Source organism: Sorghum bicolor, chromosome 6, assembly GCF_000003195.3.
Source record: "Sorghum bicolor cultivar BTx623 chromosome 6, Sorghum_bicolor_NCBIv3, whole genome shotgun sequence".
NCBI lineage: Eukaryota > Viridiplantae > Streptophyta > Magnoliopsida > Poales > Poaceae > Sorghum > Sorghum bicolor.
The window spans coordinates 1499832-1642166 of record NC_012875.2 but is presented as its reverse complement, the minus strand read 5'-3'; the positions used below and the strand labels follow the sequence as shown (position 1 = coordinate 1642166).

At 43.1% G+C, this 142335-nt stretch overlaps 12 protein-coding genes, 1 long non-coding RNA gene and 1 pseudogene across 22 annotated transcripts; 9 read left to right on the top strand and 5 right to left on the bottom strand.

Moving 5' to 3' along the window:
* LOC8065979 lies at window positions 30200-34011 on the top strand. The gene is made up of 6 exons (XM_002447397.2): window positions 30200-31257; window positions 31359-31536; window positions 31764-31946; window positions 32037-32120; window positions 32770-32851; window positions 32951-34011. Exons 1-6 carry the CDS (start codon window positions 30953-30955, stop codon window positions 33394-33396), a joined length of 1278 nt encoding a protein of 425 aa, XP_002447442.1. The 5' UTR covers window positions 30200-30952; the 3' UTR covers window positions 33397-34011.
* LOC8065978 (pyruvate dehydrogenase E1 component subunit alpha-3, chloroplastic) lies at window positions 36224-40227 on the bottom strand. Its single transcript, XM_002446012.2, has 3 exons — window positions 39736-40227; window positions 38097-38883; window positions 36224-36772 (listed from the first exon to the last, which is right to left on the bottom strand). The coding sequence occupies exons 1-3, from the start codon at window positions 39964-39966 to the stop codon at window positions 36495-36497; spliced, it is 1296 nt and encodes a 431-aa protein (XP_002446057.1). The 5' UTR covers window positions 39967-40227; the 3' UTR covers window positions 36224-36494.
* On the bottom strand, window positions 44371-45133 carry LOC8080276. The gene is made up of 2 exons (XM_002446011.2): window positions 44821-45133; window positions 44371-44705 (listed from the first exon to the last, which is right to left on the bottom strand). Exons 1-2 carry the CDS (start codon window positions 44878-44880, stop codon window positions 44523-44525), a joined length of 243 nt encoding a protein of 80 aa, XP_002446056.1. The 5' UTR covers window positions 44881-45133; the 3' UTR covers window positions 44371-44522.
* Window positions 46614-50018, top strand: LOC8065977 (serine/arginine-rich splicing factor RS31). The gene is made up of 6 exons (XM_002447396.2): window positions 46614-46739; window positions 46852-47012; window positions 48109-48221; window positions 48375-48604; window positions 48996-49208; window positions 49654-50018. Exons 2-6 carry the CDS (start codon window positions 46907-46909, stop codon window positions 49706-49708), a joined length of 717 nt encoding a protein of 238 aa, XP_002447441.1. The 5' UTR covers window positions 46614-46739; window positions 46852-46906; the 3' UTR covers window positions 49709-50018.
* On the bottom strand, window positions 51246-55214 carry LOC8080275 (fe-S cluster assembly factor HCF101, chloroplastic). Its single transcript, XM_021464098.1, has 14 exons — window positions 54756-55214; window positions 54494-54636; window positions 54328-54378; window positions 53866-54021; window positions 53647-53790; window positions 53425-53567; window positions 53215-53284; window positions 53034-53129; window positions 52854-52943; window positions 52714-52767; window positions 52320-52443; window positions 52031-52155; window positions 51777-51899; window positions 51246-51642 (listed from the first exon to the last, which is right to left on the bottom strand). The coding sequence occupies exons 1-14, from the start codon at window positions 54973-54975 to the stop codon at window positions 51559-51561; spliced, it is 1623 nt and encodes a 540-aa protein (XP_021319773.1). The 5' UTR covers window positions 54976-55214; the 3' UTR covers window positions 51246-51558.
* LOC8080274 (probable calcium-binding protein CML22) lies at window positions 71467-73698 on the top strand. Of its 5 annotated transcripts, none has more exons than XR_002453998.1 (6): window positions 71490-72111; window positions 72462-72661; window positions 72765-72939; window positions 73084-73200; window positions 73287-73369; window positions 73486-73690. XR_002453998.1 is itself a non-coding variant. In XM_021462637.1 (6 exons), the coding sequence occupies exons 1-4, from the start codon at window positions 71910-71912 to the stop codon at window positions 73197-73199; spliced, it is 693 nt and encodes a 230-aa protein (XP_021318312.1). In that variant the 5' UTR covers window positions 71490-71909; the 3' UTR covers window position 73200; window positions 73329-73369; window positions 73486-73688. The 5 variants fall into 5 exon arrangements, 4 of the variants coding, with proteins under 4 accessions (XP_021318309.1, XP_021318312.1, XP_021318310.1 ...); XM_021462637.1 differs by having other exon boundaries at window positions 73329-73369; window positions 73486-73688; XM_021462634.1 differs by lacking the exon at window positions 73486-73690 and having other exon boundaries at window positions 71467-71551; window positions 71872-72111; window positions 73084-73343.
* On the top strand, window positions 76798-77943 carry LOC8080273 (transmembrane protein 234 homolog). Its single transcript, XM_002447394.2, has 2 exons — window positions 76798-77289; window positions 77687-77943. Exon 1 carries the CDS (start codon window positions 76882-76884, stop codon window positions 77269-77271), a length of 390 nt encoding a protein of 129 aa, XP_002447439.1. The 5' UTR covers window positions 76798-76881; the 3' UTR covers window positions 77272-77289; window positions 77687-77943.
* On the top strand, window positions 79295-80593 carry LOC110436290. Its single transcript, XM_021462951.1, has one exon. The coding sequence runs from the start codon at window positions 79295-79297 to the stop codon at window positions 80591-80593; it is 1299 nt and encodes a 432-aa protein (XP_021318626.1).
* LOC8065976 (peptidyl-prolyl cis-trans isomerase Pin1) lies at window positions 89084-91784 on the top strand. The gene is made up of 2 exons (XM_002447393.2): window positions 89084-89409; window positions 91393-91784. Exons 1-2 carry the CDS (start codon window positions 89160-89162, stop codon window positions 91515-91517), a joined length of 375 nt encoding a protein of 124 aa, XP_002447438.1. The 5' UTR covers window positions 89084-89159; the 3' UTR covers window positions 91518-91784.
* Window positions 92256-94415, bottom strand: LOC110436401 (DNA-directed RNA polymerase II subunit RPB1-like). The gene has a single exon (XM_021463479.1). The coding sequence runs from the start codon at window positions 94207-94209 to the stop codon at window positions 92563-92565; it is 1647 nt and encodes a 548-aa protein (XP_021319154.1). The 5' UTR covers window positions 94210-94415; the 3' UTR covers window positions 92256-92562.
* LOC8080272 (tRNA-dihydrouridine(47) synthase [NAD(P)(+)]-like) lies at window positions 97568-104477 on the bottom strand. Its single transcript, XM_002446008.2, has 10 exons — window positions 104166-104477; window positions 102524-102640; window positions 102217-102447; window positions 100931-101174; window positions 100550-100809; window positions 100134-100406; window positions 99670-99951; window positions 98470-98590; window positions 98123-98292; window positions 97568-98031 (listed from the first exon to the last, which is right to left on the bottom strand). The coding sequence occupies exons 1-10, from the start codon at window positions 104406-104408 to the stop codon at window positions 97933-97935; spliced, it is 2040 nt and encodes a 679-aa protein (XP_002446053.1). The 5' UTR covers window positions 104409-104477; the 3' UTR covers window positions 97568-97932.
* LOC110436145 lies at window positions 107647-112384 on the top strand. Of its 6 annotated transcripts, none has more exons than XR_002453851.1 (5): window positions 107647-107920; window positions 108058-108119; window positions 109028-109229; window positions 109797-109871; window positions 110054-112384. It is a non-coding gene; the product is annotated as an uncharacterized LOC110436145 (long non-coding RNA). The 6 variants fall into 6 exon arrangements; XR_002453850.1 differs by having other exon boundaries at window positions 108054-108119; XR_002453847.1 differs by lacking the exon at window positions 108058-108119.
* Window positions 121465-124798, top strand: LOC8080271 (annotated as a pseudogene).
* On the top strand, window positions 138646-140507 carry LOC8080269 (cytochrome P450 CYP99A1). The gene is made up of 2 exons (XM_002447390.2): window positions 138646-139622; window positions 139736-140507. Exons 1-2 carry the CDS (start codon window positions 138681-138683, stop codon window positions 140390-140392), a joined length of 1599 nt encoding a protein of 532 aa, XP_002447435.2. The 5' UTR covers window positions 138646-138680; the 3' UTR covers window positions 140393-140507.

Genomic DNA, 142335 nt, shown 5'->3' with positions numbered 1-142335 from the left:
ACGGCAGAAAAATTTTGGTAGACTGAAATTTTCATAATTTATTAGTAGGTATAGATATAGATATAGATATAGATATAGATATAGATATAGATATAGATATAGATATAGATATAGATATAGATATAGATATAGATATAGATATAGATATAGAGCTCCAAAAACTCTAGGGAGTTGGGCTGCTCCAACATTCTCTAGAGTTGGGGTGTTTGGTTAGCTTCACTTAACTCTAGGGTAGAGTTCGGCTCTAGAGCCATACCAAACAGGCCCTTACTCGTCTGATTGCTTGGAGCTCAATCCGATGCACGTATATGCTGGGTAGCCTTCAGCGGCCCGCCTAGCACACGGGCTCAGGGCAGCCATCGTTGGCATCCCATTCCCAGTTGAAAACAAAAACGCCTGAATATCCAAAGCCAGTATAGTAAATATGGGCTGGGCCAAAAACAGAGTTGGTTTCCAAGGCCAGACCTGATAGAGCAATTTTGACTCGGCCCTAAATCAAACCCAGTTCCATTAAAAACTACAGGTTTTGGTTGGCTATTTTTGGCTATATTTTGACCTGTTCGGGCGTTCAGCCATCTATAGAACCAGGATCTGCACCCCAGGTTATGGGGGCTGCAGCTCGGAGCGTAACCTAAAATTTCTAAAAACACTTTTTTTTCAGCCTAAAAAGTTCAGAGTCTAGGTGTTCAGCCCTATCTAGCACTGATCTGTCGTAGAATTTGTAGCCTTCTCTTACTGTTTAGCCCTCCCTCTTAGATCATTTCTGGATCCGCCGCTGCATAGAACCTCTTTGGCATAGAGTTTGAAAATCCAAACTCCGACTATCACCGGTTGCCATTTCATTCTAGACTGATCACATATTCATGTGTTTGTCATGTGCTTTCCAATTGTTGTTTTAGCGTGAGAAAAAAAACTCAAGCGAGCATGTTTTCTTCCTGCCGCCACAAAACCGATCTCTATCAGCATATTTGGAAAAATTGGACTTTTTCTGAACACAACTCTAGCAACTTGTGGCCACTCATAGCAATGTCATGCCCTAGACGTGCCCTACGCATGCTCTTGGCACGCCCTAGCCAACCATGGCTAGCATGGCCTAGCTAGCAAAGGTCATGGATGGCTAGGGCAGGTTGCAATGTTGCCTAGAGGTGTTCTAGCACTACTCCGCACTGCCTATATTTTTCATTGTGCCCACAAATTATACTAGCATTCACAATAAATCAGCATTTAGCAACAAACTTTTTTAGCTAGCCGAACAGGATAGTCTAATGCATATCTAATTATGTTAATGCAATTGCTTGCACGACATCATCCTCCGTACGAAACAAAGTGACGCATAACTTGTTGCATATTGTCAGGTCATTCACATGTCCAAGACTATCAGTTATGCAGACTATAGGTCTGTTTGGCAAGGCTCCTCCAGCTCTAGCTTCTTCAGATGTGTCCTGCCAAACGTTTTCCTAGAGAAGATATTTTTCTTAAAAAACAGAGTAGTCGAAGCCGTTTTGAAGAAACCATAAATTGTAGCTTTTCTAAAACAACTCTGGCTCATCTAGAGAAGCTCCTCCAGATAAGTCATGTCAAATATCCTTGTATATGGCTTTATTTTCTTATTACGACTAGCCGCAGTTTGTGCACGCAGCATGCGGCTCTCAAACCAAGTCTCGTGATCGTGTATTTCCACATCATGGGTGCTCGCTCAGCCATCAGTCAACAGTTTGCCAATAGTAGCATTTGGTTTTGTCTGAAGCCAACTTATGTTCTTTTGCAAAAAAAAAAAGTCAACTTTTATTAAAAAATAACTAATCAAATTTCTAAAAAAACATGGTAATATCTATAATATCAAATGAGTTTCACGAAGAGCTTAGTTCATCTAGTTAGACTCTTTTTATGGTGGTTCATCTAAATTTAAGGCATGTGTCTATTTTTTTGGTGGGTTGGTGGGTGACATGCCGGCCAATAACGAGGCACCTATGATAACTATAGTCTTAAATCTATCGGCTCTGTTTTTTAGAGATATTCATAAAGGTAGAATATGCATGTCTGTGTTCATCGAGGTTATATTTCTAGGTGCGCGTGGATGAAAACACTAACCATCTCTAGAAATTGATCTAGACATGGGCTATCTCTAAAACTATTTTTGAAGTTTTATATGACACGGTAATGGACTTTTTCATCTGAGTATTGATCGTGTGGACACTTTTATTGTTCAATTTCTGATCTACAAGAATGGGTATTTATGATCCAATTGTTGCAACAACATCAATATCGACCTTAACAACGTCAAAAGCTTCGACAAATAATGTCACACACTCACACTTAATGGATTAGTGGGTGATTTGGTCTATCTCAAAATTTACCTTACATTCAAAATTCAGTTGTTTGAAGAGCTAACCAGAAACTCTCCTTTGGAGACACTATCATTTATGGTCATTGTCATGTCATGTGCTACCACATACCGCTTACACTTACAGTTGGCAGAAGGATCAACTATACATCATGTTTTTCATGTTTTATTAATTGAAGGAATAAAATCATTTGGTGCTAATACTTTGTGCCTGTTGGGTATTTTAAACGCAAACAGAAAAATCCGCAAGCGCACGGATACCGATGTAGCCTTCACCCGGGAGTATTCCAGAGTATCGATTTTCCACAGGGAACGTGAGTGTACTAATTAAGATCCAAGATCGCCCAAGGATAACTATATAAGTATTTTTGGTGGGAAGAGAGGAAGTTTCCTGAGAGTTCTCTAGTTGATCTAAGAATCAAGAATTACTTCAAGATTATCTATTTCGGGACATCAGAACACTAACCACAGAAAGAGATGAGAAGGGGGCTAGGAAGCTCCGACTACGGTCCTACAAACACCGATCCGAACGAGGTGGAATACGTCGACCGTTAGGGCTGTCACTACCCTAAGGCTACCACAACAATCCGCAGGATTGGGTGCAATTCCAGGTAATTGCAAGACTAAACACCACGTCTAATCTATTAATTACTACTCTAATGTTTCAAAGATTAGAGCACTTGATGCAAGCGGGAATCTAATAAATAACTTGAATGTAAATAAAAGTAATTAGAGAACTCAGGAGTTATGAGTTGAAGAACCTGGAGAACGATGAAGAACGAACCAGATGCTGCAAAAGTACAATGTTGAGGAAGATCCGACAGATCCGGCTCCTCCTCCGCTCTCCTCTTCTCTCTCCCTATTTTCTAGATTACAACTAGAACTAACTAGAACTAGAACTAGAGGAACTAGAACTAGAACTAGATGAACTAGAACTAGATCTAGATGAACTAGAGGTAGAACTAGAAGAACTAGAGGGATCCTCTCTACTTGGATGAAGAATTGAAACCCTAGCTTTGATTCTGTAGAAGAGGTATGATCTCCAGGGGCCAGGGGGGTCTGGTTTTATAGTCCCTTCAAGTGAATCTGGGCCGTCGGATCAAACCGACATTGATCGTGTGGTTTTCCTTGAAGTATTAGGTCGGTGGAGCATGATCCCCGAACTTCACCCTGATTGGTCCAGGGGGGAGGGCGGGCGCCCAGTGCCCGGCTCCGTTACGTCTCCCGTTCGGTCCCGTGGCTTCTGGAGTCTTCTAGATGGTAGAAAATTGCACGGCACGTTAATATCTCTATGTAAACCCGACGTGTGGGCCTTTCTTCCTTATTTCCTGATAACCCCCTGCAGAAATAGACAAACACCAAAACTCGTGGAATTCTGTCAGATAAAACCCTAAGTCTAGGTGTTGGTTACATTTGGATCCTTTTCTATGATTAGTTGATGGTTAATTGTGAGCATTAAGAACCGTCAACAAGCTCCCCCAAGCTTAACCTTTGCTCGTCCCTGAGCAAAGATGGACTCAAGAGTTCTACAGTGGTTTCATAACTTAAAGATACACATGCGTTTAAACAAGATCTCATCTCTGGTTAGAGTAAACTGTTAAGACTTAAAACTTACTCATTTACCTTTCACCATGGGACTTGTAACCGTCACTTCTGTCTTGAGTAGTTAAAAGATAGAACGGTCTAGTCAAGCACCATGTCTCTTATTTTTGATCAGCTATAGCTCTGGAGTTTTTGCAGATTTTCAAATAAAACTCAGAGATTCCTTGTATGACTCTCTCTAGTCTCTCTTTTGTGGTATTTCTGGATCCTTACCAAGGCATTAATGGTGTATGCCTTCTCTCAAAGTATGTGGTATTTGTGGTATGAGGCATAGTGACATTGCCTTCTCTCTCACCCTACTCTAATAAAGCTTTTAATATCTGGAGCTCATAGGTGGGAGACAGCTAATACATACTTACAAGACATTTATTGCATAGTCAAACCATGGATCCAGAAGAACAAGTCAATAAGTCAAATCAAGATGTGCATGTGTGGCGAATGAATGGTGTATGGTGATAACAATGGTGAAAGCCTAATTCTACTTGTGCTCTTTTGAGGGGATACATACCTTTCTTGCTCTTTTGAAATTTTTGAGGAGAATGAGATGCTCTATATTTTCTTTTTTTTTTCTTTTCTCTCAGGTGGGTATCTTGTACCCCTAATTCTACTGTCGGACACTTGTCCATTTTTACCTCTCGTCTCATTTTTTTTTTCTTCGAGGTTCCGGGCACTTGCCCCTTTTTATTTCCTCGTATTCTTTCTCTTTTTTTCTCTTTTTTTTAGAGCACTCATCTCCTGAAATAATATAGCAAGTGGTAGTAACCAAGATAACTTGAGCATTTATTTCACAGGGAAAAACAGAAATAGGAGAATGTTTTTGGCTATTCTCTCCCGGATTAGGAGTAGAATATTTTTGGGTGGTTCTGGAGATGGAAATGGATGGATATATGTGGATGGTACTTCTGGAGTAGAAGTAGCATGTGTGAGTGAACGTGCAAGTGAATCTTGACTCCTAAGGGTCTACACAGCTTGACCACACTCAATGCTCATAAGCAGTAAAAAGTAAATGTGTGGCTCAAAGTCTAGCAAGCATGTATATATGGCTGTGGTAGGAATTTAAACTCTCATCATACAGGAACTCATCATGTGATATTTTAAAGATTTTCAAAGATAAAATTCTCCAGAATTCTAGCATCTCTAGGAACAGATAAACAGCAGCTCAACCTTCCCATATCGTATCCGTTAACGACTTAGACTTTAGATCAAGTACTCTCCCCACAAGTTTAGGTTTAGAGCAAATCTTAATTAATACCAGTCATGCCTAAACTTGAGAGAGATTTCAATCTTTAGAACTAATCATGGCAGAGCAACTATTCATCATTTCCATGTGAGAGCTTATCATGAGGGTTCATAGCAAACTTTATTTATTTATTTATTTAGCAAACTAAGCAAAGATATATATAAGCACAAAATCTTTATTTGGGTTTCTATGATTATGCATCTTTTTATTATTAGAGTAAAGTATAAACGTGAGTAGAATACTTAGCTGGATAATTGGGATGCTCTCCCCCAAGCTGGATTTTGACGTAGTTTCTTCTGATGTAGCTAGCAGGTGGCGGAGGTGTATTTGAATGTCGGCAGCACCCTGACAGCGATTAGGATATCCTCCGTCTGCTAGTCTTCTTTGATCCTTGAATTCTGTGGAGCTCAAATAGACAACAAAGCTTTGTGGAACTGGTTAAGTGTTAGCATAAATATCTAGCCTTTATCATGTTGAGCCTCCTCAATAAATGTTACTCATTAGTAGGATCATAATTTTATTTTTATAATTTTATTTTTATAGGACAGGAATATATTTATTTCATTTTTATGCCACCACAGTGAATGTACTTATGGGTTTTATGCCATGAGCATATTCACATGGGGCTTACTATCTTCAACATTTTTATTTTCTTTTCAAGATGATGTGAACCTGAATAACTAAGCAAACTATTTTAAATAATTAAAAGAAAAAAGATAACTACCAAGTTTACCTCTTGGCAAGGCGTTCGGTGTTTTTAAGTCCTCCGAACGGGACTCTCCGTTTCCTGAGTCATTATGGGATTCGCTGGATGGCGTAGTCGGTGGTTCCGACGGTGCTTCCTCTTCGTGTATAACTATCTTCTCTTTCCACACCTGACTCGGTGCTACAGTCTCCTCAGGACAGTTCTGTTCAAGTTGTATGTCTTCAGACCTTACAACTTCTCCTTCATAGTCACCCATCCGTCCTAGATGATTTGCCTCCTCTGGTTGCGGTTGCGTTGTCGTCTTCTTGTCCTGACCTTCTTAGAGTCTTCAACTATATAGTGGGTCAGTAAAACAGTGGCGTACCTTCTCTGAGGGGAAGTGCATGTGGACTTCTCTGGTTCCAATGTATATGATTGCTTTAATGGTGCTAAAGAACGGTCTTCCAAGGATGATGGGTGGATCGTACTCGTCTTCTCCCATGTCAATAACCTTCAATCTTTCAGAATGTCTGATCTGCCATCTGAAGCTGAATGTATGTCGGTTTTAGGGGCATGGTTCCGAATAGGAGCTGATAAGTGACTGGCGGCCATTATGTTGACGCCTGACCCGATGTCGCAAAGCATCTTCTAGAAGTTGTATCCATCAATGGAGCACTGGATGCTTGGCATACTTGGGTCGTCCTTTTTGGTTAGGAACGGTGACTTAAGTCGACGATCTTGACCTCCTTGAACTGCAGTGACAATCTTTGCTGACTTGGTCCACATTTGCTTGTTCCTGTTCCTCCTGTTGGTCCTCTTCCTTGGTTCATGTCGGGATTGCTCTGGGATTTGTGTAGTCTTGTTTCTTGAAGGAAAACGTCTCCTTCTTCCCCTTGATGTAAAAACTGATCTTGGCAGCACTAGCGTAGATGACAGCTCCCGAGGTGTTTAGGAATGGCATCCCTAGGATGATGGGTGCCCTCTCATCAGTATCAGTCTCTATCACCACGAAGTCTGCTGGAGCGTATAAGGTACCAACTCGGACATAGAGGTTCTTCAATATTCCCTTTGGGAAACATAGTGTCTGATCTGCAAGCTGCAAACACATGGTTGTTTCTAGGAAAGGATATGTAAAGAATTTTTCATAGAGTACCCTGAGCATAATGTTGACGCTGGAGCCAAAGTTGCAGAGTGCTTCTAGGAAGTCCACCATGCTGATGGAGATCGGGATGACGGGACGTCCTGGATTGTATCTCTTGACCGGCAGAAGGTCAGTAATTACTTCCACAACAGGGTTACTCTAGTTCAGGGCATTGATTGCCTTAGTGTCCAGTCTCTCCAGTGTGTTTGTGCTCGTAGATCTAGATTCTTCACTTGGTGGAGTCTGGGAGTTGTAAAAGTCCTTCATATTTTGCTCGAAGTGTACCTGCTCACAGAGACAAGGCAGAGATCAAGTGCATGGGCCCTGTTGGTGGAGAACACCAACAGAACCAAAAATGTATTTATTCTTTTTTTTCTCTAACCTTAAGCATAGTGAGCAAGATGAAGTTAATGGATAATAAGATCATGAGTGTAGCATTTAAAACATTTGTCAGATCAAATTGCTCAACCTAATGGAAAGATAACCTATCTATACTTATGTGTTTTCTCTTTTTTTATATATATCTTCCAAATACTGAGTATGCAACACTTTAGCACATATGATTAGGAGTGTGGGATCACAAAGGTGGAAGGACTAAATATATTGAATCGATTGGGTTGGTTAATCTAGAGTTGTAAATCATACATCTTTGTCTCTTTTATTCATGTGAACGCCAGAACCAAGGAGAAGCTTTATAGAAGTGATAGTCAAGTACCTTAAGATGTTACCTTACTTGAAGAGTGATGGTACAGTATCACCTTGTGGAAGCTTTCCTTTCTTAGCGGTTGTGCATCGTGTTTATGGCACCCTCCATGGATCATCTCTTGTGAGCTATGCCTTCCTTGTGTAAATTGTTAAACTTCATGTGCCTCTCTCTTTGTCTCTAATGTGAGTTTATCTCAGGACTTCCCAGGTCGATATTGAAAGTTTTCCTGCAGGGGTTAGTCCAACAAAATATCCAATATCTACTATAGCATACTATCGGCTCAAAAATCAACCTAGACACCATGTCTAATTTGATTTAGGAGGGCATTTTAACCTAAGCACCATGCTTAATTTAAAACCCCTTGGAAGTAAGATCATCATTCCTAAACTAAGCACCAAGCTTAATTAAGAGATAAATGAAACTACTCCAAACCTAGACTGTTGACACCGTTTTTGGGCACGTGTCTAGGATGGCAGGATAGGGTGGCAGTACGATGCGGGTTGCTGATGAGGATGGTTGCCGATGAGGGAGAGGTTGAATGTGACTAAGTCCACAGGCAGTAATATGGTGTCGATGGCCGGATAAAAAGGTCTGCCGATGACTATGGCAAGGGGATTGCCGATGATGCTAAGGAGGAGTCCAGAAGCTGCCAGTTGTCATGTGGAGGAGTTTCGGTTTGTCACGAAGGATAGTTTTATTATTTCCTTAATTATTTGCATCATTTTGTATACGGATTTCGTGTAATTTGGAATTCGAATTCTAATCGTGTCTGGTTGTAGCTCTTTGAGCAGGGTATAAAATAAACCCTAGGACCTTGTAATAATGAATCAAGAAATCAATCAAACACACGTTTTTATTCATATTCCAGCATCTACTTTTTCGACGACTTCGTCATACTTTTTCCTTTTATTTACGAGTTCTTAAGAATTCGTCGACTTAAGCTCGGCGTGTTCTCAAGTTCCGCGTGAGTACCTCTTAGCCGTGACATCCGGGCGCATCGCTGTTGTCAGGACTAAAGTATTCGAGTTATCACCTTTGCCGATAGTAAGGTCAAATCGGCTGGCACGCCTTAACATTTGAATCGGGTATTAGCCCTTTGTGTTTGCAGATCAGTTTTGCATCAACACATCTTTTGGCACGCCCAGTGGGACAGATTCAAGATCAAGATCAACATGTCGATCTCTGACCTCGATCAAGAGAACGTCATCCCCGTGACGGAGGCCAACCTCAAGGATGAGCAGAAGCAAGCTATTGCCCAAGCCATGGAAGAGTTCAAGCAGCAATGCCTGAGGTCTTTCAGCATAAACAGGAGCGGCGAAGTAGTCCAGAAAGATGCACTGCCGGCACCACGGCAGGTCACCTTTGACGCCAATCCTGGCAAGCTTCAAGATATGGTTGACAATGCCATCAATCGAGCGTTGATTAACCAAGCTGGTGTACTGTCTAATACGGTTTTCAACGCCGTGGCAAGAACTTTCAAGGAAGGACAAATCCCGCCGGATTATGTGGGACCCTCCCATCATCAGCCAACGGCACCAGAGGTCACGGCCCCATCGGCTGCCTTGACGAATGCAAGTGCACAGTCTGCCGTCCCTCCAAGTACATTGGGGACTACTGGTGCACTATCTATGCCGATGGCAACCAACCCACAAATGTCAGTTGGGCAGCATAAACTGACAACAGATATGTTGGCATCGGCAATGTCAGGGTTGACTCTTCCTCCCAACTGGTGGGGTTATGGTATGCCTCCAGAGTTGACGCCGGGAACATCACAAATAACTGACATGAGGGGCAAAACTCCTATGGCATCGGCACCTCCCAATGCGCCGGTGAATCAGAGTCCTCGGTATACCACAACTACTACTGCAAGGCCTCACACTGGGAATCTTCAAGATTCAATGTTTCAGATGCCCAACGCATCGGCAGAGTCAATGCTGATGCAACAGAGGCCTATGGCCCAGTCAGGGTATGTCGATTCAACGACGGTACCCAATTACCAATCATCGGCAGCACCTATGTCGATGAACGCTAATAATGGATGGCTTGGACAGCAAGCCTTTCCACAATCGCCCCAGCAGGGTTATCAGACTACAGGGTTCCAGCAAGGGCAGGTCTATCCCGGGTTCCAAGGTCAGGGGATTCCCAACCAGCCAATAAATTTTGGACAGCAACTCGGAGGACAGCCAATCGGTGGACAACAGTTTGGTGGTCCGCAGATTGGAGGACAGGTGACCAATACAATGTTCCATGCAGGTCACGTCCCGAACAGACACGTGGAGGTTCGCCACCAAGTGCCAGATCCGCAGCCGCCTCATCGGCAAGATGCCGATGCGTATTGGGCCGATAAGATTGCTGAAGTAATGAGGGAACAATTTGGGATAAAACCCAAAGTCAATACTTATTCTTATCGGACACCATATCCTCCAGCGTATGATTTGATCCCGCTTCCACATCGGTACAAGGTACCGGATTTTACAAAGTTTTCCGGACAGGACGACACGTCAACCATGGAGCATGTCAACAGGTTCATTATTCAATGTGGAGAGGCTGGTAACAGGGACGAATTGAGGGTTCGTCTATTTTCATCATCATTGTCTGGATCGGCCTTTACTTGGTTCATATCATTACCTCCCAACTCAGTAATTACTTGGGCCGATCTAGAGAAGCAATTCCACAAATACTTCTTCTCGGGGGTTCATGAGAAGAAGATTACCGACTTGGTCAAGTTGAGGCAACGTAATGATGAATCGGTTGAGGGATTTGTGCAGAGGATACGAGAGGTCAAGAATAAATGCTATAGCCTGGTTCTGGATGATCGGCAGCTAGCCGATTTGGCTTTCCAGGGTTTGTTGCCACAGATCAGGGATAAGTATGCCTCTCAGGAGTTCGAAAGTTTAAGTCATTTGGTGCAGAGGATATCTGATCAAGACATCAAGCCTTTCGAGCCTAAGAGGGCATGGAATAAGAAAGTGTCATTTGTTGATGAAGCAACAAGCTCAGATTTCGATGAGGAACCAGTAATCGGTTTGGCAGAGTGGGTAAAAAACAAGAAGCCGATGTCTTGTCCTTTTGGACAGAAGGAACCAGAGAAGTTTGCCTTTGACACCGCCAAGGCCGATAGGATATTTGACTTTCTACTTCAGGAAGGTCAAATCAAACTGTCACCTAACCATGTGATCCCATCGGCAGAAGAGTTGAAGAGGATGAGATATTGCAAGTGGCATAATGCAACTTCACATGACACCAACGAGTGCAAAGTATTCAGACAGCAGCTGCAATCGGCTATAGAGTCAGGGAGAATCAAGTTTGACAGTTCCAAAGCCCAGAAGCCGATGAAGATAGACCAACATCCTTTCCCGACAAACATGTTGGATGCTAAGGGGAAGGCTAAGGCCTTAACGTCGGAGACAGCTGAGAAGAGTGCATCGGTAGATCCTCAGTATCAAGTTACTACTGCCGATGCAAGAAGTAAGGGCTTGGTCCAGGAAGGAGCTAACTCAGGAAGGCTTCCTCGATCTGGTATCGTCATAACTCATAGAAGGCCTCGAGAAAAATGGCAACAACGAGAAGATCGGTATCGGCGCCAGCAGGAAGATTATCAACGGGAAGAAGAAAGACGCCGACAGGAGTGGAATCGGCACAGGGATCATTGGAATTGTCCATTCTTCATCCATTGTTGGGAGGAAAATATCAAGCTTCCTACTGTCAGAGACTGCCCTGAATGCAACGGTTATGATCGGTACGATAGGATCGATCGGCATTATCATGATGATGAACGGCGAGCTAATGGGCCAATCAGAGGAAGGGTGTCAGTTCATGACCGGCTGGGGGGCAGATTCAGTGGGCACAACAGACTTAGTGACCGTGTCCAGTATTTTCCCAGGAACCAAGAGGAGCTCGAAGGAATGGCTGATGCGCGGGTTCCCGATGAATTCATATTTTGTAGGGATGCTAACACGCATCGTATGGAGTCAAGGGAGAACCGACGCCCGACGGCAAGACAAAGGCCACTTCCTCCATGGTGCCCTCGAGGATTAACCAAGACACAGAAAAGGAGATTGCAACGAGAAAGGCAAGAGGAGCTAAACAAGGGAGAGAATTCTGGAAGTCGGCAGCAGTCAGACACTAAGAGGGAAGGTCCATCGGCAGGCGTCAACATGGTCTTCATGTTGCCGATGGAGTTTCTTGCACCAGCCAGTGACGACGAGTTGGAATTTTCTGATCAGATAGCTCAGTTGGCTCTGGATCCGATGACGGCTATCTTTGAGAAACCTGCCGATGACGAGAGGCAGCATCTTAAAGCTTTGTTCCTCAAAGGGAGGGTTGATGGGCAGCCAATGACCAAGATCCTAGTTGATGGTGGAGCTGCTATTAATATTATGCCATATGCAGTATATCGGAAGCTTGGGAAAGGGGATCAAGATTTGACCAAGACCGATATGATGCTCAAAGACTTTGAAGGAAACGTGTCTCCAGTCAAGGGGGCGATATGTGCAGAGTTGACCATCGGCAGCAAAACCTTGCCGACAACTTTTTTCGTGATCAGCGGAAAAGGTGCCTACAATTTATTATTGGGGAGAGATTGGATTCATGCCAATTGTTGTGTCCCATCTACAATGCATCAGTGCTTGGTTCAGTGGGTAGGTGACAAGATTGAGATCGTCCCAGGAGATTCTTCTTATGTTATCGCATCGGCAGAAGCGGATACTTACGAAAGGACCAGGTGCATTTCAGGAGAAGTTTGGGAGAAAGATTTTCTCAAAGTTGCCGATTATGAGATTCCACCGATCCAAGCAGTCGGTTCTGACGACGGTTTTTAATGGATAGATTCGCCGATGATGGAAAATTAGGCCAGGGATTCACATCGGCTGATGATTTGGTAGAAGTAGATATAGGTAGTGGTGATAAGCCTAGGCCTACTTTTATTAGTGCTAAATTAGATCCTGAGTGTAAGCGACAATTGATTAGTTTGTTAAAGGAATATAAAGATTGCTTTGCTTGGGATTATACAGAGATGCCTGGTTTAGACCGATCAATTGTCGAACATCGGTTACCCATCAAGTCTGGATTTCGGCCACATCAGCAACCAGCCCGCCGATGTAATCCTAACATTCTACCTGATATTAAGGCCGAAATCACTAAACTTATTGAAGCTAAGTTTATTCGGCAGTGTCGGTATGCCGAATGGATTTCCAATGTTGTTCCGGTTTACAAGAAGAACGGGAAGCTTCGGGTGTGCATTGATTTCAGGAATCTCAATAAAGCTACACCGATGGATGGATACCCAATGCCTGTCGCCGATCTACTGGTTGATGCTGCGGCTGGCCATCGGGTCATCAGCTTCATGGATGGTAATGCAGGTTACAATCAAATATTCATGGCAGAGGAGGATATTCCAAAAACCGCATTCAGGTGTCCTGGTCATGTTGGGCTATTTGAATGGATAGTCATGACTTTTGGGTTAAAGAATGCTGGTGCTACTTATCAAAGGGCTATGAATTTTATGTTTCATGAGTTCATCGGCAAGCTCGTAGAGATTTATATTGATGATGTGGTGGTTAAGTCTGGAGATTTCTCAAAGCATCTTGCCGATTTACGAAAAGTGTTGGAGTGCACAAGGAAGCATGGATTGAAGATGAATCCCAACAAGTGTGCATTTGGCGTATCGGCAGGGCAGTTTCTTGGTTTCATGGTACATCAGAGGGGGATTGAAATTAGTCGAAGATCTATTGATGCCATCAATAGAATAGTGGCCCCTACCAATAAAACCGAGCTCCAATCCTTGATCGGCAAGGTAAATTTTATCAGAAGATTTATATCGAATTTATCTGGGAGGATTCGTGCTTTCAGTCCTCTTCTTAAATTGAAAGCCGATCAAGAGTTTGTTTGGGGAGAAGAACAGCAGTTGGCTCTGGATGAAATCAAGAAGTATCTAGTAAATCCTCCAGTTTTAGTTCCACCTCAACAAGGGAAGCCCTTCAAGTTGTATTTATCTACCGATGGATCGGTTATCGGTTCAGCTTTAGTTCAAGAATTTGAAGGGAAAGAGAGGGTAATTTATTATTTGAGTAGGAGGTTGATTGATGCTGAAACCAGGTATTCGGCCATTGAGAAACTGTGCTTATGCTTATATTTTTCATGTATCAAGCTGAGACATTACCTGTTGTCGGCCGAATGTGCTGTTGTTTGCAAAGATGACGTGGTCCGATACATGCTATCTATGCCGATTATGAGTGGTAGGATCGATAAATGGATTTTAGCGCTGTCGGAGTTCGATTTGCGTTACGAATCGGCTAAGGCAGTCAAAGGGCAGGTTATGGCCGATTTTGTGACTCAGCATTGCGGTCTAGTGGAAACCTTGGAAATTGCACCCTGGACGCTCTTCTTTGATGGATCTACCTGTGGCCAGGGGGCAGGAATCGGCATTGTATTAGTTTCTCCCAAGGGGAGGAAGTATGAGTTTTCCTTGCCGATTGTTGCTACATCAACAAATAATCAGGCTGAGTATCAAGCTCTGATCAAGGGATTGGAGTTGTTAAGAGAAGTTCGTGCTGATGCTGTTGAAATATTCGGGGATTCTATGTTGGTTGTAAATCAATTGGCCGGAAGCTATGAATGCCGAAGTGAATTTCTCATAACCCATTTTGAGAGAAGTATGCAACTGTTAAAGGAATTCAAGGACTTCCGATTGGAGCATGTTCCCCGATTGTATAATGAAGACGCTAATCGGTTAGCTCAGCATGCCTCGGGATATCAGCCAATAATTAATGCGACATCGGCAGTCGGTGCCGGTGATTGGAGGAAAGAAATTGTTGATTATCTAAAAGATCCATCCAAAAAAGTTGAAAGACGGGTTCGATTTCAGGCAACCAAGTATGTGCTCCTTGAAAATGAATTGTATTATCGAACTATCGACGGAATTCTTCTCCGATGCTTGAGTGATGATGAAGCCAGAAGTTTGATGGGGGAAATCCATGAAGGAGTGTGTGGAGCGCATCAGTCAGCTTTTAAGATGAAGTGGATGATTCGAAGGAATGGATATTTTTGGCCAACCATACTTGAAGATTGTTTTAAATATTTCAAGGGATGTCAAGGTTGTCAAAAGTTCGGTAATATCCAGAGAGCACCCGCATCGGCTATGAATCCTATAATAAAACCTTGGCCGTTCCGGGGATGGGCCATCGATCTGATCGGCCAGATTTATCCACCATCTAGCAAAGGGCATAAGTTCATTCTAGTTGCCACTGACTATTTCACTAAGTGGGTCGAAGCTATTCCTTTGAAGAAAGTCACATCGGCCAATATGATTGATTTTGTGAAGGAGCATATTATTTACCGATTTGGGATTCCCCAAACGATTACTACCGATCAGGGCACCATGTTCACGTCGGGGGAGTTCGATGAATTCGCAATCGGTATGGGAATTAAAGTGTTGAATTCTTCTCCTTACTATGCTCAAGCCAATGGGCAGGCCGAAGCGTCTAACAAAGGAATTATCAAGCTTATTAAACGAAAGATTGAAGAAAATCCTAGGCGGTGGCATACATTGTTAAATGAAGCACTATGGTCTTATCGGATGGCTTGTCATGGATCAACCAAGGTGTCACCCTATCAATTGGTGTATGGACATGATGCAGTGTTGCCTTGGGAGATTAAGGCTGGATCTAGGCGATTATCTTTTCAAGATCAATTGGCTGCCGATGATTATGCCACTTTGATGACCGATGAGTTAGATGATTTAGCAGGGCATCGGTTACAGGCTTTGATGAGTATAGAAGAAAATAAGAAGAGAGTTGCTAGATGGTATGATAAGAAAGTAAAGGCTAAGGAGTTTGCCGATGGGGATTTGGTATGGAAGTTGATTTTGCCAGTCGGGACTAAAAGTTCGAAGTTTGGGAAGTGGTCTCCTAATTGGGAAGGTCCTTATCGGATAAGACACTCGGCTCCTGGTAATGCCTATATTCTAGAAACTCTCGAAGGAGTTGAGTTTCCCAGAGCATTAAATGGCAAATATTTAAAAAAGTACTACCCCAGCATATGGGTCGATGCATAAAAGTTTAAGTGCCGATAACACTCCTATCGGCTGGATTTAAATGTTTGGGGGCAGACTTAATGTTTCAAAAGATGCCGATAACAGTCTTATCGGCTAGACTAAAAGCTAAAAGCGGGAAAACAAAGGTGTGTTGCCGATGAAAGCTTCAGATGTTCAGCAGCGCTTGGATTGCCGATACGGCGCGCAACCGGATCTGATTGGCTGTCTCTATCTCTTTGATATCATCATCGGCAGAACCTTCTATCGGCTTCAGCTTCCTCTTCAACTGCAGCGCTTTGCGACCGTGGACGTTTCGTTCTTGTTCAAGGTGCTTGATGGTCTCCGGCAGTTGACTCTCTTCTTGCTGGGCTTGGGACAGAGCATCCTCTACTTGCTTGAGTTCGGCCAGTAGAGCTTCTCTTTTTGCCGATAGATCAGATACTTTCTGCTTCAGTGCATCACCTGAGGACTTTAAGGTGCCGATGTTCTTATGTCTCTCATCGGCTAAGAGTTTTTCTTTCATCATCTCCTCAGAAAGCTGGATTTGAGCGGCTCTATCGGCAAGGCGTCGAGTGGCTCTCTGGTACTGTAGCTGGCGGCTTTCTAGGTGTGCAGCATGGAAGAGGGTTTCTTCAGCATCGGCAGGAATTTGGCCTCTAAGGGTTTTGAACAGGGCCTTGGCTGGGTCAGAATCGTTGACCAGTTGAGCTGTGTCTTGATGAAGTATGGCCGATAGCTCCTCCAGCTTAGCCCTGGTTTCTGCCGATACAGTCCCAATTGCCCGAGAGGAACTTGCTTCCTCACTTTCTTCTTCGAAGATATCAATGGCGAAGGAGAATAAGCTATCAGGAGAATCTTGTTCCTGAAAATGAGAATGAAATAAGTCATTTTTATGGTCAAAGCTTCGGCAGACGATACTGGTGGAAAAATTGGATGACTTACTTGTTTCAAGGCAATTTCTTGCCTTTGACTCAAAGATACCGATGGAGCTACAGGTTGATCGGCAAATGTTGCCGATGGAACGATATCAACTGAAAGAAGACAGGAAGGGTTATGAGATTGAATGATAATAAGTTTATCGGCGGAAGTATTGTTGAAATATGTTACCCGGAGGAGGAACAACAGTTGTCTGAATCGAGGAAACCGCCGATGATATAACTGGACCTGCCGGGCCAGTTGTTTGATCACCCACGTCAGCTGATGTACCTTCTGTTTGAGGTTCTTCCTGCTGGGGTTCTTCCATCTGTGGTGCTTCCTGCATTGGTTGGGGAGATGGTGCTTGCTGTGTCTGGACTTCTGGAGAAGAAGGGGAAGATTCCACCGGGATTGGAGACACCGGAGGAGGAGGGGGAGTTGCCACTTTCTGGCGCTTTGTTCCAGCCTTAGCACCTTGGGTGCCCTTCCTCTTTGGCTGGCTAGACTGGGGGGCATCGGTGCCTTGGCGTTTGGCTTTTGCCGATGCACCAGTTTGCTGCAACATAAAGGAGTTTATAAGCACAGATAGCCGATACAAAGATAGTCAGCATAAATGAAAAGGGTTTGGCAAATTGCCTTGAAAGCTTGCGCCAGAGTGGAAGCAGCTACCGTTGGCGATGTCTGAGTTTTCCTGGTGGTAACTTTCTTGAGGCGCGCGCCCCGATGCACGATGGAAGCCAGAGTGGGAGCATTGTGGCCGATTGAGGAGATCGGGCCTGATGGGAACAAGTCGATCGGCTTGCCACTCCTGCTAACCGATGGGGGGGTGTTGTCAACCTGCAAAAGGGATACAGGGGTAAGTTACCGATGGAAATAGTATTGGAAAATGAGACATCGGTTTAAAATACTTACAGTGTCATCAGGGACTTCGTATTCGGGGTCGATCATGCCGCGGTATGAGAGGGCCGATCTGCAGAATAGATTCTCTTTCCATTCTGCCCACCATAGCTTGTACGCCTGAGTGATAAAGGCAGCTGGAACCCATTCTGACAGATCTACATCTGTATCGGCATTTGGTGGTAGCTGGGCTACTCGAGTCCACTCGAGAAGGTTGGTGATGGGTTCTCTGGGCTTTATCACATCGGCATAAGGAAGTGCAATCGGCAACTGGCCGAAAGCTAGCTGGCGAGCTAATGCCGATGGATTGTAAAATTCATAGGTTTGGGGAAAGGTTTTTGTGCTACCGAAGAAATTCACTGGTATGGCTCTGGGAGTCACAATTGCCATCATCACCCCATTATCCCTGTCGAGAGCCTCATCAAATGGATTGAAGGTCAGAGGGAGCATGCTATCTGGGTCATCATAAGCCAGCCATGGTCGTTCATCTCTGGCCAGACCCTCATACAGAGTCTCGAAGAATCGGCTGATCTGATCCGGATTGTTCCCTGAACCGGGTAAGACTATAACGGCTTCGCCAAAGTTCAAGGGGGCACGCGTTGCCGATTCCTCTTCACCCAACACATGGTTTTCGGCTATATCTCTTGGAAAGTGCTGTGAGAACAGGTTGAAATCAAGGCGCTTATGCAGGTGCAGATTGAGCCACATATTAATAAACCACCAGGGGCCTCCCAAGTTGCCGATGGATTGGCCAAGCAGGAGTTTCTGGGCTACCTGATGAAGAAGGTGGTAAACAGCGCTGAGTAAATATCGGCCGAGAGGAAATTGGCCACCATTAGCCAGTCTTTCTGCTGCCGATAGATAGACAGAAGTCGGTCCTGCCGATCGACCACAGAATACGAACTTGTCCAGCCACATGTTCAGAAAGGTGGTTTGCTCCTTTATGGTGACAGACCCTCTCCCGCGGTACTTCTGGATGTACCCTGACCAACCGCCGATAGCGCGAGTCTCCACTTTGGCACTGGGGGCAGTATCAAAAAAGTGGGTGCTATCGGCAGAAGATATATCTAGCCCAGTGAGCATGGCTACATCGGCAAGGGTAGGAGAAGCAGGGTCGTGGCCAAAAACAAAAGCATTGAGAGTGTCTGACCAAAAGTAGGATGCAGCTATCAGCAGTGATTCGTTCCTGTGCATATCGGCAATGGATAGCCTAATGCATTGGGCTAGCTTCCTCTCGCCCCACTGGACTTCATAAGAATTGCTGACCCTCAAGAACCAGTCTTTCCACCCTACGGTAGGGCTGGGCCAAGAGCGAAAAGTGTCTTTCCATAGATCCACAGAAAAGTTTTCAGCCCTAAAGGGGATTCTATTGGTTTCTGCGTTGATAAGATTGGTTGGATCTGAATCCCCTAGAGGACCGAGGCACTGAAGGTGTGGTTGATCGGTAGGGATGACAATTTTGTTGGACAACTCCTAGTGTTTTGGGGAATAAAAATACAAAGAAAAAGGAAAAGGAAGATATTCAGTAAGATGAATCGCAGATGAACAGGAATGCGAGAAAAGGTACAGGAGATGAGATGGAGATTTGACCTCAGGGACGACGAAGTTAATGGCCATCTTGCAGCAAAGAGAACGTTTGAGGGCACCGGAGTTGATGAAGAGGAGTGCTTGTCGGAGGTCTTGAAGGTTGTAAATGGTGCCGCCGCTGGAAAAGTAAAGTTGGATAGTAGAATGGTGTGATGGGGGAGGAGTACCCAAGAAGGAACTATTTATAGGACAAGATGGGCAAGGGCAAATCCGACTTATCTCTTTGCCGCATCCGAGAAACCCGAGGGTACTCAGGTGGATATGGTAACTGTTCGCACGGTAATCCAGGGATTGTGCAGGTGATTTGACGGGAAGCGGTCATTGTCTGAAGATATTTTACTGTGCGAGATCTCCTGGTCGGTCCATCGGCGATATTCTATAACGGTCATCTTGCCGATGGGCGAATAGAGGAGAGGTAACCGTTTTTGCGAATATCCTGATCAGAGCATCGGCAGATCTTTGTAACAGTATTGTTGCCGATGTACGACCAAGAAAGATGCCCGTTTAGGAAGTTGGGGATTTCGAGGAATCTGCGGAGGATTAGGATCAGAGTTGTCCAGATTGAGGTTGTCGGTTCCCAGATTAGGAGCATTAATTGCGGAGAAGGCATCATTACTGCAGAGAATTTCGGAGCATTAATAGTTTTATACTCCGAAACTGGGGGGCATGTGTTGACACCGTTTTTGGGCACGTGTCTAGGATGGCAGGATAGGGTGGCAGTACGATGCGGGTTGCTGATGAGGATGGTTGCCGATGAGGGAGAGGTTGAATGTGACTAAGTCCACAGGCAGTAATATGGTGCCGATGGCCGGATAAAAAGGTCTGCCGATGACTATGGCAAGGGGATTGCCGATGATGCTAAGGAGGAGTCCAGAAGCTGCCAGTTGTCATGTGGAGGAGTTTCGGTTTGTCACGAAGGATAGTTTTATTATTTCCTTAATTATTTGCATCGTTTTGTATACGGATTCCGTGTAATTTGGAATTCGAATTCTAATCGTGTCTGGTTGTAGCTCTTTGAGCAGGGTATAAAATAAACCCTAGGACCTTGTAATAATGAATCAAGAAATCAATCAAACACACGTTTTTATTCATATTCCAGCATCTACTTTTTCGACGACTTCGTCATACTTTTTCCTTTTATTTACGAGTTCTTAAGAATTCGTCGACTTAAGCTCGGCGTGTTCTCAAGTTCCGCGTGAGTACCTCTTAGCCGTGACATCCGGGCGCATCGCTGTTGTCAGGACTAAAGTATTCGAGTTATCACCTTTGCCGATAGTAAGGTCAAATCGGCTGGCACGCCTTAACATTTGAATCGGGTATTAGCCCTTTGTGTTTGCATATCAGTTTTGCATCAACATAGACATATACTAAAGCAAATAAAGGTAGCATGAGAGCATTTATAGAGTTCTACTCAAGTGGAGATGAAGTAGTGTGATTAGTATTTAACAAATTGAGCATGTCTCAAAGGTAGGGACAACCAACATAACAACATGGCAAAGGATGTTTTTATGTAAGTACTCCCCCAAGCTTGAATTTTGCAAAATTCAAGTTTGGACGAATTTAATTCAATGTTGTATGATAGTTGGTTGGACATACCTTGTGCTTGTCATTCATCCGATCTTCTTGCTCCAATCCTGAAAAGGTTAGTGACAAGAATACCCGAAGGAAATTTTTTACAATTATCCTTATATGCTCAACACACAAGGTAATGTTGCAAATAATTAAAAGCTCATGTTACAATCTGATCAGTGCTTGTTTTAGGACACTAAGCTTGTCCTTGGGAAACCACCAATTTATGTCAGTGAAGTGGTTTCCCCTCCAACGCTGACCTATATCAAGATCAACTCAACGAGATCTGCAAAATTTATTATAGACATATGCATCGACAACCGCCCTTTTAAAGTTTTTATAAATAGAAAGGAAATGGGGGTTGGAGATCTCGAATGTGGTGATGTTGGAGAGACCAATGGATTGTGAAGATGTTGCATATGAGCATGGAGTAAATGAAGTGGCTATGAAATAAATTCCATGCTCATTAATGCTTAGAGTGAAATCCATGTGGTGTGGTGAAAATGATAAGGTGAGTGTGGTTAAAAAAAATGAAAAAGGATACACGGACGACTTGGTTCGAAACTAGCACAGCTACCGTTCCCCGGCAACGGCGCCAGAAAGCTTGTTGGGTATTTTAAACGCAAACAGAAAAATCCGCAAGCGCACGGATACCGATGTAGCCTTCACCCGGGAGTATTCCAGAGTATCGATTTTCCACAGGGAACGTGAGTGTACTAATTAAGATCCAAGATCGCCCAAGGATAACTATATAAGTATTTTTGGTGGGAAGAGAGGAAGTTTCCTGAGAGTTCTCTAGTTGATCTAAGAATCAAGAATTACTTCAAGATTATCTATTTCGGGACATCAGAACACTAACCACAGAAAGAGATGAGAAGGGGGCTAGGAAGCTCCGACTACGGTCCTACAAACACCGATCCGAACGAGGTGGAATACGTCGACCGTTAGGGCTGTCACTACCCTAAGGCTACCACAACAATCCGCAGGATTGGGTGCAATTCCAGGTAATTGCAAGACTAAACACCACGTCTAATCTATTAATTACTACTCTAATGTTTCAAAGATTAGAGCACTTGATGCAAGCGGGAATCTAATAAATAACTTGAATGTAAATAAAAGTAATTAGAGAACTCAGGAGTTATGAGTTGAAGAACCTGGAGAACGATGAAGAACGAACCAGATGCTGCAAAAGTACAATGTTGAGGAAGATCCGACAGATCCGGCTCCTCCTCCGCTCTCCTCTTCTCTCTCCCTATTTTCTAGATTACAACTAGAACTAACTAGAACTAGAACTAGAGGAACTAGAACTAGAACTAGATGAACTAGAACTAGATCTAGATGAACTAGAGGTAGAACTAGAAGAACTAGAGGGATCCTCTCTACTTGGATGAAGAATTGAAACCCTAGCTTTGATTCTGTAGAAGAGGTATGATCTCCCGGGGCCAGGGAGGTCTGGTTTTATAGTCCCTTCAAGTGAATCTGGGCCGTCGGATCAAACCGACATTGATCGTGTGGTTTTCCTTGAAGTATTAGGTCGGTGGAGCATGATCCCCGAACTTCACCCTGATTGGTCCAGGGGGGAGGGCGGGCGCCCAGTGCCCGGCTCCGTTACGTCTCCCGTTCGGTCCCGTGGCTTCTGGAGTCTTCTAGATGGTAGAAAATTGCACGGCACGTTAATATCTCTATGTAAACCCGACGTGTGGGCCTTTCTTCCTTATTTCCTGATAACCCCCTGCAGAAATAGACAAACACCAAAACTCGTGGAATTCTGTCAGATAAAACCCTAAGTCTAGGTGTTGGTTACATTTGGATCCTTTTCTATGATTAGTTGATGGTTAATTGTGAGCATTAAGGACCGTCAACAGTGCTGTTTTTGACTTACTTGCTTTTACAAGCCCTTCTCACATTCTAGAGCAGTTGTCGCAGCAGCATGGTGTTCATCCTGTTGAGAGCGTCATGTCGCCTAAAGTTCTGGTGAAATGGTCTAAGTAGTTGGTCAGCAACTTTAGAACCCATTTGGGTGGTGTCGTAGTTTGTCATACCTAACCTTCAGCAAATTATGGCTGCCACACCTATAGAAAGTGTGGCAAGCAAAATCGAATAAAAAATTATGGTAAAATATGGCAAGAAGATAAGTCTACGACGTGCGGGACATGATGCTAAGTGTGGTGTGTCATAGTTGTGGCAGCAAATAAAACAGTTTCCTAAAAACTTATGGCATGAGTAACCTATAGTGTGATAAGTTATGACCATATAGGCCTATATGCGGTCGGATCAACCCACTCATGAGTATGTTCTGCTCCTAAAATTAGCCCATGCATCAAATCAGGTTGACTCAAAACAAAAGAGGGGCAAAAGGATCGTGACCCTATCAAACCCAAGCGACCCTCGGATCGAACCTCTGCCGTGAACCTTGGTAGCTCCTCGTCTCCGCCTTGCTAGTCGCTACCCTTCCAATAATAATCATTGACATGCCTCGCTTCCCTTTTGATGAACATCATCGCTCTCGATGAGCTCAAGCTCAATGAAGTTCCGACCTACCTCTTAGCTGATGTGAATATTCCTACTCTTATGGTTGCTAGTGTTGCCGTTACTAGTGAGTCCACGATTTGATGCAAGGAGCCAAATAAATCATTAATCTAATTTGGTTCTATCTCTATTTTTTAAGGCAAGATAATTTAGCTTCAAATATGACACAGCTTTTCAAAGGTGCAGATTTGTGGATAAAGATATAGTAATACCTTTGCAGCAAACAAGAATCTAGAAGTGCTTGATCCTATACTTTTATAAAGCTAAATCTCACTAGAGATTTTTCTCAATATGCAAGCTATCCACATCAACAGTCCACTAGAACTTGCAATTATAGCTAACTAGCATATATAATTATGACAGTTATCTCTTTATCCACTAACATATATTTAGTTGTTTATATCGATGTGTCAAACCATTCACGAAAATTAATTTAAGATGGTTTCATTCATATAACTATAAATATAAATAGCCTAATTTATTTTTAAATTATCTAGAATCCCCATAGCAACGCGCGAAGTATTCTCCTAGTATTAGCTAGAAGTTAAGGACGGCTTTGTTTCAAGAGGGCGAGAATGATGAGTCCAAAACTCAAAATATTTCAGCTGATGACAATAAAAATCATTTAATTATACAACTTGGCTCATATTGTCATTTGATGTCAAGAGTGGACCATGAAGAAAGGAGTCATGTCATCTGCAACCAATTTGTCGACCAAGCTAATATTTAAAGAAGGTAATTTTCTGAAGAAAATGGAATGGAAAACACAAGCCGGTATATTATATTTAGGTTAGCTTAATGCAAGTACTCTAGAGATCAAGAGGCCCCAAGTTGATGTACAGAACTCATGATCAACTGATTCATCGGCCGAAGTTAAACACACGCAACTATATATATGTGTTGCCTAGTTTATTAGCGTGCAAATCTTGCCACATTATTTTAATATTTATGCTTGATAAATTGAGAGGTCAAGTCGGAGTAATGGACTACACTAGCATTTTGGTCTGGTCTCTTTTAGCTCTGGAGTTAACTGAGTCGTAGCTGGAATATTGGAGTTCCCCATCTTTTGATCATAGTACATTGTGACCGCGAATGGAAGAACTCTCTTAGGGTTAGATTGCATCTATTTTAAGAAGGTGTTTGGGACTGCTTTGCTCCATATTTTTCAGCTCTACTCTATGTTTTTAGTCAAACGGTTTGAGCTCCACACACTCTATTCAAAAAGAAATGGTTTACAAACTCTAGTTTATTGTAGAGCTGTTTCATGATGGAGTTTGTAGATCAGCTCCAAACATCCCCTGAACCGATCCCTCTATCATTGCTACTCGTATATTTATTGTTTATTTCTTTAATTGGATTATCGTGTCCACCTCTTATTGAGTCAGCCAATCTGTTTGGTACGTACCAAATTATAAGTCATTCTAACCTTTTTGGACCGTTAAAGTTTTCCAGATTTGACTAAATTCATATAATAAAATAATAAAACTTATGATAAAAAATATATAATTAGATTCTTTATTCATTATATTTTCATATTATACATATTTGATGTCATGAATTTTTATATTTTTTTTATAATTATAGTCAAATTTGAGATATTTTAACTCTTTAAAAAATTAAAATAACTTATAAATTAGAACGGAGAGAGTATGCTAGCTGTCTTTTTTGGGGCACCTTTGCCGTGGATACCTTATTTGATAATTCTGAGATTGAACCATATAAATTGCTGCTGAGAGATTCGCATATATTTATTGAAAAAAAATATTTAGGCGTTTGGATACTTGGTCGTGCTGGCCGCCATCTTGGTTTAGTCAGATATTAAGAACAGCCCAGATATTCTGAACAGTCCCGACAGCATATTTCTATTGCTCGTGCTTGATTATATTAGCCATCTTGTTGTTTATTATTGGAGCTGTCCCTGACCGGATGTGAGTAAACCTTGGGAGACGAGATTATTAATTATTTTTATCGAGCTGGAAATTCATAGAAGTTGTATTCTTGTGATTTATATATATCGTGAAAGCTCCAGAAAATTCTTGACATCACAGACATGTCCTTATCAGTTGAGGTATCAGCTTCTAGCGTCTTACTCGCTTGAGCTTATCAGTTGGATTAGTCATTTATTCAGCAGTGTTTTTCTCTAACAAGTACCTAATGTCATGGCTTATAAGCCAAACGTTACGGTACTTTTTACTGTTTTTTCATTTCCTTGTTACGATGACTACTTTGAAATTGCTCAGGTACTTTTTGCTTCCTTGTTTATTGGGGTCTGCGAGTGTTATGCACCTAGGGCTCGGGTTGACCTTCTAGAGCGATGGCCTGGATATAGCCACACAAGGCCTAGCTCTAGTTCTGACTTCAACTAGTAGACCCAAGCCAAAAGAGACTAGACCTTTATCAACCATAAATATAAATTTTTATCTAGCTGGAAATTCATAGAAGTGTATTATTGTTATTTGCACCGTGAAAGATCTAAAAAGTTCTTGGACATGCATGGCAGATGTGTCCTTATCAGTTGGCATCAGCTTTTGGGTACTCACAGTTGCTATCTTTTCGCTTCCTTATTAGAGTAACTGCAACAGTTTGAGTAGTTTGAGTATTTTTTTTTTTGTTGTGGAGGCTATTTTAGAATTTGTATAATAAAAGATAGACTCCAATAGATGTGCTATCTAGTTTTGTAAAATAGAAAGCTAGCTATTCTTTAATTTTCGCTGGCCATATATAGCCAGCCACTGACACAAGCTATATGATTTTGTAAAATAGCAAGACTGTTGTGGATCTCTTTTTTTTTAAGAAGTTTTCTACTTTACAAAATGGCTAAACAATATAATTTGGCTACTAATTTTAGTCAGATTCTTGGAGTTGCTCTTACAATGACTAACTTGAAATGCTCACGGTACTTTTTGCTTCCTTGTTTACCGGGGTTTTTTTATGGCTGCGACTGTTATGCGCCCAAGGCTCAGGTTGACCTTCTAGAGCGACGGCTTGACTGGGGAATTGAATCTGAATAAACTTGTGAGTAGTGTGACCTAGATACAAGGACGATGTCCTCGATATAATTTTTTCATAAGGATAGAGACGGTGCTCTAAATAATTACTTATAATTTTTTAGTCTAATTTAATAAACTAAATAGATATTTTTTTCTTTTATTTTTTTATATAATTTATTTAGTTAGACTAGAGAAAAACCACGAGTATGCATTTGTACCTGGATATAGCCACAGAGGGCCTAACTCTAATTCTAACTCCAACAGGTAGACCCAGCTAATTAAGGCTAGTTAATTCCCAAGCCAAAAGAGACCATACCCAAAATACTAATATAGTCTGACTTGACCTCTTAATTTATCAAAAAGTAAATATTAAAATGAGGCGGCAAGATTGCACGTTAGTAAACTACAGTAGGGCGGATGAATCAGTTGACCATGAGTTTTGTACATCAAGCGCCTCTTTTATATCTACTTGGATTATGCCAACCTGAATTCCATTTTTCTTTAGAAAAATACCTCCTTTAAATATTTGCTTGGTGGACAGTTGGCTGTAGATGGCACGACCCCTTTCTTCATTCTCGACCTCCTGAAACAAAATCGTCCTCGACTTTGAACCCATATCAAGCGCCTCTAGATCCTTGTCTGCCGCAAAGGTATTACTGTGTCTTTGTCCAACAAATATGCACCTTTGAAAACCATGTCATATATATATGAAGCTAAATTATCTTGCCTTGAAAACATAGAGATAGAACCAAATCGAATTAATCATTTACTTGGCTTTTTGAAGCGAATCACGGACTCACAAGCGGCGGTAAGATCAGTAGGGATATTCACGTCATTAGCCATTGAAGTCTGAGACTCTGGCTTGCTAGCCTCGTCATCATCCCTCTCCTGAAGCTGCTGCGTTTATGCCAAAAGTTGTCCTATTGCATCATCAAGGACATCCTAGCTTGCAGCCGCTGATAGATTTCAATGGATCCAACGCCATCATCAAGGACATCAGGTGTTCGCATGACCAGAGCAATAGAGCATGACTTGTGAGAAGGGTCGACCTGACTAGGTGATGAGATCCTAAGGGTATGTTAAGCCCCAAAGTAAAAGGCTCTCGATCAAAGGACTCCTGACTGATTCTTCCAGGATCATTTAGGGGCTACAATTTTAAGGTGTGCTCGCATGCACCTTTTGGCTAAGGAATAGGCTAAGTACGAGCATGCACTTTACTGCTCGGAGCTCAAGGGCTCACCGTAGTGGTGCCCTGGGCTCCCATCAACGAAAGCCTGAGCCTAGTCCTTGGCCCCGGCCTCCAGTGCTAGCCGAGGCCTAGGCTGGGAACAAGTGCCCGAGCACTAAAGGCTCAGGAGCTCCCCTAGCACAACAGGTACGGTGTTATCGACCACTTCCTCAGATAGGGTCACGCATAGGGTGTGACACAAAGGGACAAATCACCCTCCTACAACTTCAGGGGCTCGAGGACTCCTAGGCCCGCTCGTCAGCCCCTCAAGCCAGTTGCCTTCACCACTAAGAAGCCTCCAGAAGGTGCATCTAGTGGAGGCTGGTACAAGCGGACAAGGCCTGACAGTTAGAGCGTTAGAGCAGAGCAGCCGAATGATGCCTAGCAGCCCAGGGGCTTCTCTAGCTCCATGACAATGCCAAGGTCCATCCATGCTGCTGCAAGACCCTTCTAGACTCTGACGCATATATACCATAGACTAAACTCCCCTAAACCGCCATGTACCCAACCTCGATATATGAGAAAAGGTTGGAACCTAGAGAGAGGGTGAGGCAGGGCCCTACCTACGATTTGGAAGACCCTGAACGAAACTCGTGATGTGACCCTAAAATCTATAAAAAAATAATATAATAAAAGCATAATTTTACTTTATTATAAAGTTCTAAATATATGTTGTTCTTAGGCTATCCTCAGTGCGGGTTTTATGGTTTAGTTTTCAATACATCCATATTTTGAAAACAGTGTAGAAGAGTTTCATCTCCATAAAACTCTCTCTACTCCCACTTAGAACATATCAAAACTTGATGCTAAAACAATACAAAAGTACTTAAGCAACAAACCGACCTTATGTTCTATTGAAAAGCATCATACTCCTAGTATTCTTCGAAATGAAGTCTTCTTATATTTCTACTTGGTGATATATGTACTAAATTTAGAGACCCTAAGAATTTAGAGGTCCAGAACAAGTGCACACTTTGCACCTGCTGATACATGGGGCTAGGTGAGGACGAAGGAGAAACAGATCACATCACTCGCGCCCTCATGATGAAATAACTCGAGCTTTGTACCGAAAGCTCCTCCCCTCCGGCATCGTTTTCTTCCTCTCCGACGAGGAAGAGACCTCATCACCGACGAGCCTATAGGATTAGCACCGACCATTCCCTAATAAATCTCTCTTATACTCTGTTGCAACCCCCGATTTTGGGTGCTCTCGAGTACAAGGATTATCTGCTGTTAGACGTAGGGCCCAATAACTTGGACTAGGATAAACTGTTGCGCTCTCTCTATGTTGTTTGTGTTCTTGAGTTCACACAAGCCACTGGGGCACACACACCTCAACGAACAAATATGGTTGCTGTGGTTTAAATCCTGTGAAACACTGAAACTAGACAAGTGCATGAACGGAGCGGTCCAAACCTTGAACTTATAGTATATGGATATGAACCAAACATGCCCTATAAAGCTCTTCTTCATCAATATTTTTCTCTAACATTGGCTTGGGTTCAACCTAGGTTTGAAGGAGATAGGAGATGTATGCCAGTCGACTGTATTATCACGAAAGAAGGTCATTGCCAACGCAACCAAAGACTAAAATAACACAATACATGCTATCACGTTCCAGAATGGTTTGGCGACTGAACCCGAAGCGGAGTGTTGTGTATGTTGTGGAGCACTCGTATCCTTCCCCTTCTTTCCGGAGAAGTTTGATAATATTAGTCGAAACATGTCGTCCACCGGCGATCAACGAGCCCTTGCTCGAATCAGGGTACCGTCTGTCGCTATCGATAACAGTAGCTACCTAAGTACCTAACATTTAATGGGTGTTTGGAGACTGAGCCTAATGTTCACGAAGTGTCATAACGGATATTTGCATACGAAGAGCATGCTCATTTGAGCTTATCTGTCGAATCTACTAGCCATTCAACAGTATTTTCTCTCAAAATAAATCAGCGAACAATATTTCTAGTCATTGCTTTTCTGCCAAACAAACAATAATAAACCTAATTACATAAGTCATGACTATTTGCAAGATGAATCTGTTAATCCTAATTACTCCATCATTAGCGCATGTTTACTGTAGCACCATATATACTATTAAAATCATGAGCTAATTAGACTTAATAGATTCATCTCGTGAATTAGTCTAATTAGGCCTTGTTTAGTTCGCCCCGAAAACCAAAAACTTTTCAAGATTCCCCGTCACATCGAATCTTGCGGCACATGCATAGAGTACTAAATATAGACGAAAATAAAAACTAATTACACAGTTTACCTGTAAATCGCGAGATGAATCTTTTAAGCCTAGTTACTTCATCATTAGACAATATTTGTCAAATAAAAACGAAAGTGCTACAGTTCAAGAAATCAAAAAAAAAACTTTAAAACTAAATAAGGCTTTAGTTTTATACTAGTTTGTCTATATTTAATACTTATCAAACACCCAAAAGCGTGGAGCTCATTGGGAGATGGCACCACCAGTGCGAGAGCTTCGTCAATTCCTCTGCAGTGTGGCAGGTAGGTACTGACGTGGATGCCCGCCCGCACGCGGCTGTGGCCTCCTTATCTCCACGCCGCGCTCGTGCCCAGACCAGCCGTCACGCGGAACCGATCGCTTTCCCTGGCTGACCACTCCACTCCGGCGCCGCGGTCGCCAGCAAGGAAAACGAGCTACTACTACTCCGGCCAGCCTCCGGGAGCTAACGAAACCGAGTGACGGACGGAGAGGACCACCGTCCACCGCAGAGAAAAAAAGAACACGAGGACCTCGCGACTCCACCTCCAGCTCCTCCGTCCAGGCCTACCTCACCTCACCTCACCTCACCAGAGGAGTATATATCTACTCCGCCCGCACCGGCTGATCCCCTCGCCTCGCGATCGCCACCACCAATCCGGGCGGCCTGCTTGTCTTCTTCCTCCTCCCGGTTCAGCGATTCCTTTTCGTCTTGGCGCGGGGCTCGACGCCAGAGGTGATTGAGAGGACTCCAATCCTTATCCCCCACGCACCTCCCGCCTCGCCTCCGCCACACGTTCCGCGCCGTCCCCTCTCCACACCTCTCTCTCCATCCATCTCGCTCCTCTGGATTCTTCCCACCCGCCCGATTCCCTTCTTCGGCTTGCGTTGCGCCTCTCCTCCTCCTCCTCCTCCTCCCCCTTCTTTTCTTCCTCATCAATCACTCATCACTGCTACTACTTCGTTGGTTCCCCCCATTACCGGCCCACTGCCGCCGAGAGAGATTTTGGTGTGCCTACTACCGAGTCTCAATCCTATACCCCAAAAACTCGGGATTCTCTGCTGCTGCTGCTGCTGCTACTACTACCAGTACTATTATCCTCCCGTTGGCCGGAACGGAATCGGTTCTGTGCCGGTGAGTTGCCGCGGCGGATACAACGCGTTTCCGCGAGGATTCCGCGTGGTGAAAGAAAGAAAGATCAGGTCTTTTCTGCGGATTTCCGTTGTTACCGAACAGAGGGAGAGAAGGAGAGAGAGATGTCGGCTCTCCTCGATCTATTGATGGGGATCCTCCGGCAGCAGACCATCGGCGGCGCCGCGCTGGAGCTCGCCGCGATAGCGGCGCCGCTGTGGCTCGCCGCGCTCGTCGGCCTCCTCATCGGCTGGGCGTGGCGCCCGAGGTGGGCGGGGGTCGTCGTCGGCGTCGGCGGCGGCGGCGGCGACAACAACGCACAGCACCAGGCGGCGGCGCACCTCCTCCCTACGCCGCCCCCTCCTCCTCCGGCGCGCGCCACCGCCACCGCGGTGGTCTCTCGCAACGAGGCGCCCGCTGTCGTCCCGAGGTGAGGCCTTCGTTCGTTCGTTCGCTGGGTGCGCGAGTTCTTGTAATTTCGCCCTGAACTGTCTGTCTAAGAGATTTGCTGTGCTGATGCCATGTATGCAGGACTGTGGTGGCTCCTGCGGCGGCGGCGCCCGAGGACGAGCAGCTGGCGGTCAACACCGGCGACTTGATGCACCTCTGGCGGCTCGTCGAGGAGAAGGACGGTGGTCCGTCGTGGATTCACATGATGGATCGCACCTTGCCCACCATGAGATACCAAGCCTGGCGGAGAGACCCACCGGTATGTACCAGTACCAGTCTTTCTTCATCCACCGTTAAATTTTTCTTCGCCCACCGACAGCTAGAGAGAGCTGAATAACTTTACAAATTGAATAATTGTCTGTAAACTGTTTATTAGTGCCTTCAAAGATTTTTTTTTTCTTAGGATCAGTCCTACTTGAAATAGATATGGATGGAAGATGAAATGACTTTGAATTGATTTTTATTTCTGTGTTTGCTTCATTCCAGAATGGTCCGCCACAGTATCGCAGTAGCACTATCTTTGAGGATGCGTCACCAGAGGTTGTGAGAGATTTCTTCTGGGACGATGAGTTCCGGATTAAGAACAGCTGGGATGACATGCTTCTTCAGCACGAGACACTGGAGGAATGCACCAGGACTGGAACCTTGGTTGTCCGGTGGGTCAGGAAGGTGGGTGTTTTGCATCATCTCTCCTGGTGATTGTTGAGTTCAAACCATGGCAGGTGTTGCTTATAACTGATGGGTGTTTCTCGTGTGCAGTTCCCATTCTTCTGCAGCGACAGGGAGTACATCATAGGTCGCAGGATATGGGCATCTGGAAAGACGTTTTACTGTGTCACCAAGGTATAGCTTATATGAACTAATTTCTGCTGCTTGTGCTGTGATTGCATCCACGCCCATGTTTAGCTATCCTTGTACTCAGTAATGACTTTGAGCTGGAACTGCATAGAGAGTAATCATTTAGTGTAATGATGCTTTTGGGAGTTGAGTACGAGTGTAGTAATGCATTATGGCGTCACTTCTATGCTGTCAGTGCTTTGTATCTAAGCTTCAGAATCATTTGCAGTAGGGGGGACAAAACTTCTGTGAGCCTTGGTATCTAGGTTATCCTATGTTCCCAAACCATTCCACACCAGTGGTTGAGATGCTTGTCCCACTAGGAAAATCACTAAATTGCACTTCCAATCTTTTTGTTCTGAATAAATAGGAAAGCATCACTTTGCGGTGCTCTGTTTTTGCCCACAGATTGCAGTACCATAGTCGCACATAAAAAATGCCATGGTTTTATCTTTTTGTGAATTTATTTATAGTTGAGTGTAAGCTCTTCTTTGTGTCCTCCACCTACTGCTTACTGGAAAAGGCACTAGAAATTATGTTTGGCATTTTCTTTGTTCGATCTAGAATTTTGTATGGGCATGTTTTGTCATCTCAATTTATAGATAGCAGCAACTAGATTAAATAAGGTGATGAAACCTCACACGACATTTTTCAGGGTGTGCCTCGACCCTCTGTTCCAAGACATAACAAACCTCGACGTGTGGACTTATACTACTCTAGCTGGTGCATCCGTCCAGGTACTATATTAGTTACATCACAGTTATTTGCAACCTTTGTATATAGGATACCAAAAAACTCAAGGGCATGAACTCAACTTATCCTATTTTATCTATCAGTTGAATCAAGGAAAGGCGATGGTTCAATGACTGCATGTGAGGTGCTCTTATTCCATCACGAAGATATGGGGATTCCATGGGAGATTGCAAAGCTTGGTGTCCGGCAGGGGATGTGGGGCTGCGTCAAAAGGATAGAGCCTGGCCTTCGGGCATACCAAGTTGCAAGGACCGCTGGAGAGCCTATTTCGAAATGTGCTGCCATGGCACATGTCACCACCAGGTTCAATGCGGATGAGCTCATTACAGAAGAGAACACAGAGGGCAGTTCATCCAACAACACAGAGGTCGAGAAGCCAAAGCACTGGACAAACAATATACCCAAGGTTCTCATGATAGGCGGTGCCGTCGCCCTGGCTTGCACCTTTGACGGTGGATTGTTGACCAAGGCCGTCATATTCGGCACGGCGAGAAGGTTTGCAGGGCCAGGAGGGCCAGGAAGGCGGTAGGTGGATGGAGCTGGTTACCGTAGAGCAATGCCACCCTTGTCATGTAGCAAAGCTATGCGTGGAAGTGCCCCAAACAATCTTTTTGTAGCAATACATTGCAGAGGACGGAATGCCGTGTCTAGATGTTCAGTGTAGACATCCTCATGCTGCAGATAAGGTGGTGTGCTCATATTAGGTCAGTTGAGAAAATAGATCCTGCACATTCCAGAAAAGGAAATCGGCGGAAAGATCCAGCGACACAGACCGGACATACATCTGTTGCTGCAGTCGCCGCGGGTTAGAGCCAGCTGGTTAGGTTAGAACTATAGCATTATTTTGAGGACAAGTGTGAAGAGTTGGTAAAGAGAACAGCCGTATGATGTAAGATGTACTAGGTTCATGTTACAAAATACACTGCTGTTTAGTAGTTAATAACAAGAACAAGAATTCTGCCTTTTGTACCTATGTGGCATCTATTTGCTCGTCCGGTCTTCCCTATGGATACTAGACGTTGACCTTTTGACAGTTGCTGCAGAATTTTTTGACAGAGAAGTTTTTACCCAATGCTGTGTCTAACTACACTATGTATCTTTGGAATAAGACTATTTTTTCCCCAAAGTTGGCAAAGCTTATAAATTTATGCATTCATCATATTGCTTTCTCCATATGTCACATGACAGGAAGGTAGGTACTTGACGTGTTATCTCCAACCAACTTTTTTTGCAAGAGCCCGTGGCTACTCCATCCTTTCTGAAGCTGGCCAAAAGCCAGGCCCTCGAATTGGCAATTGGCCATTGCTTCACAGCCTGTGATGCTAGCTGCCGCTTGTGAATTTTGTGTGGCTCACAACATGAATTCTGAAGCTGCCGCTTGTGAATTGGCAATTGGCCATCAGTACGTTCTCATGCTTTTCAAAGGGGGAAAACAAATGATGCTGCGACGCTGCTGCTAACTGAATGGATGCAAGAAAAAGGTTGGTACTGTCATGTGTGAATGAGTGTGATTTTTTTTGACTGAATGAATGAGTGTGATGGGTGACCGTTTTCTGAAGGAACGCACTCTTTGGTACGGCAAGGAGATGATGACCTGCTCAGATGGTCCGGCAGTGCTGGATTGACTGTAAAATGTCCAAGTTTAGGAACATGGGAGGCTTAATCTGACACGACTGTTTCTCGTACCTAATTAGTATTTGATGTTGCTTCCGGGAAGGCAGCCGGGAGAGGTTACTATCAGCATGATCTGGTCAGATAATTGAAAAGTTTTAATACTTTGCAAGCTAGCATCGTCGTATATTTGACTTTGATATTCTCCGTCCATGTTGAACAAGAAGCCGCCATTTTTTATTGACTGGAGTTATTTGTTCCTCCCACACTGATGACTGGTGGACCGTTTCAATCCTAGGCATGTGGATACAGCAGACTGCCCAGCGATGGAATTTTGAGTAGCAGGTTCAGACTTGTTATTAAACCAAGGCCTTGTTTAGTTACACCTAAAATTTAAAAACTTATTTCCTATCATATCGAATCTTGCAGCACATGCATGGAGCATTAAATATAGATAAAAATAACTAATTACACAGTTTGCCTGTAATTTGCGAAGACGAATCTTTTGAGCCTAGGTAGTCCGTAGTTGGACAATAATTGACAATTACAAATGAAAGTGCTACAATATCAAAAAAAAAAACTTTTCACCTAGGAAACAAAACAAGGCCAAATTGCTTACCGACCACTGCAATATAACCTTTGACTAGATACTCCTTGCAGTGTAGCATCGCAAAGAAATACCAGTTTGGACTAGCTATAAAAATTGCCCTGGGGTGATCTCCAAACTCAAAACCAAGTAGAGTTGCAGGAAATTTCTGGTAAATCTGAACTGGTGCAAACATGAGTTTGGAATCGGGGGGAAAGAGTTAACAAGCTTTTGGCAAGTTGCCAGAAGGATTGCTTTTGGTTCCAAATTCAGAATTACCAATCTTGCATGGAGGTTAATGGCTAGTATGTTTGGTTGTCTATATTAGTGTGTAACTCGGAGGAGGTTCTTATGCAGGCTTGCGTAGTGCTCAAAGTAGTCCTAATGCAGCATTAGCTAGTAGACAGATTTGGTTGTATTAAGCAAGGCTGATTCGTACAAGCCGATGGGCATACAAAAAATGAAATATTGTCACATCTTCTCTCTACTAGAAACATGAGAAATCTACAGCAGCATGAATATGACTACATGCAATACAATGTAACTAACAAAACATAATTTTACCAAATACAATTTGCTTGTGCAGGAAATCAAGCACCAAAACATTACATACATTTATGCTAACTTGAGTCATACTGCATAAGGTCTAATGCAGGCTAAAATAAATGCAAATAGTGAATCACACCTTATATGTTCATGAGCTTAGCACAACCACCACCCAGAAAAACAAGAGCCACATATGTTACTGCCAATTCCCTAAAATAGTGGCTAAACAAACTAGAAACATGGCCGGCAGCAGGCAGTTTATGCCATATTGGCAACCACTCGAGTACTCGACCAATTGGGATTACGTGTTGTATAGTTAGCGTTGAGGTCATGTCATATGCTTCCTAGATAAACACGTTGCGTGCCATTTTTCTGAGCAAGCCATGATTCCAAATGATAGGGTGAATACATGAACTTCAATAGTGCCTCCAACTTATAACAAAGGAAATATATACAGCTTGAGTTAACCAAACAGCACAACAGAACATGGAAAAACATCAAAACAGGTTTATGTTTTTTTTTACGGTGAGCAGGTTTATGTTTTCACTGCCCATAATAGAAATTGCAGATATTGCCTTCCCAACAGGGTAGCTAATGATTCCAACTACATCTGTTACTTCCCCGAAGCCATTTCACATACTTCTATAGATGTTGAAACTGAGCTGTTCCTGAACAAGTTGAGCTACAGCACATTTCATAAAACCTGGGCACGCATCAGTTGAGCATTTGAACAAATTACACAATAATATCAGACACACGCCTAAGAATCGAAATAAATTAACCGCCTTATGCGTACAGTATCCTTAACATGACATTGGTTCGACAAAACTAGAGAACCGAGGTACAGTGGTAGAGAGTGCAGATTAACCTCCTTAATAAAAGCCTTAAACTTGAGCTGTGCCTTGGGTGAACTTGGGATCCTCACATCTGTACTTTCCATCAGGGCCGATACCAAAGCCCTTGGGGTCAGCAAACACGTTTTCCAACAGCTGGCTCCGTGGTGGATGCGGGCTTGCGTCAGCAAACTCAACAGCCTCCTCAACAACATCATCAATCTTCTTTTCAATGCTCTTCAGCTCAGATTCCGTGGCAAGGTTCTCCTCGATGATGTACTTCTTCAAGGCCGTAATAGGATCCCTTGCAGCATAGTGCGTTTTCTCATCTGTGCAAAGAGTCATTTTGTGGTGGGGGTCATCAGTTTAATAAATGTTCCAGGCAAACTTTCAAAGGAATAAGAAACCCATGAAAGCTTGAACATTCAAGAGACGGAAATAAAAGTGAGGTGCTCAAACAGGTATGATGGAGAAATGAAGAGAACACATGCATATATACATATGTAGTGATGTGACCTGTGACAGTCATGAAATAAGGTGCAAATGTCCTGAACAATTCAGTTGTCAACCTACATACGTGAGTAATGAAGGAAAAGGTAATTGTCAAGCTGTTCCATAAAACAAGATAGTTGGCAGGTTGACATGTCAATCCAAACTGATTAAAGCAGCAAAAACACCAGAAGTGAAAGAATTATAACAGCTACTGATGTTACAAACTTTATTAATGTTCATTTAGTTTTGATATAAAATGCATAGCCAAGGAAACCAGTCATTCAAAAAATATCCTACATTCTCCGTCAAGAAAATATCAAGTTCACCAAAAACATTTTCCTTCAGAAATGAAGGGGGGAGGCAAGTTGATTCTTATGAAGCTGCATTTCATTAGCAAAAAAAGAGCAAATGCATCATCACATTATGAGGTGGGCAGGTGGTCCTAGACACCTATGAGGTGGGCAGGTGGCTAAAAGACATCTTAAAGATTCCTATGAGGATGTTGACATTTCAGATAAGATGACTGCGATGACGATAAGAAGAGCTGAAATCTGAGAAAAATGTTTCTTTCAGTAGTTCAATTGGCACCACAGAATCTGCAAACAAGCTTGCTCTGACCAACCAGATTTCATCAAATAATATTATCTTACTAGTCATGTATCATGTGTCTGCATTGGCAATCCTGCATGTATAGACTATGGTGCAAGCAAAAAAAAAAAGGGGCATCTTAACTATGCCAATACACACACACAGCAGCAGGCCAGCAGCAGAAACATACTAGATTTCCAACCAATTTTTTGCATGCATTATTAACATGATAGTTGCTTCTAAACGTTCAGAAATAGAGTTAGGTACTGTTCTTAATGTTATAAAATATTACATGGTTCACTAGTTTGTGATGCCACACTGCCACTAAACAGGATCACAGGACTAGTGCAGGGAATATTAATCTTCCATGTGCTGTAAATAACAATAACATTAATATAGTGTATATTACTTAAACTCAGATCAAGATGAGATTTTTTGTATGAAACCACTACAAGCGTAAAAAGAATCAATGCCACTTTACATTTCTCCAGTCAGTTAGCCTGGGTCATACCAGAAACGCCATTCCTTATGAAGCAAAACTGAAATGAAATGAAACAGGAAAGTAATCCATACCAGGCTTCCTGAGCTCATCAGGGTCTGCAAGGGAGTGACCTCGGAACCTGTAGGTTTCACACTCAACTAGGGTTGGCCCTTCACCTCTCCTTGCCCTCTCAATTGCCTCCTTAGCAACCTCCCTGACCTTCAGGACATCCATACCATCAACATGCACCCCAGGCATTCCAAATGATGGCCCCTTCTTCCAAATCTCTGGGTCCGATGTAGCCCTAAGGTGCGACATTCCAATTGCCCACAGGTTGTTCTCCACAACAAACACAATAGGTAGCTTCCAAAGCTGTGCCATGTTCAGGCACTCAAAGAACTGGCCATTGTTACAGGTACCATCACCAAAGAACGCCAATGTGACATCAAGCCCATCAGGGCCGGACTCCTTGAGCACCTCATGACGGTACTTAGCTGCAAAGGCTGCACCAGTGGCAACAGGGATGCCCTCTCCGATGAAGGCAAAGCCTCCAAGGAGGTTGTGGGGAGCAGAGAACATGTGCATGGAACCACCCTGTCCACGGCAGCAGCCTGTGGCCTTGCCAAAGAGCTCAGCCATGACATTACGTGGCGGGACACCCTTGGACAGCGCATGGACGTGATCACGATACGTGCTAACAACACAGTCAGCTTGGTTCAGAAGCTTGATGAAGCCGGTGGAGACAGCCTCCTGGCCGTTGTAAAGGTGGACGAATCCAAACATCTTGCCACGGTAGTACATTTGTGCACACATGTCCTCAAATACACGACCAAGAACCATGTCCTCATACACCTCCAGTGCCTCTTCCCGTGTAACAGCCTGGAAAAAATAACAGACAGTGAATTGCAGAGACAAGACAGTGTTCGGCAACTTGAACAAACTTGCAGTAACGGGAAGCCAAATAAGAAATCCTCCATGTCTAAGCACTACTAGTTAGGTACTAAGCTAGATGGCAGTAAAATAGTATCAGTCCAGTTCTGAAACTCAAGACACAGATGCCTCAGACTTGCAGACTGCAGGCATGAACAGAGGTAAATGGTGGATCTATTCAAATTATGTAGCAAAAACTTCAGTTCCAGTTGTCAATCAGTGACTTTATATTGACTAAACAGTTGTCTCAATTGATAAGATCAATTTTTTCAAGTCGTCTGATTAATCGCAATTAATCGTCCTGGTGGGTCCCAGGTGACTGATCAGGGGTACTGTCAAGCGTCCTGGTCGGTCCCAGGTCGACTAAACGACCTGAAAACATTGGATAAGATGGAATAGTATCCGATCACACATGAGCAGAGCGAGAGGGCAACTTTAGCAGCAGTTTTAGAGTACAGGAGAGTCCTCACCATGAGATTCAGAGGCCACGATATCGTTTCTAAGCACTACTATTACAAAGCTGGGAGGTAAAATTTTGTGAGATTCAACACTTGTGCATCCCGAATTGCGACTACAAAGTACTAGGATGCAATCAGTCCAAACGTTCCTAGACTTCAACACATGACGCATCGGAATTTCACACTCACGGGGCTGGCCCGAGATCCAATCACGCAGCACAGTTAAACTGTGAAGAGCGCCCCAAGATCGGGTTTTTATACTGCGTCAGCGCCCAAGATCGTTTTTTTTTTCTCTCTCTGATGAAGCAATAGGAGAGAGCAACGTAGAAAAGAGATTCCATACCGGATGCGTGGCGGCGGCCTGCGCGGCCTTGTTGCCCGCGACCAGGTCAGAGGAGACGGCGAGCGCGGTGCGGAGGCGCGGGTGGTGGTGCGCCCCGCCGCCGCGGCGCAGGGTCCTGGCGAAGGAGGAGGAGGAGGCTCCGACGGGGGGAAGCGGGGGCGCCCTCTCGCCGCCGGATCTCGCGGCCACCGGCACCAGGAACTTGGCGGCGGTGAAGGACGCGGCCGCCATCTCTCTCTGCCCTCTCCCTCCGCTGTTCGGACGGGACAATGCAGTGAAAGAACGAGCAGAGGAATGGACTGCGGGGGGAGGCCCCCGCCGCGGTGGCGTATAAAGAGAGGAGGGGATGGAGATGGTGGGCGGCGGAGAGACCGAGGAAGAAGAGGGGGTGGGGGAGGGGTTATGGAAACAAGGCCGTGGACGATGGCGCTCTCGCTCGGCTTTGGAGGGTCCGCCCAGCTCACACGCCGCGCTGCTCCCTCCTCAATTGTCGCTACTTGCCGTCTGTGTAATGCGACTCCGATGACAGGTCTTGTTGTTCGTCTGCCATAGAAGGTACGCCGGGTTACTTCCAAAAATTTCAAGATTTCCTGCCACGTCAAATTTTTACATATATATATATATAACGTTAAATATAGATATAAATAAAAAATAATTATATAATTTCCTTATAATTTATTAAACGAATCTTTTAAATCTATTTAGTGTGTAATTAGACAATAATTACCAAATATAAACGAAAGTGCTATAATAACAAAAGCTAAAATCTTTTACAAACTAAACAAGTCCTAAGCCGAGAAAATGCATAATTAGCTCTTTTTTATTCTTTTGAGATGTGGCCTTAATTGACTTCTTGTTGTTCCAATGTGAACGAACTAGGTATTTTGTTGTGCATTCGTGCAAACTAAGACGAATTCTTGTTGCATTGCGTCCGGTACGTGTCACATTTTCAGATTATTTTTAGGGTCAGAATCACCAAACAATGCAAAGTATTGAGGCCTAAGTTGTTGTTAAATGTTGTGTTCTTCTTCACAACCTTTGCTGAAACATATTTTTTTTATTAAAAGGGGAGAAAACACGGAAACCAAAAGTAAATGATTCACACACAACTTATCATGGCTAAGTCTTCGCTCACCTTTCACTACTTGGTCTATTTGTACCATGTTCTTTGCTTACCCTTCGTTATCGTACAGTCCAGCTTTCACTGTCTTATTAGTAGTGTAGAAAATCACTTTAAAAACTGCAACATTCGTCAATTCTTCACTTTGTCGTTTAATTAAAAAATTGAAATTTCCATTCCACATTATATTATTGTTGATTATCAATTTGATGAAACAAATAGCATACACCTCTAATTTATTCACATCATCAGTTTTTTGCTACAAACTCTCGATTCTCCTTTAGTGTGTCTTGATTGTCATCGTCTTCGTGAATTGTTCTAGTCCTTTAAGAATAAATGTTGATTATGTCCATCAACATGATACATATTTCCATGTATCCATTAATATAATCTCTTGTCAAGTATCTTCATCACTTGTTAATTTTCAACAAATGAGTATTAAAATAGGAAATGTGCCCATCCGTTAGAACGGGAAAGAAAAGGCTAGAAAACATTCATAAAAAAGGCTATCAAACATTCATAGAAAATGAGGGCCAAGATAATACTTACCTATTTATGTTTTATCCTTCTATAAATTTTTAAAGCTATAGTTTATTTTAAGAAGGCTATAACATCCATAATATTTAAGCTAATATTGGCAATACATGATGTCTTATTAAGTATGTATCAGATTAAAATACAATCTTGACAGATTTTTTTCTTCTATTGCAAAACACAAACATATTTACTTTTAAATATATCATATTTTTAGTTTCATACTATCTATTTGTTGGTACAGTTCAATGTTGAGTCCCGATGACTTATTTTTTTGAACTCACTAAAATTTGTAATTCTATTGATGATTATATATATAGTTAGTAAGGAGTTAGTTGCCGAAGCATCAAGAACTTTCAAGAACTGCCATATCCGTTGATGATTACAATAGAAGAACTCTCATAATGTTTCACATGGTTGCCCCCATCATGTCTTTCACCGGTATATGTATAAACTTTAGTGTTACATTTGTCTAGACTAAATTGAACAACAAACCGCTCAAGATTTCAGGTTACGATTTGATTAATTGGACCATTGACTATATCATGTTGTTCTAATAAGGTAAATTTTGTTTTAATTTAAAACTACATCAATGATTTACTGGTGAGATTATCTATTTTATTAAGGTCTAATTGCTCAAGCACCATAGTATTTGTTTATTATTAGTTTTTATATTTATGGGGAAAATAAGAAAAAAAAGGTAAATAAAAATTGAAAAATAATATAATGGAAGAGGTTTGGTGCTTGATTTTTTTTCCATTCCCATCGGCCATCAAGCTTCCCTTATTTACTTGTTGATTTTTCTATGTTAATTAAAAGCCTGAGAGACGAAGTGGGGTAGTAGCTGAAGCGCTCTGGTATATGACATTTGGGACCAAAACAACAATAGATCAAAGCAATAATTATGGAATTTGAAAATAAAGTATCGTAAAGGGTTTGGACTTTATATCTAATCGGACAATATTAAGTGCGAAGGAATAAAAATAAGTCAAGGATGGATTTGCCAAGTGAAAAGGTGTTGCATATGTGATTTAGAAAAGGAAATAGGAGAAACATTACCTACAAGGCTACAAATGAGGTGATTTGTTTATGCACGTGATTGGCCAGTTTTTTAGACTTTTGAGTAGGAGAAGAGCGACATAGGTTCGGTGTCTCTCCTTCATCTCATATGAAGGAAAATAATACGGCCAAATCTGGTGCAACCGAATATTTAGATTAGGATTCACTCATAATGTTTCCTTTTTCTAGCCTATTTTGTTTTGAGGCTTTTACCGGTACGCTATTATAAAAATTTGCAGTTACCTATAAGCCACTAAAAAAGTTGAGTTCTCATAAGTGTCATTGTTCTAAACTATTTTACCCTCTACGCCACTTCCGTCAGATTTGACTCTAACGACGTTAAACTGTAGGTATGAAAAGTCGAAAATACCCTCATGTATGAATATGTAATTAATTTTTTTAGCATCTTAACGATCTCAAATGAAAAAAAACTCAAAACTAAAAAGTTATAATCTCAACGAGATCTACAATATTTATATAAAAAATATTTTTATTTGATTTCATATGAAAAATATGATTTTTCTAAGACATATTAAACATGTCAAATCATATCTTTTTATACGGAATTCAATGAAGATAATTTTTATACGAAAATTATAGATATCCTCGAGATCTATAACTTTGTAGTTCTGTCATTCGAGGTTATTAAGATGCTCAAAAAATAATTACATATTCAAGCATGAGAGTATTTTTGACTTTTACACTCGCGAATGACACCGTTAGAGCTAAGTTTAGAGCAGTGGCACCTATGAGAACTAAATTTTTTAATAGCTTATGGATAATTATCAACATTTATAACGGTACATAAGTAAAAGCCTCTTTTATTTTCCTTTTTTGTTTTGGTTTTATCTTCCAACCGTACTCTATCTCATATCTTTGTGTTCCATGTATAAATCGAATATTCGCAATTCACTCATAATATTTCTTTTTTCTTATTTTTTGAATCAGACCCCATATCAGGCTTGGCAAGAGATACTCTAACTCATATGAGTATGGGTTATTTATATAAGTCTATATAGAGAAATGGATGGACAGAAAAAAGATCTGAAAATTTGCCTCTTTATTATTAGGTAGGTATAGATATGATCTCTTATATCTTCTCTTTATACTTGTATATTTATTCTCAATCCTTAAACTATCAGGTGTATCAATCATCTCTTCTTGTGCTAGAGCTTGTCTTAGTTATTGCTAGAATCATAAATCATTATTCTTTCTTTTACCTTGTCGATCCTCAACATTTCAGCTATCAACCTGCAACCTTGCTACTAGAACTCAACCTAATCACACCATTTCATAAAAATAGCTACTTCTACCGAATATTTGTTGGTAATAACCTAAAATAGGATTATGAAGGGTAACTTTAGAGGCATATGATCTTTGACCCCCTCCTTTTCTAAAAAAATCTTTCTCCCCTTAAGACCCGGAAGATGGTAAGTTCATTCCTAAGTTTATATAATAATAAAACTAAGAATTTTGTTACTACCTAATATCGGTATTTTCAATGTGCTTAGGAACAATGACGATGATAATAGAGTATGGATATGTCATGAACAAGACCGATCTTAGGGTGCAAGCTCATCAAAGTCCAACATTCGGTTCGTCGGCAGTCCGACAGAAATCATTGCGTAGGTCATAACTCATCTATCCGGAGTGCGATTGAAGTCAATGAGCTTGCACTCCAGATGAGCTTCTTTTTCTCTTTTTTTTTTTTGCAACAAAGAAAGTTGCCAGTTGAAATACTGATTGATGTATGTTTGTGTAATTTTGTACTAGAGTATATCGAGTATGTTTTCTTTAATTACCACATCAAACGGTATAATAAGAGTATAGAAAATTGAGTATTGTTTATTTAATTACCACATCAAAATGGTAATGAAAATATAAAAAATTCCAATACGGTACTCGGTTTACACTTCCAGTCATTAGGCATGAACAAACATTTGCGTCGATGGATGTATATAAATCGTGTGAATAGAACCCCTACTTAACTTGGGAAATTACAATCAAAACTGCAAAACCACCAAAAAAGAAAAGATAAAAAAAAACTCCAGCTAAATGGATTATTGCTCGTCGATCAGCGGGGGACCAGGGTTTCGAAGCAGTTGAGCCCGTCCAATTCCAGGGCGAACCGCGGTTTCAGCTGCTGCTGCTTGCAAGCAATCTCGCCGCTGGTGAGCTCCATCTTCACCTGCTGCCTTTGGCTGCTGCTGCTGCTGCTGGCATCTGCAGGCACCTGAACTACTGGGCTCGCCAAGAACTGCAACCAAATGACAAACACAACAGATAATTAGCTGCTCAGACTTCAGATCAGAGTGCAAATTAAAGCTAGAGAACATTGCACACATCATGGTAGGATTAGAAATTTAGAAAACCTTGCTCTTGAAGCCGTCGCTTGCCACTGGCGAAGACAATATGGCATCTGTAGAAGCCATATGAGGGCTGTACGTACTGAGCTACTAGCTAGTGCTGGGAGTGTTGTAATTTCACTTGTTACTCTGTTACCGCGCCGTTTTCATCAACATATAAAAAAAAAGCACAAGAATAATGGTCTCTCTTTCTATATATATAAGCTTCATCCTCTGTAGAATGGAGTGAGAGGAAGTGTTGTTTCAGACTTTCAGTGGCTAGCTAGCTTAAGATGAGGATAGGGCTATCTTCAGTACATGAGCCTTGGTGTCATTTGACTCCACGTAGCTCGCTCCTGTGAGCTTTTTGTAGTCTAGCAGAAAAAACACACGGTGACATCACTATTGGATCTTCTTATCCTCTTCAAGGGATTGTGCACTTTTTCTCTTCCTGTCATGTAGGATATGCATAGTATAGATATGATGGTGATGCATGGCAAATGGCGAGCAAGTATTTAGCAATATAGATAGGAGCATTTTATGATATATATAGATACTCCTACAGGTTATTGTTGAAGGTGTACATGTAACACGTTGGAACTCGTGTTAATTGAGGTTGAGGTCATGTTTGGTTCAACTTCTAGAAAATATTTCTGTTGCCAAAAAATAGAACGCCAACTAAATGAGTGGAACTTGAAGCTGCTTCTGCGGAAGTTAACAATTGCTTTCACGTAGTACAATTTTCGCACCACCTTGAACTCTAGTTTTGGCTTTGAGCTTTCTGTTTTTCCAAATGAGTGATAATAGAGAGACGCTTTATGACTATTTCAAGAGAAACAAAGAGAGGGGTAGATATTATAGTTGTTTAGCTTATAAGTTTTTCACGCCATATTGCCCACAACGGTTCTCCATAGCTCATGGCTCACAATAGCTTTTCCATATTTCCTGCTTGAAACAAATAGACCGTGAAACTATCGGTTACATGCATGTACGAATGGAGATAAATATTCTGCTACAATTACTATGACTAATTCTCAAACCATTCAATAATAAAAATACAAAATATGACTATCATGAATGTATATTAATGTATGTTATATTCATGTTGTTTTCATATCTGTATTTTGTTTTAAACAATGAAAAAATATCCTAAGAATCTTAAATTTCTTTCGGATGTTTTTCTATTTTGCTAGAGTGAAATCTAATTTTTGGAAACTTATAGGAATATTTTAATGAGGTCTAAATATTTTGTTTGGGGTTCTTGTGCCCCAATCTATATCTAGGATTTTCTTGAACTTTCTAGAAAGTTAGAGCCATTTTCATGGTTTAAAACCTTATAAAATGTTTATTAGATTTATTTTAGTAAAAAATAAAACTGCCTTAAAAACCACTTCCTAGAAAAGGTATAGACATATATAGGATGTTTGGTTTGAACTTTGAAGAAGACTTCAGTTTAGATGAGGTAGTGCAGGTTATGTACAAAAACATAACACATATGTGGGTTATAGTTAGCACTCGATTAAATTTCAAATTGTAGAAATTACTTTAGTATTATTTTAAATTAAATTTCTCTAGATTCCATTAAATAAATATATAAAAATTATAGAAACTTTACCTTTTTTATAAAAAAATAAAAAGTTAAAACGAATATAGTATTTCTTCTCACTCTAATGAGCGTTGGACGATGACTCATATTTGGAAGCAGGCCTAGCTGGGCCCACCGATGGTTGGGAAGCATGTGGGCTCAAAGGTAAAAGCAAGCCCAGCCCATCCGAATTTCTCGAAAAAAAAAGGTAAAGCCCACCGAACCGACCTAATAACTGCTCTCGTCGCCCCCAAACTGCAGAGGAGAGGAGAGAAGAGAAGAGAAGAGAAGCACCGCGTCGCCGAAACCCTAGCCGCCTGTCTCGCTCTCCGGTCTGCACTCGTCCACGACAACGGCGGAGGTATTCCTCTCTCCTGCAGTCCTGCTCGTATACAGGATTTCTGATTTCCCCATCGCGGATCCTTCGTTTTCACGGGACTGATCCGCTCCCCGTTGGTTCGGTTTCTTCGTAGGGTTTTCTGTGGGTGTGGGGGAATTTGTTCGTCGCCGACTCGCCGGCAGCACAAGATGAGGCCGGTCTTCGTGGGGAACCTGGACTATGACACCCGCCACTCGGAGCTCGACCAACTCTTCTACCGCTACGGCAGGGTCGAGCGCATCGACATGAAGTCAGGTCTGCTCGCCCTTTGCATTCCCTCCCTCCTTTTGCCCCCCACACCTTTGTTTATCGTCGTCTTTGGTCGGTTTAGTTTCGATCTCATCTCTTATTGTGTATGTACCTAGTCAGATGTGTGAATTTCAATGAATTGAAGAAAAAAAAGGTGGGGGAATTCCCCTATTCCGTTAAAAAAAATAGAGGGGATGATGAAGTTTTGTATTGTAAATTTGTTTTGATGAGATTCATCATCCAATAGTGCTGTGCTGTATTAGTGTTTCCAGTTATTCTTGGTTGATTAGCTAATGTAATTGTTAAGATGATTTGTCATCAAAGTTTTCAACACGTTATAAAACTAGCAAAATCTTTTGCTGTCCGGAACATGGACAGATATATGTTTTTAAACTGGGACTGAAATTGAAGTGAGTAGGATACTCTGATACTTTGCGGTTGTACTGTACTTGTGTTACATCTACATCATAAAGAGCACAGAATTGCGCGTGTGTGTGCTGCTCCATGCGATGTAACTGCAGTTGCAGTTTATGTGTGATAGTAGGCACAGATGTTTAAATATTTACTCTGGCGCAGGAACTACCAGGGCAAAACATCAACTCCTGAAATTCCTTCCATTCACTGACCTGGCCATCATTTCCTTCACTTGAAACCATCTGTTCGATGTGCCCTGATGCACACTGTTACTACTGCTCGAGCATGTTTAGCGGGATTGTGATTCATGAATCAGCACCGTCATGCCTTACCATGCCACGACCTAGAAGTATCACCAACATGTCAACATGCTATGTGTATACTATATTGATAAGCAAGAGTTCTATTTATGGTGAAGCATGTTCAATGTCTCCGGTCATTATTTCTTACTTTGGATATAAGTTGTTCAACATCATGCTTACCTCTCAATCTCTCATCATGAATGGAATCTACCACTCTAGTTCTCTTCATATCATCAGAACTCTGCAGGTGCAGTACTTTTCTGATTCTTTTAGGTTTGGATATACTGATGTGTTGAGTTGTTATTCTAAAACAGAAGTGGAAATATTCTCGTGATTGTTTGCCACATTGCTTATTACCGTTCTGACTTGCATGTTTACATCTGCAGGCTTCGCTTTTGTCTACTTTGAGGATGAACGTGATGGCAATGATGCCATACGGGCTCTTGATGGTTATCCATTTGGCCCTGGCAGACGCAGGCTTTCAGTAGAGTGGTCACGGGTAATTCCTTGTATTATTTTGAACCCCCTACCCTTACCCCTAGTGGTAAAGCAGACTGTGATTAGCTAATATTAGTGCATTATCATGCTGTGGTCAGTTCACTTGATGATTCTGATTCCTTTTTTTTTGTGTGTGTGATATTATTTAATGTAGGGTGATCGAGCTGCTAGACGTGATGGTAACAAACCAGAAGCAAATACTAAGCCAACTAGGACATTGTTTGTCATCAACTTTGATCCAATCAACACAAGGGTCAGTGACATTGAAAGGCACTTCGCACCATTTGGGAACTTATCAAGTGTAAGGATAAGGAAGAACTTTGCTTTCGTCCAGTTTGAAACACTGGAAGAAGCCAGAAAGGCTCTTGATGCTACTCATGCTACGTAAGCCTCCTCCTCTGGAAACTTCTTTTTATGTAGCTGTTTTCACAGTAGCAAGTCCATAAAATGAGCAAATTTGACCTCCACTGACTGACTCAATATTTGGGGTTTAGAATTTCTAAATGTTCCTTGCTTTTGCTGTAAATTATAAAAGAAAGCGTAGGTGCTGTAGTAATTGTTAAAGTTTGAGTTTTCTGTAATTATACTTGTTCAGAACTTGACATTCAATTTTTATGTAAAGTTCTGTGCAAACCATTTAATTTAATTGTAGACACTAAACTCATGTCATTAGTTTTGATGTATGCCCCTTTTGCACTGTTGGTGGGATTTTCTTCTTGCTCGTTTGCACTGCTCATATGTAATAATGATGCTAATGTGTCCAACCCTTCTGCAGCACGCTTTTGGACAGGGTGATTTCTGTTGAGTACGCCTTTAGGGATGATAGTGAACGGAGTGATAGGTACGACAGCCCAAGAAGAGGTGGTGGCTATGGTAGGCGTGGTGATAGCCCAGTGTACAGGTCACGGCCTAGTCCAGACTATGGTCGCCCAGCAAGTCCTGTATATGGTTCATATGACAGAAGTCCTGTTCGTGATCGCTATCGGAGGTATGCCCTTGGATTGTTTTCATTGGTATACATTCTTGTCCTGATGTCCATGTCATATGACTGTAGAAGGGCTTCGGAGCCCTCTTCACGTTTTAATAATAAGGACATTTTGATAGTCTCTTCTCTCTTGTACCTGTACCATCAAGTTAAATGATTAGCGCCTGCAGTTAGTTTTTGTTTGGTATATTTGTGTGATTTCTCTTTTTTGTTACCTACTTCCATCATGGTTGATAGTTTACTTGAATTCAAGGTTTAGTCAGTGTCCTTATCCTATGGAATATTTTTCTCAGAAAAAACGTGATGTGCCATGTAACCTTTCTTGGTTGCAACCATTTCATATTTTTTTGTTCAGGCTGCAGTTTTCAGCTTACTGCTGCCCTTTAGTATTTTTACTTGTTAGGGCTTGTCTTGTTATCTAATGAGAACACAATTGTATAATCTGCAGATCTCCTGCTTATCGATCAAGATCCCCACGTGTGAACCGAAGAGCATATGACTAATTGAGAACTATCTCTGTTATGGTGCTACAGGCTAGCGGCTGCTAATATCCGCCTTTTGCAGGGCTGCACCCAGTAGCAAGAACTTACTGTGCCTGTACCGGAGCGTGTCACCTTAATTGCCTTAAACTCTTGTGTTTAAAGTGGCCTGTACTTAGTTATGCTATGCGACTGTCAGACTTTACTACATGCAATGTTATCATACAGCCCTATCATTTGTCTTGCGTTGAGATGCTCTGGAGCTCTTTTACAGCTTTTACCGTCCTTTGTCATTACTGCTATCTGTTAACTGAATGCATTGACGATTTTTATTTTCCTACCGGCCAAGCATTGTAGTTCATGCTTGGGAGATTTTCATTGTGATTGTTGTGTCGGTTGTAAAGTCTTTATCTTAGTAGTGAGTATTTATCGATCTTCAGAATCACCTGCTGTCTGCCCCCTTTGCTGCGGCCAGGAGTCCAGGACAGTGGAGTCTTGGAGATGTGTATTACTAGCAATATTGTAATTTCTTTCAAATTCCAAGTTAATAAACTAATTATCAACATAGTAATTTCTTTCACAGCTTCATAATTTTTATTAATATATTTTAACTTTGTAATACAGACAACTGTACTATCTTATCATCATATTCATAAAAGATAATAGTATGAAGATAAATGAATGATCAAAAGGTGTAATTTTAGGAGTTACAAATCACAAGACGCATAAAACAATGTATGCATACTTATCTATATACGAACGAACACCTTTGGATGATTGAGGCGTGAAGTTACCAGTTGTAGTTGTTGACGAGCACGTTACCAAGTACAGAAAGAATAGTGTCGGGAGTGCTTGCTGTGTGAAGTTGATGACTTAATCTACCGTTTAAAAGAAGGGTACCTATGAAATAATGGCACAGGGAGCATCCATGCTAATTTGAGGACTTAACCTCATTGGACAAGCTCCATCACAACCAGTTAAGCTATGCTCGTGTGACTTGAAGATGCTAATATTTCTTGTACAAAGTTGGTCAAAATTAGAAAATTTTGATTCAGGACAATGGTCAAAGTGAGATAATTTGGAGGGGAGCGAGTTGTTTTTAACATTTCATTTCTTCCAAAAGTTGTTGAAATTTGAAGCTTGATTGTGAATATTGCCATATAACCCACTAATTTAAGACATAATTATATTTGTGCAAGTTTAAAAAACCTTTCATAAACATGGTCATGTGATGTTTATATGTTCACTGATGTTTGAATTTGGAATCTGGATGTAGTTTTAAAATCAAAATAGGAAATCTTCCTCTTTTTCTAACCAGCATGGGCCAAATATTTTCTTCGACCGGAACAATCTAGCAGCCCAAGCAAAAGGCCAACTATGTTTCCACCTTGGCCCAACCGGCCGGGAGCCCGAAGCATTGGCAAATTTCGTGAAAACAGCCAACGTTGCATTGCACTTGCACCAACTTTGTAATGATCTTTTATGGTAATGAAAGTGCCGTCTGTTTCCAAAAAAAAAAAAACCATCAAGCATCATGAATATAGAAGTTTTTGATCACTAATCATTATGAATTTATGAATCCATTAGCTCGAAATGGACTAGGGTGTCCATAATTCTTTATATACTCATACAAATATCGCCTGTGATTACAGTGAAATAATAAAATGGAAAAGCATGTCTACCACTTATATCATCATCATTTCAGGATCACTACTATCAGAAGGCTGGTGCTTTTTTTTATTCAATAAACAATCAACTGATGATGGTCCTACACTGTAACATTTCTTCAAAATTCGTTGTAGGCCTATAAATTTTCTGGGAGCTAAAAGTCTGTCTTCTTGCCCCCTTGCTAACTGAATATTCTCTCAAATGTATCATGATGAGGCCACTGCAGACGCTGTTGGACTCGGAACATCCACTAACCGCTCCAGCATTTCCAGTTGGTCATAAGGTGCTATCTGCAGAAGCATCAGGTGCGTATGCATTTTTCAGGAAATGGATATGACAGGTTATGTGAGTTTTACAACTTTAAGGGATTCCAAATATGACAACAATACTTAAGATGAAGTGAATCCAAACTTTATCGTATTACCTGACTAAATCCATCAGGCCAAGTTATAGAAACTGCATAGTTTCCCATGGGCCTAATCTCTTCTGGCTCGATGTCATCTGGTATATCACTGTACTGAAGCTTTTGCTCCCCTGTCCATTCATCCTGCGGATACAGAGTAGTTGTAAACGTAATGACATTTGCAACGTAATGACATACATATACTTTTGAGTTGCCATCCTTAAGAACAATCATATATATTCCATATACTGAAGATGAAAGGCATATATACAGACCACACTTTGAGCAGATCGATCATTCCGTCTAACTGTTGCTGGATGCAACAAGAACTCTTCGTCTGAATCTGGCACTTTCACTCTGATTGCTTTAATGGATCTATCATAGGACACCGCTGTTGAAACTGACAAACAGAAAATAACAGATTATAAGAAAAGTGTCGCTTTTCTGTAGTATATGTATGTGTGTTCAGATCGAACATGTGCTGCACAACTGATTTGGTCCTTTATTTTCCGTGTCAGTATTTGAGGTCATCTCCTTCCCTGAACTACTTTTCCATCTACTTACCTTGTTGCCTAATTTTAGCACATTGTTGAACAACACATGCTCCAAGATTCTGAAATATATTAGCCACATCCCCTAGCGGATCAGCCACCACCTCAGGAATTCCAGTATCTCCAGAAGCCGAAAGCTGCAAAAATTACCAAACTGTGATTTCTGCTATCTTATTCAGGGCTTTTTTGGATCCCTATTGGATTATAGTAATTTGGGTTATTTGGATCCCTAGATTATTGAGGAGGATCATTGTTAGTTGGAGTATAAATTGGCGGTCAGATTATTTTAATCCAAACCAAAGTCTAGGATATTTATACCACCTTCAGATTATTTTATCTAATGACTATAATCCAATAGGGATCCAAACACCCCTTAGTCAACGATAAGTAGCTATCACTGAACTTACAGTTGGCCGTATTGGCAAATCAAAGAGGTGAGGTATTCCAAACTGCTGCACGACCTGAAACAGGCATTGCATTTTAAAAGAAATTCAACAACTATTAAAGAGAAATTATGCTATGAAATAATTCAATGTCAATGTCTTGCCTGAGTTCCAGAACCTTGTCCAAATGGGTAATAACGTTTTCCATCAGCATCAAAATAGCACATGTTCTCAACAACTGCAACACAAGGAACCTTGGCGAGAGAAGAGGATACAGAATATAGTCAATGCACGATCAGGTTCATACGTTAGACTTATATAATGCGTCACATTGTGCAACACACCTTCAGTTTAGAGAACATCCTTACACCCTTTGCAACATCAATGAAAGCCAGCTTCTGAGGGGTGGTAACAATCACCGCTGCAGTCAATGGAGCCACCTGATATTTCAGACGTTATTATATCTCACAATGCTTTGAAGGAGTATTCATGTGATTTGTACAGCATAGAGGCTGGTGGTAGCACCTGACAGAGTGTTAAGTGTATGTCGCCAGTTCCAGGAGGCATATCAATGACAAGGTAGTCAAGTTCGCCCCTTTATGAATCAAAGGACACTGTCAAATTCTTTAGTATAAGGAAACTAAGAACTTTCTCAGAAATATAATTAGTGAATTGTCCTATCTTATTTATGTGCACGTGATTTCTTTGAACATGTATCAATGCAAGTTTGCATACCAGTCAGTAGTGGTCAGCAGCTGATTGATGACTCCTGAAACCATTGGACCTCGCATGATCGCCCTTCCTTGTCCAGCAAATCCAAAGGACACCATTTTGACGCCCAAATACTCAGTCGGAAGAATAGCTCTGTTTTCTGGGTTCTAAAGGCAAGTCTGTTTACCATTATTAGTGGAAGTACTAAATTCCATGCTAATATAGAAGTTCATCCAGGAGGTTTACCATCACTAGCAACCGGTTTTCAGGAGAAACCATAGTTGGTAAGCTTGGACCAAAGACATCGGCATCGAAGATTCCAACCCTGGCGCCCATTCCAGCTAGTGTATACGCAAGATTTACAGCAACAGTTGATTTCCCAACCCCTCCCTGTGAACGAATGTTCTTTAGTGAAATGAATCATAAGATTTGTTGTATGCACCAAGATACAAAGTTCTTGCATGCCTTGCAGCTTGAAACTGCTATGATGTTGGAAATCTTCTGTAGTCCTTCTGGAAGCTCCCCTCCATACGTTGGCTGTGCAGGTTGCGCAGACATTGTGACATCTACCTTCTTAACCCATGGAAGTGCTGCAACAACCTCGTTCGCCTTTTGTTCGAACTGCACGGCACAAGCCAGTAGAGATTTGCACTTAAAATGGCTAGTATTCACTATATTATTTTTGCACTCAGAAGTCAGAATGATAATGCTATCTTGTAACAAGAAGTATTTACTGCTTTAGTTATGAAGCTGATTGCTTTTGACTAGCAGATTTACGAACCAAATGTTCACATCAATCAATCCACGAACAATATAAGTACAACATGAAGTTAAGATGTTTCGGCACTATTCTTTTTCTTTAACAGCTCAAAAGGCCAAAGCAGAGATTGCTTCAGAAATCAGATACAGGTGCTATACTATACTTGCCTCGTCTTTGATTGGACATGCAGGAGTCGTCAGCTCTAGACGAAATGAGACCTGAAACATAGCCGTATGAAACAAAAATACTCCACCAATTTCCAACTAATGTGCAGGTCACATACTAATAAGATTCCTATAATCTGATAAAAAAAAAGGATTTCCATTTACTTACCTCTTCTAAGGCCTCACTGATCTCCAAATCCTTGACAAACCCACAGGACACGATGTCCGTGCCGAAATCAGGATCGATGATTTGGGAGAGTGCTATGAGCACATCCTTCTTGGCATCATCCATGGAGGCCACGGTCGCCCTAGCTGATGAATTAAACCCAAGGCTTTGAGCAGAAACGCACACACACAGACAGATACAGGAAACAGCAACTAGACAGGCAACACCAAACCAAGTATTGCCTGCAAGAACTCGAGAAGCTTACCACCGGACGACGCCGACCTCATGACGCGTCGACGGCGGCGGCAGGCGCGGTGCGGCAGGGGGAACCAGGCGCGCGACAGGGCGGCATGAGCAGCAGCGTTTGCTGATAGAGCGCCTGCCGCGGATCCCAACCGTGGCGGCGCTGTGCGGAGCCGGAGGTGGAGGTGGGGAGCGGGCGGCGCGAGGAAGGAGGCGGGCGCGGCGGCATGGAGGGTCTGCATTGCTGACCGGACAAATTAAAGATTGCCCACCCTCAACCTGGGTCGCGTCCCGTGGCGTGGCGGCCACAAACTGACGAGGAGGAGGAGAGGGGGGGAACGACGGCGGAGTCGGGTGAGCCCGCTGCGGTGGCGGCGAGCGACGAGGTGCCTAATGGCGTCGTTGTCGAGGTGGAGGTGAAGCAGAGCTGCAGGAGCTCACCACTGACACCCCAAGAAATCGAGGCCGGGCGGGAACGGAAGCCGGAAGGATAACACACGTGGGGATAAGGATTGGATTGGCGTCCTCTTCTGGATGCATGCTGCGCCACCAAAACCGCGAGATTTCGCAGCAGCGGGAAAAAGCAAACAAAGAAAGAAAATGGAGAAAGCTAAGGCTTTGTTTAGTTCCAAATTTTCTTTACAAAATGAACATGATAGCATTTTTGTTTGTATTTGATAAATATTGTATAATTATGGACTAACTAGGTTCAAAAAATCCGTCTCGTAAATTATAGGTAAATTGTACAATTAGTTATTTTATTTTATTTATATTTAATGTTTCATGCATAATGTGACAGAGAATCTGAAAAATTTTGCAAATTTTTTAGAACTAAACAAGACGTAAACCAACCTTTCTCTTGTTTGTGTTGCTCGTGACGCCTGAATTTTGTGCCGTCCGTAAAGTTTTATTATTTTGTTTTGGATGTTATCAGGTTTATCTTAGTCTACAAAACTCTATTCTACCCTAAGCACAGGTAGGCCTTGTGTTTAGTTCACTCAAAATCCCAAAAAATTTCAAGATTCCTCGTCACATCGAATCTTTAGACGCATGTATGAAATATTAAATATAGATAAAAAATAACTAATTACATAGTTTGCCTGTAATTTGCGAGACAAATCTTTTGAGTCTAGTTAGTCTATGATCGAACAATAATTGTCAAATACAAACAAAAATACTACAGTAGCCAAATTCAAAAATTTTCACCAACTAAACAAGGCCGTAGATTATATGAATTCGACTATATATAATGGGTGTTTGAGACTGCTTACTTCATTTTTTAGCCAAATACTTCATCAGAGGTGAGACGATGAACTGAAATCAGGTTTTTACTGGCTTCGGGAATGTAAAGGACATTATTGAGAACAAGATTCCTATATGGTATTAACAAAACTTTTGCCAATTTGACTGATTCTCATACCTACACCGTTGGCGGTGTGAACCTGGTCATGGTCGTGGTCCTTTGTCACGTGCGGTGAGCTTCTCTAGTTCACCTGTGATCGGTGGCGCCAGTGTCAGTGTACCAATTGGTGTCTATGCTATAGGAATTGTTGGTGGCAACAGACACGGACTTCTTCTCTGATGGTTCGGTGAAGGTAGCGTGGAAGCGCTTGAAGTAGCGCAACACGGTGTGGCCTTCCTTGCCGCAGAGCTAGCAAGTTGGGCCGTCACCGTTGGAGTTCTGACGACGATTGCCGCCGCCGTTGTTGTTGACGTGCCCACGCCCACGACCGCCGCCACCGCAACCACCTCCACCACGTTTGAAGCCACCGCGGCCACCACGTGTGGCTGAGTTCGCAGAGGACTCTGAGCCACCACTCAGCAGATCCATGCGTTGTTCCTAGCTCGTGAGCTGGGTGTAGACCTCGCCCAAAGTCAGGGGCGAGGTGCGCCTTGCTATGGTCGAGACAACAGGATCATAGGTCACATTGAGACCGACGAGGATGTAGGACGCGACCTCCTTGTCTTCAAGCTTCTTGCCAGCTGTGCCATATCATCACTGAGGCCCTTGACCTTGCCGAAGAATTCAGCGATGGTGGAGGAAACCTTCTGGGCTGTCACGAGGGCCATGCGAGTGTCGATGACGCGCCCACACGACTGAGCAGCCTACCTCTCCTGGATGGACTTCCAGATCTCGACGGAAGTTGTGCAGTTGGAGACCTGCACCCGGATATCCTTGGAAATAGATGCGAACAAATAGTTGAAGACGGTTTGATCCTTACCAACGCATTCATCATACTTTGGATTGGGGCTAAGTTCATCCGGCTTGTTAGCCGCCTTAGCGATCTGTTTCGACGGTGTCGCCGCCATCTTCTCGTCGAGGAGGTGTGCAAGGCGTGCTCCACAAAGTGCAGAAAGGACATGAGCACACCATACGGTGTAGTTGTTCTTCCCCAACTTCTCGGTGACCAGACAGCCGATCAAAGAGAACGAAGGAGGTGGAACGGAGAAGGACGCCATTGACAAGTTTGTGGACTAAAACCCTAGCTCTGATTACCATATAAAATGGTTGTAACGCATACCCTCTTAGGTGTGCGGTTCCATGTTAAGTAGGCTAAGAAACACCCCAGCGTGGTTTACAAAGATTGTGCAACAAGTTGATCTATGATACATATCTCTTCTACCTTCTACCTCAAGAATACAACAACCACAACCACCTATATCTATCTATTCAGTTGGAACCGCAACTACCTACTGAAAGGTCCTAATATGGCTAGAGGGAGGGTGATAGCCTATTTAAAAATTCTACAAACTCACTAGAGCAAGAGATTAGTAAATAACAAAGCGAAGCCTTTTGCTCTAGCTCTAAAGGGGTGTTTGCAAGCCACCTACCCAACAATTTCTAGTTGCTATGATCACTATGCACACAAGAACTAAGTCTCTACTTACACTAGAGAGCTACCTACAGTTTCTATACAAGAAGTAAGCTACTCTAGTTTGCAAGTAAGTAAGAGAGAGTGTTTGATCTTTATACCACCGCGTAGAGGGGACGAACCAATCAATAAAATGAAGTCCAATCACCGGGAGAAATCCAAAGTACAATCACAATGGAGACACACGATTTTCTCCCGAGGTTCACGTGCTTGCCGGCACGCTACGTCCCCGTTGTGTCGACAAACACTTGGTGGTTCGGTGGCTAAGAGGTGTAGCACGAACCTCATCCTCACTAGGACACCACAAGAACCTACCCACAAGTGAGGTAGCTCAATGACACGAGCAATCCACTAATGTTGCCTTTGGCACTCCGCCGAGGTAGGCACAAACCTCTCACAATCACCGGGAGATGGCCACGAACAATCACCAACTCGTGCCAAAGCTCCTCCGCTGCTCCAAGCCGTCTAGGTGGCGGCAACCACCAAGAGTAACAAGAAAACCGCAGCTAGAACGATCCCCAAGTGCCACTAGATGCAATCACTCATGTAAATGCACTTGGAATCACTCCCAATCTTACAAAGATGTATAATCTATGAAGGAGATGAGTGGGAGGTGTTTGCTTAGGCTCACAAGAAGGTTATGTATGTTAGAATGCCAAGAGAGTGAGCCCTAAGCCAGCCGAACACGTATATATAGCCCCTCAAACAAAAAGAGTCGTTGGCTCTTTCACTGGGCGAAACACGGGATCAACGCTCTTAAAGGGGCACCGGACGCTCAACACCAGCGTCCGGTGCTCCAACGTCAGCCGCGTGTCAGAGTCTAACGGTAACCTGCAGAGCACCAGACGCTGAGCAGGTTGGCACCGGACGCGTCCGGTGCACACCGGACTCATGCGCAGAGAGTTCCACAAACTCGCAGGGTCACCGGACGCAAGCCACCGGACGCACCCTGAGCGTCCGGTGCTCACCGGACTCACACCCAGAGAGGTTTGCAAAACGTGCGGACACCGGACTCAGATCACCGGACGCTCCAGCTTGCGTCCGGTGCCTGGCGTCCGGTGCCTGACCCTAGCTGTGGGGGTATAAACCCCTATACCCTTATGGCTAGACTTGGGCCAGGAGACTTGGCCCATTACGAGACAAGCTCAAAGCTTGATCCGACAGCTTGGAGTTTCGCGCAAGGGAACAAGCCGTGAAGATCAAGCAGGATTCTAGTCGGTTAGAATAGGAATTGATATCGAACTATCTATGGCAATTGTAACCGACTAGGATTAGTTTCCAGATCTGTAACCTTGCCCTCCGGACTATATAAGGAGGGGCAAGGGACCCCCCTAGGACACGATTATTCTCTCAACACAAATCAATACAACCAGACGCAGGACGTAGGTATTACGCCAACTCGGCGGCCGAACCTGGATAAAAAGCTCGCCCGTGTCTTGCGTCACCATCGAGTTTGTAGTTTGCGCACCGTCTACCGATAAACTACTACCGTGGGTATACCCCAAGGTAGACTGCCGACCAGCTTTCGTCGACAGTGGCGCGCCAGGTAGGGGGTGTGCGTACAACTTCTCCGACGAACAAGATGGTCATAGTTCCAGCTTCCGCGGCCGTACCTGAAGGCCTCACGTTCACCGTCGGCCAGATCACGTGGACGACGCGTGGCGGTGGTCTCACGACCACGGTTTCGGAAGAAACCCAGATCCAATCTGGGATGACGTCGCCTCCGACCACTCGGATGACGGCACCGAGCGCCCGACCACCACTCCCACGCTACAAGGGGAAGGAGGTCGACTGCTCGGACCTTCTCCAAGCACTTGATCGCGCTGATTCCAAGTTACTCGAAGCTTCCCAACTAGTAGATGGGATCTCGCGCCAGCCTGATCAAGCCGCTCTAACGGATTTTTTCAACTCCCACCGGCCAACTCGTGTCGTTACACACGAACGGCTGAGAACGTCTCTGACAATAACCTCAACTCCCTCAGGACGATTCGTCAAGCTTGAGGCTAACCTGGAGGAGGATTACCCATGCGGTCTGAACAACTCGGCCTCCCTCTACTCACGGCACGACCAATCCCTTTTCAACAAGGCGGGTTGGCTGCCAAAACGGAACGGTCGACCAGCTCGTCATTACGTCAACATGGTGACGATCCAAGAGCTACGGGACGGCCAGGCCTCCAGCACAAACTCGAGCACTGGTTCTGTCCCCACCGAGGTCATAAACTCCGAAGACGAGGACTACGACCTGGATTTGCCTTCACATCCTCCGGGCTTCTCTCGTTTCCCGGTCTTCCCACCACGGCGAGGAGACATCGTTTTCAATGTCAGTGCCGACGAGCCGGTCGTCGATGGAGAAACAGACGAGCAGAGGCAGCTCCGCGAGCAACGTAACGCCGATCGCGCCCGACGACGCGCGGACGAGGAACGTCAAATCCCGCCGCATAATCTCAGCGACGCTTTCAACATGGTCGGGGATCAGCCAGTTTACAAAACGCCAAGTGCCAACGTGGCTGTGGCCATGGCCAATTTAGATCGGCTCCCTGACACTCCCGATTGCCAGGGCATCCGAACCAGCGTTCGAGCACATCTGATCGCCGCAATGGGACAGACAGCCACTCTGCTCGAAAGAGTCCAAGCCGTCTCCTATACGGAGGCCACCTCCGACCAGACTCACCGCATCCGGACCTCACCGCACCGTTCCACCGACGATCATCGAAAAAATTCACGGCGTGACGACGGCGGTCGGGATGCTAGCGGTCGCCGCGAGCAGAACCATGGGCGCGGTCAGGAAGTAAACCAGCACAGGGATCTTCGATACAACATCCCTCCCAAAGACGCCCGAGACCGCATCAACAAGCGCGCCACGGAGAGAGCGGTCCACGAAAACCTGCGTCGTATCGAATATGATGCAACACACGGCCCCCCGGGCCTGAGGCAGTTCTCTTCACATCTCCGCCAGGTCATGTGGCCCCGCAATTTCAAGCTCGAGAAACTCAAAAAATACGACGGCAAGGAAAATCCGGAAAACTGGATCACTCTTTACGAGATCGCCGTCCGATCAGTAGCAGGAGACGAGCATGTCATGGCCAACTACTTCCCAGTAGTCCTCGACCAGGCTGGTCACCAGTGGCTTCTTGGCCTGCCCGAGGACTCCTTCGACTCTTGGGAAGAGCTACGCCAGGCCTTCATCGACAATTTTATCGCCACATGCGAGCAGCCTGGAAACAAATACGACCTCGAAAGGATAAGGGACAGGAAAAACGAGCCTCTGCGCGATTACATCCGGCGATTCTCAGATATGCGCCTTAAGATCCCGAAGATTTCCCACGACGAGGCCATATCTGCTTTCATCAAGGGTCTGCGCTTCCATGAAGCACTGAGGAACAAGCTGTTGCGTAAAAGGCCAACAACGGTGGCCGAGCTCCTCGCCACGGCTAAAAATTACGTCGACGCCGACGACGCAGAAAAACTCATACGGGACGATGCGAGAGGTCCCGACCAGCCTCCCCGGCGAGATGATAGTCGCGGTCGTTTCGACAATAGAAACCACCGACGTCCCGACAACCGTGACCACAGGGAAGGTTGGGATAGGCGGCGCGACAACCGCGATGATTTCAGAGGAAAACGCCCCCGCGACCATGACCACGAAGTAAATACGGTCAAACGCCCCAACGGACGGCGGGACTACCAAGAAGACTACAACAAAACGTTGAAGGGACCGGGCCAACTACATCCAAAGTCCAACCATACCATGGAAGAGTGCCGCGTCCTCAAAAACATTTACACACGACGGGCCGCCCAAGACGATTCTGCCATGAAGAATGGGAAGCAAGACGGACGCGACCACGAAGACGAGGACGAGGACCAAGATAGGGACCTACGACACCAGTATGTCAGTCCCACCGACGTGGTCCACTCCATCTTCGGGGGCAAGGTCTCCATTGAATCTAAGCGAGAAAGAAAGCTCCTAAAAAGAGCCTGCCTCAACATAGACAGCTCGGATGACCTGATCGCAGACCCGAAATTCCCCCCATGGTCACACAGAGAGATCTCCTTCAGCAGGAAGGATCAGTGGGCCGCTATCCCAGAGCCAGGTCGTTTCCCTCTAATCTTGGACCCCTACATCAACAGCATCAGATTCGAGCGGGTACTCGTGGACGGAGGAAGCTCCATTGACATCCTTTTCCGTAACAGCCTGCCCGCTCTCAAGCTATCTCCGGCGCAGCTAAAACCCTACGACGCTCAGTTCTGGGGAGTCCTGCCCGGCCAGAGTTCAGTGCCCCTCGGACAGATAACGTTGCCTATCCAATTCGGCACATCCGACCACTTCCGAACAGAGTTCGTTAACTTTGTGGTCGCTGACTTTGATGGGACTTACCATGCTATACTAGGCCGACCGTCGCTAACAAAGTTCATGGCAGTCCCACATTACTCATACCTGGTCCTTAAAATGCCCACGGAGAAAGGCGTCCTAACCGTCAGGGGCAATGTGTACACTGCATACACTTGCGAGGAGGAGAGCTTCAAGATCACCGAAGCAATCGATCTCTCAATCCGCATGGCAGAGACAGTAACCCAGGCTGCACAGCTACCTCCCGACCAGCTTCGACTATCCGAGCAGGAGACCGCCAGGAAGAACTCAAAATCCAAGGAGCATAAGGAAGTACAGCTGGTCGAAGGTAGTCCCGAGAAGACGGCCCTCATCAGGGCAACCTAGACCCTAAATAGGAAGACGCGCTCGTCAGGTTTTTAAGGGACAACGTAAGCGTTTTCGCATGGAAACCTACTGACATGCCCGGCGTCCCACGAAACCTGATCGAGCACTCCTTAAATGTCTCGAAGACCGCAAGACCCATCAAGCAAAAGCTACGACGGTTTGCTCGTGACAAAAAGGAGGCTATTAGGACAGAAATAACACGGCTTCTAGCAGCCGGATTCATAAAAGAAGTGTACCATCCCGATTGGCTTGCCAATCCGGTTCTTGTACGCAAAAAGAATAATGAATGGAGAATGTGCGTTGATTACACTGATCTCAATAAACACTGTCCTAAAGATCCTTTTGGTCTCCCTCGCATCGACGAGGTGGTCGACTCAACGGCCGGATGCGAACTCCTTTCTTTTCTAGATTGCTACTCTGGTTATCACCAGATCTCGCTAAAGGAAGACGATCAGATCAAAACATCTTTCATCACTCCTTTCGGTGCATATTGCTATACGACCATGTCCTTCGGACTCAAAAACGCCGGGGCAACCTACCAAAGGGCCATCCAACAATGCCTCCACGACGAGATTCTTGACGACCTCGTCGAGGCTTATGTAGACGACGTCGTCGTCAAAACAAGGGACGCGAGCACCCTAATCGACAACTTAGACCGAACCTTCAAAGCACTAAACAAGTATAAGTGGAAACTCAATCCCAAAAAGTGCATCTTTGGGGTCCCCTCCGGTCTACTACTCGGCAACGTCGTCAGTCGTGACGGCATACGGCCGAACCCTTCAAAAGTACAAGCAGTACTTGACATGCGACCACCTAAGAATGTTAAGGATATTCAGAAGCTCACCGGATGTATGGCCGCTCTCAGCTGCTTCATCTCAAGACTAGAAGAAAAAGGCCTCCCTTTCTTCAAACTCCTGAAGGCGTCAGAAAAATTCTCCTGGACAGAAGAGGCTGACGTTGCGTTCACCCAGCTTAAGACCTTTCTCACTTCACCGCCTGTCCTTACAGCGCCTCAGCCCAATGAAGACCTACTACTTTACATTGCTGCAACTGATAGGGTTGTTTCGACGGCAATAGTGGTCGAGCGAGACGAGCCAGGCCACGTCTATAAGGTCCAGAGACCCGTTTACTTCATAAGCGAAGTCCTAAACGAGTCTAAGGCCAGATATCCGCAAATACAGAAGCTCATATACGCCATCCTAATAACATCGAGGAAGCTAAAGCACTATTTCGACGGCCATCGAGTCTTGGTAACCACCAGTTTCCCTCTTGGGGATATCCTGCGCAATAAAGACGCCAACGGCAGAATTGTAAAATGGGCAATGGAATTATGCCCATTCTCCTTGGAGTTCCAGAGCCGCACCACAGTCAAGTCTCAGGCCCTGGTCGATTTCATCGCAGAATGGACGGATCTCAACGAGCCTCCTGTTCCCAACGTCTCCGACCACCGGTCGATGTTCTTCGACGGGTCCTTAAACATCAACGGCGCCGGCGCTGGGGTACTTTTCGTGTCGCCCAACAAGGACAAACTGCGTTACGTCCTTAGGATCCTTTTTCCGGCATCAAACAACGTCGCCGAGTACGAAGCATGCCTTCATGGCATACGATTAGCCGTTGAGTTGGGAGTCAAACGCCTTTATGTCTATGGCGACTCCGCTTTAGTTATCAACCAGCTCAACAAGGAATGAGACGCAACCCACGAGAAGATGGATCTCTACTGCAAAGAAATTCGCAAATGGGAAACCAACTTCTATGGCATAGAGTACATCCACGTGGTCCGGGATAAGAACCAGGCAGCAGATGCGTTGTCAAAATTAGGGTCATCTCGGGCCCAGATCCTGCGAGGTGTTTTCGTCCAGGACATCCATGAGCCAAGTGTGGGCAAAGATCCGCCCGAAAAGCAACCTATTGAGGCGATGCTCATAGACGACGTTACTCCGACAACCAGTAACCGCGATTGGCGCACCCCATTCATCCGGTATATATCGGACGGGACAGGCTTTCAGGATAAAACAGAGAACGAGCGCCTCATTCGACGATCAAAGAATTACATACTGGTGGACGACAAACTTATGCGAAAAAATGCAAGTTCTGAAGTGCTGCTCAAATGCATATCCCAAGATGATGGCATCAAGCTCCTAGACGACATACATGCCGGATCCTGCGGCAATCATGCTGCCTCGAGAACGCTGGTCGGGAAAGCTTTCGAGCAGGTTTTTATTGGCCAACCGCGGTCAACGACGCAGAAAAACTGGTCCGGCACTGTGAGGGATGTCAGTTCTTCGCTAAACGGACCCACGTACCTGCTCATGAAATTCAAACTATACCGTCGTCCTGGCCTTTCGCTTGCTGGGGGCTCGACATGATCGGGCCATTTAAACCGGCCCTGGGTAACTTCAAGTTCATCTTCGTATTAATCGACAAGTTTTCAAAGTGGATTGAATACATGCCACTGGTCAAGGCAACCTCCGAGAAGGCCGTGGAGTTCCTCAATCAAATCATACACAGATTCGGGATCCCAAACAGTATAATCACTGACCTGGGTACTCAGTTCACTGGCACCACATTTTGGGACTTCTGCGATGACAGAGGCATAGTCATAAAATACGTGTCAGTAGCTCACCCACGGGCAAATGGCCAAGTTGAACGTGCAAACGGAATGATCATCGACGCCCTAAAGAAACGGTTGTACACCGAGAATGACAGAGCACCTGGTCGATGGATGAAAGAGTTACCGGCCGTGGTCTGGGGCCTCCGAACACAGGCTAGTCGGAACACCGGGGTGTCACCCTACTTCATGGTTTACGGCACCGAGGCAGTACTCCCATCTGACAACCTTCGGATCTCCAAGGATTGAAAACTTCGACCAGTCAACAGCCGACAACACCAGGGAACTCGAAATCAACTGCATGGAATAAAAGCGTCTAAATTCGTGCCTTCGAACAGCAAAGTATCTTGCGGCAATCAGACGATACCACAACAGGAATGTTAAGGACCGTTCCTTCGTGGTCGGCGATCTGGTACTCAGGTGGAAAACAAGCCAGGAAGGAATGCACAAGCTATCCACTCCCTGGGAAGGACCCTTTGTGGTCGCCGAGGTCGAACGACCCACATCCTACAGATTGGCATATCCAGACGGAACACGCGTGCCTAACTCTTGGCACATAGACAAACTGCGCCGATTTTATCCATAAGTTCCAGTAACTTTTGCTTGTAAGTCTCTTATAGTTGGCAATAATAAAAGTTTTTTCTTTTTGGTTATACTTTGTTTACATGCAGAGCTTCCGGCAAAGAGCAACAATGTCCTCTGAGACGGAAATGAATCAAACACAGTGACACGTCACTCAGATAACTTCACAGCGCTCAAAATAACAGTCATGACAAAAGCAAGCTTTATTACAAACTTTACATACAAAGTTTACAATAAATACCCTGACAGGCAGTCACTAGTCTACTCCTACAGACTACTCTACTAGCCTACTGCTCGGGCTGATCACCCGCTTGGCCTTGCTGCCCGGACGAAGGGGTCGGGGCCACCAGCGCCTGGCTGGTCGAGACCGCAGGCGTCGACCGTCCATCTCCGGCAATGGACGCCCCCGATAACTCCTTGGCCGACCTGTCTGAACCCGGCTGGTCGGGGGGAGTGGCCGTCCCGCATAGATTGATGTCGCCGATCACCGTCGACGACAAGTCTAGTAGTCCAGCCCTAAGCTCGTCCGCCTCCTGCGGGCCGATTTCTTTGAGGTACCCCTTCTCCAGCCTAGACAAGTCGACCAGGGGGTAGTGGGCGCGCACCATGCTGAGGATATGCGCGCCAGCAAACTCCCCGGCGTCCTTCACGAACTGCTGGAGCCAGTCCCACGCCCGTTGCGCCTTTTCCACTGGCGTCAGTCTTGGCGCGCGGGGCTGGCTCTCCGGAAGCTCGGGGCTGATCAAGTCCAGGACCGGGGATACTCCTTTCCAGATCCTACAACAATTAACCTTCCAGGAGTCCCGATCCTTGACCAGCTCGTCCAGGTGCTTCTTGGTGTTCGCTTTGAGCACTGGTAATCAAGCAAGATGTTAGCTTCAACATATCGAAACGGGCGATAAGCGGCAAACAACGGGAGCGACGCGTATTACCAGACAGCTCCCGGTCCCTCCGGTCCAGCTCCTCTCCTGCTCGGCGCCCGGCCTCCAGCGCCCCGGCAAGCTCTTGCCTGAGCTGTTCTTTCTCTTGTCGGAGGCGAGCAACCTCTTCCTCCAAGCCTACAATAACACATTCCTGGTGAGCAGATCTAATCACACAGCTATATGCAGCTGTTCGGAGAATGCAACTGACCTGTCCTTTGCCGATACTGATCGGCTAGGCGCCGAGTAAGTTCGAGACGACGCTCCTCCTGACCACTCATCTCGGCCACCTTCTCACCAACTTCAGACCGCAGCCGGTCCACCTCCGTGGATAAGGCCTTATTCTCGGCCACTATGCCCTCGATTTGGTCGAAGCACCGTTTCCAGTACTTCGCCGTTTTCATCGCGCCCTGCAAGGAAACACATATGTTGAGCACAGGAGCGCTACATATACCTGCTGAACAATGCACAGACCACCTACCTTGACTTCATCCACGAGACGCTTGGCCGCGCGCTCTACCCTGTTGGCCTCCTCCGTCTCCGCGAGCTCCTCATGCCCGATGAAGTGGTCCCCGCGTTGGCGCCACACGTACACATGCTGGCGGCCATCACGGGGGCGACCTTCTATCTCCTCCACCTCGTCGTCGGAGGCTGCCTGGGTTTCCTCGTTCGCCGCACCGCCACCAGTCGTGGTCGCAGGCATCACCGGCCCCTGCACCAGGCCCGAGGAGCCTGCGGACGAAGAGGCCCCCGCCTGGGGTGGCGTTGGGACTCCCCTCTCTTCGGCAGGGGGAGGGGTCGGGGCTCTGTCTTCCCCTTCCGCGACGCTACTCGGGGGAGCGGTCCTTGCTGCCTCCCCATCCCTCAGCGGAGTGCTCGCCGCGACACTCGCCGGGGCAGACTCTCCCTCGGCACCTGTAGCAGCAGCCGTCGCCGCAGGCTGATCTATGGTCTGTGGCGTGGCGTCCTCAGCGGCAAAAGTAGGCTCGGCCACCCTCTGGTCGGCGGCGTGGTCGGGGTTGACGTCCGACGCCGCGCTAAAGAACAAAGCAGCATTTTCAAAAAAAAACAATCGCCAAAGTACGTAAGTTGAACACTCACAGGTCTGATCGACGATGGGCCGCGGTGAACCTCCTCCTAGCCCTGCCGGTTGGCACCTGCGCCCCCGTTTCCATAACGTGCGGCGCAGGAGGGTCGCTGGCCACCTGATCAGTAGTGGTCGGCGCACTATCCGGGTGGCTACGAGGCCTTCGGACCAGCGACGGTGCGGCCTCCTCCTCCTCCTCGTCGACGTCATCGGTGATCAGGACGAGCCGACGACGCTTTGGCGCTTGGCTGCTCTCTGCCGGCAGCGTCGGCGCAGGCGAAGGATCTGCTGCAAACGGCCTTTTCCCCGCCACTCTCTCCTCGGTGGTCGGGGCCGGACGGGCTTGCTCCTCTTCACTGCTGGTGTACCGATCACACCGAGCAGCGTCCTCCACCGGCGGATCCTCCCCTGCGGGATTCTCCATCCCAGGCGCCAGTGACACATATACTGTGCACCGGTCAACATCTCCGATATGCAAAAGTAACAAAGACAAGTCAGCAGCTGACAATAATAAATGCTAAGGAGAAATAACTGGTAAGATACCTTAGGTGCTGGTCGCCCCAACTTAAAGGCTTGCACCCGATCACTGCCACGGACGAAGCCCCCGTCCGCGAAGTTGAACAGCTCGTTCAACAGCTGCTGCACCTCTGCCTTCTCCGAGACCTCCGGCCGCATCCTGGTCGGGTCCAGGCTCCCGGCATACTCGTATGCCGAATGCACCCTCTTCTGGCAGGGCATCACCCGACGACATACAAAGTTGCCGACCACGCCCAGCTCGTCCAAGCGCGACCAGTCGATGAGCTTCATCAGGTCCGCCACTTGGCCGTCAAACTCTGGGCGGTCGGTCCAGCTTATCCTCTTCTCGGGTATGTACCCCACGTCACAGAACGTGGAGCTGCCCGGTTCTTCCCTGATGTAGAACCACTTCTTGTACCATTCGGTTAGGGAAGTGTTTCATGGGCAGTGCAGATAACGGTTCTTCATCCCGTCGCGAAGGTTGAGGTATACTCCACCTGCAACCTTGGAGCCTCCAACCGCTCCCTTTTTTCTTAAACAAAAAAGATAGCGAAAGAGATCGAAGTGCGGCTCTATGCCAACATAGGCCTCGCACAGATGGATAAAAGTGGAAATGAGAAGAATTGAGTTCGGGTGCAGATTGCAAATCCCGATCTCATAATACAAAAGAAGACCTTGAAGAAAAGGATGAACAGGCACCCCAAAACCCCTCTTAAGGAAATCCTCGAACACTACGATCTCACCGGCGCGGGGGTCGGGGTAGCTCTCCCCCTCAGGCGCCCTCCAGCCGCCGAGCTCCGGGCTGTGCAGCAGTCCCATATCGACGAGGTCACCGAGGGACTTTGCGGTGCTGCGGGATTTCTTCCATTCCTTGGCCATCAGCTCGGCCCTCTTCTTGGAGTCGCTCTTCGCCATTGGAGATGCGGGAGCGATTTCGAGCTAGGAGGGTGCAGGTGGTTGAAGAAGGCGAGAGCGGAAAGCTTGAAGGCAATGGCAGGGTAAGCAATGCGGGGTTAATGTTAGAATTTTATAAACCGCAACTCCACCCCTCCCACTTCCCGCATTCTTGGGAAGTGGGCGGGTCATACGGCGGACGCGGCGCTTCGGTTTTCAATGATTATCGACAATTAATGCGGCGGAGTTTTCGTACAAATTGATGGTTTCCTTTTCTCAAACCGCGCAAAGGGCGGCTGTACAGTTACCAGGCGCAACTTTTCATGCTGCCATCTGACATCCCGTCAGGAGGTCTCATCACGTCAACCTTTATGTGGTAAAATTTTTTTCAAGACAAGCAGACAGAACATGGTAGAGTGTCAACAATCCAAGGACTGAACCGACCACCGAGCACTTGATGCTCGGGGACTGGTCGTCCAGTCTATCAACTCGGAACTTCAAGGAACAGACCGACCACCGAGCACTTGATGCTCGGGGACTGGTCGTTAAATTTGTTGGGACTGCACCGACCACCGAGCGCTTGATGCTCGGGGACTGGTCGCCTAGTCTATTAGTTCGGGAATCAGCGGGCTGTATCGATCTCCGAGCATTGTACGCTCGGGGACTGGTCGACCAGCTCACCAATTTGAGAGCTTGGGGATTGCACCGACCACCGAGCACTATACGCTCGGGGACTGGTCGACCAGCTCACCAATTTGAGAGCTTGGGGACTGCACCGACCACCGAGCACTATACGCTCGGGGACTGGTCGACCAGCTCACCAATTTGAGAGCTTGGGGACTGCACCGACCACCGAGCACTATACGCTCGGGGACTGGTCGACCAGCCCACCAATTTGAGAATTCGGGGACTGTACCGACCACCGAGCGTTATAAGCTCGGGGACTGGTCGATTTGTCTATTCAATTGCAGATGAGCATGATATGCTTGGGGACTGGTAAATTCAATTTTTTAGACCTCGCTACAAGGCTCATACTTCGCCTTCCAGCAAGCTCGGGGACTACATCGGTACGATGCATCTGGCGATGCATCTCAGTTTTAGAATTTCTATGATTTTCTTTTTAGACCCTGGCACCACGTGCCTACGTCACCTACTACCAGGCTCGGGGACTAAGTGGGCACACTTCACCTTGTGGTGAATATGCTCGCTTTTTTGAGGTCCGTACTTTTCAGAAAAGTAAAGTGGGCACACTTCACCAGGAAAGAAATCTTTTTTAATTAAGAGCACCATGCATTCTTCGAACAACTTGCTTCTTCGATGTCAATGTTGATCAACTATCTTTTGAGTTGGTCAAAATACCGTTGCAACTGTTTGGGCGACTTTCCTACTTATTGAAGACGTCAAGCTTCACTGATCGAAGAAGCTCAAGACGACGTGTTACTTCACAATACATGGTGCTCGGGGACTAGCTGTAGGGGTATAAACCCCTATACCCTTACGGCTAGACTTGGGCCAGGAGACTTGGCCCATTACGAGACAAGCTCAAAGCTTGATCCGACAGCTTGGAGTTTCGCGCAAGGGAACAAGCCGTGAAGATCAAGCAGGATTCTAGTCGGTTAGAATAGGAATTGATATCGAACTATCTATGACAATTGTAACCGACTAGGATTAGTTTCCAGATCTGTAACCTTGCCCTCCGGACTATATAAGGAGGGGCAAGGGACCCCCCTAGGACACGATTATTCTCTCAACACAAATTAATACAACCAGACGCAGGACGTAGGTATTACGCCAACTCGGCGGCCGAACCTGGATAAAAAGCTCGCCCGTGTCTTGCGTCACCATCGAGTTCGTAGTTTGCGCACCGTCTACCGATAAACTACTACCGTGGGTATACCCCAAGGTAGACTGCCGACCAGCTTTCGTCGACACTAGCTGAGCCAGGCAGCCTGCACACCGGACGCTCAGACACAACGTCCGGTGCCTCTGAGCCAGCGTCCGGTGCCTCTGACACTAGCCTAGTGATTAGCCATCCAAACAGGCCCTAAATACGTGTGTGTATTATGAAAATCTCTCTGTTTCCATGTATGAAAAATAAAATACTGAGACGCACTAAGCAAAGTGAAAAACATAATAAGATGAGCTTTCCTTTTTTATAGTAGTCTAGTCACCTTGTTGAACTCCCTGTCCCAACGGAAGCTTTGCCTCTGCCTCCAACTTACTCGCTACGTTGTTTTTCCTGGAAAGATGAAAGCAGCTGACGTATCTTCCGCACTAGGTCATGTATATATGGTGGTTTAAGAATAATATGGAAAACAGAAAAGGACACCGAGATATCCGGACCCATCATCTTTTTTTAAAAAAATTCCAGACCAAACGGCAACAGAGGCTGTTGTTGAGCTATAGCATCAGATTCTGCCTAATCCTTCTGAAGCAGGAGCTGGCACCTACAGGCTGTTCTTGAGCTATGGCATCAGATTCTGCCTAACCTCCTGCCCCAGTGCTGCACTCTGATAGAGATTGCTCACACACCAAAATCAGATTCGTCCTGGAGCTCCGTTCATATCACGGCTATTGTTTGGTTCGTTGCACATCGCACGCAAACCCTTCACACGGCGCTGCAGGTGAGGTGACACCATGCATTTCCCCTACTTCTTCTCCATGGTAAATAAATGGTCTAAGTTGAAACGAAAAATGTAACTTCACTTTTTATCTAGTGCCATTAATTAAGTAATCCTAATGTATCATTGGGTTTGATGGAACTTTCCCTTCTCCAAGATATTTGTCTGCACAAGCACAAAAAACCTGCTTCTCTGCTAAAATAGCCACGACACATCCATGCATGATCTCCTCTTAAATCTACTCGATCGATCGTTTTCCACAAAGGCTTGCATGTAGATAATAACACAAGGGCTAGCTAGCTTGTGCTTCTTCATCCTGCTAGGTCAGCTTCATCGGTGGCCATTTAATTAATTTGGCGAGATGGGTATGGTCACTTCCATATGTATGGAGCCGATCAAGCGCCGACGAGTGGAGAAGGACCTCGACGACAAGGTGGCGGACGCGCTCCAGGAGAGGACCAGGTCCCGGCAGAGGACCTTCAGGTCCGTGAACAGCATCACCATGCGTCTGCCCAGGTTCAAGGAGGGGCTCAGGGACATCAAGGAAATCTTCGATCAGTATGGTAATTTATATCTCTATAACCTAATATTGAAGAGTGAACAGTGAGGGGCATTTTCTGTCATGGTGGTATTTTATTTCTCAAACTGCCTGTTCTTGATATTACCATATGTGATTCTGATTCATGACTCGTGCTTATATATTGAATCTAATTCCAAGACGTATTAGGTTCTATCTTCTATGCAATGTATATATGAGCACACTTTTGCTAGTGTGTACTCATGGAGGCACATTTTCTATGTATCTGTCGATGCAAAAGTAGCTTCGTTTCGCTAAGAACGCACTGAATTTACCAATTACGTACCATGTAATTAAGCGCAGAATGAATGAATTGAAGTATTTGTTCCGTTGCAGATGAGGATTCAAATGGCACAATCGACAACGAGGAGCTGCAGAGCTTCCTTAGCAAACTCCAGGTGAAGATGTCCCAGCAGGAGATCGACAACCTGCACAGCTACTGTGACATCGACAGCAGGAACGGGATCCAGTTCCAGGAGTTCGTCGTGCTCCTCTGCCTCATGTACCTGCTGTTCGGGCCAGACGTTACGCGCCGGGTACATACGACGACTCTTCTCTTTTTCCTTCCTCTCTAGCCACTCTGCTAATGACAGTAATTTCGATCCACTAATTAATCGTTGGGAAGATCGATTAATTCAGGTTTCAGAATTCGAGTCTGTGAAGCTCAACTACGTCTTCGACGAGCTCATTGACGCGTTCATCTTCTTCGACAAGGATGGGGATGGCAAGATGAAGAAGAGAGACGTCACCCACAGGATGAACGAGGCGTCTCACCAGGAGAGGACTCCCAGTCACATAACAGCACAGCTATTCAGTACTCCATCTCTTGCATTGCTGCCTCTTGTTTGTCTCATATATATATATATATATATATATATCAGTTGCTATGCAGTAATAGGTCGATTGGTGCTCATGCACGTCATGTTCTTTATGTTTGTATTTCTTTGTTTGTTTGTAGAGGAGATGGATCTGAACAGGAATGGGAAGGTGAACCTCAAGGAGTTCCTCTATTCCATGATCAGATGGGCAGGTCTCGAAACTGAAGACGACGGCAGCAATGAGGCCTCCCCCTAATGTATTTTTTCTTATTATTATCTGCATTTTAACAATTGAATGAATAAGTAAAAATGAACGTATGTTAACAATTGAAGTCGTGTAAAGGAAATAGCTGAAGCTCATCTAGAATCCTGACATGGAAATCAGGGTTGTTGTTAACAAGTGAAGGCCGCGCACTTCTCACCAAGGTCACCCTTTCTGCGATTCTGGTGCACATTCCCGTCGTGTCTTGTCTCAGATGAGGTCAAGAACTAATTTGCTAGATTTTCAAGATTAAGAGAGGAAAAACTCATTGTTCATGCAGATAAACAAATATAAAGCTTATGTCCAAGCTACTGACATATTTGAGATAACGAGCAACATGGAGGAATATAAGTAAGGGCAATGCTACGGACACTCTTTACTTCCTATGAGGTAATACCTCAAAAGAATTTGAGCCGTTGATTTTTTTAATATTTTTACAATTAATTAGTTAACTTGAGAAAAGAGAAAAAGATTTCAGATCCTTAAATCAAGGGAGAGACATGAGTGGGCGCATTGCCTTTCCTTGTTTGTTCCATGACGTGTGCAGCTCTCCATACATGCACTATTATTTTATTTGAAAAATTTAGACCAATGCAAAGAAAAACTAATACTACAATACGTGATAAAATTTATCACACACCTTGTATTTTGTATTATTTTGTTTGACAAATTTAGACCAATGCAAAAAAAGCTAATACACGTAAAAAAGCTGTCATGCACCTCGTATTTGGTATTATTTTGTTTGAAAAATTAAGGCCAAAGCAAATAACATATATTTTCTTTTGTTCACTTTATAAAAAAGTCACACATTAAATCATGATGCCGTACACAACTTTATCTATACCACGTTGTGTCACATTTAAAACAATTATTGGTAACTTCCATCATGCCAAAAAATATATCAGCACAAAACTTTCCAAAAAAGAAGTAAACAACATATTTGGACACTTCATTTTCTTCCCACATTAAAAACAATTAAATATAGTTTAATTATTACTTCCTATGAAATAATATGTGGTAAAAACAATCAGATCAACGGTTCACAGTTATTTGGGTGTACCACAGCAAAAGCCTATAAGTAATTATCAAGCGCAGGAAAGTTGCTCATACTTTAATAAACAGAAGCCGTTGCTATTTTATCAATTGAAACAAACATGATTTTATCGAGACATAAGATTTCAAACCTTATCTTCATTATTTGAAGATGTTAAGGAACTATCTACACAACAAGGTCAATGTTTTTTGTACTCCCAGTTAAATCTATACATATGGTCACATATTCTTATTCTTATTTTGGTTGCGTGTGTGTTAAGATCAGCACACCATATTAGTGTCACGCCAATTATATCACCGTGGCTAGGAGAGTGGCAGCAAGCGCAAAGATGGGGATTGAGAATATAAGATATATAGATATAGACATGGATAATTTGTTTCTATAGCTAGTTCTTGCGGGCGAAATTGATTGTTCAGAACAAGAATAATTAACGTGAAGCAAAGATAGCACACCACAGAACGGAGTATATATTAAACAAATAGTCGTCTGAACATACATTTTTTTTCAATTCATCCATGCCTTCTTTGGGGTCAGAGATCCTGCTTAGCTTCCAGTAGTCACATTGCTATTGTTAGTCAAACCTTAAGCATAAATTTTCAAGGCAACTATTCTCAACACATACACACTCGATTCTCCATTAGGCAACATTATCTACTATACTGCCTTTGATATAAAGCATCAACAAAATTATTAATATATGCCATGACCCCAAATAAGTCACTAAAAGCTAATTGTATTAGTTTGAAAGTCTGAAGTGTTAGGAGACATGTGGGACGGGCAGTCCAATATTTTCTAGGTAGAAGAAAATCTTTTCTCTGGGATGTGAGCAATCTTGTTCCAATTTGGATGTCCAGCTTTCTGACAGCTCTTCTGAACCATGGATCGCAATCAGTGAGTTCATTTGACCGTATAGATGTGGGCAGAGTAGGAAGTGACTGGATATTTTTGCAGTAATCCAAGCACAGATGCTCGAGAGATGTCAGCGTCGCCAAATTATCGGGCAAGCTAGCTTGTCCATTTGCAGCAACTAAAGTTGAGGGAGTTTAGTGAAAGGAACTGTTGCAGAATGTCTTCTTCCCTGAGTTGGTCCGATTCATCGACAGGGATGAGCAGCCTTCTCTGGACAGCAGCTGTGGCACAAGGGGTATGTCATCAGTGTCAATCCACAGGGATAGGTAGAGACTCCATCACCTCAGAAGGGATTTCTATGAGGAAGGGAAGAGCCCTTAGGTTCAAGCTAAATATAGGGATGTAGAGGCTCTTAATTAAACAGTGTCTGTGATTGCACAATGTGAGATGATGACCCTATCCACTGATGCAGGAAGCATTAACCGTCCGTAGTCTTCCTCTCTTATATGGCCCCGGATAAGAGCCTTTGGGGGCAGACTACCACACCTGCCGAAAACGAAGATTGTGTCAAACCTCACAGGCTGCTCATCAGCAAACTTGTTTATCTCCTCAGCATGTGTTGTACTCTCCATCTGAGATGCTCGCTCGATAAACCGCAACCTCATCATGTCCACATCTGCCCCACATGTAACAACCAGGGCCTCACAGCGCTCAATGTCCAAATTCTTGAGGCTGTTTGGAAGTCTTGGCAGCTTTTCTAGCTTTGGAAGGCTAACGAGTTTAAGGTGGCCAAGGTTTTTTTTTTTTTTTTTGAAGACTTCACCGGAGGGGTGAGTGCCCCATCTGAATAAATTCCATTGATCTCGGCAAGCCGGTGCACGGAAGGGTAGCCTTACAGGATTGTTAAAAAAATTACAGTGGAAGAAAAGAAAATGAGCTACATAGTGAACAGAGTACTCTAACCATCTTAGCAGGATTCTATCCTGCGTTTTGAACCTACAGGCCCATAGGCGACAAACTTCTTTGCAATAGGAGAGTAGCCAATGAAGGCAAGGTTGGTTGTGCCTGAAGACAACATCGTGGTGGTGGTTCCAGATGCACCAACAGCAGAGGAGAACGAAAGTGTTAAAGTGCTTGGGATGTATTGTCACTGGCCTGGCCTAGGGAAGTTCCAGAGCTCAGTTACCTGTGGGAAGGTTATTCCGTGTCCATCCACCTGGTCCCAGAACCGTTTGGCGACGGGGCAGCTGAATAGCAGATGCCCACAGGTCTCGGCTGCTGTATTGCATAATTCACAAATGTCATTCTCCAAAATGTGCTTCCTTGCTCCTTGTCTGAATTCGGTCCTTTAGCAGCAGCCAATCGAAGAATTTTTACTCTTTGTGGAGCTTTACTCTGCCATACAAATATAAAGATGTGGCTTGGTTGCCTCCGAAGAGTTGCTGCCTTGTATATTACTTAAGTTAGGTACAATATAACTTAGATGGTTATAATATTAGAAATAACTTAGATAGTTATAATTTTAGAAATAATTTTACTATGCATTCTTATATGCAAAACTATTTTCAAACTATATATAGACTCAAATATAATTGTATAAAAATTAGATTATAAACAATTTTGTTTTCTTTAAAAGATATTTTTAAAATAAAATCGTAGCGTTAGCAGAGACATTATACTACTACTTGACAGTAGCAATTGGCAATAGCAAATTTGCACAGGCCATTTGATAAGTCTCCGGCTCCTCTGTCTCTCAGATCCACACCGCCGGCCATGGCCACGGGTCGCAGCGACGCGGCGAGCATGGTGGCGGTGGGTCTGGTGTGGGGCGCCACAAACGCGCTCATGCGGCGGGGCGCGCTCGTCTGGGACCGCCGCGCCCGTGCCTCCTACCCTTCCGGCGGCAACGTGTTCCGGCGGTGGGCGGCCCTGCTCCTGACGTGGCAGTACTCGGCGCCGTTCGCCGCCAACCTGTGCGCGTCCGCAGCCTTCTTCGCGCTCCTCGGCGCCGCGCCCATCTCCGTGGCCGTCCCCGTCACCAACGCCGTCACCTTCGCCGCCACGGCCGCCGCCGCCGCCGCACTCGGCGAGCGCGTCCGACCCGCGCCCGCTGTCCTCGGCACCGCGCTCATCGTCCTTGGCGTCTGGGTCTGCATCTCTTAGTCTGAAGATCTGCTTGAGGTGAAAATTCCCATTCCAGTAGCTGCTGCTTGGGTTTGGTTCTAGTTCTGATGACATTACAGTGTTACAGTCCGTTGGATATATATATATATATATATATATATATATATATATATATATATATATATATATATATATATATATTCTGACATTACATTCCAGGGCAATTCTCAGATTTTGTTTTACACCTGTATGTTGCCATATGAATGAATTATTATGACCACATTGTTGGTAGCAGCAGGCAGCTGTGTGTTCATTAGCTAGATGGTCTGAATACAGTTTCATTGTGTAATTTGGTTACTGAATGTCTGAATCCACTTCTGCTTAGGGTGAGGAATGTAACATATAACCTCCCTTCATCAATTCTTCGACTCTTACGGCTTTTATTCTTCTTCAGATCATTTATTGGGAACATGGTTGATGGTTGACCTGCAATTCTTATGCGAAAGGTCTTTTACATTTCCAAGGTTTTGGGGCATGGATCACCAAAAGATACCTGGACTATTCAGAAAAAGAAAGTGGATCACACCATAAGGTACCTGAATATTTCAGAAAATAAAATGGATAATGCAACAAATCCGGTTGCAATGCAGTCACAACACCATTAGCTTGGTAGTTGCTGGATTCAACAAAACATCTCCAAAAAGAAAAAGATGGGGACACAGAAATGGAGTTATTAAAAAGGGTGGCGTATGGCATTAGAATAACTTGTTCGCTGGCGTATGGTGAAAAATCAGAACTAACTCTTGGTAGTTTTGGTGTTTTGAATTAGGTTATCTGACACCACGATTATGGGGTTAGAACTTTAATTAACCTGTAGAATATTCTACCAGATTGTTGTCCTCTGCTTTACCAGGTTTTTATGTGGACTACCAAAGTATTTGAAGGTACGGCCTTACTTCAGAGCTTATGGAGGCCCGCCAACTGCTGTTGCTACATGCTAATTCTCACCTAATTTCTGAACCCACCACAAAAGGAGGCAGTACCGAATAAGTGGCGCTTACCCATCACTATTACTTGACTGTCATGGAACTCCAGTTAGGCGATGTATGATGATTTATATGATCTTGATCTTGATGATTGGCTTTCTGAAAATGTGGCGGCATGAAATTTTGGAAACAACTTCAAAAGTAGGCACGAGAGATAATCACTAGCTGTTGACCAGCAACCGAACCACACCCATGGATTTGCCAACAATAAAGCAATGGTGCGGTGTCTGAACTACGAAACTGCATCTTGCACACCAGCATTCCGATAAATATATTTCAGCAGCCAGCTTTTATGTTCCTATTCTGATAGCAACAGTACAATGCAAGCCTACAGTTTCCATATTATGATGTAGCAAAATTTTGAAATGAAAAATAATGCTGGAACACAGAGTAGTCAAATAAACAAAAGAAAATCTGGATCATTTCAATACTAACAGGCATATAGTATAGTGCATAGTATATTCATATTGAACAAAATTGACCTAAGAGGAAAGTAAACAACACTAAATAATTGATCGTTTGTTGAACTCTAAGTTAAGTATTAATCTTGTGGATGAGCTTTAGCCAGTTTGGTCGCCATGAAGGAGATCCCCAGTCATACATGGAGTGTAAAGGAATGACTCATATATACCACAGAAATGCTCATGATAGTAACATTTTGGGCGTGAGTTTCCTAGATGTTGAATCTTGGTGCTATTCAAGTGATAGGCAACAACTCCAGATGGTTCAAGTACACGTCCCGGCACCTAGGGTTTGCCTAGGCGACTCGGGAGGCGACCGTGGTGTCGCCCAGTTTCTTCTCTTCGTACTCCATCGTCCCTTCCGTTCTCCCCCGATCTTTTCTCGGATCTTAATCTCTCCTCACGTAGAGGTTTTGAGATTAAGATCTTCCACGTCCTATTCCCTAAGAGTCCACCTCCCTCTCTGTTGATCAGAGCCCAGCCCTAACACGTGCTAGCCCTAGTTGTTCTCCCTCGTCGAGTTTTCTCCTTTCGAGCTTTTCTCTCCGTTTCCCAATGGAGAGCGTTGAAGGTCTGCTGGGGAAACTACGGTTGACGGAGGAGGAGCGGGGAGGAGTGAAGATCGGTGGCGGCGGAACCCGTCGATCTCGTGCAGCGGAACCACAAGCGGTGGGCAAAGTCCTGGCGGAGAAGTTAGTCTCTCCTGAGACCCTAGAGAAGACGTTGGGGCGCGTTTGGTGTCCAATTAAAGGAGTTCTTTGTAAGGATCTGGGAGAGAATCACTTCCTGTTCACTTTCCTGCAAGCTTCTGGAAAACGAAGAGCCCTGGAGGATGGCCCGTGGATGATATCAAAGGATCTGGTAGTTATGGCGGAGTTTGATGAATCGAAGACGTTGGAGGACATGGAGTTCCATCTCATTCCAATCTGGGTCAGGGTTTCAAACCTCCCTTTTGGTATGATGGATAGAGAGACTGGCAAAACCCTAGGGGAGAAGATTGGGTTTTTCAAAGAAGTGGACGTAGGGGAGGATGGGACTGCAGTGGGGAGGGTTTTGAGGATCAAGGTGTTGATCGATATCCGTAAACCACTGATGCGTGGTATTACTGTGAAGGTAGGGGATCCAGAAAGGGAGAAGTGGTGCTCCTTTGCCTATGAATTCCTCCCGGACTTTTGCTATACCTGTGGTCTGATCGGACATATTGATAAACATTGTCCGTCTCCAAGTGAGAGTGGTGAACCCCAACAATTCTCAAGGAACCTGCGTTTCATACCAGAGAAGAGGAGAGGAGAAGGGACAGGGGAGAGAAGATCCTTTGGTCCAAAACCCAGAGGCCCGTGGTTGGGTGGAAGTTCAGGTAGTAGAGGCTCCTTTGATTCCCGGGGTGACCGTTGGGGTTCATCGAAGTCTGGAAGCGATGCTTTGAATTGGAGGAAGAGTGGAGAGGAGAAAAGTACAGAGACGGGAGATGAGGTAACGAGCCCAGAAAAAACCTTGAAGGGTGTCGAGAAGGAGGATGGAAAGACTTTGGGGGCAAAAAAACCTCTGCTCCCGCAGCTAGAAGCTCCTGTTCCAGCCAGGGACAAAGGTAGTTTGATTGTGGAGAAGGGTGGTGAGGAGGACATGAAGAAGGACAGGAGAAGAGGCACTTTCAAACGCTTAGAGAAGAGTAGGGCTGTAAAAGGAGATAGTGGAGAAAAGAAGCAACCAGAGAAGAAGAGGAAGATGGATATCGATAGGGAGGAACAAGAGGATGGAGTGAAGAAAGTGAAGGCAACTGAGGGGGCTAAGGACAGCCAAAACACAGAAAGAAAAATGGCGGGGCCGGCGGACCGGTCCTGCGAGACCCAATGAAGATCGTTGCTTGGAACTGTCGGGGCCTGGGAAACCGCCCAACAGTTCGAGGTCTTCTGGATTGTCAGAAGACGGTGGGGGCAGATATTCTTTTCTTGTCAGAAACAAAGTTGGACAAGCGAAGAATGGAGCGGTTTAGGTGGATGTTGGGTTTAAGCAACATGGTGGTTAAAGATTGTGTTGGAAAAGGTGGGGCCTTGCTGTGTTTTGGCGGAGGGGGATTGATGTGGTGTTGAGAAATTTCTCTGACAACCACATTGATGTTGATGTTCGTGAGGATGACGGATACAAACGGAGGTTTACGGGAATTCTTTTATGGCTTTCCACAAACTGAGGATAAAACCTGGACTCTGCTGTGCATTCTCAAGAAGATGTTCCTTGGCTGTGTGCGGGTGACTTCAATGAAATCCTGTACCAGCATGAGAAGGAGGGAGGGGTGCTGCGTCCACAAGCACAGATGGACCGTTTTAGGGAGGCCTTGGTGGATTGTGAGCTCCAGGACTTGGGTTTTGAGGGTGATGTATATACTTGGAGGAATAATAATCGGAGGGCGCAGGGATACGTTAGGGAGCGCCTTGATCGGGCGCTGGCGAACATGGAATGGCGGGCACACTTCGCGACTGTCCAGGTGCTGAATGGCGACCCGAGGCACTCTGATCATCGCCCGGTCATCATTTCGACAGAACGAAAGGAGGTCAGAAATGGTGGGGGAAGAAAGGCGTTTTTCTTTGAAGCGGCCTGGTTGGAAGAGGAGAATTGTGAGGAGGTTGTACGGGAGGGCTGGGAGCTAGGTGTGGCTGAAGGGCTCACGAGGGTCAACCAGCTGGTGGGCAGGGTGGCTGGAAACCTTTCTGTTTGGAGTTCAAATGTTTTAGGGGTGTGGGAAAAAAGGAGAAAAAAATTAAAAAAGGAGCTGGAGTGTTGTAGGAGAAGGTCCCTTTCGGATGACGTGGTAACAAGAGAAGCGGTGCTTAGATTCCAAATAGATAAAGTGGAGGAACAAATCGATATCTATTGGAAGCAGAGGTCGCATACAAGGCGGTTAGAGAAGGGGGATAGGAATACAAAATTTTTTCACGCGGCTTGCTCTGATCGGAGGAGAAGAAATAGAATAGGACCTTTACAAAATGGTGAAGGGGGTTTGGTGGAAGATGAAGTAGAGAAGCAGGTTTTTATTACTAACTATTTCATGCAGCTTTTCACATCCAACGTGAATGGTGATGTCCAGCAGCTCCTACAAGCTGTTCAACCTCGGGTAACACCGGCGATGAATGAGCAGCTTATGGAGGATTTCACAGATGAAGAAATAAAGGAAGCTTTGGACAGTATTGGTGATCTGAAAGCACCGGGCCCTGATGGCATGGCTGCTATCTTCTACAAGAAGTTCTGGGGGATTGTGGGGAGAAGGATCACAGACGAGGTGCTGGAGTTTCTGCAAGGTGGAGCTATGCCACACCAATGGAATGAAACCATTATCTCCCTCATTCCAAAGGTGAAGCAGCCAGACAAGGTGACTGATCTACGCCCAATCAGCCTTTGCAATGTGCTATATAAGATCATATCTAAGGTTCTAGCAAACCGTCTAAAAAAGATCCTACCAGAAATTATTTCGGAGAATCAAAGTGCCTTTGTCCCTGGTCGTCTCATCAGTGACAACATCCTGATAGCTTATGAGCTTACCCATTCCCTGAGGAAAAAGAAGAAGGGCGCTGAGGGATGGGCGGCTATCAAGTTGGATACGAGCAAGGCTTACGATCGGGTGGAATGGTCCTTTCTGCAAGCAATGATGATAAAGATGGGTTTCTGTCATGAATGGACTCAGCTGATCATGAACTGTTTAATGTCAGTTTCTTACCGAGTCAAGGTTAACGGAGACATCGGTGAAAGCTTCGCGCCTGGTAGGGGCCTGCGACAGGGGGATCCACTCTCCCCCTATCTCTTCTTACTGTGTGCAGAAGGTTTCAGTGCTTTGCTATCCGAGGCAGAAGGTGCAGGGCGAATCAAGGGGATGAAAGTCTGCCAACGGGCCCCAAGCATATCCCACCTTTTGTTTGCTGATGATTCCCTACTGCTTGTTAGGGCAAACCGAGAGAACGCAGAAGAAGTTCAGAGGATTCTGACGTTATATGAGCAAGTATCAGGGCAAACGATAAATAAAGCAAAATCTGCGGTTTTGTTCAGTGCAAATACTAGGGATGCTGACCGGATTGCTCTGAAGAATATACTACAAATTACAAATGAGACGATGAATGATCGATACCTGGGCCTACCAGTACATGTTGGCTCATCCAGGGGTGGAACTTTAACTTTCAGTACCTAAAGGATCGAGTCTGGCAAAGAATCCTTGGCTGGAAGGAGAAGATGCTCTCAAAAGCAGGGAAGGAAATCCTGATCAAAGCAGTGGCACAAGCTATCCCAACGTTTGCTATGGGTTGCTTCGATCTGACTAAAGGCTTGTGTGACAAGATTAGCTCAATGATTGCTAAATTTTGGTGGAGCCAACAGGATAAAGATAATAAGATGCACTGGTTAAGTTGGGAAAAATTGACACGAGCCAAGGAGGATGGAGGGCTGGGTTTCAGAGATATTCATGCTTTCAACATTGCAATGTTGGCAAAGCAAGCATGGAGATTATTAACCAATCCTTAGTCGCTTTGTGTGCAAGGGTGATAGCTGCGAGGTACTACCCAGATGGTGATATACTGAAAGCAAAACCCAAAAGTGATATGTCCTATACATGGCGCAGCATCCTTGCTGGTTTACAATTGCTGAGAAAAGGTATTATCTGGCGGGTGGGGGCGGGTTCGACCATTCGGATTTGGGAGGACGGATGGCTACCCAGGGATGAATCCCGGAGACCCTTCACTCCAAAAGGATCAAACTTATTAACATGGGTAAACGAGCTGATAGACCCGATCAGTGGCTCTTGGGATGAAGCTCTAATCCGTGATATCTTCTGGGAGGAAGATGCTGATTGCATCCTGTGTATACCGATACATGAAGGAATGGATGACCTGATTGCTTGGCACTTCAACACGAATGGGCAGTTCTCTGTCAGGTCTGCATACAAGGTGTTCATGTCGGATAAAAGATGCAACACAAGGACTAGGGGAGGGGGAGACTCGTCTTCAGGGACTGCCAGTCAGGTCCCTGATCCCCTCTGGAAAAGAATGTGGAACTTAAGCTGTCCAAAGAAGATGACCCATTTCCTGTGGCGATTGGGGCACAACACGTTAGCACTTCGTGTTAATCTGAGAAGGAGAGGAATGAAAATTGAAACAAAGTGCGTCATGTGTCAACGGTTTGATGAAGATGGTGCACACTTCTTTTTCAAGTGTAAAGGAGTCCGCCAGATATGGGTCTCACTGCAGCTTGAACAAATAAGGGAGACATTAGCAGAACTGCTGTCGGGCAGAGAAGTGGTGGAGGCAATTGTGAAGATGAAACCAGATATACAACGAAGAGTGATAACCTTGCTTTATCTGTGGTGGTCGGAAAGGTGTGGAGTAAGAGAGGGGGAGCAAGCGAGATGCACTGAACGGTTGGCTCAGGGGATCGTATCTTATGCAGCAGAGTGGTCAAACATCAAGCAGATGGGGGATGATGGTAATCAGCGAAACAATCCAAAAAGCTGGGCACCACCTCCAGAAAGCTGTGTGAAGATCAACTGCGATGGAGCTTTCTTCTCAAACAGACGATCGGGTGGATGGGGTTTCTTGATCAGGGAATGGGATGGCGGTGTCATCAGTTCAGGCTATGGAAGACTGGAAAATGTAAACGAAGCTGTCCATACTGAGTTAGTGGCTTGTTTACAAGCACTACAGCGAGCGGCTGATTTGGGCATCCAGAGAATCATACTAGAGACTGATGCATCCATGATTGTGCAAGTTGCCAGATCAGTGGATTATGACCGATGCTCAGCAGGTGGGCTGCTATGGGAATTTAAAGATCTGCTCAGAAGTAACTTCCAAATGTTTAGCGTTAATCATATCCCGCGTTCATGTAACAAGGCCGCTGATGGTCTAGCAGCCCTTGGGGCAAGTCTGAGTCAGGGTGCTACCCCAGTCTGGATAACATTCCAAATTGTATCCGTGTAATGGTTGCCAACGATTTGGCGACTCTTTATGAGTAATGGAGAATGCTTCCATGTTCAAAAAAAAAAAAAAAAAAAAAACTCCAGATGGTTCAACCATAGAGACAACTTGTAAGGATGGAATCCCATAATGTCCAGATGCTCGTCATCGGAGTCTTCGTGGCTTTGAATGTCAACAGAAAATGTATCATCATTGTGAGAGTCCCATTCATAACTCTCTTTTGATAGGCCTTGTTGCCTTGTTTAGTTCGCGAAAAGAAAAGTTTTTGGATACTGTAGCACATTTAACTATAGCAATTAGTGTCTAATCATGGAGCTTATTAGTGTTATAAAAGATTTGTCTCGTAAAATACATGCAAACTATATAATCAGTTATTTTTAATCTATATTTAATGCTCTATACATGTGTCTAAACATTTGATGTGGTGGAGCGAAAAGTTTTTGAGCGCAAACTAAACAAGGCCTTAGATTCAACATTATTGTGGTCTGCGCTGTGTCTATCAATATTTTCTTCAAAATTCCAAGATCCATCTAGTTTTCTACCACTGTTATTATCATAAGTAATTGATGCCACAAATCGAGCATAGTGCGCACCTAAGATTTGTTGGCATTTCAATTACTCGATAGTTACTGGTTGACAATGAAAGCCTGTAAAAAAAATAAAACTACCATATTCGTTTGACGTACTCTACAACTAAGAGCATCTCCAAGGGTTATGCATTTTTAGTTTTGCATTTGATGGAGTTTGCAAAGTTCTAAATAAAAATGGCAAAAACAAAAAGACATGATCTCCCACGGTTTTGCATTTTCACTTGGCATTTGAGGGAATTTTGGGCCCACACTTTTTTTGCCCGGAAGGTTTTTCTCTTGGCGCGCAATTTTCTTCGTCGCCGGTAATTCTTCGCGCGTCGCGCGCCTTCGTATCACGGCATTCCTCGCTCAGCCGTCGTCGCCCCGTCCAGGTCCTCGCGCCACGTCGTTTGGTCCTCATCCGTCATGAACCTCGTGTCCTGGTCCTCTGCGGCAAAGCTTCGCGGCAAAACTTGATGGCGCTCGCGCGTGGAGGAGTCGCATGGGTGGACGGAACGCAGCTCGAGTCGCGCGGGCGTGGGGACGATCACGATTTGCAAAGCCTAGGGGCTTGGCATATATGACAAGTCTAGACCTCTAAATGCCAAGTTATGTAAATTGCAAAGTCTAAATGCAAAACCATTGGATAACATATTTTAAGTTTTATTTTTTGCAAATTAGTAAATATAAAGTCTAAATGCATAACCCCTTGGAGATGCTCTAAGTAATAGTCAAAAATAATTAAAGCATTTAATTATAATAATGCACATAAATATTTTTGTAAAACCATAGATATATAGCAGCTAAATGTTTGGCGATGATGAAACACATATGGAAGATAATAAAATGCCAAATTGTCTAATTATTACATATATTTAATTAAGCAAAAGGGGGATATATGTTTTTGTTTTAGAAATTCTAAAAAGATATAATAACAAAACAGGGAATTACCTAACTATCAAACATCTTTATATATGTTTGTCATCTAAACTATTTTTTTTTTTTTGAAGCTATAAGAAACTTCCTAATATGCCAAAAAAATGATAAACTGGAGTAATTAATACATGAAGAATGAATAAAAAAACAAATACCGTCAATACTATAAACTAGCTCCTCGACAGTCATATATGTCTGAGGGTAAAAAAAAAAGATGAAACTAAAATCGATGCATACCTTGTCACAAAAGAACCTGGACAGTGCACATAGAGCGATCCACGATGGTAAACGGCATATGGCCGTCGTGCAAAATGAGATGTCCAATTCAATCGCATTTTCTCTACTGTCCCCTGCTGCCGGCAAATGGCATGCCTTCCCGGACAAACGCCCTCTCTTCCCATTGCCCAATCCTCGACGAAAACACGCGCAGCGTCCATGGCGGCGTCGGCGGCCATTCCATGAACCGCCATCTTCGTGCCGGGGAGCACCGTCCACCGCCGTGTCGCGGGGTTGCACACGCAGAGCTTCTCGGCGCTCCCTTCTTCCATGTCGCAGAGGATCGGAGGAGACCGCTGCAGTGGTCCAGGACCGACCACCATGAGTAGCTCCTCCATCTGCCGGTGTTGGGCAAGAAGCTGAGCATGCCATGCATCCACCATGGGTGTCGTAGTATATGAACTCACGCCAACACGTACGTACTGCAACCACACGCACGCACACAACTAAATCTATCCTTGCGAGGCGCTGGAGAAATCAAGGAAAATCTTAGACAGTGCTAAGGGCTATCTCCACAATAGGAGGCTCATTTGGAAATTCAAATTTAAAATTGATTTTCAACACAATAACGGAAGACCTATTTTGATATTAGAAAAGGCATAACCTAAATTAAATTTGGGTACCCTCTTTTGTTGAGACCCATTTACAGAGAGTGTTGTGTTTCAGGTCTTGTTGTTGGAGAAGACTTAAAAATAGATATGAAACCTTTTATCTATAGCGCTACACAAATAGGTTTTATATTTTGGGTGACGATTGTTGGAGATAGTCTAAGGCTACTCGTAATGAGAGTTTTATGACTTAGTTTTTGGAAATTGTGCAGAAGAGTTTCATTTCCATTAAACTATCTCTACTTTCATAAATCTCTCATTACCTCTCTCTTTATCAATACAGTACCATATCAACATATTTAATATGCATAAAACTTCCGCGGAAACCTACTCTCATTATCTCTCTTTATCAATATAGTACCACATCAACATGTTTAATATGCATAAAACTTCTGTAAAAACCTCCATGGTGGGCTGCTTGCAAGCCGGCCTAGCTAGCTAGCCATCTGAGCCATGCTCGGTCCAGCTACTTTAATTTCATCTCTTGTGTATAATTTGAAGCAAGTGGCTATTCTTCTTTATCATCATCATCACATATATAGATAGGAATGGGTCTTATTGGGTACTTGACCCGACCCATAAAAAAAAGGACAAATTGGTTATAAAGGTCGACCCTAAATTTTAAAATGGATTAGTAGGATTAAAACCATTTTTTTGGGAATAAATAGAGCCAAAACCCGACCCACGCCAGCAAAAATTAAACAGTAGAAACTATCTCACACAATGATAGTTTCTTCAAATAATAAATATGGTCTATTTTTTTCTCTCTTATCCTGTCCTCTCACTCTGATGCTCTCCGTTGGTTCGTGTACCAACCAAGAGCTAGACAAGCAGAAGCTACAGAGCACCACCGGAGAACCAACAAGTGAACACGCGGGCGAGCGGACATGGCTCTAGCGCAATAATGCAATGCAGCATGTACATGCTCAGCATTGCTTATCTGGACCATCCAAATGTGCTCTGAGATTCGTGCTGCTGCACTTCTCTCAGCTGTGTTCACACTTCTCTCCACTGTTTCACACATCTCGATGCATATTCAACGGTATAGATAAACAATGCCCAACATGTACATAAAAAAACTGCCTTCGCTCTAGCGAGCGCGGCAACACCGACCAGCGCATGCACGTGGCTCCAGTGAGCAAGCGTGGTGACTTTTTTTTTTGCGAGCGTGGCAGCACGGCGAGCGAGCGAGCGCACAACGAGAGTGAGCGGACGTGGCGGGCGAGCATAGCGGCTCTAGCGAGCGGCTTGCGCGAGGATTGCAATGAGGCGATGGAAATGGACTTTGTTTCTTGAGAAAAGAAATGATTTTTTTGGTTTTATACCCTCTCTCCTTAATAACTCATTTGGCAAGGCACCAAATTGCTGAGCTTGTCCCTCTAATTAAGAGGAATAGAAACTATCATCAATGTTCCATTAGGACTACCCTCGTAGGTCTACTCATTCATCATATTAATAATCTTTTTATTTATTGTGTTAGAGTTCTAACACAATAAATTTCTAACAAATCCTATGGATAGCTTTCTTATTTTTATATCTTACAAACGAAGTCGATTTTGGACAAGATATTTTACAAGGCTATGTACCATATCATCTATATGTGTGATTTGTTTAATAAATTTAGACGACTTTTTATCGTTGTTTGTACGAGTTTTCACGAAAATTATGATTTCCACCAGATACGTTCCTTATAAAATTATGAATTATGCATCAAATAGTTTGATTTGTCATATCTCATATCGGCCTTGTTTAGTTTCTAAAAAGTTTTGCAAAAAAATTCAGATTTTTCATCACATTGAATCTTGCGACGCATATATGAAACATTAAATACAGATACAAATAATAACTAATTGCACTCTGTAATTTACAAGATGAATCTTTTGAATCTAATTAGATCACGATTGAACAATATTTGTCAAATACGAACAAAAGTATTATAGCTTTCATTTTTTAAAATTTTTTGGACTAAACATGGCCCTCGCAGTGCATTGCATCTACACGAATATTCCCCATCTCCGTGTTGTGCTTGTTTGTAGCCGCCACTCGTGGGGACGAAGCCCTCGTCAGTCCTCCCTTCCTCACCATGTCGTCGGCGGCGGGAGGAGACGGGGAGACGGTGCGGGCGTCGCACATCCTCATCAAGCACCAGGGTTCCCGCCGCAAGGCCTCCTGGAAGGACCCCGACGGCCGCATCATCTCCGCCACCACGCGCGCCGACGCCGCCGCGCGCCTCCTCGACCTCCGCAACCAGATCCTCTCCGGCCAGGCCAACTTCGCCGACCTCGCCGCGCGCCACTCCGACTGCTCCTCCGCGCGACGCGGCGGGGACCTAGGTACGTACGATCTATCAGCCCTTCCCCTTTCCCCCGCTCTCTTTCAGTTTTTTTTTTTCACTCTTGTCGTACGCCGCCGAGATAGATCTGGTGACTACAATGGATACTACGGATACTAGCTAGCTGCTGCGCGGTATAGATCTGTTGGTTTTATCTGGGGCTAAAATTCGATAGATACATACATGTCGGTCGCTGTTGTTGGATCAGTAAAGCTGTGATGTGTCAACCGATTGCAGATGAAAAAAAAAATTTAAGAGACGTGCTTCAATTCAAAGCCTTTTGGAATTGGGTGTAGGTACTAGTACAAAATATTAGTGTGGATTGTGGAAGTTCTTTGGGAAATTTGGCCTGTGGCCTCCTTGTCCAGTTGAACTTAGGTACAAACTGAGATTGTGGAAATCAAATATCTTGTCTAACCAGGTTGGTTCCACAACCGAGAATGTTGGATATTCAACTGCACATTTGCGTGTTGGTGATGATGCTGAGACCGGAAACATATTATATGTATGTACTACTACTTGGTTCTCGGTAATGAAAACCAGGGGAGGACCCTTTTGTCTTTAAGAAAAAGTAGAAAACACAGCTATTTGATTTTTCAAGTCATGTAATTTGGGCATTAGTAATGTCATCTGTCTGATTAACTTTTCGATTCACTGAACTTAGCATGCACTGATCCAAGTTATTTAAGCATAAATAAATAATGAGATGGACTATACACTGTTTATGTTCATTTGCCGATAGACTGACAATGCATGGAGGTAAAAAACTTGTGGTTGTGTGTCCTGCATGGATTGATTTCTTTCTGCTAGTGTTAGTGTGTAGTAGCTATTGCCCATCATAGGTTCCTGTTCAATAAAAATTATGAAAGAAGTATAAAGAATCAAATGAAGTGCTACTTTTGTAGCGTAATTTGAGTTTTCATGGGACTGCATTTTTTCTGTATGCACTAAGTAAATTTTTACTCTGAAAAATTGTCACTTATCATTTCCTTTGCCTTCTGGTCATGGTCTGTCTAGCTAGCACAAAAGATTTGTCCATTCTCGTGGTAAGGCGGACTATTTGCAAGAGTGGGTTCAACTGTGTTTTGGAGAACCGAAGTATGAGTAGCTTTTGGAAGATGCGTTCGTCTGATTCAAGGCAGCTCTGTACCAGGCCATGTTTTTGAGATCGTTAGTCAGGGCTAAACGAAGTGAGTTTAATAATAACTCCAATCATCTTGAAGCGCTTAAAAGCTTCCCAATTTTTTGGTTACTTTAAATCCAGAGTCATTAGAGTTGGTTGGTACATCTTTAGTTGTTATATTTCTTTTGTATTATCAGTTTCAATATCTTTTATGTGTGTACCCTTTGTATTTGCTTGTGTGTGTTTTGCATCATTATTCTTTTGTCATGTGATGTTCCACAGTGCAAATTCATGTTGCTAAGCCTTTCAGCTGCTGTAATATATGTTTTATATATGTCATGTCACAGGGACATCTCATTTTATTCATTAAATTACACACTATGAGTGATAGCATGTGATGTCTTCCTTACTCCTGTGCGCTTTCTTTTGAAGAGTTTGTTGGTTAATATCAGATGATTCTTTAGAGTTTGGACTGACAAATAAATATGTAATGACTAATGAGAATCAGATTAAGATTGAAGATTTGCGAAGGTGAAATTCTTGCTTTAACCCACAAGAATAAGAAATTGGGTCGAGCTAATTCACAAGTTCACCATGAGAATAGTTGTTCAAATGCAGATGTGCTGCATGGAATGATGATATCGTTGTGCATCTCTTGTGTTTGTTGGTATTAAGACATGGAAAAAACACATGTTGATGGTTACAGGGGTTTTGCAGGGGAAGAAATATATCGATTGGATAGACATTAAACAATACAGTAGTAGCTCTGTGGCATGCAATCATTGTTATTTACTATCAGCTTGTGTTCCGTCAGCCCTGATTCAAGATGTCATGTTTCCAACCATGATGTTTTGACCACAGGTACCTTTGGGAGGAAGCAGATGCAGAAACCATTTGAGGACGCTACATATGCCCTCAAGGTTGGTGAGCTCAGCGAGATCGTGGACACGGACAGTGGGGTTCACGTCATCCTGCGGACTGCCTGAGGAGAGAACCATGCTGTCAGCTGAGTCTCAGGCTTTCAGTTAGCGCTTATGGCTTTCTATTAGGACCTGTATTTTTATTCCTGCTGGGTGCTTGAGTTTACATTCCGGCAGAGATAAAATCATGTGTGACAACACGTTTCCAACAGCATTTGTGCTTAACCTGTATTGATGATGATGCCTTGAGCTCCTGACTGCCTAGTTTTTTCCTGGCGACAGTCTATTTGTCTGCTTCTGATTATAATTCTTGGACTCGATGATTGTTCCTTAGTGTCCCGTGGAATCTTTATCTTTACATTCTGGCAGAGATAAAATTCAGCTTATGCTTTGATTCTGACAAATTTTATCGATCTTGTTGAGATTAGCCAATTTTGCACTAAATGGAAATGTTGGTTTCGGTATCTGAGAATTTTGCAATCACTTGGCAAGGCTTTATGAGTTATGACCAAGCACAAGGTTGATGGCAGCATTAGATCAATTCGACAACTTGAAACAGTTTGAATATATAGGCCTTTAGTAGTAGTTTCAGGCGCTTGATATATTCTGTCTATGGAGCTTCACTTGTCAATATGAGATATTTTGCAAGTCTCATACTGGTCACTACTTGTAGGTGAGTATATATATGGTTGCAAGTTATTCAGGTTATAGTTAATAGTAAGGCACTTGTGCTTACATTGCAGTATCTAGCTATTAATTCATACAAACTTTTTCATATAAATTTTCTTGAAAAAAGGATTATCATTCATATATAAACTTAGAACTTTATTTTTGTATAACCACAAGTACACACACACCTTTATTTCTTTGAGAACACAAGTATACAAACAGACTTGCACATACACTAACTTTTTTTGCACAGGTAAATTAACTTTGCGTTGGTCTTGTCATACGTACACAGATGTTATGCATTGGGTTTATATATGGTGTTTTAATTTGAAGAAAGTTTGGAAAACCTACCCGCCTGGTGATGAGATTGCGGCGGCCAGGACAGGGGAGGATGCAAATTGTTCATGTTCATGGTGGGTCTCTGAGGGTGAGTTCAGTAGAGCTAGGGCACCAAAGGGGAGGACGAAGGCAATGGCGAAGAGACAGCGGCGGCTCCGCGAGAATGGTTAGGTACCATAGGTGAGGACGAAGGCAATGGCGAAGAGACAGCGGCGGCTCCGCGAGAATGGTTAGGTACCATAGGTGACCACGAAGGCAATGGCGAAGAGACAGCGGCGGCTCCGCGAGAATGGTTAGGTACCATAGGTGACCACGAAGGCAATGGCGAAGAGACGATGGCTCCTCCACGAGAAGAGCCAGAGCGGAAGGTATGGTTGGTTCCATGAGTAACCTCGGCGGCGTCACTGGCGGCCGACGGCGAGCGAAGAGACGGGTAGGGAGAAGTGAAGGTGGAGTAAGGGGAGCGCGTGGAAGAATGAGCTGAGGAGGAAGAAGGTGAGGGGTGAGCTGAGGAGTATGGCGATACCGGCGACGAGAACGACGAGCTGCGTGAGGAAAACGGGGAGGCGGCGGCGGCAGCAACCGGACTGCTCGCTGCCGGCTGCTGCTGCTGCTGCTGTGTGTCGTGCTGTGAGTGTGAGTGTGAGAGCACACTGGCGGTGGTGGTGGGTCTCCGACGATCTTCCTTTCTGCTTCTTGGGCTGATGACGGACATGGAAATGGACTCGGCAGCAGAGGTGCTGTAGTTTCCGTCACTCTTCTTCCCTGCTGGGCTGATGGTGGATCCAGCAGGGGACGTCGTCGTCGTCGTCCATGTTGCTGGTGGACCGGCGGCGGTGGCGGTGGTGGTGGTGGGGGCACTGCCGAAGATGATCTGAGTATGGGGGCACATATAGACATGAGTTGGGCCCGGCTGACCAAGCCGCCCATTGTTCCTCGTCGGCGGCGGAGTAGTCGGAGCAGGACGAGCCGGTGTGGGAGGACCACGAGCCTCCTCGTGTCCGGCTCCGGCGGCTGCTGGACGTGTAGTCGGCGGCGCCGGCGGACGGTACGCATCCGGTTTCGCCGGTGGATGCGACGGCTGCAGCGGCAAGCCCATGACGGGTGACTTCTGATTCTGAGCCGCAGCATCGTCGTGCTCGGCGACGACACGGACGGCGGCCGGAGAACGAGTTGGCGCCGTCCGTGGCGGTGGCGCCTGGTATGCAACGGCTGATGAGGGATGATCATGAGACGGGTGCCGTGGCACGCCCACCGGCGCATAGACGGCGGTGACGGCCGCCGGCTTCTCCGCCGGGGTCGGCCACTCTACCACCGGCGCGACGACGGGGCCGAGACGGTAGGACACGTTGAGCACGCCGCGAGGTTCCCACCGGTGGAGTTTCCGGACATGGTACGACGCCACCTTGGGTGGCTGAGGGCCAACGCCGGTGGCGCCGGCGAGGATCTCGGCGAGCGGGATGACGACCTCGCCGACGTCGCGGTCGCCGAGGAACCGCTCGGCGCGGAGCAGCACGTGGAGCGACGCCGACGCGGCGGCCGCGGCGGTGGACGTCGGTGGGACGGCGAACCGGAACGTCGCGTCCCAGCATGGGTTCCGGCCGCCGTAGGTGTCCGGCGGCGTGCACTGCCGTGTGAGTGGGTCGCCGGAGATGCTCACCACCGCGTACACGTCCATGCGCGTGATCAGGTTCACGCTCTTCAGATCCTGTGCTGACAGGAGCGTCAGCTCCAACTCCCGGTACGCCATGCTTGAATTTGATTCAAGCTTATTTGCTATGATATATATGACTGATCTCTCTTTCAGTACATATGCAAATGCAACAAGATTAGCCAGCGGATCTCTCTCTATATATATATAGGAGGTCAGGTAGTGGCTTCAACTTGAAGAACGATAAAGATCCCAATGCTTAAATATGCATAATGGCCCGTTTGTAGTTTTTGGTGATGGAATCTGATTAATTTTGGACCTGTTTGGTACAGCTCACAACAGCTTCATGAGTTGTTGTGAGCTGTTTTTTTTTGCCAAACACTTGTTTCAAAAACAGCTTTATAAATGAAGCTGTTTTTCTTTTCCTCTCACAAGGACATGAGTAAGGATGTGTTGTGAATGACGGCGGATAAACGACGAAGAACACAAGATCAAAACACAACGGACACACAAGATTTAACGTGGAAAACCTCTCCAATGCGAAGGAGAAAACCACGGGCGCGAGCCAGCAAATACTCCTCACTATTATCAAGGGTTGGGTTACAACGTCGTGCGGCGGCTTACAAGATCATCACTTCGGTGGAACCCTAAATTTAGGTATATGTACCGTACCGCGGGGGGAGGGGGGCAGCCCCCCGCACCCCCCGAGTGACGACGAGGGCGACACCAATGGGGGACGGCGACGGGCCTCCGCTTCGCTCCGTCAGAAGTCATCCTTTGTAATGTGAACATATTCAACAGGATGAAGCTGAAAATGGTAGCTTATTGCAACTCTCTTCCTCATTTCTTTCTCTCAACTATGCATGAAGTAGTTAGCGAAGCTATTTTACTAAACACTTTTTTTCCAAAACAGCTCACTTCATCTAGTGCCATTACCTAGTTTAAATAAGAGCTGTCACAATAGTTTACAAAGCATAGGAAACACAACTCTTTGACAATGGGGGTGGGGTTCCCCTATGGATAAGAGCCTTTTACCTAGTGCCATTATAGAATATTAAAATTACCTGTACTATTGAAAATTTCAAAAGTTCTCCTATACCCTTGCACGAAACTTCTTTTTCCTACGTGCCACTTCCATCTATTTTGCCTGTAACAACAACTAACGGCCAGTGAAAAAGACACTTTTGCCCTCACTTGTAGAATGCACAAACATTTTAATTCTTTTCTCTAGAGCCATTGTGTTGCAAAAAACATCACTTTTCCTCTATATCACTACACAATCACCATAACAGCTTGTATGTCTGCACATGAAAAGTTCTAATAAATTTGCAATGCATCCAAAAAAAATCAACAATTGCGATAACCAAAAATAAGTATTTAAATTAAATACATGCAGACATAAAAGAGGTTCAGATTTATCATCGACGCATTTTTTGTTTAGCAAAACTAGATTTATCATTTTTCAACAAAACTAGATTTTTTATGTTAGTATTTTTCTACTGTTTGCTATAGATTTTCGAAATTTGAACTAATTACAGACATAGTAAAAGAAAAAATAGAAATCCGAGATGAGGATCTGCCTTCACGCACGCCCAGCCGCCCACACCTTCCTTCTCCACTAGCTCTGGGGTTTGCCTTTAGGTGGTGAACAAAAAGCTCAGGAATAAAGTCATTTCGCGTCTAGTTGGCACCCAGCTCTGTTAAAATCAAACGATAGAGTAAGGGAAGTGGCACGTAGGGAAAAGAAATTTTATACGATGGTACAAGAGAACTTTTAAATTTTCCAATAGTATACAGATCATTTCAATCTTTTATAATGATTAATGGCACATAGGTAAAAGACTCTATAAATAATGGGTTAATCTGAAACATCCAAAGAACAACACACAGCCTCAGTGTCATACCTAACAGCACTAGCTAGATCCTTGACCTGGGAATCGTAACAGCTTGGGGTTCAATAATTCTGCAGCTAGCTTAACAGGAGCATGAGCATCTTGTCGATTGCAAGAACAATGTTCTTCTGGAACACTCTCCACCAGCTTTTTGTATATGTTCCCTTTTTATTCCTCGGTTTATTCACTTCTCTATTGTCGCTGCAGGGTTCTGAGTTCTTGATAAGTACCATTTGTCAAACAGCTTTGGAGCCTCACCTTTTGATACCTCCCTTTGATTGAGATCATTTTCCTAGGAATAATTTTTCTGGGAATATTATTAAGATTCCCACTAATCTCTGATCCTGTAAACCAAACGCTCCATGAGAGATGTCTTTTCAGGTTTTTTAGTGAATTGGTGTTGCGCGCGCAAGGAGCCGTGATGCTCAACACGCTTGATGGATCTGATCACGCTTATCGAATCTTGCTTGCTTGATCGATCTCAAGGTAACTTATGGAATTGATTCTTCTAATTTTCACGCTTTATTAATTTGTTGGATGGATCGTTATCCAACTGCACCAGGCGCTAATCGATATCCTGTCGTGTCCTGTTCCTGCCATGTTGAAGTCATTTCATTATCATTCTGGTTCCTTGAAAATTATGCTCAAGGCAATGAATCTCATCATAGACATAGCAAGAACAGCTTGCATCTGACCTACAATTTTTAGTTAGCTTTATTTCTTTATTAAAGGTCTCATACAATCTAACTACTCATTGTTGATGGATGATATCTAGCTAATGGTAGACAATGAACTCCTAGTTTTATTTGTGCAAGAAGGCGGTGCTAGGCCTGTTCCAAACAAGAACCATGTGCTTTCCCCCTAACATAACTATATAGAATATAAAATGCACAATCATAACATTGGATCTCTGCCAACAGAAATAAACCAGAAGAAATGTACACAGTCTAAAATTTGGGCCAGTGAACCATTTATTTTTTTTCTGTTTGCCCTGACCGCCACGAAAACTGGGCATCTCATTCTGCTCAAACATAAAGCAAACAACTTTTTACCTTCCCTTTGCTGGGATCTGTCACACTCTAAAAAATCTTTGTCAAGGTCTAGAGGTTACTGGTAACGATCTGGACACGCCCTCCTGTTTCTTGATTCTTGGTAGGGTAGAGTGATAGATAGGAATAACAAAAAATATCTTTAGATTAGACTCGTGCAATCTGGGCATCGGTTTGCAGCTGTCTGATTTGCTTTTTTCGTATGACTATGCATAGTAACTGTCTATCAACACATGCCAAGATCAGGATGCATCATGGAAGGTGTTCAAAAGATCAGCTGGGATAATGCTTATCTTATTAGTGTGGCTTGAGCTCCCAAGAGGATAAATTTTACTTGTAGGCAGCGGTAAAATGAAGAAAATGGTTAGTTACAGCTATATATGTGCTGATATCATTTTTCATGTCGCCTCTGTTCTGTAAGTAATATTGTTAAACTAAGAGATGGCTTGCTTTATGCTATGGTCATCACAGAAGGTTACCACAAGTTTATGGTAGGATACAACAGGCGTCAATCACAACAAACAAAAATTAGTAGTAATAATAGTACTAACATGTAACGACAAATTGACTCAGATTTGAGCTCTGACCAGCACCAAACCATTGATGGTGCTGCATTTCCGAAAGCTGATGAAACGTACGTTCATACATCAGATATTATCGTTTCTAAATGGAGAGAATTGGGATGCCTTTCAATTATTGTAGTATTCTATAGTTTATACTTAAACTATTGGTACAATTGCCATTTGGCTAAAATAAAATCATGCTACATGATGGATTCAAGCACCATGAAAGCAGCATGGATGGACCTCAGTAGTTGTCTCTGATCCTCAAGAGAACCCACCCTTGGTGTTGTCGAGTTCCTGCCCTGACAAACAAAAGGTTTAACCGTTTTCTGCTCGGTCATAGGCATTGGATTTGTGTTTCGGTGCGAAGGTAAATCCTTCTGGAACTTTGCCAAGTAACATCTCTGAGATCCTTATCTGCATGCACGGAATAGAAACATCAGTTTTACAGCCATGTCTTAGTATTTATTCATACAACATTCTGAGCAACAAAGAAGGAAGTGCCTACCCAGTCAGCTGCTGAATCAGAGACCATCAGGGTTTCGAGGTCATCACGCCCATAGTAGCTTGGAGGCCTCCAGTTCAATCGTTGTGGAATGACATCCAGCAGACCCACCGGAATGTAGCGACAGGTGTAACTAAGCCATTCCAGTAGGAAATGGCGTGTTGTTTCAACTCCTAAAAAAACAGAAAACCAGAAACTCTTAGATGGTTCAAGAATTGACATTGTACCAAGGAAAAGCAACAGACTAATGCTGTAATGCATTCATAATACATTGATCTTGTTTACGTTCCACTATCCACAAGAACCTGAATCTGTCTAATCATCTACAGAGATGGGCTGAGATAACTCACCTTTGGAATCAGAGCCCCAATGTTCCAGACCAAAACGAACAAAATCTTTAAGAATATTTAATCTCTCACCAGATGTAATATCCCAGTGCCTTTGTTCTTTTATCTCAGTAAATAACCAGGGCTGCCAAGTGCCATGTATTAGCACAAAATCAATCATGCAAACATACACAAAATCATGCCAATATAGACATGAATTTTTTTGAGCAACAACAGCAGGTCAGTAATAGTAACTATGACCAAATATGGAGCATTTTACAAGCAACCCGATCCTGCGCAGTTGTGGAAGGAACATGAGATGGTAATTTCATTTATGTTATTTAGGAGGTATCAAATGCCTCATATGTCCTTTTAACCAACCAACTTCAACCCTACTACCTCATGTTGCTAAATTAGGCATAAGGACAGCTTTGGAAAGAGTTTACTGCTATCCATATTTCCTTGCAGATGATGTATTAATGTTTTTTGCGTGTGTGGATGGTAATGGTGATCAGGCTTTGATCCATGCAATCTTTTAGAGCAATCCACAAAACATTGTGTCAACCCACTTCCCTCCTCTAAATGAATTGCAACTAGACTGGACCCACTAGCTCAATAATCAGGTCATGGTTCAGGCAAATGGATCGCTGTTTTCTAAGTTCTACCCAAGGATAATCCTTTGGCCCTTTGGGTATTTCCATTATTTTGAATCTCTGTTGACTGCACATCCCTACCTACTGTCACTGGTAGGATTGAAAGCTGGCAACTTTGCTTTGACTGATGAGTGGACAACTCAAAGGGTTGAAGTGCTGGAACCTGGAATACACCCTCTTATTTGCCCAAGCTGGAATATGCACTCTGAAGCATATCAGCATGGTTACAATTATGTAGCAAATTAAATAGCATGAGAAAAGCTCTGGACAAGAAGATGGTGCTAAGTGCTGATCTAACTTTAGGAAGAGCAGAATGCAAAACAGCAAGGATGAAACATTCATGAACATTTTTCACATTGGAGTGAAAAGTCTAAGAAATATGTTTTTGTTTATAAATGTGATGGTTCTGATTGAAGTTTACTCTTTAGGACTGAAAATCTGCATCTCCATTTGTAAGTTCCATTCAGAAATATTCAATGTGAGCTCCAACAAATGTATATGGTGATGGAAAGGAGGTCAGCAAAAGTTGCATCCGAGATATGCAGAAACGTGTAAAATGTCAGATGCTAACCTTGATAAGTGCACCTCTAGCAATCATGCAAGTAGAAATTTTGGAGCAGTCTGAAACATGTTTGTTCCAGTCAGTAAAGGAGAATACATCACCATTTCCAATGACATGCAAATAGTCAGGAGCCTTCTGTGCACACTGGTAGATATAGTCCCAATCAGCAAGTTTGCTGTAGCGTTGTTGCCGTGATCGACCATGTATTGTTATGGCTGAAGCACCCCAGTCGTAGATATCTGAAACTATAGAATCAGCACGATTCCTGCCCTCAAAGAAAGCTGTTCTTACCTGAAACCAAGCAACAGTGAGGAAGATAAGTAAAGTACTTCTGCAATTTCTACCTAAAAAATGGTTAAGCGCCATACATGACCAAATGCATATAGACAGGCATCTTCCCATCTGTGTGAAATTACAAAAATCTAGCTCTAGTCACTAATTAGCTGATCTTCAGAATTTGATGGCTGCATTACCTTAACAGTTAATGGTTTTTCAGTAACAGAAGATGCTGCTTGTACAATACTCCTAATCCTCATAGGCTTTGTGAGCAATGATGATCCAGCACCCTTGTTGACAACTATATCAATTGGGCAGCCCATATTTATGTCTATGAAGTCAACTGGACATTCATTATCCACAAGTTCAACTGTCCGTGCTACCGTATCTGGATACGGTCCACAGATTTGCACCCCAAACAAATCCTCTGATGGATGCCGTCGCAGCAAAGCCCACTCTGAAGCTTGCCCCTACATGAAAATATCAGAAGACCTCATGAAGAAAATCAAGCTGGTAATAACCTATGAACTTTGCTAGCAAATTCAATAGTGCATGTTGCAAAATTTTCACTCAGAAAAAGGAAAGATAGAATGAAGAAATATCTTGATCTAACCTGCAAAAGATTTGTGCTCATAGCCATTTCTCCACAAGTAACATCAGCTCCCAAGGTTTTACAGAGCCTCCGAAAAGGAAGATTCCCAACAGTGGTCAAGGGAGCAAGGTACAGCTTCTCTCGAAAATCTATAATTTTCTTTTCACGTAAATGAGGTGTTGTGATCAGATCAACTTTGCAGGAACTTTGGTTGTTTGAGGAAACTTTTACTCCATTGATTAAATTAACAGCTTCAGATTCAGCCCCATTGTCATGCATACCTAATCCATGATATAGTAAAAAGGGTTAAAAGTATCAAAGAAATAGGAAATTGAGTTAGGAGATAATAAAAATAAGAAACATGGGAATGTTAAACAATATCTGAGTTCAGAACCAAATTACCAGTTCCATGGTCCTGAGTTTCATCAACTTCAACCTTTGATTTCTTTGATGGCCTTGGCTCCACAGATTCAACCGAGTTAACAACCAAAGGATGTCCCTCTGAATTATCTATTTCTTTGCACAACGTGGGATCAGGTTCAACATTCACAGGAATGCTAGAAAGAGACGTTTTCTCATCACCATTCAGCTCACATGTTTCATCTGGATTATCATTTGCTGCTTCTGCTTTATTCTTGTTTCCATCCTGCATCATAAATGTACCAAAAGATTGATAGTGGTAGGACCATAGGAACCAGAAAATAGTGGCAATGAAAGGATCTGGACTTATTTAGGGGTGGTGGGGGAAGAGTAATGGACCAACACAACTACAGGTTGAACCAGAAACTAGACAAAACATGTCATAGCCAAGAGTAGATTCTAAACAATATACTTGGCCCGCTATATAAGAACCAACAAATGAATCTGATGTCCAGAATTAAGAAGAAAAACGTCCAAAATACTACCCTCAAGCATGGCCAATGTCTAGATAACCCCTTAAACTATTGTTTGGTTTGGTTTATTCCCCTTAATTATTTCAGTTGGTCCAATTTACCCCTCAACAAGATTTTGACTTTTTTGTTTCTCCAAATTCAAGTTGATTTTTAATTCCAAATTTTATGAGGGTATATCTAGCACCATAAATTGTGTTTAAAAGATTTCATAATTTGTATCATTATTTTGACAGGTTAGGACATATAGTATTAAACATAATGACATAAAATTCATAATGTATTTTTAAAAATAATTTATGGTGTCCACTATCACCACACAAAACTTGAAGTTAAAATTCAACTTGTAATGTAGAGAAATGAAAAAGAAAAATCTTATTAAGGGGTAAATTGGACCGACTGAAATAGTTAAGGGGAGTAAATCGAACCAAACTTCAGTTTTGGAGGATATTTGGACATAAGTGATATGATACTTGGAGGTAGTAATTTGGACTTTCCCCAATTAAGAATACAATATTACAATTTTGGGCAATCATATTGGTTTGCTGCATGCCATTGATATATTCAATTTTGAAGGAAGGCACTACACTTTAGGCAGATGCTTACCACCAACACCAACACATGTATTATATGTACCCATGATCAAAGTAACTTGTAACCTTTTAAGAAGCAAATTGAACACAATGAGAATAAATGCATAGGAAGGTTGCTTTATTGTAGAAAATCAAGAGATACAAAAAAAAGGAAAATTGGGAGATCAGAGATATGGCTAGACATTGGTAGAAGTTAACTATATACCTTAAGACCAAGAAGTTTGATTTGGGCACTGGCCTTGGGAAATTTATATTTGCTCTTCCATAAGAGCTTTTGAATTTCTTTGCTCAAAGGATTTCTCTCATGGTTTCCTTCTGGATGATTTTGAGGATCAGGGGTATCCTTATGCGTACTAAGGAATCGACAAGTTATTCCATATGGACACAACTGTCCCAGTGAGGTAAATGGGCATGTGCCTTCAAGGTCAGCTGGTTTCTGCACACGAAAAGGCAATTTAGGATTAAATAAGTTAAAGCTCACTAACCATTTATATAGGCAAATAAAATAATACCTGAGACAAATAAGCATTTATGTCATGGCTGAAACGACAAGAAGTGCCGTATTTGCATGAGTCCACATTTCCACTTTTCCCTACTTGGATACAAAGATGAGAAGTAGACTTTTGTTCCTGTGAAATATAATAAGTTCAGTGGAGGACATAGTTGCCCAAATTAAGTTGAGAGGTAATGGGATATCACTGGCGGTACAGTGAGAAACAAAAGCTACCAGCCTACCAACAACATGAGTGGTGTATAAGCATGCAAAGATGGTACCCCATGAGTATAAAGATGCACTATAACCTATAAAGCATGCAGATATTTATGATCGTAAAGCAAGCATGTTGCCGAGAGAAACATTTCTGAAGTGCAGGAATATGAGGTGACCGATGATTATAAAAATAGAAACATGTGCTAAACTTGCAGGTTTTAATAGTAATCCCTAGTCCCTCCGTCCCAAAATAAATCAACTTCTAGAGTTGTTCTAACTAACTATTTAAAGTTTGACTAACTTCATAGAAAAGAGTACAAACATCTATAACTCCAGATAAATACACCATGAAATTATACTTCACATCACAAGGTATCTAATGATTTTAATTTGACGTCATAAATATTGTGCTTGTATCTATAAATTCGGTCAAACTTTAGATTGTTTGACTAGAGAGTTAGAGTAATCCTAGAAGTTGAATTGTTTTGGGACAGAGGGAGTACTCTTAACATATATGAGCCCCAAATAATAACTCAGCATTAAGCAATGTTATTTTATAAGTGTCAGAAGAAATGGAGAAGTACAATGCCACTCCCAAGTTCCACCTTAGGATTAGGATATAAAATTCCTGACTAACCAACAGAAATTATGATTAAGTAAAATATTCCAGATTACTAAATTGAGCAATAACTGGGTGTGGAGGTCAAATATTGCAAACAAAAACGTATTGGCCTTGACTTTTCAACGGGCTATGCTTTGACAAAATTTAACATAATAAATAGCGTCACATAACAGTCAGAAACCTTCAAATGCCACATGATCTAGGCATCTAGCTACCAGTTGGCCCACGCTTAGATGGAAATCAAGTGCCCAGAAGCTTATTTTTTCGTCTAATGAATAAAAGGACAAATCAAAAGTTTTTCAAAAAAAAGGATAAATCAAACAGTACATGCATCCATGTGTGTCTTCTAAATTTTATTTCCTCTCTTTAAATTAAATCTGTAGAGCTTCCAGCATGGTTGACGTTTTGTGTGATAATACTCAAACAGGTGGAAACCTCCTCTTCTATTAATTAATGCAAAGACCTGTGATTCTCATGCATGTTCTAGACAAAACAGAAGGCTCAAACTACAGGTTGCTAAAACCTACTACGCAACAAGCCAACAACTATGGCATTGCTCATTTTCCGCACACATTTTACTATAGCTGAGAGCTAGTTAATCCGGTACCATTTTGATACACATACACGGACACACAAGCCACAGGAATCGACACGATTTCCAGGAACAAGTTACAGCACGACGTAAACAAATAGCGCCCAAAAGTGAAACAATCGCACTGATCCGCAGAGACATTTCAGCAAACACCTAGCAAGCAGAGCCCAATGACACACGCTGAGGCAGCAGTTGAGCAAGCACCCTGCGCCGCGGTACCGCGGTAGTTACCTGGTGGCGCTCGCGCTTGAGCTGGCGCTTGGACTTCTTCTCCACCTTTACGACGGCGCCGCCGCCGCCGCCCTCCTCCTTGGGTGCCTCGCGGACGGGAGGCGGGCGAAGGAAGGCGGGCTTCACGGGGGCGACGGCGCGGGCTACCAGCTCCGCCGGGGTGGGACGAGCAGGAGTGGGAGCATCCTCTGTGACCGCAGGCGAGGCATCCGGTGGGTCGGTGGCCGGCGCGGTCGCTGCCATGGTGGAGCGGAGGCGTGGCGGCGGCGCACCGAGGCGGGCTACGGGATACAGCCACAGGTAGCAACGAGGGTTTTATGTAACGGGAACTTTTGCAGTACAGCCCATAATGAGAAATATTCTTTTACTCCTTTTGATGGGAGTATTTTTTTATTGAAATTAGAGTTATATTATATATTGATAATAAATTAATATTTGCTCTTCCTTAAGAATCGATTGAATTTGCTCTTCCATAAGAATCGATAATAAATTGAATAACTTTTCTCATCCATAAGAGTAATTCGAGGAGACTGTTTATATATTCCATAGGAATAGAGATTTTGGTAAAAAAATAATCCCTAACAATAATTAATCTAATACCATGTATCTGCTCTAGTTCACTGTAGTTTCTCTAGCTCTCAGATTCATCTTTTAAAAGTGCCACATGGTACTAGTTCACCGTACTTTCTCTAGCTCTCAGATTCATCTTTAACAATTAATGAACTAAGAGCTAGAGAAAGTGCAGTGAACGCATTTGATATGAGCCAAAATCCTCCGGCCAGGCTCTCCAGCTACAACTCCTCTTGTTTGATTCACTTGGCTCAGTTTTCAGCCAAGCTTGTGGCATGCAAATTTTCTTCTCTCTCTTGGCTCCTAAAAAACGCAATGAATCTCCATCAAATATGACATTCATGCCATCTGAACCTGGCCGTGGCTGACCATAGCCTGGTTCATCAGCCTGGCCTCCTACGGCTCAGAAATCAAATGCGTCTGGTGTGGCTGAGCAATTCTATGGTTGCTCCGGATGAAACCAGTAATAATAAAAGGCTTAAAGGCTCCAGCATGTTTGGCGAGGAGACTTGTGTGTGTGCCTGTGTGGGCCTGCGGCCTTTCATTCTGAGTGTGTTCTCTGTTGTTGTCCATGTTCATTATCTGCAAAGAGGAAAATGTCTGCTAGGAATCCAAGTGTGTTCTCCTTTTACAGATGAGCTCTGGACTTCAGAGTTGAATGTTTACAGTTCAGTATTCAGAGTTCAGCATTGTTCATTTGATCACTTTTGTCATCTCCACTTCACTTGCTGCTGCTAGTTGATCACAAATTCAACCCTACCATTAATTATCGTTACTTGCTGGGCATTCACTTTCAACTTGCAAATCTTCAGTTCAGCTTTCAAAGAAAAAGAAAAAGGAAACTTCTAAGCACTATTAACTTCTAAGCACTGACATCAACATTTGAAAACATTAATATGGACATTGTTAGATCCTTGCCTGTTATTGCTATTGCTAACACAATCGTCACAGGCACTGAGGCAATGGAAATTGGAATCGATTGCACTGCCACAGCTCAAAGGGCTGCTCTTAAGAGATGCAAATAATAAATAAATAAATTACATGCTTTCTATGATTTTAACAGAGACAAGACTTCCTTATTTCTCGGTACTACTTTTAGATGCACGTACTGAATAGAGGATTTTATGGGCGGACTAATGCAACCATTTCCTCTCTGTAAGATAATGTATGAACAAGAGGCTACCATTTGTTTCATCAACGGACTCCCGTCAACAGGTTTACAAGACAACAATGGAACATAAGTAGGTGCTGGATTTTAATTAGTTTGTCAACCAAATGCATCCTGTACGAGTTTTCTAGAAGAATACTTAGAATACATCAAAATACTTATACATACTCCAGTATGCTAGATGGACATCAGATAGAACCATTGGGAACATTGCTGTGTGAGGGTATGAGCCCGGCGGCGATGACGTAGGAGGGATCCGATCTGCTGCGTGACGACAATGATGAAATATCAATATTTATGTCTTTCAATAAGTTTTCTATGAAAATGTATCCTATGATCCATATAATGATACTTATTTGGTATTACTCTCTCCATCCTAAATCATAAGTCATTCCAAGAATCTTATATATTATGAAAATATAACTAATAAAGAACCTAATGATACTTAGTTAGTATTAGAAATATTATTATCTTACCATATAAATTTGGTCAAACTCGAGATACTTTGACTCTTTAAGATTCTTGGAGAGACTTAGAATTTGGGATGGAGGAAGTATAAATGTTAATAGCTCTTTTATAAGTTTCATTAAATTTAAAATTATTTGACTTTTCAAAAAATTAAAATTGTATATTTTTTAGGACAAAGGGAGTAAATTGAATCAAATATTAGTTTAGGGGTTTTTTGGACATAGACTAAACTAATAATATGAACTTTTCCTTTTTTTTACTCCAAGTTTGACCAATTGTTTTATTAAAAAAATTATACAAATATAGTCAAATTTAAGTTATTTAAGATTTTTTATTAACAAAACATGCCACAATAAGTAATATTTTCTATAAAATTTTAAATAAGACGAGAGATCAAACTTTATATTAAAAAAATCAAATATTTTATAATTTAAAATAGATGGAATACTACTTTTAGTATTAGATGAATTCAGCATAGTACCGTACCTCAGATGCTCTCAGCCTTAAGCCCCCGGCATTCTTGAGGAGAACCAACACCGAAGCCTCGCGGGATGGAGGACGGTGCGCGAAGGGGGGATGAGGGGGCGCTGCGACTCGGAGAATAGACCGGGGAAACAAATTGGCGCGTGGATTGTGATGAAGATTCAGCGGCAGCGCGTGAAAGGAGTCGGAGGCGCGCGAGACGGAGTCGGAGGCCGCGCGGAGTGCGAGTACGCGGACGTATCTTTCCGCGCGCGGACTGGAGTTTTCCCAAGCTCAGAGATTTGGCAAGTCACTTTCTCAAACCATTGGAGGCCAAATTTTTATGTTTTCCAAAAAAACTGAAGGATAGCAATGTGGTTTAGGGAACTCTTGAAGATGCTCTTAGGCCTTGTTTGGATGTAGTCAGATTCACATCAATCCACATGTATTGAGATGGATTGGAGTGAAATTTGAACTAAGTTCCACCTCAATCCATACCGACACACATGGATTGAAGTGAATTCGACATTAGTGGTTTTTTTTTTAAAAGGGAAAGTTACTTGTAGTTAGTTCGTCATCCAACTCTAGCTATGGCTAAATAAAAAAATAGTTTCAAAAATATTTTGACGATTAAACTGTTTTTTAACCAAAAAAATTGATTTCTAATGACTTTGAACTTCGTCTCGGCTCCTTATTTCAAAACCATTAATCTCGATTCCATGTTGGATCTAAAATTTTTGGGACTCAAGAAAAAAAAATGATAGTCATCGCTAGGTTTAAAAGGGACGCTAGGGTTAAGGTGGCCTTGGTCGAGGGCGCCGTCCGAGGGAGATCTATTATAAACCCAAAACCCCAAAAGCGCCGTCTCTCTCTCTCTCTGCTCCCATTCCAATCCATGGCGGCCACTGCGTGACACAGATAGTCTACCTGCCCGAGCGACTCCGCGCGTACGAGTACGACCGCGTCTTCAAGATGATGCGGCAGACGCACCGCACGCGCAGGCCAAGGATCTTGCATTCGCGCGCGCTCGCATCCTGCTGGAACTGCAGCGAAGAAGCCGTCGCGAGCGCAAGGACCGAATCTAGGGGTAAGAGGTCTCAGTCTCGAGGTTCTCCTCCTGAGGATAGGATTGGGCGAAGGTTGGCTCTCCGCCGCCGCGGCGCCGCCGCTGATGCTGTCTAGTATTTACTTTTTTTTTTTCCTGTTTTTTTAATTTCTAGCCAGATCTGTGTGGAGAACTTATTGGGGACAAAGAGCTGGAGCTTGCAGGCAAGGAGAGTCTTGTGGTACTCGACTTGCTTGTTCTTGTAGTGCGATTCAGTTTCTTGTAGTGGTAGAACTGTGCCCTTTTTGGCTTGTAGATGTATTGCGGTACCATTGATTGTCCCATCATTTAGATCTGTATCGTTGGCTTAAATCAAACTTTTTTTTAGAGCGAAGTGTCTAGTCAAGCGGTATTTGTGTTGGATTAAGCATTGCCAATATCAGTTTTGGCATTAAGTTCGTTGGTATGGGTGGAGCATGCTTCTCATTCTATAATACATGATGCGCCTCATATCTTTTAGATAATGTGGGATAGACTTGCTCTCCAGGGCATTGTCTAGTCTTCTATTACTTACTACCTCTGCCCCTCAAAGACTGTCATTTTAACTTTGTTCTAAGTGAAGCAATCTTAAGTTTGACTAAGTTTATATAAAAGAACTAGCAATATTTATGATATCAAATAAGCAGTATCAGATTCATCATAAAATATTTTTTTTTCATACTATATCTATATAGTGTTATAAATGCTAATAATGTTCTCTAAAAATTGGTCTAACATAAGATAATTTGACTTAGGACAGCTAGAATGTCACTCTTTGTTGAACGGGGGTAGTAATTTTTGTTGGAAAATTCTAGTATGGCAGTGCTAACCCGCCCTTCTCTTTGAGGGTTTTAGTTACTATATTCGTTTTGGGATCTTGTCATAACAGAGTTTAGTTATACATTTCTCTCATGTATGAGAATTTCTTCATTCTGATTTCCATGATCAGTGGCACCTACCCTTCCTGAGCCTACTTTTGCTTCTATAAGAATGAACATGCTTCATATTTATTTTGATGTGGTAGCGTAACTTCAAGCTGCCTTAAGATTCTATGGATGTATAACTGATCAAACTCTTTATTTGGCATTACATTTTTTCTCGAATGTGCAGGACAGCTGTGTATCATTATACTGAGACTGAGAGGAAGATAGGAGGAGTCTAAGAAGACTCATACAAGCTCAGTAGAGCATGCTTTTACATAAGTGTCTAGCTGGGAAACAAGGAGCTTGGACCAGCAACCTAAATGCCACACTACAGATACACCACAATTTTGCTTCATACCTAATTTCTTGCACAAGAGCATTAACATTAGGTGAGATCCCTTCAAAGACACAAGCACTCTATGTTTCCAAATCCACCATACCTCCATCACCACTAAGAAATTACTGATTTAGTGCCTTTTGGAAATTAGCCCCACATTGCCCACTTGGTTAGAAATTGTCACCTTTTGTATGCTCACTACATCTCCTTGTTGTTTTTTGTCATTTGATTGTTGCTTTCATCATGTCTTATTTTACCTCAGCATACACTTCTACAATGAAATAGTCAATTTATCAAGAATCTTAAGTGCTGGTTGTTTTGCTCACCTAAATTGGCTTTACAGTTGCATCAATTGAGTTGGTATGTTTTGCAGCATGGCCTACAGTTCTTTTCAAAGGGTAGAGTTTATATTTGATGGCATCACTCAAACTGTGCTTTGCTTTCCATCTCAAGTAGCATTGTGCTGCATATGGATTATTACTTTCCCTTTTGCTAAATCCATCACTTGTTGTGGAGGCATTTTAACTCGGTGGTAAATGCATATAAAAAATTGATAAGGGATGCATTGTCTCTGTATTTGTGTTGCTACTGATATCATTCCCTTTTGTGTTCAAACCAGAACTAACAGAGAATGGCTGAGGAGGATTCAAGAAATTCTATATCCACTTTGGCTGCTGAAAACAATGTACTAAAGGTACTTAGTGAGTACTGACACATGGTTGGACCATTATAGATTTCATTTTTTTTCTCAACCACACAGGAGAGTTGTGTATCATTGCATTAAGAAACATTGTGGATTTCATAACCCACAAATGTGTAATCCAGCTTGTGCATCTAACTGATCTTTTGCCTCTTTGATGCCCCTCATAATGGTAGGCTAAACTGGAAGAGGATGAAAGTAAGGCAGAGTTTAGTGGAAACAGTGTGCAGAAGATTTAGAGAAGAGCCAAGGAAACTAAAAGTAAGCTCTGCAACCTGAGTTCATGGAAGGGTGGCGAAATTTCAGGCAGGAAGAAGTTTTGTGTGGAACCAGTTTAACCCAATGAACCAGGAGTATGGGGTGATCATCAAAATAAAAAAACATACAATCAAAAGCAGAAGAAAAACTGAAGGCCCTGTTTTAAGGAGAAATCAAGAGATTACTGGGTCACACCAGTTAAGAGACAATTGAAGGCGTCAAGACTCAAGAACATGTGCTTCAAGTACAAAAGAGATACAAAAGCAATCAAGAAATAATTTTCATATGCAAGAAAGAAGGCAATCTGCAAGTAGTTAAAAGCTCAAACGTCTCTTCCTTGTCATGTATGTATTCCATTTACAGTTGCACAGTAAGCTCATACTGCACCATGTAATCTATGATTACTTTTGATTTAGCAACTGTGTATATATTTTTTTGTTCATAGTTAATGGATAATGTTGGGTTTATTAAATAAACCTGATTTTTTTACTAACGTGCATAAACAAATAGACTAAATTGTTTTTACTGACCTAGAATTTATCAAAAAGACTAAGTCTGGGTAGGCTGTATGCATGGTCAAGTTCTTTTGTTAGAAAGGTGCTCCTCACTTGGGGCTTTGTGGTGTATGTGTTTTGCAAGGTTTGGGGTATTTCTCGGCCTGCGTGCAAGTTTGTTAATGCAATGCTGCAGGGCCAGTCTTTCCCCTGCAGTTTTTTTTTTGATATGTGATTTTTGTGTGTTTGAGATTTGAGAAAAAAAATCATGTTCTGCAATTATAGCTTGTATGTTGTAAATATGCACATCTTTGTGTTCTTAATTTGCAATCTCCTAATTCTTGGTAGACTGCATGAGTTGAGTTTTTCTTAAATATGGACAAAGAATACTACTGATGGTATTTTGGTGAGTATTCAGTCATAAGTGTTCATTAAGGGGCCACCACGTACTCACTCACAGTCCAGGATATTGGTAAGAACCTAGCAGGATTTGTTTCTTCATTCTTGACCATCATCTATAACAACTTTATATCACTTCCAAACTCATGCTACTGGTATGGTAGAAAGAAATATGATCTGCAAAGTAAATATTGTCTTTATTCATATCGCATTGCAATTCATTCAGATTTAAATAACATTGTCCTTATTCTTGGTAGGTCACATCAGTTGTGTTCCTGCTGTAAATATGGACAGACAATAGAGTTGATGAAATTTAGGTGAGCACTATGTTAGTCATAGGTGCTCACAAAGGACCATCACACATACATGATTCCCCATGAATTTCAATTGCGCTACTAGATGGATATGATAGAACACGTGGGTGAGGGTTGTGTGATTTATCATCCACAGTGGCTAGTTTGGTTGCTAATGTAGATACTGCATAAAAATGGCAAGCAGATTGCCATGGTTCTTGGTGCACTGCATGAAATACATGTTGATGTGCATATGGACAGATAAGAGCAACTCCAAGAGCTTGGCTATTCTTGTTGTGGAGGCTATTTTAGAATTTGCATAGCAAAAAGTAGGCTCCAACAGATGTGCTATCTGGTTTTGTAAAATAGAAAGTTGGCTATCCCTTGATTTTCGGTGGCCATATATAGCCAACCACTAACACTGGCTAATGGCTATCTGATTGTAAAATAGCAAGGCTGTTGTGGACTTCTTCTTTTTTTAAGAAGTTTTCTATTTTTGAAAATAGCTAAACAATGGAATTTGGCTACTAATTTTAGCCAAGCTCTTGGAGTTGCTCTAACAAACTGATGGAATCTATATGTATTTTTACCCTAGTTTTGATCTTTTGGTCCCATCAAGTCAGAATGAAGAAGCTTTTTTCATGACTTGTTACATAAAAAAACTAAACATGATCTTCTGATTAAAATGATGTGATGTTGTAGTGAGATCTATTACAGTGTCCTAATTCTTAGTAGATTTTGTCCTAATTCTTGGTAGGCTGCATGAGGCACCCTACTGTAAATATGGACATACAGTAAAGTTGATGGAATTTAGGTGAGCATTATTTTGAGACAGATGCTCATAAAGGACCATCATACATTCAATTTATATACTAGAGCTTTAGAAGTATGGATGTGATAGAATATGTGGGCTATGTTTCATCACTTATGTGACTGAATGGCTATGGATGTGGTAGAATGTGGCCTATGTTTTATCACTAACTGTGACTGAATGGCTATGGATGTGGTAGAATATGTGGACTATGTTTTTATCACTTACTGTGGTCGAATGGCTAGTTTGGTAGATTATGGTGTGTTTGGATCGATGGATGGACATCCCTGGTTTTGTGATGTTTGATTGCACTGCAATGTTGATGGAAACCCTCCATATGCAATGGAGTGAGCAGCCATCCACCTCGTGAAACCTTGATCATTAGTATCCTAGAAACAAAAAAAAAAATAATGTTAATGTCTCATTGTGACCCTAAGCCTGCATGCTCGTTCAAACTTTTCTCAATGTTGCATGTGCAGGATATGCCAGGGTAAATGAATGTGCCAAACTTGTCCACAAGGGCCTTGTTTAGTTCCTAGAAAATTTTGCAAAATTTTTCACATTCCCCGTCACATCGAATCTTTAAACGCATGCATGAAGTATTAAATATAGACGAAAATAAAAACTAATTGTACAGTTTGGTCGAAATCGATGAAACGAATCTTTTGAGCCTAGTTAGTCTATGATTGGACAATATTTATCAAATACAAACGAAAGTGCTACGGTGTCGATTTTGCAAAATTTTTCGCAACTAAACCAGGCCAAGATCAAATTACGAGGCAGAGGGCGCATTGGGAATTGGGGATTCATCTATACATCTTTTGTTGTATCTTCCCTTTCACCTTTCTTACTTTAATGAAACTTTATTCTTGCCACGTTCACTTTATCTTTGTTCGCTTGTTTGAAAAGACATGACTGAAATACTGTTTGTTGATTTATTGTAAAAGAAAAATATTGCTGGCTGGTAGAAAAGTATGACTTATAAGATAAGGAAACGGTTTAAGTCCTTGTTTAGTGCACCTAAAAAATAATTTTTTTTTTAAAATTTCTGATCACATCGAATCTTGTGGAACATGCATGGAGTATTAAATATAGATGAAAACAAAACTAGTTGTACAGCCTGTAAATCGCGAGACAAATCTTTCAAACCTAGTAACTCTATAATTGGACAATGTTTATAAAATAAAAACGAAAGTGCTACAATGTTAAAATTTAAAAACTTTTTAGATTTAAACAAGGCCTAAGAAGTTCCAAATCAAATGGATTAAATATAGGTAGTGTTTTGGGAGCTTTTGCTTTCCCAGAGAGCATGAAAAGCCACAAGCTCCTCCAAACAGGTTGCTTCTTCAAGTTGATACGAGTTCCAAAAGCTGCACTTTATATTAAAAGTAGAGAAGCTCTCTTAAGTAGTTTCTCGAGCTTTTTTAGAAAGCTTCCAAGTTACGGCAGTCCAAATAGGATCATAACTTCTACGCTTGCTTCAAAGGCTAATTTTGTTGTAATTAATAGGGGTGAAAGTGGTGTGGATAATTTTCCGAACCGATCCGATTCGAATCCGAATTTTGAGGATATGGAGAAGAACTTTTAACATCCGTGCGGATACGGATAATCCGAATCCGATTGTCTGCAGATACGGGGTAGGATATGGAATAGGTACAATCCAGCGGATATGGATTATCCGCATATTTTATGTGGATTATCCAATATTTAAAATAGGATATCCGAAGGTTTCTCTTCCAAGACTAAAGAATTTAGGATTTTAAAAAGTTTGTTAGCTAAGGAATTTTATTTTATGATGTGGTTGTTTAATGTTCTAATTTTTAAATTAAGAAATTTGCTAGATGCTATTATTTATTGGCTAATAACTTATTATTTTTATTGAAGATACCATGTTAAGTGTTAACTATTAGTGTGAGAGCAGCAATATGGAATGCAATGCAAGATTATTATCTATTGTCTATTCTTGTTCTGTACTAAATAAATTCTTGACAAGCATATAATTCTCTATGTATGCACATGTTACTCGACTACTAAAATCCGTCTCCGATCCGTTTCCGCTCCATATCCGTACCAATTCCGACTACCGAAAAAAACCGTATCCATATCCGCATCCGTGTATTATCCGCTCCGCACCGAATCCGACAAAGAAAAGCGGATTAGGATATGGAAAAGGCATTATCCACACCGATCCGATCCGTTTTCATCCCTGGTAATTAAGCCAAAAAGATAGATGTTAAAAGACGCAAGTTCAAGTTTCAATATGACATGTTCTTTAAAAATAAAACACAACCAAGTGTAATAACACGTTGATAATTAACTTACTTTTTATTTATTTTTTTTGAATTTTAACATTGTAGCACTTTCGTTTTTATTTGACAAATATTGTTCAATTATGGAGTAACTAGGCTTAAAAGATTCGTCTCGCGATTTATAGGCAAACTGTGCAATTTTTTTTTATTTTCATCTATATTTAGTGCTTCATGCATGTGCCACAAGATTCGATGTGACGGAAAATTTTGAAAAGTTTTTGGTTTTTGGGGTGAAAACTAAACAAGGCCTAAGTTTTGATGAAGAGGATCTTAGCATTCATGGGACATTGTAGGCTATTATTTTTTGACAGGTGAATTAAACACTGAAGTAAGGTACGAAAGGAGGCATGGAACAATGGAACATTCAAATAGGCTGTGTTTGGTTTGGGCTATTATTTTTTTGACAGGTGAATCGCGATTGAAGTATGGTACAAAAGGAGGCATGGGACAATGGAACACAACCGGTTTGCTATAAGGATATGCAGGCTCTTATTGGTCAGGCTATGGTGATACATGTGCAACTTGTTTGGACACTTGGTTGAGCACAGCCTAACTACGTTCATTTGGTTGGCCGCTCACACTTATGTGTGTGTTTGGTTTGCTGGCTTATAGCTTGGCTAGAATCTTAGCTTGGTCAGTCTTAGTTTGCTCTCACCAAGTCAATCTTGATTTGTTTTGTTGTCTGTACTATGTTAGCTTGGCTAGCCCTAGGATGTGTTTGGTTATCTAGATTGTTTTGATATAATCACCTCTTCTTTGAACCGGTAAGTTTATCCTTTTTGAGAAATTTTGTCGAACATCTGGTGGGCACCTCTTGAATGGGTGAGCGACGAGCATCCAATGAGCAAGACAAACAGTCTGGCAAGGCCATGCCGATGTTGCACCTGACCCGCTTGCTCTTGCACATCAGCATGGGGTGACCGAGAGCATCAGCATGGGGGTTCCGATTCTCGAGTTCTTGTTGGCGGAAGATGAACACCAAGTTCGTTGTCGATGTGCTCATCTTAGGATGGGAGGGAAGCATGAGAGCTCATCTTTGGAAAGGGAGTGAAGCCAAGATGAACTGGTTGCAAGCTAAGACATCTAGGCATTGGCACGGGAGCTCATCATAGGAGAGGGAACGAAGCACGCATTGGCAAGAGCAGCCGAGCTCGTAGCATCTGCTAGAATGGCGATGGATGGCAGCATGCACATCGCGGCCTCCTCGTCCTCTAGCGCACGTGCAGCTTCGGTGAGACGTCCTAGATTTTGGCGTCGGTGGCCCAAGCGGTCGTAGTAGGGGCTACCACAACGACGTGGGTCGTGCGGGGTGGACGACCAGGGTAGGGAGACAGGGATGAGGAGTAGGCGACTTTCAATGGCCAGGCTCGTGGGGTGGGAAGGCAGGGATAAAGTTCGAGGTGAGCGGAGCAGCGATGGACGTCACGTGCATGAGCCAAGGAGCTCGTTAGAGCATAGGAGGAAAACCAACGGGGAGGTGACTAGAGACTAGTGTGATTGCGGTGTGGAACTGGACGAGAGGTGAGGGGAACACGCATGAAGCTAGCTCGGGCTTGGCTCCAGTTGAACTACTAATTTGGACATTCAATCCTGACGAAGCTAAAGGGGTATGGATGGCCAGTCCTAGTCAGGCCTTAACCCATTTACATGTAACCAAATGGGCCAAAATTGGCTCTAGGAAACCAAACTAGGGTTAGCCACCCAACCAAACACACCCTTAATACTCTTTCTCTCTCCCTCTCTCACACCCTCCCCTCTTTTTGCCTCCCTTTTCCTCTCCTTTCCCTCTTGATCAAACCACGAGGCGTGTGTTTAGGTACCCACACGAGCTAGACTGATGAGAAATGGAAACATGGAAACGAGATTTCTTTCGCTCAAGCTAGGCCCGGTGGGGCTTCATGCATGATGCATGTGGTCAGCTAGGCTCTGGTGCACCTTCAGCCTACCAAACGCGATGAGTCTGCATTCGAGCTAGGTTTGTTCGAAACAAGAAAAGCAAACACACCCATACACAATACAATGTGTTCATGATACTTTATCACCTGAATTATTCTAGCCGCTTTCAAGTGTGATAAGATTTAGATGACTAAAGGAGGGTTGAATATCCTATAAAATTTTCCTACAAAGTCACAATTGACTAGAATAAAGATTGATTAGTACAACAAATGATCCTAACTAACTTGTACTTTGCTCTAGATCTATTTCACTTGACAGGCCCCCTAATCAATTCTAGTAGCTCGGTCTCTAGATTGTATCACACAAACACATAACCTACAACTAGTAAGAGAGATACAACTAGCTAAAGCTACTAACAAGAGCAACTAGAGCTAATTACAACTATACCACTGCTGATCTAGCTAAACAAGCAACAACCACTCTATCAAGATATCTATGAATGTAATTGCAAGAGTTATAGATAGCAAACTACACGGGGCCAGTGAACACATGATATATCCCCAAGATTTGGTTACTTGCTCGTAACCTATGTCCTTGTGGTGAGTCCCAACTTGGTGGTTCGCGCGCTAATTAGCCTCACATGCCAAGCCCACTACACGGGAGCTGCAAGAACCACACAAGAAGTGCACTCCAACTAGCCACAAGTTCACTAGAGTTGCTCTTTGTGATCACCTGTGATGACGAGGACAAGAACCCCTTACAATAGCTTTGGTCGAAGCTGGCAATAATCACTAAAGCCGCTCAGCTATCCTCCAATCCACCGGGTTGGTTAGGTGATGACAATCACCAAGAGTAACAAGAGAACAACCAGCCCAACTCGCCCAACTAGTGCCACAAGATGCAAGATTACTAAGCAAGTGCCCCGTACTAGAGGCTCTCCAAACTCACCCAAATAAAGAATCAATGGATGCAAGTGAGTGGAGTGTGTTTCTCAGCTCTCAATAGGCGTAAGTAAGTGAATGGGGGGTGCCAAGAGTGTGGCCAAGGTCGGCCATAAGGTCTATTTATAGCCCATTTCAAAAATCCAACCGTTACCCTCTTGAAGCTGATTCCACAGGGTCACCGGACACACTACAAGAGTATCAGAAACTAGCATTGGACACATCCGATGTGGTTCTAGCGGCTCTCTCAACAGTTGAAAAATTGGCCATCAATATAACATGCCATGCTCCTATCCAGTGCACCAGACAATGTGCACCAGACATGTCCGGTGCTTTCTATGCTCGAAGTTGCAAGTTTGCAACCTCTCGGCTTGAATAGGATAGTGTGCCTATCCGCCACCACACAGGACACAACCTGTGACACCAGACACCCCTTATTCGGTGTACAACAGACGACAATGTGCACAAGCTCAAAGTCAGTAGATAACCCCTAGCTAACACATGTCTGGAGCTGCCTATCACGGCGTGCTCCCTGACCCAGCAACATGGGTTCATATCACATCTAAATTGTACATGTTTGTAGTCCAACCGATTCATTTTGACGAGCTCCATGCAACCATGGTCTCCAATCATCCATATATTCATAACTTCTGATTCAAGAATTCAAAATTTTATAGTCTCTTTAGTCCACCGGTTAGTAAAAAAATTACAAGGTATTACACCAAGCTTCTATGACATAGCTAACCTCTGCTTGATTTGGTGAATAGACATATTGATAATTGACCTTCACTTGTGTTGAAATCCACCAGATAAAAAGTTCTCATATCTAATATGAGATTAGATCCATCCACACTAACAATCTCCACATCATCAACACCAAAGATGCACTTGAATCTCAAATCACAAAGCTGTGCCACCGATAGCGAATTGAAATCGAGACTCTCTACTAGTAACACATACATTTGATATGATCATGTCATTGGATATTGCAATTCTACCAAGCCCTTTGACCATGCCTTTGCCGTTAGTTGTCATCAAATGTGATAGAATCAAATTCATCCTTGCCACTTGTATCAATAGATTGAAAATCCTTTGATCTCCAGTCATATGTTGAGTGCACTCGATATCAAGCACCCAATATCTTCCACCGGCTTTGTAATTGACCTACAATCAATTCTTTTTAGGTACAAAAACTTCTTTTGGTCCTTGAAGGTTAGTAACTAGACTCTTGGGCATACAAATAGCTTTCTTCTTTGAGCCCACAATTGGTGCACCAATGAACTTAGCTTTCACACCATTAACACCCTTGTAAGCAAATAGCAAGAGTGAAACCTAATTCATGATGCACATTATATTTTGACAGCGAATATATATTCTCATTTATTCGTGTTCTAATAGTAAGTAGTTAGGTAACCGGTCCCAAAGCATATACTCCCTCTATCCTAAATGTTTGTCGCCATAATTTGCATGACGATAACTTTGACTCGATTTATAAAAAATACGTGCAACAATTTTATCTCCAAATAATTTATTAAAAAACTAGATTCAAATATCTATCCAATAATACTAATTGTATATCATAAATATTATTATTTTTAAATATATATTTAGTCAAAGTTGTTTCTTGGGAAGCAAAAACAATAAACATTTAGGGACGGAGGGAGTATGTGTTTATGGCTAGTATATTTAATTTTGATGTTTTACATCATGTTCTAGATCTATCTGCCATTTTGATAGCTGTATGTTTTCTTTCGTTTGGCTGATAAGTCATTGCTGAAAGTACTATTTGTTGGTTTGTTATGAGAGAAAAATACTGCTGAATGACTGACATATTCGACAGATAATCTCAAGCGAACAATTGGTTCGAGGATGAAGTTGGATGAGATATGGCAATCTATGGATATTGGGATAAGGATATCCATGATACATGTTTGGTTGGTGGATGAGACAAACTATGTTGGATATATGAATGAAAGTGGATGGCATGAGAATAGTTGACTAATTATATCCATTATTTAAAATAATAGCAATTAATTATACACTAATAAATATGCAAATACTAATTTTGTTATGATAATCACTAATTTTAGATAAAATATGTTAATTAGCACCACTAATATCCTAATTAGCACATGAAACATGCACTAATCAAGTATATGGCTTGACATGTAAGCAGGATATATACTTTGCATAGAATGTGTATTAGTTATATTATGTGTACGTAGGATGTATACTTTGCATGATCAGACCCATGGTGATGAAGCAAAGTACAAGGGAAGATTATATACAATTTGTACTTCCCCCATCCAAAAATAATTGTCGCTTTTATTTCCCAATAAATAAATTTGACTAAATGTATATTAAAAAGTATTAATACTTATGGCGTATAATTAGTATTATCGGAAAGATTTTTGAATTTAGTTTTTTAGTAATTTTATTTGAAGATACAAATGTTGTACGTATTTTTTATAAATCTAGTTAAACTTGTGATAAAAAACTCAAAACAACAATTATTTTTTGACCCAGGGAGTATTGTATTATTTGTACGTGAACTCAGAAATAAAATAGAATACACGGGTGGACAACCACCCTGTGTACATGCACGTGTTCTTGTCTGATAATCATGCATGATAAGATTCAGGAAGATGATAATTTTTTTAATACTAGTTATCTTTATCGGTAAGCTAGCTGCATGTGAGATTTGTCGTTACATATAATGATACTTTCTAGTACAGGGCATATTTGTTCAATCAGAATTAGGCCTTGTTTAGTTCTCAAAAAATTTTACAAAATTTTTCAGATTCCCCGTCACATCGAATCTTTAGACGCATGCATGGAGTATTAAATATAGACAAAAATAAAAACTAATTGCACGGTTTAGTCGAAATTGACGAGACGAATTTTTAAGCCTAGTTAGTCTATGATTGGACAATATTTACCACAAACAAACGAAAGTGCTACAGTGTCGATTTCTCAAAATTTTTTGGAACTAAACGAGGCCTTATTTGGGGGCAAAGGAGCTCGTGATGCATGCATCATATCACCTTTATGTTGGAGCCATATTTGGAAGCCCTAACTCGTTTACCTAGATCATCATCGTCACTAGCTAGGCCGCTCGCTCAGTACAAAAATTTAGCACCACTATATGTATAATTTAGCCAATATATACATGTCTAATGTCTTCATATTTCTTGAAATTGTGCGTAGAATGAAATTTTGACAAAGGGTCAAAAGACACCTTAGTGTATTATTGCGAGGGCTTCGTGCGAGGGGCCCCAATGAGAATTATTAGGGGGTGCGCGTTTATATCGCTATCACAAAAATTTAGCGCCACATACATGTATATTTTATTGATTACTAACATATATTTAGTTGTCAATATCAGAATGTTAAAATTATCCTCTAACATGTGTTATGATATTTATTCAATCATATTATATAATAAATATAAGTATACGTAGTATATTTCTCATGTGATTTCCGCAGCAACTAACACTTGGGACGCTCTTCTAGGGCCTTGTTTAGTTTCTAGAAAATTTTGCAAAATTTTTCACATTTCTCGTCACATCGAATCTTTAGACGCATGTATGAAGTATTAAATATAGACGAAAATAAAAACTAATTGCACAGTTTGGTCGGAATTGACGAGCCTAGTTAGTCATGATTGAACAATATATGTTAAATACAAACGAAAGTGCTACAGTATCGATTTTTCAAAATTTTTCGGAACTAAATAAGGCCTAGTTCAGTATATCGCAATGATCGATCATATACATATAATTGCAGGCATTCGAGATAAGGCGCATGAAAAGACATGTCGAGGCAATTGGCACAATGCATGGGCGTCCATCTCTCCAACTGCTATTGTGTGATTCACGCGCATATATATAGTATATATATTTGGAATTGGAATGGAATCTTATCATCAGCTAGCAATAGCATGCATGCATGCACTTGTCTGTCCGTGTCTCGTCATATATATACTACCTAACGCTAAATTATAATTATTGAAGGGGGATATTATAATTTCGTCGTCGTTCCCAGCCACGTCGTCGCTGCATGCATGCATATGCTGTACTAGTTACGTTGTCACGTATGTACACAACTACTACCTCGCTAGGAACGTTGGCCTATAAATAGGGATCCATGCATATATATGTACCAATCGTAGCCTATATATATCATATCACTACAAGCTAGTACCATATATATCACAACCATATATTTGTAGCGTCATATATTCGCTGCTGGAATGAACGGCGGTCAGCAGCAGATGACCAACATCATCGCTAAGAGTACACTGGTTCCCGCCTCTGACGACGAATTTGCGCCCTCTGTGTGGGGTGATTTCTTCGTCACCTACGTCCCTCCCGTCTCACAGGCATGCATGCAGCATATATACAATACACTGATCATATATAAGAGCACGTACGCATGTGCATTATGCACATATGTATTAAATTTTCTGAAATTTATTTAGTTTGCCCACAAGTTTTTTATTTTGTGTCTCTCCATTTGTGATCTATGTTTGCGTACGTGTTGTTATATATTATTAATGGGCATCTCCATTATTTCATGTAGGGATCAGAGGAGTCGATCAGGGATAGGGCAGAGCTGCTCAAGGGGCAAGTTCGTTACCTGTTCAATGCCAGCTTCGATGCCCTAGATGTAGCTGATTTGGTGACATATGTTGACACGCTTGAACGTCTTGGCTTAGACAACCACTTCCGCGATGTCATCGGAGCTGCATTAAATCGAATCCGAGCACAAGAGCCTGACTCTGACGACCTACACATTGTGGCACTTCGGTTTCGCCACTTCGGCAGCATGGGATCTGGGTATCTGCAGGTAATTATATTAATTAAGGGTACTACGCTAAGCTCAACCCACCCGTAAAATGCATGTTCGGTTTTTATTTTATTTTCAATCATATTAAGTTTTGGTCACATAGGAATTGAACTCTATGCAAGTAAACCAAAGTTACAATCAATGTGCAATCTTTGGAACTTTCATTTCAGAGTACATCAGTCTTATATCATGCAATTTTGCAGTAATTATTTGCTAAGGCTGATGTATTCTAGTTGTGAAAGTAATTATTTGCTATATTTTTTTTTACTTTTATAGTTAATACTGTTGTAGTTGTCTGCAATCGGTCCTTATTGGATGAATAATAATTGAGTTTCAAACATGAGAGGACACACCTGCTATAAGATACTCTTTTTGTCTCTAAACAACTATAGTTTTTTGACTAGATTTGTAGAAAATACATGCAATATTTGTATCTCTAAATAAATTTATTATGAAAATAAATTCAACAATTCATCTAATGATGTTAATTGCGTATCATAACTATTAATATTTTTATATAAAGTTAGTCAAAGTTATTTTTTTTGGAAGCGAGAACGATAGTTATTTAGAGACGGAGGGAGTATGTATGCACTTTAATTAATTACATGTGGTTTTGAATCAATGTACACACAGATGTGTTCGACAAGTTCAGAGATGACACAGGCAGTTTCAGCTCAAGCCTTTGCAGTGACCCTATGGGCCTATTGAGCTTGTACAATGCAGCTCACATGGCCATACCAGGTGAGGTGGTTCTCGATGATGCCATCGTCTTTACGAGGGGCCAACTTGAGGGCATCAAAAGCAAGGTCAGGTCACCAATATCAAAGCAGATCTCTCGTGCTCTCGACATCGCCCTCCCACGGTTCACAAGACGGCTTGAAACCATGCATTATATTACAGAGTATGAGCACGAAGAGGCACACGACAACCTAATACTTGAGCTTGCTAGGCTAAACTTTATCCTTGTTAGATCCCTTCACCTTAGGGAGCTCAAGGATCTATCACTGTAAGTCTTCATATAACAAAACTCTGTATATACGCTAAACATTTTTGGACTTTAATATTGATGTTTATCCTAGTTCATCAATATATATGGAAACAAACATGTACATATAAGGGAATATAAGCCATGTCCATATGCTTGCATGTTCGAGGTGGTTTCAGGGAAAGAACCAATCAAACCACTTTCCATATTGCCTCCCAACCACACATTAATTGTTAAGATGGTAGCAGGTCTTGCAGAAGTTGTCAATTGAGATGATATACTTGTTGTACCTGAATCCTAAAGTATAAAACAATAATGCCCAAAAATGTTACAAAACAATACCATTTTACATCCTAGAGTTTTCTAAAAGGATCTATGGGGAAGTCTTGTTGAGATTGGAGCGGTGGCATTATGGTTGTATCTTTATCAGTAAGATACTATCCAATGTAGTAGTCTATTCTTCAATATAACTGAAAATTGAATATTCGAGCACTAGATAGACACTTAAGGAGAGAAAGATGTTCAGTGGCAAACATGTTGATATTCAAGATAGTTCAAATTATTCCAGTGGTGTTCAATTTTAGCAACAAAACCTTTTGATATAGAAAGTGTTATGTGTCATATTAAAATTATTTTTGCATCTAGGAAAACAATGTAACACATAGATGGATGGAGCCGCAACTTCCAGTTTTAACAAGAAAATTTTTGGATGCAAAAAGGGTCATTGTTGTGTATCACATTAGAATAATATTAGTATCTAGTGAAACAACATAACACATAGATGTAATCATCAATATAAAGAAGGCATGACAGCATGTCAAAGTTTGATATATAAATGTATGTGTTCTCGCATATTTTATTCCTTTTGAGTGATTACTACTAATGTATATGCCGACAATGATATCATTTTCTATATATGATATAAGATTTAATCTACTGCATGCAGAACATGCAACATCTGATAATATAGTATAATTTGTTATCAATAATAGTACATTGTTGGAAGTTGCGAAGCAAATTATAATAGAAAGATTTTGTCAAAAGTTATCCACAAAATTAATTTGCAACTTCGGAATGCAGATGGTGGAGGGACCTTTATGACACTGTGAAGTTAACGTATGCTCGAGACCGTTTGGTGGAGAACTACTTTTGGACCTCTGGGGTGTTGCATGAAGAAGAGTACTCACTGGCACGTATGTTTTTTGCTAAGGCATTTGGAATGGCCTCATCATTGGATGACACATTTGATGCTCATGCCACTCTAGAGGAGTGCCACAAGCTCCAAGAAGCTATGCAGAGGTAGGACATAATTAATCATCTTTCTTATTTATGGGCTAGATTTAGCTTTTACTCTAGTGTACATTAATTTCAGCAAGCTATGCATGTATACTCACCGTATATACAAACCTCATACACACATATATGCAGTTGGGAAAGCGTAAGAAGCAGGATATGCCTAGCGCCGTGGAGACCTACATGGTAGAGATAGGCGTAACTGGGGAAGAGGCTGTGAAAGCAATAGCGGCACTTCTAGAGAATAGGTGGAGAATATTAAACCAGACAATCATGGATAATTATAATAAGTTTGATAATGATCAAATTTATTGAAGGTTCACAGGCACTTCTAAAAGAGAAAAAAAAGACTTTTTGTTCTGTTGCTCAGATCCACAATGGGGGTCACGAATGTGTAGAGCTTGTACTGTAGCGCATGCTACAGTAACCATGGTGTAACGTCCCGCCTCCACGAGGTTAATTGGTCCCGCTTACAGTAACCATGGTGTAATGTCCCGCCTCCACGAGGTTGGTCCCGCCTCCATGAGGTTGGTACCACATCTCCTCCACGTGACCATGGGGGCGGCAAGCGCGCTCCTCCCCTCTCCTCCATGCACTCCTCCCTCCTTGCTCCACTAGTACAGAGAGATACTATACTGGCGGTTCGCAACCCCTTTGTATAGGCGGATTGACGAACCGCCAGTGGCTATAGGCCTGTGGAAATAAAAGTTTCCACAGGCGGTTAACTGAGAACCGCCTGTAGAAACAGATTTCTACAGACGGGTCAGTTATGAGATCCGCCTGTGGAAAACAATTTCTACAGGCGGTTCTTTTATGTAAACCGCCTGTAGAAATTGGATTCTACAGGCGGTTCTCATAACAGAACCGCCTCTGGTAAGATTTTCCAATTTAACCCTATTTTCCAGCAAACCCTATTTTTAATATATATATATATATTATATACATTAATATTGAAACTATGTTAGGCTACAAGATTCAACCAATGCAACATGCAATATATTTATATACCATTACTTTGTACATAAAATTATATTAATTACAAACATCACACATCAAAGTTTTTTGTTTACCGACATATGAGGTTTCACATCTGAAACCTCTGCTCTAATAACCCGATCGAGATAGCTTTAGCCTACTAATATCTCTTAGCGCTATAAACTCAGGCTTTGCTAGGACGCTGGTCGGGTCGTGATATTTCCCTTCGGTGGGAATGGCTTCTCTCAAGAGAAAAGTGCAGAGGTCCTCAACTATGTTATATAGAACAGCTTGAGTCACGCTCTTCGCCTTTTCCAACTCATGTTGCTGCAGAGGAAGTTAGAAACATCATAAATTTATAGTTCATATAACACATGCTTACCAACAAAAAATGACACAAATAATATAAACGACTATTAGAGCAATACCTTAGACGGGTTAGTTACATATCTTCCGGTCTCTCTCATGAACTCGCAGACGTAGAATCCACAATGGACCGATCCGACTGGTTGCTTATGGCACTGATGTATGACAAAAAAAGTGGATATTTATTAGTTGCAACATCGTCATATGCATATTATATTTATAAAAGACAGCTTGTGATATTTTGGTACGTACCGGCCATTTATAAAATAATCTCAATGGCTGCCCCGGTTCTGACGAATCACACCTTCCACCTTTGATCTTATAATACCTATAGGCTCTATAGTATCGAATACACAATCCTGAAGTTATTCTGAAACTCTTATAAAAGTAGGTATTAATATTTAATGTACTCAGCTTACCGTTCCAAGTGTGTAATGAATTTTGCATAACTTGAAGGATCATAGTCTGCAGAGTCTAGGACTAGCACACGTCCTAGACTAGGATTAATGAGGAGGCAGATCCAGTGGTCCCTGAGAGAATCGAATTTATGATGCAAGTGCCCATTGAAATTACTAATACGACGATGAATACAAATTGACACTTACCCAAAGTTGTATGGGGCAACAACACATTCTCGATCTTGATACTTGAGCAGTGCCAAGGCTATGTAGAGGTCGTATTTACATTCATAATCTAGTCGACTTTCATCTATTATCTTCTTACGCTCAGCGGGGTCCAAACCTTCTAAGGAGTCGTGTTTGTCTTCGATTCTGAAGTTGTGCTGCTCCTCGCATATCTTCATCGGGCTCAGATACGCAACCCTTTTACTGGCAGACCTATCCAGATCTGAACCGTACCGCATCTCTTGTTGTTCAAAATTCATTCTGCAATGAGCACTTGTATGTTAGATATTGAAAATTGATGCAACTCATGAATTATTACAAAGAGATGGTACGAGTGACACTTACAATGCAAACACGGTTACCAGCTGCACGTCTAGTCTCTGCAGGTTCATCATTAGCCACATGTCCTCGAAGGTAACGATTGCCTTTGTCCGCTCACTGTTGAATGCTGTTGGTGGTATAATCACATTGATCGTGTGAATGCCTACAGAAGCTGCTCTCATATACCAGTCATGCATCCTTTTTATACCAGCTGGGATCTTTTTGAGTTTGTCCCAACTAAGTAGTGGTCTGCCTGGCTCATATTTAGTAGGGACATATTTGTAATCATCCTTCGTTGGTGGCCTGATATTGACAATACGTGTTTCAAAGCTTTTCGACCCCTCCTTCTCATGCTCTGCTAAGTCAACAAGTTTTGAAGTGTGGCTCCTTGCAATTCCGGACAGAAATAGGGCCGTACCAGCGGCCTTCTTCTTTGGCTCGAACGGGGAAACCAATTTGGGGACCGAGAATTTTGTTTTCTTTGGTTGCGGTGGTGTCTTATCATCATTTTTTGGTGCCGGTGGTGTGGAAGATTGCGGTGTTGAAGCATGGGGTTTAGGTGATGGTGGTGAAGCCTGGGGTTTAGGTGATGGTGGGGGAGTGGGTTTTGATGGTGGCGGGGATGGTGGTTGAGGCATTATTGGTGATGGTGGTGGTGGGGATTGTGGATGCAAGATTGGAGAGGTTGGTGGAGTGGGAAGAGATGTGGGATGGGACGACTCCTGAGTCTGCGGCACTTCTCGGGGTGATGGTTCTGGTACCTGAGACAGCAGGACGTCCCGTCGAGGCCAAAGAATAAAATTCTTGATAGCTTGTCCCAGTTTCTCAATGCCCTCGGGACTGGGAATGTCTAGCATGTCGTCCTCATATCCTTGGACAACTGTCAACACTTCCACCCTGCAGTAGTCCTCAGGGATCTCACTACCATGGAATTGACGTCCCGGGATCGCAAGTCCTGTGGCTACTTCCCTTGTACGGTTATTGTTAAAACCATACCTTATGACTAGGGAGCAAGGCACAGGACTATCGATCTCATCAACTGGATAGCGGACCTTGTCTCTGGTAGAGGCAATACTACTCGGGACGACCGGAGCTTGTTCTGTTGTTGTCGGGGCGATGACTAGCTGCATTTGAGGAGGCTGCTGGCCACTTAATTGGCTAGACATTGCGGTCGCCAATCGCTGCATCAACTCAGGAGGAGGATTGGAGAGGATTTTAGACATCACCTCTTCGACTTCTCTCTTAGCCTCCTCCTTAAAATAATTAGACATTTCTGCCTTGTAGCGATCCCGTTTCCTATACATTGCTTCCCACTCTGGTCCAAATCCTTCTTTCCATCCTTCTTTTGATGAGATGCCTCGTACACGACCAGGATGCTCTAGGTTACCCAGAGCAACAGTAAGGACATCTTTCTCCCTTTGGGGCTTAAATTCGCCCGCTTTCTGCTTAGCTGCCACAACGAAAATATTCTTCGCTGCCTCTTCGACCATTGGGTCAGAAAATGATAAGCCAGACTTGGCTTCCTTTGCCGGTACACGAGCACGAATCCACCTCGAGCCCCTGCGACCAAGTTGGTCAGGAAGCGCTGGCAGACCCTTAGCCCTCTGCGCTTCATCCTCTTGCTCCCATTGGGCAAGCTTGCGCTGGTAACCACCTGTGCCTAGGTGATGGTGGTACTTGTTCCTTTTTGCGAGCTCGGATTTAGATTCGCTCAAAGCTTTGAACTCCTCGGTACTCCTCTGCTCTAAAAACACCGCCCATTGACCAGCAGTGATTTTATACCTTTTTGTCGGGTCCAACCCTTTCTTTGCCCACTTAGAATTCAACTCGGACTTGTAATTCCTAAACATGATTTCCCACTGCTTCAATGTATACTCCTTTACTAGGTCTTCTGAACCCTGAGGTAAAACAAACCTTGTAAGCAGCTTGTCCCACATTCTTGTGATTTCATTTTGGTCCACTTTTGCCCACTCCCTGACTGTGATGTCAAGATGGTCCCTAACTAAGAATCCAAGTGCGTTACGCCACTTAGGTAAGGCCTCTGGAGGAGCTAGGGGTTGTCCTGTCGGGCTCACATCTGTAATTCTAAATGTGACTTTTGGAAACTGATTCAATCCTCTGTCACCTCGTTTCCTTTTCCTATCATCAGTCTTCTCGGTGGTCTTCTCGGTGGTTGTCTCCGTCGTCGGTTCGGGTGCACCTTCATGTGTGAATTCTTCCTGGGATAGGATCTCTTTCAGCTCATGAAACTGAGATAACACCTCCTGTTCATGTTAAAAGTTAAATACATAAATCATTCTTGTACATATACTGAGGGAAATAAAAGTTAGAAAGATTTAATTATGGATGAGTAATTCATCACCTCATCTACTTCTGGAATGTAATCAGTGTCACGTTCTAATTCACGACGAGCGTTCCTCTCTATGCGAGGATCTGGAATGTCGCTAGGGGAGGTCTCGTACGAAGGACTTGATTCACGTTCTTTTGCATTCTCTGTGTGGTCCGACCCTTGCGCTTGCTCGGTGCTGTGTGATACTTGCACCTTCTCTGTGTGGTCCGAACCTTTTGCCGGTGCTTGGTCGATGCGGTCAGACCCTGACGCTTGGTTTGGGGTTGGAGAAGTCATCGTGATAATCTATTCAAATAATTACTTAGCATTATAAATAATGTATATACATAGACACTTAAACTAAAAGCAAATATAAAGTTTATTAATTGTTTATTATTTTTACACATAAATAAATATATGCAATTGACATATATATATATATATAATTGCATTATAAATAATTGGATTATAAAAAAGAAATAATAACTACTTAGCTTATGCTATAATGTATATACATAGACACTTAAACTAAAAGCAAATATGAATTGCATTGTAAATAATGTATATACAATTAATAATTTTAAGAAAAATAAAACATCATATACATCAAATAAGAAAAATAAAAAATAATTATTTAGGATATGCATAATGTATATTTATCTAGGACAATTAACAATTAATAATTATTTAGGACAATTAATAATTATTTAGGACAATTAATAATTTTAAGAAAAATAAAACATCATATACATTTATCTAGGACAATTAATAATTAATAATTACTTAGGACAATTAATAATTATTTAGGACAATTAATAATTATTTAGGACAATTAATAATTAATAATACATCATATATATTTATTTAGAACAATTAATAATTATTTAGGACAATTATACATCATATACATCAAATAAGAAAAATATAAAATAATTATTTAGGATATGCATAATGTATATAAGAAAATTAAAACATCATATACATTTATTTAGGACAATTAATAATTATTTGGGACAATTAATAATTTTAAGAAAAATAAAACATTATATACATTTATCTAGGACAATTAATAATTAATAATTATTTATGACAATTAGTAAGTATTTAGGACAATTAATAATTAATAATACATCATATATATTTATTTAGAACAATTAATAATTATTTATAACAATTATACATCATATACATCAAATAAGAAAAATAAAAAATAAAAAAAATAAAACAATGGCCGCTGGTGGGCCGGCCCAGCTGGGCTGACGGCCCACCGGCCGCTGCCCCTCCCCCTCCCTCTCACCCTCACCCTCTGCACTGCCGCAAGGCCGCCGCCACCGCCGCCGCCGCCGCCTCGGGTGACCACCCCGACGCCCTGGCCGCCTCGACTCCCCCCGCCTCCCAACGCCGCCTCGACTCCCCCACGGCGGCCGCACTGGCCGCGTCACCGCCGGCGAGCCGCGGCCGCCGCGCGCGCTCTCTGCCTCCGCCGCCGAGCTCCCGCATCGGCCGGCGCGCGAAGCCACCCTCGCCGCAGCCGCACGCGCACCCACTCCCACGTCGCAACCGGGAGCTTACCTCGAAGAGAAGATGCCGGCGAGAAGGAGAAGGAGAAGGTCGCCGGCGATGGGAAATTTGGGCAGCCCTGGCGGTGTGTTTGAATAGAGACTGGCGCCTTTGGGGACTTAGAAAATTTCAGGTGTGCGCGCGGAGTATATATGGCCTCGATTTCTACAGGCGGTTGGCATTGACCACGGCCTGTAGAAATGCCTCTACACTGGCGATGTTGAATACCACCCGCCTGTACAAAGTTTTTTGTAATTATTATTATTATTATTATTATTATTTTCTATATTTTTTGTTACTATTTTTTTATTGCATATTGATATTATAATATAATAATATTTTAACATAATTATTTCTATATTCTATATTGGTAACATAATTATATTGTTTATATATGATTTGTATAATTATATTATAATATAATTATATTGTTTCACACCTATATATTATTTTTATATTATTTTAAATTTCAAATGCATATTGCATATTGTATGAAAGGTAGAGCTTGATGAGCTCTAACTCCTCTCTATCCAAAACTTTTTCATTTGAGGACTTTTAGTGCCTAGTTGGACCTAGTTTGACCTAGTCAAAATTTGAAATTTCACATTTCCACAGCTACACACACGTTTTCGAAACCCGAGACGTCCCCAACTCGAAAGGTCATGAATACAAAGTTTGTTCCACTCATCAAGATATACATTTCATGCATAGGACATTTTTGCATTTGACAAAGCGTTTCAAAAGTGTAGTTCTAAATCCACAAGTCTCACATATAGTTTCATAAAGTTTGTGTCACATTCAACACTTTGTGACTAGAGTTTACCAATCCTTTCCCATATGCCAAAATATCCTATGTATGGAATGTGTATCTTGAGGAGCTCTAACACCCATGTATTCAAAAGTTTTTCATTTGAGGTCATTTAGTGTCTAGTTTGACCTAGTTTGACCAAGTCAAATCTTGGATTTTTTCTGAAAAGTCACTTTGACCGGACCCTTGGTAGCCTCAGATACAAAAGTCATGAATACAAAGTTTGTCCAGCTCATCAAGATACACATTGTGTGTAAGGGTCAACTTTTCATTGGAGAGAGTTTGGACCACTCAAAATTTGAAATTTCACATTTCCATAGCTACACACATGTTTTCGAAACCCGAGACGTCCCCAACTCGAAAAGTCATGAATACAAAGTTTGTTCCACTCATCAAGATATACATTTCATAAATAGGACATTTTTGTATTTGACAAAGCGTTTACATGATGAATCACAGATACAATCTAGGCCGCTACTATTCTTCCTTGTCCATCAGGGCGCACCCATGGCAAAGAACTCTGTGGGATGCTTCGCTCAATATTTTTTATCTTCATAGGATGGTCCACAAAGAGGGACATATCACTGAACTGGTTAAAATCCTCCAGATCCGATACACCGTCAACTCCAACTGCTTGTTGCTTTCCTGGAAAAACTACATGTTTCGGTTTGTCGGTACTTTTCTTCTCATTCTTAGAAAGGATCTGCTCAGCATAGAAAACTTGTGCAGCACGATTAGCAAGGATCCATGGGTCATCTTTATATCCCACCTTACTTAGATCAAGAACTCTGACCCCATAATTATCCACTGTGACATGTTTATCTTCAACCCATTGACATCGAAACACAAGGATCTGAAATGTACCATAGTCTAGTTCCCATATGTCCTCGATGAAGCCAAAGTATGTAATAATATCACCAGTTTTGTCATCTACGGCCTCGCATCGAACACCGCTATTTTGTGTCATGCTCTTTTGGTCCTTAGACTTGGTATGAAATGTGAATCCACTTATGTCATAGGTTTGCCATGTTATGACTTGGCGTGATGGTCCAGATGCCAAAGCCTTGATGGTTTCTTTCTCAATTGTTTCCCCATATGGAATGTCCTGCTCCCTTAGCCATGTGTACAACTTTTTCTTGTGTTCCTTCATTACCCAATCCTCTGTTTGCCTAGGATTATGTTCTCGAAGCTCATCCATGTGTTGTTCAATCAAATGCTCCATTATCGAGAGCTGATGTAAGATGCTGTGATGTGCCTCAAGTATTGTATTATAATCTGGTGGGATGAATGATTTTCGTCCAATCCTCCCACATCCATGTAGCCTACCCTCATGTCTTGACGGAGGCAAACCTATTGCAACCTGGTCTTTTAGGACATTATTGCAGAATGGTCCACCGGACTCAATCGCCTCTTCAGTACAATACCCCTCTATCATGGACGCCTCGGGACGAGCACGAGTTGATACATAGCCATTTAGTATTGACATAAAACGCTCATAAGTCCACATTTCATGCAGGTACATGGGACCCGGTGCCTGTATTTCTGGAACCAAGTGCACCACAAGGTGCACCATGATATCAAAGAATGATGGGGGGAAACACATCTCAAACTGTGACACTGTTTCCACTGCAAATTCCTGAAGGGATTCTAACTCATCACGGTCAATTACCTTTTGTGTGATCTTGTTGAAAAAGTAGCACAATCGTGTGACTGCCATCTTTAAGAATACTGGATTTATAGCCCTTATTGCAATAGGGAGGAAAGTAGTCAGCATGACATGACAATCATGTGAGTTGTAGTTGGTGAGTGCTAGGTCTTTCATTGACACAAAACTCCGTATACTAGAGCAGAATCCAGATGGGACTTTCAATTTCTTCAACCACTCACACATCGCATGTTTCTCATCTATGTTGAGGTTGTAGCTTGCTGCTGGGAGATGGTACTTCCCATTTTCTTGAAGAATAGGATGAAGCTCTTTTTTTATGCCTAACTGCACCATGTCAAAGCGTGAATTGAGTCCTTCCTTTGTCTTGGTCTTGATGTCTAGCAATGTGCCAATTAGACTTTCGAACACATTCTTCTAGACGTGCATACCATCAATCGCGTGTCGTACATCCAAGTCTTTCCAGTATGGCAAATACTCGAAGAAAATGGACTTCTTCTTGAATGTTGCCCCTGGAGTTGATTTGACATCCTTTCTTAATTTTCCACCCTTTGTCTTCTTTCCAAACACAAATTTAATGTTGCTGACTATTTTGAAAATTCTATGGCCTTTGCTATTACCTAGTGGTGCATCTGAGTTCCTTTCATCATTATTATCAAAGTACTTATCCATCTTTTTCAGGCGGTACTTGTGTCCTTTCGATAAGAAGCGTCTGTGCCTCATGCATTAAGGGACACGTAATGGGTTCCATCTATGCACACCACGCAACCAACCTTTCCCTTGAATTGCCCTGATAAAATAAAGAGAGCAGGGTAATCGTTGATAGTAACAAAAATAATTGCTCTTAGCGTGAATGAATCTTTACGATACTCGTCCAACATTTGAACACACCTTTTTCCCATAACATTTTCATTTCCTCCATCAATGGCTCCAGGAAAACATCCATGTCAACTCCAGGTTGAACTGGTCCAGAGATAAGTAAGGTTAGCAAAAGGTATTTTCGCTTCTGCACCAACCATGGAGGGAGGTTGTAGATGGTGAGAATCACCGGCCATGTGCTATGCTTGCTGCTCCTCTCAGCAAATGGATTCATTCCATCTGTACACAGTGCGAACCTAACATTCCTTGGTTCGCTGGCAAAGTCTCGGTGGTTGTCATTGAAATCTTGCCACTGCTTTCCATCGGCTGGATGGCGAAGCTTGCCATCATTTTTGTGCTCATCAGAAGCATGCCAACTCATAAGTTTTGCATCCTCAGGGTTAGCAAACAAACTTCTCAGTCGATCTACCACTGGAAGGTACCACATCACTAAAGCAGGAATCTTTTTCTGCGCATAATAGTCAACCTCTTCTTTATCTTTGCTCATGGGTTTTGAACTCTGTTGGGTGTTCTTTTGGGCCTTCTTTCGCTTCTTCCCTGCTTTACACATGGAGGCAGCACAATCCTCTCGATAGTATTTGTTTGTCTTGTACCGACTTGCACCACACTTTGGACAACTATCCAAGTCCTTGTAATCATCACCTCGGTACAGGATACAATGATTTCTACACGCATGGATCTTCTCGACACCCATAGTCAGCGGACTGATCAGCTTCTTTGCATAGTACGTGTTAGCAGAAACTTTGTTCTCCTTTGGAAGCATATCACCGATAATACTTAAGAACACATCGAATCCAGCATCGGACAAACCATACCTGGCTTTTGCCATCAACAGTTTTAGCACAGGTCGTAACGTTGTGTACTCTTTGGTACAACCTTTAGACTCATCATACAAAGGCTCTTCTGCTGCCTTCTTCAAGGCCTCCATCCCTTTCATTAATAACATTGAAGGTTCAGTATGACAACGCAACATTGCCTCCAAGAATTCAGCATCTTCTGCAGCCGTATCATTTGGTAAGACATGAGTTCTTGCACCATCATTTCCACCAGCAGATCCACCAGCGGTAACATTTGGCACAACATGTTCACTCTGGGGTGTGTCGTGGAAAAACTGATCAGCAGGCATGCCTAGACCATCGGTGTCGATGTGTGCTGGGTCCCCAACTGTATAAGGCGCTGAGCTACCCTCTCCATGCTTTGTCCAAATCAAGTAATCCTTCATAAATCCTCGACAGACTAGATGAGAAATGATTACTTCAGTATCTTCAAATAGAAGAATATTTCTGCAGTCGTAGCATGGACAATATATATGCTTCGTCTTTGTTCTCAAAGCATGGTTCTTAGCGGCATCAACAAACCTATGCACCTCAGGTATATATGATGGATCTAGTCTTGATAAGTTATACATCCATAAGGACCTCTCCATCATGACCTGTTGAAAAGTTAGTAAATTAATTGAAATATTGTCTACGAATATTTGTTATTAAAAATAAAAGAAGACCTAACAATTAAATCAAATTGAAAAAGGAATCATGGAAATGGTGAGAGGAGAGGCAACATCTTATACAAGAGGGCACAAAAATGCTTATCACGTAATTAAATCAAATTTACATAAAAAATAACATCCTAAACAATATAATTTAAAAAACTAAAAAGAAAACTTACCTTTCTTAGCCACCTCCACCTCCTTCCAAGAAATGAAGATCAAAACCTCAAACCTTGTATTTTGACCTGTTGAAAAGTTAGTAAATTAATTGAAATATTGTCTACGAATATCTGTCATCAAAAATAAAAGAACACCTAACAATTAAATCAAATTGAAAAAGTAAAACAAGTATAAAAAATAAAGACAAAACCATAAATATATATCTTTATATCACTAAAATAAATTTGACAAGGTACAAAAACACTGTTGATTGAAACTAAATATATTATATCACTAAAAAATTTAAGAAGGAAACATGAAAATGGTGAGAGGAGAGGCAACATCTGAAGCAACCTCATATATAAAAAATGCTTATCGTGTAATTAAATCAAATTTACATAAAAAATAACATCCTAAACCATATAATTTAAAAAACTAAAAAAAAAACTTATCTTTCTCTCCCAAGCATGGAAACACCATTCATGGAAACTACTACATATATATTTCTTGGATTCACAAATTAGAGAAGTAAACATAAAAAACAAGATAGGAGAGACATCATATATCCATCTTAAGCAACTTTATTTGAGCAAAATAGACCATACCTAGCTATTCTACTCTCTCTCTCTCATGGTGAAACCCTAGATCCAAAAAGTAGCTCAAATTGAGCAAGAGGGCACAAAATGAGGCATTAGAGGCATCAACTAACCTTTCTTAGCCACCTCCTTCCAAGAAATGAAGATCAAAACCTCCCCCCTTGTATTTTAGAAAAACTGGATCTCCAAGATGTGCTCCAATGGAATGTGGCTGCTACCTACAGTTCTGCCCGAGGAGGAAGAAGGGGTTCTGGGGTATTTATAGGAAGATAAATCACAGGCGGTTCAGTTATGTGAACCGCCTGTGTAAATCCATTAACACAGGCGGTTCACATAACTGAACCGCCAATAACCGCCTGTACTGAGCCTTTTATACAGGCGGTTTTCAATTCTAGCCGTACAAATTTTCAACACAGGCGCATTATAACTAAAACCGCCTGTAGAAATGTTTTACCCCCGCCGGCTTAGAACCTCTGTGTACTAGTGCTCCTCACTCCTTTCGCGCTCCTCACTCCGCTGAGGTGGTGGGATCCAGATGCAGCGGTGGGGCGACGACCACTCCTTCTCGCCTTCCACATCCAGATGCGGTGGTTGCAGTAGCAGGCGGCCGAATCTAGGCGGTGGGCCGCTTCTCCTCCCTCTCCACCTCTAGATCTAGTGGCGGGCTGCCAGATTCCAGAAGAATGGCTAGGGCAGATTCTAGCGGCAGGCTGCGACAACAGCCCATGGATGGGATCGGTGGGCTCGTAGATGGGATCGATGGGCCTATGGATGGGCTCAGCGGGCCTATCCATAGACTTTTTTTATTCTTATTTTTTATTTGCTTAATCGAGACGGGCATACAACCACCTCCGTAGTCAATGTGTTAACCATGGGTCGAGGTTTTTGCGTTGCCTGCCTCGGTTAATCCATAAGGCCCGACTCAGTTAAGGTTTATGCAGTAATGGTAGATCAGAATGGTGGGATGGTTGTAGTGACGAGGGTTGCCATGATGTGAAGAGTAAGGAAGGATTAGTTTGATAGGGGGTTATGGTCGTGGTTGCTGTGATTGACGATTGACCTAGGCGAGTTGAATTCTAATCCACTTATTTGGATCATAATTATATATGGGAAGTTTAGTCGAAGTAATTCCCGAAATTAATTTTGTCTATGTTCTGAAATCTCGTCAGTTCCTATTCAACATCGTTTTAGGACATTTTAGTGGCCTTAATAAATTTTTTCATGGTGGCCTTAATAACATTGTTTATTTTGGTTGTTCGGTCATTTGCTCATCTGACACGGGAATTCTAACATTTTTCACAAATCTTATATATCTCTCTTGTAGTTTTAGAAACTATAAGGGGGATGTAAAATTTGTGAACAAATTTATTCACTTTGCCAAATGAAGAAATGACCAACATAAAAATTGTAGATCTTGAGAAGTTATACAACTTTGTAGTTCAAAACTTTTTGATTTGAATTTGTTTAGGGCTTCAAATTTTGATTTGAAATTTTCTTTGTCGAGTGTTTTTTTTTGGCACTCGGCAAAGAAGGTCTTTGTCGAGTATAAAAAAACACTCGGCAAAGAGGGTTTTTTGCCCTCTTTGCTGAGTGTAAAAAAAACACTCGGCAAAGAACCCTCTTTGTCGAGTATTTTTTTTTTAATCATGTAAGAAAAAAAACATTCAGCAAACTATTAGACACTCGGCAAAATAGGATATACGCCACCCTGTGTGCATGCACGTGTGATTGTCTAATAATCATGCATGATATGAAGATGATAAATTTTTTAATACTAGTTATCTTAATCCACGCAATCTAGCTGCATGTGAGATTTGTCGTGGGCTAGCTGTACTTTCTAGCACGTGGCATACTTGCTCAATAAAAATTTAAAACTCATCTAAATAAAAACGTTTTACCCTTATAAACTATGAATATGTATAATTTTACAAAAATAATACTATGTGATGTAAAAATATGGATTAGGAGACCTGCGACGCCGGTGGCTTCGGGGTGGTGAAGGGCACCATGGTCATCATCAACACGTGGCTTGCAGTGGGAGGACAAGGAGGAGTTTAGGCCATAGAGGTTCGCCGATGGTAGCAGTGCAGCGGCGGCAAACTACAGAGGGCTCTCAGTTTGAGTACATCCCATTCGGAAGTGGGAGGAGGGTGTGCCCAGAAACAACTCAAAGAGGAGTTAAAAATAGTGCAAGATATTTTTATGACACTACAAGTAGGACTAAATCTATATTTTTATAAATTATCTTAGACTAGACAAAGGACTTATTAAAGAGATTTCTAAGCCACGTCCTGGGCTACAGTCCGGGCAGCCTAGGGCCTAGATCCGCCACTTTCTGATATTGACAGTGGCTGATGATGAATATAAATTGAGGTGTGGTGCAAATGTACTGATAAAGGTCTATGACTCAATTTAAATATAGAGAAAAACACTAGAGAAAACTAAGGTACAAAACAAACACTATATATATGTGCTGCTCTTCTTCCCCTGAAAACAGGAAACCAATGCAATATGGAGCTAAACTCGTCAGACACCTTCCTCTTCCTAACAACTCTCATCTCAGCGGTGATCCTTGCTGTGTGCTCACTAATTAGCCGCCGCAAACCTTCACCAGGTTCCAAGAAGAAGCGGCCACCAGGCCCATGGCGTCTCCCCTTGATCGGAAACCTCCTCCACCTCGCCACCTCCCAGCCGCACGTCGCGCTACGGGACCTGGCGAGGAAGCACGGGCCCGTCATGTACCTGCGTCTGGGCCAGGTCGACGCCGTCGTGATCTCCTCGCCGGCGGCGGCGCAGGAGGTGCTCCGGGACAAGGACACCACCTTCGCGTCGCGGCCGAGCCTGCTCGTGGCGGACATCATCCTGTACGGAAGCATGGACATGTCGTTCGCGCCGTACGGCGCGTACTGGAGGATGCTCCGCAAGCTCTGCATGTCGGAGCTGCTCAACACCCACAAGGTGCGGCAGCTCGCCGCCGTCCGTGACAGCGAGACCCTTTCGTTGGTTAGGAAGGTGGTCTACGCAGCCGGCGCCGGCGGCGGCGGCCGCGGCCAGCGCGGCGAGGCGCCGGTCGTCAATCTGGGCAGGCTGGTTCTGTCGTGCTCGATGGCGATCACCGGCAGGGCGACGCTCGGGAAGCTCTGCGGCGACGAGATCATGTCGGTCGTCGACGTGGCCGTGCTGTACGGTAGCGGGTTCTGCGCCGGGGACCTCTTCCCGTCGCTCTGGTTCGTGGACGTCGTCACTGGGCTGACACGCCGGCTGTGGACGGCGCGCCGGCGCCTCGACGCCATTTTTGACAGGATCATCGCCGAGTGTGAGGCTCGGCAACGACAGGAGGAGAAGATGACCGGAGATGATGGCTTTCTCGGCGTCTTGCTTCGGATCAGGGACGACGACGGGGAGCCAGAGACCGGCGGCATCAGCACGACAAGTATCAAAGCAATCTTATTTGTAAGTGAACAAGTGTAGTGGTCATTTTGATCTCAGTTAATGGAAATAATGCATGAATGTCTTTCTAGTTTACTAGTTCTTGCTCATCTATCGTTCAATTACTCCGTTGTCAGGACATGCTCGCCGGAGGGACGGAGACGACGTCGTCCGCGGCAGAATGGATCATGTCGGAGCTGATGAGGAAGCCGGAGGCGATGGCCAAGGCGCAGGCCGAGGTCCGTGGAGCCCTCGACGGCAAGAGCCCGGAAGACCACGAGGGGCAAATGGACAAGCTCAGCTACACAAGGATGGTGGTGAAGGAGGGCTTGAGGCTGCACCCAGTGCTCCCTCTCCTTCTCCCTCGTTCTTGCCAGGAGACCTGCGACGTCGGTGGCTTCGAGGTGACCAAGGGCACCAAGGTCATCGTCAACGCGTGGGCGTTGGCGAGGAGTCCCGAGCGGTGGCACGACCCGGAGGAGTTCAGGCCGGAGCGGTTCGCCGACGACGATGGTAGCAGCGCAGCGGTGGCGGTGGACTACAGAGGGTCTCAGTTTGAGTACATTCCGTTTGGGAGCGGCAGGAGGATGTGCCCTGGAAACACCTTTGGGCTCGCCGCGCTGGAGCTCATGGTTGCACGGCTGCTCTACTACTTTGATTGGAGCCTCCCGGATGGAATGCGGCCGGAGGAGCTGGACATGGACACGGTCGTTGGTTCGACCATGAGGAGAAGAAACCACCTGCATCTGGTGGCATCACCGTACAAGGAGACCGAGCTCACCGTAGGAATTTAATTAATGGCTGCAAATTAATATAACCTCATGCATGATTGTGATTCTTCTAATAGAGGTTGGACAAATAAACGATGTTGTTCTCATTTGTGGAATAAAACTTGTCACTGTTGATATATTGTTATTATGGCCATACACTAGTACACAGAGGTACTGTACAGGCGGTTTGACGAATCACCTGCGCTAGTGGCCTATGGAAATAATTTTTTTCACAGGCGGTTAACTGAGAACCGCCTGTAGAAATGCATTTCTATAGGCGGTTCAGTTATGTCAACCGCCTATAGAAATGTATTTCCACAAGCGATTCTCTTAGCCAACCGCTAGTGAAATTTTTTTTTCTAGAAAACACAAAATCAGCTTTTAAAAATAGGAAAAAAGATTTAAATCTCAGGAAAGGCCCACTGGCTAATCCACCTGCCTTCGAGGACAGATCCGCAAAGAACAGGTGGACCCATAAGTCCTAGTGGAGAGCGATCCCGAGGAATCCCTCGCACACAGTGGCAAAGATAGCCGCCTGTGCGATGAAATTTGGGTTGAAATTATGGAGCTCCACCCCGTAATAGTGGGTGAGAGCTCGCTTAAATCGGCTCGCCGGGATCCCAAAGCCCCGGTCATGGACCACAAGGAAACAGACCACGTAACCTGGCGGCGGGTTAGGTTCCCTCGTGTTCACTAGGGGACGATCCACTCTGGCGGGTCTGGCTCCCATAGAGGATGGAGGAGACTGCCATCAACGTGGGTTTTGAGCGCTTCCTAGGTGACGTTGGAGGTTGGCCACGGGTCGGGAACGCCGTAGGCGGTAACGATCGCCATCTCTCCTCTCGATTTCTCTTTCTCTCTTACGCAGGGGACGAGCAAGGCAAAGGCAAATGAGATGAGGGTGAATCGCAAAGGAAGCAGGAAGAGGAACCGGGATGCTCCGCCCCCACTTATATAGGGGAAGTCGCATATTTTTTCAAGTAGTTCGAACCTGAGATGTCGCCCTCGCGCGTAACCTCTTCTACCACTCCACATATCATTGAGTTGTCTATATCAGAGTTTAGTTCTCCACATATTATCCTAAACCATACATACATTAATTATTTGAGGCCCTAAACGGATTGAAATGGAAAAGTTGTCAACTACAAAGTTTCATAACTTTTCAAGATCTACAACTTTTATATTGGTAGTTTCTCCATCCGAGGTCATTTGCAAAATTTGAATTTCAAATTTGAGAAATTCAAATATTGTTTTCGATGACAAGATGATCTCAAATGAAAAAATTATCAACCACAAAGTTTTATATCTTTTCGAGATCTACAACTTTCATTTTGAGAGTTTTTTCAAACGAGATCATTTGAAAAGCTAAAAAAAATTCAATTTCAAATCATTTTTAGTGGCGGTTCCTTAGAAAAACCGCCTGTGATTTCTACAGGCGCTTTTGTTAGGAATACCGCCTGTGGTTTTTGAGTTGGGCCCGCCGATTTCTTTTCACAGACTTTTTTTAATTGAAACTGCCTGAAAAAAATACCACCGCCAGCATAGTGCTTTTTATACTAGTGATATAAGAAATAGGAGCTGATGTCTACTCACAGCTCGGGTGTTTTAGGGGGACGTGATACCCGAGTGTAAACACTCGATTCACAGCGGAAACAAAAATCAAGTTTTTTTTTTAATTCATCCGACACTCAATTCTCATGACCATTCACTACCGGAAACACATAATTTGCCGAGTGTTAAAAATCGGACACTCGGCAAAGATTAATTTTACCGAGTGTTGCATTCGGTAAAACGTAACACTCGGCAAAAAATACTTTTTGCCGAGTGTCCAACACTCGGTAAAGAATAACACTAGACAAAATGGAACTTTGCCTAGTGTTCGACACTTGGCGAAATTTTACACTCGGCGAACTGGTGCTTTGCCTAGTGTACACACTCGACAAAACTTTACTCTCGGTAAACCATGG

Coding starts and splice junctions, on each gene's coding strand:
- LOC8065979 (XM_002447397.2), top strand. CDS start 30,953: ATGTCGGCTCTCCTCGATCTATTGATGGGGATCCTCCGGCAGCAGACC. Junction 31,258..31,358: donor GCGCCCGCTGTCGTCCCGAG/GTGAGGCCTTCG, acceptor CCATGTATGCAG/GACTGTGGTGGCTCCTGCGG. Junction 31,947..32,036: donor TTGTCCGGTGGGTCAGGAAG/GTGGGTGTTTTG, acceptor TCTCGTGTGCAG/TTCCCATTCTTCTGCAGCGA.
- LOC8065978 (XM_002446012.2), bottom strand. CDS start 39,966: ATGGCGGCCGCGTCCTTCACCGCCGCCAAGTTCCTGGTGCCGGTGGCC. Junction 38,884..39,735: donor AGGCCGCCGCCACGCATCCG/GTATGGAATCTC, acceptor TATTTTTTCCAG/GCTGTTACACGGGAAGAGGC. Junction 36,773..38,096: donor TGATGAGCTCAGGAAGCCTG/GTATGGATTACT, acceptor CTCTTTGCACAG/ATGAGAAAACGCACTATGCT.
- LOC8080276 (XM_002446011.2), bottom strand. CDS start 44,880: ATGGCTTCTACAGATGCCATATTGTCTTCGCCAGTGGCAAGCGACGGC. Junction 44,706..44,820: donor GCGACGGCTTCAAGAGCAAG/GTTTTCTAAATT, acceptor ATTTGGTTGCAG/TTCTTGGCGAGCCCAGTAGT.
- LOC8065977 (XM_002447396.2), top strand. CDS start 46,907: ATGAGGCCGGTCTTCGTGGGGAACCTGGACTATGACACCCGCCACTCG. Junction 47,013..48,108: donor GCGCATCGACATGAAGTCAG/GTCTGCTCGCCC, acceptor TTACATCTGCAG/GCTTCGCTTTTGTCTACTTT. Junction 48,222..48,374: donor TTTCAGTAGAGTGGTCACGG/GTAATTCCTTGT, acceptor TATTTAATGTAG/GGTGATCGAGCTGCTAGACG.
- LOC8080275 (XM_021464098.1), bottom strand. CDS start 54,975: ATGCAGACCCTCCATGCCGCCGCGCCCGCCTCCTTCCTCGCGCCGCCC. Junction 54,637..54,755: donor GAGGTCGGCGTCGTCCGGTG/GTAAGCTTCTCG, acceptor TTAATTCATCAG/CTAGGGCGACCGTGGCCTCC. Junction 53,568..53,646: donor AAAACCGGTTGCTAGTGATG/GTAAACCTCCTG, acceptor ACTTGCCTTTAG/AACCCAGAAAACAGAGCTAT.
- LOC8080274 (XM_021462635.1), top strand. CDS start 71,910: ATGGGTATGGTCACTTCCATATGTATGGAGCCGATCAAGCGCCGACGA. Junction 72,112..72,461: donor GGAAATCTTCGATCAGTATG/GTAATTTATATC, acceptor GTTCCGTTGCAG/ATGAGGATTCAAATGGCACA. Junction 72,940..73,083: donor CATAACAGCACAGCTATTCA/GTACTCCATCTC, acceptor GTTTGTTTGTAG/AGGAGATGGATCTGAACAGG.
- LOC8080273 (XM_002447394.2), top strand. CDS start 76,882: ATGGCCACGGGTCGCAGCGACGCGGCGAGCATGGTGGCGGTGGGTCTG.
- LOC110436290 (XM_021462951.1), top strand. CDS start 79,295: ATGGAGAGCGTTGAAGGTCTGCTGGGGAAACTACGGTTGACGGAGGAG.
- LOC8065976 (XM_002447393.2), top strand. CDS start 89,160: ATGTCGTCGGCGGCGGGAGGAGACGGGGAGACGGTGCGGGCGTCGCAC. Junction 89,410..91,392: donor GCGACGCGGCGGGGACCTAG/GTACGTACGATC, acceptor TTTTGACCACAG/GTACCTTTGGGAGGAAGCAG.
- LOC110436401 (XM_021463479.1), bottom strand. CDS start 94,209: ATGGCGTACCGGGAGTTGGAGCTGACGCTCCTGTCAGCACAGGATCTG.
- LOC8080272 (XM_002446008.2), bottom strand. CDS start 104,408: ATGGCAGCGACCGCGCCGGCCACCGACCCACCGGATGCCTCGCCTGCG. Junction 101,175..102,216: donor TCAAACTTCTTGGTCTTAAG/GTATATAGTTAA, acceptor TTTATGATGCAG/GATGGAAACAAGAATAAAGC. Junction 100,407..100,549: donor TGAGCACAAATCTTTTGCAG/GTTAGATCAAGA, acceptor ATTTTCATGTAG/GGGCAAGCTTCAGAGTGGGC.
- LOC8080269 (XM_002447390.2), top strand. CDS start 138,681: ATGGAGCTAAACTCGTCAGACACCTTCCTCTTCCTAACAACTCTCATC. Junction 139,623..139,735: donor GTATCAAAGCAATCTTATTT/GTAAGTGAACAA, acceptor CTCCGTTGTCAG/GACATGCTCGCCGGAGGGAC.